Raw genomic sequence first — 144,179 nt, forward strand, 5'->3', positions numbered from 1 at the left:
AGAGGCAGCTCGGGCCCACAACACACCGCCACAATTAGTTCACACCTCAACCCTACCCCGCCGCGGCACTTCATACCTCTCATCTCCACCTTTTCACACAAAATAACCGGTCTCCACCATGCCATAAAGAACAGTTTCTCCAGTCTACAGTCCCAGCACCCGGCTTTCCACAACAATAAAATCATATCCGCTTACAGAAAAAACAAGAGCCTCCACAACATACTGGTCAAATCACAATTCTCCGATCACAGACCCACACCCCAATTACAATATGCACACCACTACAGAAACAGAAAATACATCCACAACCCACACACCAACACAGCTATGCCCACCTTGGGCTCATTCTCCGTCAACACCACAAACGTCGTTTACATCATCACATGCACCCTCTGCGACAAACACTACATTGGGGAAACCCGACACTCGATACATACACGACTCTCACAACACATACACAACATCATGGTAGGCAAACTTCGTACCCCCCTAATCACACACTTCCAAACGCACCCCTCCTCCCACCTCATCATCTCTGGCCTTGAAAACAACGATCACTGGACCGTGGGGCAGAGGAAGAGAGCGGAAAAACAGTGGATCCACAAGCTCCGGACGACCGCACCGGGAGGCCTCAATGATGACGTGTAATTACGCCGGCCCCTGTTTGCTCATGTCCATGCATCCGCCAACAACCATCTTTATCCATTGGGGGGACTAGTTCAGACACCGTAGGCCAGTGCAAATAAAGTCAATTACCGACACCCCAAACCCCAACCCTAACCCAACCCTAACCCTAACCCTAACCCTCGTCCGGCATTAGATCCCCACCTTTAGTTATTTTTATTTTTTTCTGTTTTTCTCTCTTTCGGTTTTTTCCACCCAAGAAACACACAGCGGTGTTACCCCCCCCCCTCCTCTCTCCTCCCTGTGGCGTCTCTCGCTGCTGCGATGGTATTAGCGAGGGACGCCACCATTTCCATAGGAAGCGCCCGCCGACCGGAAATGTCTATTTTAACAGCTTAAACCGGAGTGCCCGGAAGCTTGTGTTACCCGCGGTTCGGTGAGATGGACTTGGTGTGATCCATGCTCACCGTCCGACCTTAGATTTTCCTTTTTCCCCCCCCTTTGTTTGGTCTGTCTTTCGGTTTTTTCCAATTGAGGAGAGAAAAAGACACACACGTTTTTTTCCTCTCCGTATCCCCCCTCCTCCTTCCCATGGCGTCCCTCACTGATACGAAAAGTGCAGTGGGGGACGCCTACCATTTTCATGGGGCAGGGCCCGCCCACCGGAGATGGCATCCATTTTGTGGCTTGAACCGGCGCTCCGATCGCTCTTTCCGACGGAGTCCGGCAGAGAGCTGTTTCACCCGCTGGCCGTTGAGTTGGACTAATGGTGGCTACACAGTTTTTTTTGATGGACAATTATATGGTGGACAATTATATTATTTTTTGATTTTTAAGCGTAGCCCACGCCTGATGAAGGTAAGAAGTACCGAAACGTCGCGACAATGGGCTACATCATAGACCGCCCTCCCCGTCTTAAGGTCTAGCAGACCGATTTGCCCTGCTCCCCCATTACCCCCTCAGACCTTTAGGCCAGTGCACCTAAACATCAGCGATGGCCCTAAACACAAACGCTAACCCAAACCTATACCAGCCAGAGCCACTGGTCTGACCCCGGGGTCCCTTACCTTAACAAAGCCTAACCCAGGCTGACACCCTAAACCTAACCCTAATCATAACCCACACCGAAAGCCTAACCCAGGCTGACACCCTAAACGTGAACCCACGCCGAAAAGCCTAACCCAGGCTGACACCCTAAACCTAACCCTAAACATAACCCACACCGAAAGCCTAACCCAGGCCAGGACTAAACCGACCCGTTTTCCCTAACCCTAAAACCCCCCCCCCCCGTTTTTTAGCCCATGTTCACCGTCCAAGTGTGCACATTCGCCCTGCTCATCGTCCGGCATTAGATCCCCACCTTTAGTTATTTTTATTTTTTTCTGTTTTTCTCTCTTTCGGTTTTTCCACCTAAGAAACACACAGCGGTGTTAAACCCCCCCCCCCTCTCTCCTCCCTGTGGCGTCTCTCGCTGCTGCGATGGTATTAGCGAGGGACGCCACCATTTCCATAGGAAGCGCCCGCCGACCGGAAATGTCTATTTTAACAGCTTGAACCGGAGTGCCCGGAAGCTTGTGTTACCCGCGGTTCGGTGAGATGGACTTGGTGTGATCCATGCTCACCGTCCGACCTTAGATTTCCCTTTTTCCCCCCTTTGTTTGGTCTGTCTTTCGGTTTTTTCCAATTGAGGAGAGAAAAAGACACACACGTTTTTTTCCTCTCCGTATCCCCCCTCCTCCTTCCCATGGCGTCCCTCACTGATACGAAGAGTGCAGTGGGGGACGCCTACCATTTTCATGGGGCAGGGCCCGCCCACCGGAGATGGCATCCATTTTGTGGCTTGAACCGGCGCTCCGCTCGCTCTTTCCGACGGAGTCCGGCAGAGAGCTGTTTCACCCGCTGGCCGTTGAGTTGGACTAATGGTGGCTACACAGTTTTTTTTGATGGACAATTGTATGGTGGACAATTATATTATTTTTTGATTTTTAAGCGTAGCCCACGCCTGATGAAGGTAAGACATACCGAAACGTCGCGACAATGGGCTACATCATAGACCGCCCTCCCCGTCTTAAGGTCTAGCAGACCGATTTGCCCTGCTCCCCCATTACCCCCTCAGACCTTTAGGCCAGTGCACCTAAACATCAGCGATGGCCCCAAAACACAAACGCTAACCCTAAAACCTATACCAGCCAGAGCCACTGGTCTGACCCCGGGGGTCCCTTACCTTAACAAAGCCTAACCCAGGCTGACACCCTAAACGTGAACCCACGCCGAAAAGCCTAACCCAGGCTGACACCCTAAACCTAACCCCGGTCATAACTCACACCGAAAGCCTAACCCAGGCTGACACCCTAAACCTAACCCTAATCATAACCCACACCGAAAGCCTAACCCAGGCCAGGACTAAACCGACCCGTTTTCCCTAACCCTAACCCCCCCCCCCCCCCCCGTTTTTTAGCCCATGTTCACCGTCCAAGTGTGCACATTCGCCCTGCTCATCGTCCGGCATTAGATCCCCACCTTTAGTTATTTTTATTTTTTTCTGTTTTTCTCTCTTTCGGTTTTTTCCACCCAAGAAACACACAGCGGTGTTACCCCCCCCCTCCTCTCTCCTCCCTGTGGCGTCTCTCGCTGCTGCGATGGTATTAGCGAGGGACGCCACCATTTCCATAGGAAGCGCCCGCCGACCGGAAATGTCTATTTTAACAGCTTAAACCGGAGTGCCCGGAAGCTTGTGTTACCCGCGGTTCGGTGAGATGGACTTGGTGTGATCCATGCTCACCGTCCGACCTTAGATCCACCCTTTTCCCCCCTTTGTTTGGTCTGTCTTTCGGTTTTTTCCAATTGAGGAGAGGAGAAAACACACACTTTTTTCTCTCTCTCCTGGTCCCACCTCCTCTTTCCTATGGCGTCCCTCACTGATACGAAAAGTGCAGTGGGGGACGCCTACCATTTTCATGGGGCAGGGCCCGCCCACCGGAGATGGCATCCATTTTGTGGCTTGAACCGGCGCTCCGATCGCTCTTTCCGACGGAGTCCGGCAGAGAGCTGTTTCACCCGCTGGCCGTTGAGTTGGACTAATGGTGGCTACACACTTTTTTTTTATGGACAATTATATGGTGGACAATTATATTATTTTTTGATTTTTAAGCGTAGCCCATGCCTGATGAAGGTAAGAAGTACCGAAACGTCGCGACAATAGGCTACATCATAGACCGCCCTCCCCGTCTTAAGGTCTAGCAGACCGATTTGCCCTGCTCCCCCATTACCCCCTCAGACCTTTAGGCCAGTGCACCTAAGCATCAGCGATGGCCCTAAACACAAACGCTAACCCAAACCTAACCCTAACCCTAAACCCTAACCCAACCCTAACCCTAACTCTAACCCCAACCCCTAACCCTCCACTCAACAACTAATTGGGGTTGTGCTGCCTGGCCGGGTTGCCCCAGACACCTGCACACCAATAGCTCAGGCCCATTGCCACGCCACCCTTTCCATACCTCCCCTTTCCTCCCCTCCTCCCCCTTCCCCTCCCAAATCCATTCTACCTCTCTCCCCCCTCCCTCCTAAACCTAGTGCTTCCCCTTCCAAATCCATTCCACTTCCTTCCTCCCCCCCTCCCGAACCTAGTCCTTCCCCCTCCCACCCCAACTCCCCACTCTCTTCCAAACCTGTCTCTCTTTCGCCCTCTCCTATTCCCCTCTCCCCCTCCCTTAGCCTAGAGGCCCCATATACCCCTAATCTTTCTTCTGTTTCCCATCCCACCTCCCCTTGCACTACAGTTCAGATCCACTCACCCTTTCAATCACTCACCTACAAACCCACCTATCACATTGCACGCCCATACCGCAAAATCCAGGACTGGTCTTTCAGAGGCAGAAAACCAGTCCTGGTGCTGGGAGACTCAAACATCAATCGGATCCCAGCCCATAAATTTTCACAAATCCAGCTGGACAGCTACCCCGGGGCTAACGCATATAACTTTTTGAAGGTCTGCGAAAAGTCCCTCCCCAACCCCGACGTCAAGATTATCATCTTCTCCGTGGGGATCAACAACAGGGACCAGGACCCCAGACAGACCACAATCAAACAACTGAAAGCCCTATTTCGCACAGCAAAGTCGACCTTCCCCAACGCAGATATTTATTTTCCAATTCTTAACTATTCACCCCACCTCACACCCACACAACAGAGTAACCTGAAACTCATTAACAACACCATGGCCACACACTTCCCCATCCTCACTGAAATTCCCCACGACACCTTCACAACAGAGAAGGACCACATTCACTGGACACCCACCACAGCCAAACAGATTTTTTACAATTGGTGCACACAACTAAATTTACAATAACTCTCAAAACAAATCCAGTACCACACACACACACAACTCCCCTGCATACCAGCACCGGGACCTGGACTGGAACTCCCCCTCCAATATCCTCAACCTAGCAACCCTCTTCATACCCTCCCCAGCCCAACGCCGTCTTTTGGAGAAGGGGCTCTCCTTCATCCCACGACCCACCAAATTCGACCGGGAGGAACTTCAAAGGGACCTATACAACTTCCACAGACGCCTCAAACTAATAGATTATTTTCACCCCCACTCCGACTACCAACACATACCTTTCACTCATCCATCCAACTGGGAACCGGACTGGACTGGACTACATACTTCAACACAATCATTCATACACACAGACCGACGGGCCCTGAAACGCTACAGGCCCCCGGCAGACGTCTCTGACAACCTGTCGGGGGCCGAGCGCAGGGCCCTCACTGAACTTACCCACAACCCCAACATCATTATAAAACTGGCGGACAAAGGATCCAAAATAGTCATCATGGACCGTCATCAATATCTCATAGAAGCCAATAGACAACTCAACAACAACACATACTATAAACGACTAGACGACTCAATTCAAATATCCACCCAAAACAGACTGAGGACCATCATTCAAACACTCTACAATAAAAAATATATATCTGCCAAACAAAAAGATTACTTATTCAGACCGGACAACCCACGACCCCGCTACTTCTATTTATTACCCAAAATACATAAACAACCACACACCTGGACTATCCCTTTTGAAGTCCCTCTCGGAAGACCAATAGTCTCCGACTGCAACAGCGCCACCTACCACATCTCCCAGTACATCGACCACTTCTTGGGGCCCCTCTCCACCCAACATCCTAGTTACATCAAGGACACATACCATTTCATAGAAATCATCAGGCCCATGGCAGTCCCGAACCAATCATATCTCTTCACAATAGACATCGACAGCTTGTACACAAACATCAACACCCACCTAGGATTACAAACACTCACAAACATATTCAATAGAAACCCCGACCGGAATAGACCCAACCAAGAACTCCTTCAATTAATAGAACTCTGCCTCAATAACAATGATTTTCTTTTCAATAAACAATATTTTCTCCAGGTTGACGGGACAGCCATGGGCCAGAGATTTGCCCCCTCCTACGCCAACCTCGATATGAGCGAGTGGGAGCGAGAAGCCTTGGCCAAATGCCCCCTACAACCGTCCCTTTACCTTAGGTATTTACCCGAACCAGGGTCTGTATCCCCAGCCCAACCCCGACCCCCACCTCCTCCCCTACCTGAACCAAGGTTTGTATCCCCGACCCCTTGAGGATGGAGGCGACTCAGGCCCACCACAACACACATACACACACACACTCAGCACACATCAGAACCCACCACAACTCATACCCCTGGTTTCTACCTTTTCACATAAGATCACAACACTTCATAGCACTATCAAACACAACTTTTCCATATTACAGTCTCAACACCCGGCCTTTCACAATCATAAAATCATCTCCGCCTACAGAAAAAACAAGAGCCTCCAATCATTACTCACTCGATCCCAATTTACAGACCATAGCCCCACACCCCAATTACAATATGCCCACCACTACAAAAATAGAACATTTATCCATAATCCACACACCGGCACAGCTTTCCCCACCCTAGGCTCCCTTTCCATCACCACCACCAACGCAGTATACATCATTACGTGCACACTCTGCCACAAACACTACATCGGCGAAACAAAGCACTCCATCCACACCCGCCTATCACAACACCTTTATAATATCGGGCAAGGTCGACTCAACACCCCCCTGGTCAAACATTTTCAACTTCACCCCCCCACGCACCTTACAGTTTTCGGTCTAGAGAGCAATGACCGGTGGACCATTGGGCAGAGAAAGAGAGCGGAGAGAATTTGGATCCACAGGCTGGGGACCACAGTACCAGGAGGTCTTAATAAAGACTGAAAGATGGCCGATCTGGCCGACCCACTCTTGGTGGGGTTGTCCCTGGACCTACGATCCGGCTGTGCTGATCCCCCTTTCTTAGGATCTTAATCACGTCTGAATCTTGGTGCGAGATGACAACCCCATTATCTATTTATTTAATTATTATTATTAACTTATTGTATTTTTAATGAATCTTAGACAATCTTATTAGACTGTTTGGAGGGGACAATTTTTTAAATTTTGTTTGCTGTGATTTTATCTAGAGCACTTATGGCATGGCTTTTTGATTTTTTTACTCTGTATTTGTTTTACTATGGCACTTTGTTTTTAATAGCACTTTTTTCATCTTATTTTAGCACTTACAATTTTACAATTAGCACTTTCTCCTCCAGCTTTTAGATTTTACCTAGATTTAATTCTATTATCTATTTTTTTTAAATTTATTTATTTATTTATTATCTATTTTACTAATAATTTTATTCGGGTAGGCCGTCTCGCCCGGGGATCTGGGCAGCCTTCCTTGTTTAAACTAGCTCTATTGAGTCGCTCCTCCTCCTGCCCTTGTGCTCTGTCTGGGGATTGAACCCTCGTCCCTGGCGGGAGGGACCGCAGCCTTCTCCACCACACCACCCCTTAGATCAGTAGGCCAGCGCTAAATAAAAATAACTCATAAACCCACAACCCTAACCCAACCCCAAACCTAACCCTAACCCCCCCTAACCCTAACCCTAACCCCAACCGTAACCCCCTAACCCAAACTAACCCTAACCTGACACCTAAGCCCTAACCCAACCCTTAACCCTAGCCAAAACTCTAACCCAAAGCTAACCCAGACCCTAACCCTAGAATACACCACAACTCATACCTCGTTTCCTCTTTTTCACACAACATTACAGCACTTCATCGTACAATCAAACAACTTTGCCATATTACAGTCTCAACACCCAGCTTTTCACAATCACAAAATCATCTCAGCCAACAGAAAAAGCAAGAGCCTTCAACCATTACTCACTAGATCCCAATTCGCTGACCATAGACCCACACCCCAACTGCACTATGGCCACCACTACAAAAACAGAAAATTCATCCAGAATTCACATCTTTCCCCACGCTAGGCTTTTTTTCCATCACCACCACCAACTACGTGGTATACATCAATACATGCACACTCCGTCACAAACATGACATAGGAGAAACCAAGCACTCCATTCACACCAGCTTATCACAACACCTCTACAATATCAGGCAAGGTCGACTCAACACCACCCGGGTCAAACATTTCCAACTTCACCCCCCCACTCACCTCACAGTTTCCGGTCTAGAAAACAACGACCGCTGGACCGTTGAGCAGAGAAAGAGAGTAGAGAGAATTTGGATCCACAGGCTTGGGACCACCGTACCAGGGGGTCTTAATGATGATTGAAAGATGGCCGACCCACTCCTGGTGTGGTTGTCCCTGGATCTACAATCTGGCTGCACTGATCCCCCTTTCTTAAAGATCTCAATCTTGTCTAAATCTTGGCACGAGATGACAACCCCATATTTATTTATTCATCGATTTACCCTTTTAATTAATTGTTATTTATTGTGTTTTATTTATGAAATTTTAGGCAATTTTATTAGACTGGTTTGAGGGGATAACTTATTTTTCGGTTTTTTATTAGAGCACGTAATCGCATGGCTTATTGAGTTTTTCTTTATTATTATTCTTATTTATTATTGTTATTTTTTACTATGCTAGTGAGTCTTCTAATAGCACTATTTTTAGCACTTATAATTTAACACTTAGCACTTACTCCTCCTCCAGCTTCTAGATTTTACCTCAGTATTTAACTTACAAACTCATAACTTAACCCGGGGGACCTTCTTGTCCAGGGATCCGTGTAGCCTCCCCTTTTAACCTAACTATTAGACCACTCCTTCCTCTGCTCTTGTACTCTGTCTGGGAATTGAACCTTCGTCCCTGGCAGGAAGGACCGCAGCCTTCTCCATCACACCATCCCTCCGATCAGGAGGCCAGTGCTACATAAATACAATGTATAACCCATAACCCCAACCCTTACCCAAAATCTAACCCTGACCCTAACCCCAACCCCTAAACCTGCCCAACCCCTCACTTAGAAAATAAATGTCACCCTACCTTAGTGGGAGTGCTGGCAGTGGGAGGAGGCGGATAGTTTCTTATTCATGGGTTTCACATCATTTGAGTGGTGCATCACACCACCATCTTCAGGACCAATGGATACCAGGATGCCTTCGATCTGTGGTGCTGTGGGTTGTGACCACAAGAAGTTACAAACAAATGGATTACAATTTTACAGAATCCCTAAAAACCATGATTGTCTAAATAAACTGATCGCAGTAATGAAAAAGGACCACTGGATTCCCACAGAACACTCCAGGCTATGAACGTTAGCTAGCTGACTACCGCGTTAACTTCATAGCTTTGTAACAAAACAGTCTTGTGGACGAGGTACACGTAAACGTCGTGAAACGGAAAATTAGGAAGATCGATAGCAGACTGAAGGGGGGTTAACTGGTCTTTGGATAAAAGGATCCAATTCTCAAAATTCGATTTTTTGCAGATAACACTGCATCTCCTCCGTGGTTAAGTGAACGATTCTGGACAGTCTTTCTAAACTTCCCGGGGACCGCGGTCCTCAAGATGGCGGTCATAGCAACAAAAATCACGTGATTGAAACCCATGAATAGGGTTGTAGCAGCTGGTTGCAAGCCTTACACAGGCCACTAGGTTGACATCTGTCATTGTGGATCTGTACTATCAAGCTGTGCTGTGTCGTTGCCCTGACGTTTAAGTCCAGCATGTCAGCAAAGTGTCACAGGTCACTGCGTTACAGCCTACTTGACAGCAGTTGGAGCTTGCTATTAAACGCCTTCACTGAGCTGTCAGGTTTATCCTTTCCCTATTGTTCCAAATTCAGCTCATTTAGCGTGCTAGTGAGATCGATGAGGAATGCCAAATCCAAAAGCCACTTGTCCTCCAGTTGTGTATTATCGGCATGTTTAGCAAACCTGAGAAAATCTTTGATTTCAGGTAACAACTCATTGAATCTCTCCTAAAATTTGCCTCGGCTCAGCCACCTCACACCCGTGTGCAGTAACAGTCTGTGTTCTGCTACCATCTCCACCATGTGTGCACAAAATAGCCTCCTCGCCCTAACTGAGCACACAATCTTCATAGCTACATCTATTACTTCTTTCATATTTAAGATCTTCCCACACAGCGCTTGTTGGTGAATTATGCAATGATAAAGAAGTCCGGTAAAGAATCACTTTGCTTGCACAATTCCACGAACCCATTAGCACAGCCTACCATAGCAGGTGCGCCATCAGTTGCAAGGGAGAGGAGTTTAAAAAAGGGGAAGTATAGTCTGGTTAACGAATTCCATGAATGCTTGAAAAATATATTCGCCTCTAGTCTGCCCTTTAAGCGGCAAAATGGGGAGTAGATCTTTTGCGCTCATGTCTTCAAAGAACATTCTAGCGAAAATGCATAACTGTGCCACAACTACCATATCGGTTAACTCGTCAAACTAGAAGGAAAAACACTCGCATGCATCCATGTCATTCAGTTGCTCGTTAAGATTCTCGGCCATTTCCTCACAGCGCCGTGTAACAATATTCCGGGATAGTTGAAGGTCTTTAATGGCAGTCAGTGTCCGTTTTATTCTTGAAATCAACTTAGAGTGCATCCGCAGCCACAACAAACGTCTTTCAAAATTTCACCGTCTTGAACGATTGCGATACGATATCATCATTGCAGCCTTACCCTTGGAGTTGTCTCATAAAAATTACTTGCGCTAATTGAGACTTCAATTCCTGCTATTTTCTGGTTCTTAGAGCCGTTTTCACTGGGAAATCTGTATCATTACTTTTGTGCACCATTTTAAAATGCCGCTCCAAATTACTCTTCGTCGGCACTAGTATTGCAGATCAGACATATGGATTTTGCGTTGAAATAAAATGTAAAAATCTTCCTCCCATTCATTGTGAATGATGTTTTTGATCTTTTGGCTTCAGCCAGTTTTGTTGTCGGTCATCTCCCAAGACTCAGAAAATTAAAGACAAGCCAATCTTATTAACATTAGGCACAGCTCTCTTCTCTTCTCCACTTACTCACCGTCAGTGAATGTAAGGTTACGCCCTTCATTCGTCAGAGCTTGCGAGGGAGATAATTCACCAATAATATATTGACATTGAATCTGACTAATACAGGACTGATGCAGACCTTGCCACTTAATGGTTAGTCAGACTCATTCTTTCACAAATGTTTGTAAATGCAGGCTGCATGGCTAGCTGCTTAATTTTATACACCTATGGCAATGAATGTGAATGAAACACCTAAATTCAATGATTAGGAGGCGTGTCCCAATACTTTTGTACATAGCGTATATTCGTTCTGAGGAATCTTCACTGGGATCGAAAAGACAACACTAATTTATCCCAGGAAGAAATTGAAGCTCTTAAGCAACTTCAAAACAACAAACACATTGTTATTAAACCCGCAGATAAAGGTAGTGGGGAGGTTATTTTGGATAGGGAATAATATGTGTCGCAGACAGAATTCAGTAACACCAGACATTACACCAAACTTAGTAGCCCCATTTTCCCATCCACCATACCAGTAGTACACAAAATATTGGAGGTTTGATTAATACTAAAAAGAACATATATACACACACACACACACACATATTTGAAGGGTAGTGACAATCCCCGCCCTAAAAGATTTTATTTATTACCAAGATCCGAAATCCTGGAGTACACCCTATGAAATTCCTCCCGGTTACACAATTGTTTGACTGCAACAGTGATACTTAACAGCAGAATTTACTGAATGTTATCTTAACCACATTTCTAACAAACATCCTAGCTACATCCAAGATACATAAGATTTCTTGGACAAAATGAAAAATCTTTCAATCAACATGCCAACCTGCTTTTCAAAGCCCTGAGGGACTATAAAAATAGAGAAACAGAAGATAGGAGAGGAACGCTACCTCAATGACGGATTTTTTTCCACGTAGCTATTTCAATTTATTTATTTTTACCATAAAACGTCATATAGGCCGGCCTGAATGTCTCTTAAAAACCGAAACGTTGCAACATTCAACAGCCTGTCTAAGCAGAAACCAAGCGATAGACGGCGCTCTGGTTTCTGGGCAAAATACCCCCCCCCCCTCTCTCTTATTTAGAAAAGGTTTAAAAAAAAGTTTGTTTTTTTTGGTTTTTGGTTGTTTTTTTTGACAGAGCAACATCTCAATGGCCTGTCTAAACAGAAACCAAGCCAATTGACAACGCTTTGGTTTCTGGACAAAATACTTAAAAACCCCGAATTTTTTATTTATTTATGTTTTACCTTTTATCCGGACGAGTCAATCCACAGCATTATGGCGACCTAGGACAGAAGAAAAAAACACTAAGTGGATGAACATCAACTATCGACACGGGCGTCGACAGCAGCAACGACTACGGCTCGCCAGACCAAGACTTCGACGGCCGCGGTGGAAGGGAGTACCAACCACGCAACTACCAACACCGCCTTCACCAATTTAGCTACTTAAATCAGTGACGGAACACGTTTTCCTCAACGACAAACCAACACGGGACCCCCTTACAGACGAGACGCGACTAACCGAAATGAAGGAGCCACCTACACGGATGACAGACCACGTCTTTTCCACCACCGGCAAACCTACACGGAAGCCACCGAGTGGACGACAGTCAACTACCGGTACGGGCGCCCACACCAGCACAACGGCTATGGCTCACCAGACCGAGACTCCGACGGACTTGTGCTTCGGGGACCAGAGACGGACGCGTTGGAAAGCAAGACCAACCACAAAGCTACCGACACCGCTCCCGCCAACGGAGCCACTTACGCCAACGACGTAACACGTTTTCTTCGTCGACGGACCAACGCAGGACCCAGGAGCAGACGGGATAGAGCTAGCATAAAGAAGGTGTAGGTGAGAGTATGTGGTCCAGGTGCGACAGCCGTCACCAATGTGTGTTGATCAAACAGAGGAGACAGAACTTCCCTTTACCCGTTTATTGGCAGGTATCAGAGTGGGTGGTCTACAGGAAACAAACACATGCAAGCGCCATAGGGAATCAGGTTACATGTTGTATGTTAATAACACTATGTTGGAAGCACGAAATGTCACCCAAATAACAGTACTAACTTCACATTACCTGCATTCCATGACATACTCTTAACACCAAAGTATTCACTCATTTGATCCACGCAAACATGTAATCCAAGAGGAATTAACGGTCAATTTAACTAGTAAACTTAGCTTCACTTCCCGAGTTTTTCTTCACTTCCTGGTTTACTGTAGGACCGGTGCTAACCGCCTGTGGCCACTCAACACCCCCGGGGGGGGGGGTAAGCTCATGCAGATCACGTGGTCACAAGTCCGCTGTTACCTTAAGTGTCGCCAGGTAATTGGACGATTTTCGGTTGGATTGTGCGGGTTAAAATGGCCTTGGGCAGGTGGGTGTCGTTTCGGCTGGTTTTCCATGAGTTGGGCAGGTTTTTTGTATTACAAATTACAGTACATTAGAATATATATGGTTAACTAGGCTAAATAACATCTAAGCACAACATTATGGCGAGAGGAGAAATGAGTTATGGTACTACCTACGAGACAAAGGCACATTGCAAATTTTGCAAAAGCGGCATTAGGGCTCATTTAAAAGACTTAAGATCACGGTGCAAACCAGCAAACACAAGGTTCGTTGCCTGTCTAGTGTGAAACCCTTTACTGTGCCCATGACGAGCAACCAGAACATCAAAGACGACCAGAAACGCCACGAGCTCAGCATAGCAACGTCTATCGCTCGCCACACTTCTATTAACGCTGTGAACGACTTCTCAGATATACTGCAAGATGAGACCGGAGAATTTAAAACGCACAGAACCAAGTGTACGACTGTAATCAAATCAGTACTGGCACCGCATTTCAGACAAGAGCTTAGAGAGGACATCAGTGGGTCCCCTTACTCACTTGACCTGAATGAAACCGCCAACATTTCTGTAAACAAACTGCTTTGCATTTACGTGAAATGTCGCTCCAAGAAACAACAACTTTGTCAGCAATTACCTCGGCCTGGCTGAACTTTCACGTTCAGATGCCAAAGGGATTGTGGAAGCTATCATTAGGTTTTTGGAAGATAGTCTAAAAATTAACAACATGGTGGGAATTGCTCCTGACGGAGCCAGGGTCATAGTTGATAAACAACATTCAGTTTACACTACTCATAAAACAACCCGGTTTACAGCTAATTAGCTGTGTGTGCGCCATTCCCTTGACATCGTTGCTCACAAGGCGATGCAGCATCTCCCCAACAATCTGGATTACATACGAGTCCGACAACTGGTTAGCTCATTCAGCCAAGCGCCAATCGAGCTATCTACAAGACCATTAACAATGGGGAATGTCCGCTGAAAATGTTTTCACCAAGTGCTACCCGTTGGTTAGTGACAGCTGACTGCATCGATAGAATACTTGAGCAAGAAAATGAGCTCAAGTTACACTTCACTCAGGCAACAAATGATGAGCGCTGCTATGCTGTGCGACTCCTGAGTGGAGATGTATAATGACTCGACAAAGTCTTTTCATGCATTTTCTACATCCAATTCTTCAGGAGATCAAAGTTGTGATCAAGTACTTTCAGCTGGAAACAGGAGACAGCTTAGGCGTTTTCAGGGACCTTAACAGGCTGTTCATGTCAACACAGACGAATAATCAAGCAGATCATACGTCACATGAACACCGATCAACAGATCAGGTAACTGGACCTACAACACCCAAACATTCATTTCACCTCTTGAGGCAGCTCTGGTGACCTCTTTCAGTCAGAAATTAGAGACCAGTACTCCGCCCCTTGAGAAGACGCAGCTCATTACAACATGCTGCATGGAGTTTCTGAAAGAAGTCCTGGTGCAGCATCAGGTGTGCTTACCTGCCTCTTTGGAAATGCTGTGGAAACTGGAGCTACTGTGCCCGGCTTTTTTTCCATGCTCACTTGAGACCCAGTGGAGAAATATGGCATCAACAAATTTCTCCCATGATCAGCCCATCGATGCCTTTTGGCTGGAGGTGGAAGCCTTTACAGATGTCAGAGGAAACCAGTGCTTCCAGGATTTAGCACTAGGTGCAATAAGATTTCTGACCCTGCCCATCTCAACTGCGGATGTGGAAAGAACATTTCCCAAGTAACACAAGGACGATACCAGAAATTGCATGGAATTACTGCTCCTTTCTGCTCTGATGGATGTGCGCACAGGTCTAACACAGATGTACCTCAGCCATGTTCCAACCTCCCCCACAGCTGTTGGGGACGTTTGACTCATCCATGTACTACACAGCTGTGTCAAACTGTACATAGTTCTACAAAGTTCACATGTGTTTTTCCACCAGTGTGTTCAAGTTGCAACCGACAGCCTGTTCTGCATCTAAAGGCAAGATATCACACACACACACACACACACACACACACACACGTCTGGAGTAAAAGCTAATATTGATTACTGTGTATGTTCACAGATAAACTCTTTGTTTAAATCTACCCTGTAAAAGTGCAATGCCTGCATGCGCTTGAGCACACTGACCGCGCTCTGTGCCTCTTTGTGCTTTTGCAAAGAGGGACATAGATTTGATCGCAACATATTGTTGCTGCATTGACATGAAAACGATAATCGTTTGGTTCAGCTCTGTCTGACTTGCCGCTTCCCGAGGAGTAGAGAGATGCGCAGCACCATGGCGAACCCATTTGATGACTCTCATACAGTATTTATATGTTGTCCAGAGGGTGGCAGTAGCACCTAAGATCGATATGCTGTGGTTTGCGGTGCTGTAATTTCTCATTATAAGAGTTAGGCTATTTTGTGCGTGCTTCGGCTGTCAGTGTACATTGTTTTTATGCTGGATAGTATGGCAATTAAATAACATTACTGAACTATATATTGATTTTACATTTTGGGCAGTTTTATGTGCATCCTGGCGGTTTTTGGACAGCTTTTGGGCTGGAAACTATCAGCTGTATCTGGCAACCACGCATTCTCCACCGCCAAACCTAAGCAGAGCCCGGATACAAACGAGATAAGAATACGTGTGCTGAACAGAGAAATGTTAAAAGACAATACAAAACCAATTTTACCTTCAGTTGCCCTTTCCACTTTCAGCGTTGTGAAGATTTCTCCCGAGTGGCTGAATCAACTGGGTCGCAAAAAAACGTATCATCCAAAGCACTGTCTGGTTGTGTGTTCAGTTCGTTCTTGCTATCTGGCTGTCTTTTTTAGTAATGACTGGGGGGCTTTGGCGCCAACTATGGGCAATGCTGGTGTGGATCTGCAGCATTTAACAGAATGATTGAGTTTGCCACAATTATTGCATTGTTTATTGAATGCATAACATTTACTACGGTCAGGAGCGTGTGTTGTCCATTGCAGTTGCCACAGCGAGTTTTCTGAATAGCGTACATATCCGCTTCTTTCTTTAACTCCTTGGAGCTCTTTTCTGACTGTTCATGAAGCACACAGGTGCTTATCGCTAATTCCAGGGTGAGATTCTTTTCACGGAGTAGCTGCTTACAGACAAAGTCCCTTTCTATGCCACTGTGGTGATACACATTTGAGGGTAGATTCACCAGGGGCTGCTGCTCCTTTAAGGCCCTCTACAACAACAAAGAGCTAAATGAAATTAAAGACAACGGTCTGATGACAGACTTCGGCTTAAAGACGGCGAATTTTCATAAACTGCTCACAGCAAACCATCACTCGAAAACTGCATCGGCCTCACAGCACCCCCCAAACAACCAGTTAGTCTGGCCAACAATTTGACTACCACCATTAAACCAGCAGTCCTGAACGAAGACACGGAGAAAGATTGAGGACATTGCAAAAAAACTGGGCTGCCACAACCATGAGAATAGTACAGCAACACTACAAAAACTTGATAAAAGGAGAAATGGATAAATTCACCAACCTATCCACACGGGACTAGGATGGCCCGTTCCAGGTAGCCTCATCCTCGGCAAGGAAAGGCCTGGGCTGCCACTTGCAGGAGGAGACGATTGACGACAGACAATATTCATCTCCAAATTGACAGACTTCGAGGCGGAGGACAGCCAATCGAAGCCACCAAACGCCCAAGTCAATCACCAATGGCGGGGCCATCTGGTACAACTAAGCTTGTGGTCACCCAAGTCCATGTGCCACCGAATCGCATCACGGGGGCAGAAAACAGCAAACAACCTCCCCCACGCAAACAATGAGTGATTGCCCACAGCCGTCTACGGCCCCACAGCTGCAACTGAGGACCAGCAAGGCCGCGGAGATCAGGGGAGACTGGTCAGCTGAAAAACAGGACTATACTCCCCACACCACCACCGCAGGCACCATCCCCAAAAGAACAGAGGCAGGGAAGGAACCACACTGGAATACCCACCCAATAGACTGATCCATATGGGAATCCAGACCAAATAAACACTCCTACAGGACGAGGCGGGACCGTCCCAACAACAACTCACCAAGCCTGACTGGTCTGACCCTCACGCCAAATCACACAACAGCTAAACAGAGCTGTCTGGAAGTGGACGCCGGACGAAAAATAAACCTGACCACTATACCCCAGACTATCTGGCAAACAAACAAAACAAATGCCAAGACTAGAGGTTTAACATAAGCACAAGCAAAACTATACTGATAATGGGAGACTCAAATGCTGCCAAATTCCCACCTTTCGACTTGGCTAACCTACAAATTGACAGTTATCCGGGAGCCACATTCAGACATGCGCAGAGCACAACCAACAAAGCCACCCACTCCAACACAATGGAAGAGATGATTGTGTCCTTTAGGCGAAGTAATAGATCACAAAAACTGAAAAAGACCACCATCAAGCAGCTTCAGGGGGCATCAGAGCAGCAAAAAGCAAATTCCCACGGGCCAATGTGCAGATACCCATGATTAACTACTCCACAAGCCTCCTGCTGGGGAAACAAACAAACCTACAAAAACTGAATGAATACATCAAAGGCAACTCCAACCATGCCACCACTAAATAGGACTCTCTTCGAGACTTATAGAAGGACAAGGTGCACTGGACTCCACAGACGGCAATATAATTACTGACAAAACTGGTTGGAGTATTTAAATTAAAAGTCCCCACAAGCCTGCCGATACAGGATGGGAATGAAAATGTAGTACTAGCGAAAAACTTTCTCCTAACTTCCCCACAATTAACCCTACTGAACAGAGGAATAAAATTCCAACTAAGTAACAAAAAGCATAATGGAACAGATCAGAAGGGACATTCAACAATGCCACAGAACACTGAAACTAGCAGTGTATTACAAGGACAGCACAGATGCGGAGCCCCTGCCATTCACTCCCAAGTCGGAATAGACTCCTAACAGCACGCTGCTGGCGGAAATCGTGACCCTCATTGTGGCCAATTTGAATTATTTTGACAAATTCTTCCGCATACAGCATGTAGTAAAACCTAATAGTACAAAAGACAGAGCCTTATCAGAAGTCCTCGATAACAGACAGATCATTAAACCGGCCGACAAGGAGTGCAATTGTCATGGCCAGAGAACAGTATCTGTGGAAAGCATAAAGACGACAATTACTACATAAAACTGAGGAAACCCCATCTATCTGGACACAGTCCCATTAGTTTGAAGCAAGCAAAATTTTATTTACATCATTTTATTTATATCACTGTTAAACACCGTTACAAAGTGCTTTACATTACATATATAAAATGCGAACAAATACATAGTGCATGAAATCTTTTTTAATATATATATATATATATATATATATATATATATATATATATATATATATATAGAACCGGTAGTAACAGACCAAGCTAAAAAAAAACAAAACATAAGTCAAACGTGGGAATCCATTAAAAGATGGGTTTTTAGAAGCCGCTTAAAACAATCGAAGATTTAGCAAATTTAATAGATTGGGGGAGATTATTCCAGAGGCTTGGGGCTGAAACTGCAAAGGCAAAGTCATATTTTGTTTTGCAGTTGGAATAAGCAATAGATAAAAGACTGATGCCATCATGTTTACATAATTTGTAATATTCGTCTACCTTTTCCAAGACCAATGTTATGATTGAGAGTTGATTTTAACTGCATTTGTTATGTATACATCATTTCATTTATTACAAGTAATAGTACTGTAGTGGGAAATGCCTGGGGATGTACTTGGAATGTTGCACTGGGCTCGTGCAGCTAGAGGACCAATCACAGGTTAGCTCGCGCTGTCACAGACGCAACTATATTAGACACCGCGGGAGAGACAAAGCGCCAGAACTGTTTAGTAACCATATCGTAGACTGTCACCTTAGCGTGGGATAGAGCAGGGAAACCTAGCGTATCCTGGGCTAGACAGTAGATACGGTGGCTAGCAGTGGTAGTGTTAGCAGCAGACTGCCTCGGTACCTGTAGCTAGCTGACTACCCCCGAGAGCTTCCCCAGAGAGACTGAGAGAGACATTCACCCGGTCACACCGGAGCCAGAGTACAGAGAGAGAGAGAGACACGCAGCCCGGAGAGCAGCCATCCATCTCCCGCCCCGCCTAGAGCTCAGCCGCCCTGTTTCATCACCAGCCCTGGTCCCAAGGTGAGCTTGCTAACCCATTAGCACACGGCTAACTAGCTAACTAGCAGGCTAGCCCTAGCATTGGCGCAGCTATCTAGCTAACGGTGGTGAAGCCCGGTTTGTCGCACCTAAAAGTCCCCGCCTCCATCCATAGTTATCCGGGCTATAGAAAAACCGCGACAAGTGGTGTCAGAAGTGGGATAAAAGGTTGGGATTCGCCATAATCTCAACACCGGAGGATCCTGCCCCGGTCACATGGCGGCATAATTCAGCCTGCACACTGTGAGCTAACCCAGCTAGCAAGAAGCCATTTTGTGAAGCACTGTAATTTCTTCAGTAGTCACGTAAATCAGTGGAAAAATAAAAATGTCACAGGACAAAGAAAATGTAAAAGAACAGTCTGAGTTGAGTCTGGATGGTGCTGGTGTGGGGACAGAAGACCCCGGAGAGCACGCCTGGATGAAGCTCCCCCTGGCGCAGATGGAAACCATGAACCAGACCCAGGTTCAGATGCAACGCCAGATGGAAAACATGGAACGCCAGACCCAGGTTAAGATGCAACGCCAGATAGAGATGCAGATGGAGGCCCTCACAGCGCGTATCGATGGACTAGCGGAAGCGGTGGCTAAGTGATCTCGTCCCCCCACACCTCCCATTCAGCGCACCACTTGGGCCCGTCATCGTTCAGATATCCAAGGTGAGCCTCCCGGTTTGTCGCCCATCGCTCAAGTAGTGAAGCAAGGGGTTTCTCCTAGTAGCCCTCAAAGCGATAGTGGTGTAGGGTCGGCAGGGGCTGTGCTCAGAGAACGAACTAGCAGAACGGTGCAAGACATGAGCCTACTCTCGCAGTTCACCCCGGCCCGGGAGAACCCAGGGGCCAGACAGCGAGACGGCGCTGATCACCTGTTGCCAGCAGCTATGGCCGCAGTGGCTAACTTGAGCGACCGGCGCAACGAGGAGACGCCAGCCAGGCCGAGCAGCAAAGCGGCCCCAGCAGCCCTGCGCTATACAGGAAATGGACCCAGTGAGCCCGCACCACTTACCAGCACTCCGATCGGTCATGGTGGAAAAAATGGAGCGACTGCAGTACCACCCCCCGACGGGATGCAGGGTGGCCAAATGTCCCTGGACAGCAACGGCGGCCGAAACCTGCTGGATGACAGCGTTGGAGGGCAGGCAGGTTCCTCTAGAGGTCAACAGAGCCAGACAGGAGACCTTCAAAGTCGGAGCGGCAACCGAAGCTCACAAGGTCCCGACCGAGGACACGAAAATGACATCAAGCTCCTCGCCACTTTTGATGGTAAGGGCGACTGGGATAGTTTCGTTGGACCATTCGAACGGATGGCGAGAAAGAGGGGCTGGACCGACGAGACCTGTTTGGACGCCTTGTATCTCCGACTGAGGGACAACGCCATGTCTTTTGTCATCGCGCAGCCGGCTCCGATAAAAGATGACTACCACGCGCTCATCACCCAGTTACGCCGCCGCTACGGTAAAGAGCTGCCTGAGGGAACTGCGCGCCGTAAACTCAGCGAGGTTAAGCAGGCCAGAGAGATGACCCTCTATGAGTTTGGCGAGGAAGTGAGGAGACTTGTCACACTGGCATACCCGCAGGTTGGTGTTACACTGCAGGAGGCCTACGCTGCAGAAGCCTTTCTGCGCGGGCTGAAGAACCAAAACATCGCGTATGAAGTCCTGGGGGCAGAACCCAAAACACTAGCTGGAGCAATCAGGAAGGTTGAGGCACGCGAGTATGACTTTAAAGCGACGCTGAGGCGAGAGGTTGAAGGAAAAGGGAGAATCCGGCGAGTAGCATGGGAAGACGAGCGGCGTCGCGATAGCTCTCCAAGTCCTCCGCCGGTAGGAGACAGCATGAGCACCCCCGAGCTCAAGACCCTGGCCAGTGGCATCGACAACATTAACAAGGTGCTCTTAAACATCGAGCGGTACATGGCCAAAGAACAAGTAGGAGTGGAACGGGGAAGGACGCTTGAGCGGGCTACCTACGCGCACACGGGGCAACGCGCGCAGCGGTCCCCGAGCCCAAGTTCCCGCAGCAAAGGGACCTGTTACCAGTGTGGAGAGGAGGGCCATTTCAAGCGAGAGTGTAACTCACGGTCACCAAGCCCGAGGGCTCCGAGGAAGGTCAGCGAGCAGCCATCAGTCAATCTCGGCCGAGCCTCGGGGAATGGACCCAGTCTCGTCATTCCCATCACCGTGAACAGCCTGCAGCTGAAGTGCATCGTTGACACAGGGGCCGAAGCCACGGTGATGTCCCGAGACACATTCCAACAATTAAATCTGGCCGACCAGCCGAGCGTCGGAATCGCCATTCTGCGTAACGCTGAAGAGGGTAAAGACATGGCTGAAACCCCGAAGTATAGGGTGACCATCCGCTTGGGCCCCAAGACCATCGAATGGGATGTGTTCGTCGCGCCCATCCGCGACCCCTTCCTCCTGGGCCTAGATCTCATGTTGGCCGTTCATGTCACTGTATCCGGGGGAGGCCAGGTCTACGTCGAAGGGGAGCCAGTGGCCACAGTTATCGTGGGTACGTCCGTGGGGGAGTACGCCGTCTCTCGCGTACTGCTGCAGGACTCTTTGACACTATCAGCGGAGAGCGAGCAGGACGTCTGGGGTGTGGTGGAAAGCCCCAAGGCAGGTATCTCCGCCGTCCTGGAGCCTGCTGGCCTCACCGAGGGAGTTTCATCTGGCAGTGTGTTGGTCAACGTTGCCCCACACGTCCCTGTGCGACTGTGTAACCTGATGCCGAAAGAAGTTAGGCTGAAGAAAGGAGCCTGCCTCGGCGTGCTAGTGGAGGCGGAAGAGGAGCTTCAGGCCCCACAAGAGGACGACATGAGCCGAAAAAATGAACCAGCCACAGTCCGACGGATGGAGTCATCACCAACTATGGGTCTGCCCGACCATCTGTCGTCCCTGTATGAGTCCGCCAGTGAAGGGTTGGATGAGGATCAGCGGAGGGCCCTGCAACAACTCCTGATTGAACACCAGGGCGTGTTCGCGGCCAGTGACGCGGACCTGGGGCGCTTCGATGCGGTCCAGCACCGAATCAACACTAGCGAAGGCCAACCTGTCCGACAACCGGCTCGGCGCACGCCCCTGGGCTTTCAACAAGAAGAGGAGCGGCACCTGAAGAGCATGCTAGAGGCCGGAGTGATTACACCATCCACTTCGGAATGGGCCTCTCCAGTGGTGTTAGTTAGAAAGAAGGACGGAGGTGTGCGGTGGTGCATAGATTATAGAAGACTCAACGACCTGACTCTCAAAGATGCATATCCACTGCCGCGGATCGAAGAGTGTCTGGACACCCTCGAGGGGGCCACTGTATTCTCGACTTTAGATATGCAAAGTGGATATTGGCAGATTGGAGTGCACCCGGATGATCGTGGAAAGACAGCCTTTATAACACGCTATGGGCTGTTCGAGTACACCCGAATGCCCTTCGGGCTGTGCAATGCGCTCGGCACATTTCAACGTGCGATGGAGGTGGTGTTGAGAGGGTTACAGTGGAGACACCTGCTTGTATACCTCGACGACATCATTGTGCTGGGGCGTGGAGTCGAAGAGGGTCTGCAGAGCCTGGGGAAGGTCTTGGAGCGCATCCGGGCGTACGGTCTCAAACTCAAGCCATCTAAATGCCACCTGCTGCGGAGGGAGGTCCTGTTCTTGGGGCATGTCGTGAGCGGAGACGGAGTCAGCCCGAACCCGGAGCTTGTGAAGTCTGTGAACGACTGGAGGACCCCAAGAAACCTCACTGAGCTCCAGGCTTTTCTCGGCTTGTGTAACTACTACAGACGGTTTGTGCGAGGATTTGCCCATCTGTGCAGCCCCCTCTACGAACTTCAGAAAAAGGGGGAGGAGTTTAAGTGGGGCGACACACAACAAGTAGCCTTCGAGGAGTTAAAGGCAAGACTCACCACGGCAACTCTTCTGGCATACCCCTCTCGAGATGGACTGTTTCTGCTCGACACTGACGCGTCCAACACATGCGTCGGAGCTGTCCTGTCACAGATGCAAGCAGGAGAAGAAAAGGTCATAGCCTACGCCAGTGCACATCTGCAAAGCACACAGCAGCGATACTGCGTCACACGCCGAGACCTTCTGGCTGTAGTCCGCTTCACACGGCAGTTTCGCCACTACCTGTTGGGCCGGTCGTTCATCATCCGGACGGACCATAACAGTTTGATTTGGCTGTTTCGGTTCAAGAGCCCAGAAGGCCAGCTGGCGAGGTGGATCGAGGAGCTGAGCCAGTACGACTTCAAAATCGAACACCGGCCAGGGGTCAAGCACAGCAACGCGGACGCGCTGTCCAGGTCACCCAAACCCGCCTGTGACTGCTATCATGCTGGGGAGAGTCTGGACTCGCTGCCTTGTGGAGGTTGCTCCTACTGTCACCGTGAACACCACCATTGGGCAAGGTTCAGCGACGATGTGGATGATGTGGTCCCGCTAGCGATCCGTCGAACTGACTCGGAAGAGAACACCTCCGGAGCGGCAGAAGAGGGCGTTCCACCATCGGCTCCAGGAGGAGAGGCAGGAGGCCTAACGATGTCACAACCTGTCAATGAACATCAGAATGGTGCTGAAGAGAGTGAACCACCTGCTATCAACTGGTTAGCCCAGTATTCGACCAACGAGCTAGCGGAGCGCCAGAGGGGAGACGCCGTGCTAGCAAAGTTGCACCAGTGGAAGGATGAGGGGAAGCTACCGTCACAGGAGGAGATGGTGCTGGAAGGACCTGCTGCACGGAAGTACTGGTTGGTCTGGACGCAAGTAGAAAGGCGAAATGGAGTCCTGTACTACCGCTGGGATGAAGGAGCTGACACGCCATCCATCCTCCGTCTCATTGTTCCAACAGCGCTCCAAGAAGAGGTCCTACGTTTGTGTCCCTGCGCCCTGCTGTCCGGTCACTTGGGCCGTGAGAAGACCTACCATCGAGTTCGCAGAGAGTTCTACTGGGTTGGTCTGACTGACAGTGTGAACCAGTTCGTCCGACGCTGTCCTGAATGTCAGGCGTGTAAATCCTCTGGAAGAACAGGCAGAGCTGCCTTGCAGATGTACCAGGCCGGCGCTCCTATGGACAGGGTTCACATCGACGTGGTTGGACCACTCCCAGTATCCAAGATGGGGAACCGATACATCCTTGTGATGGTGGACCAGTTCACGCGCTGGGTGGAGGTGGCCCCGATCCCCGAGCAAACTGCAGAGATCACCGCTCAGAAGCTGCTACAGGAGTTCCTCTCCAGGTTTGGAGTACCCCTGGAGATCCACACAGACCAGGGACGCAACTTCGAGAGTGCCCTGTTTCGTGAGCTCTGTGAACTTCTCCAGGTGGCCAAGACCAGAACGACCCCCTACCATCCTGCGTCGAATGGTCAAGTCGAGAGGTTCAACCGAACTCTCCTGCAAATGATCCGCTGTTACGTGGGGAAACACCAGAGCGAGTGGGACCAACACCTCCACCTCCTCGCCGGGGCTTACCGCAGCTCACCCCATGCCTGTACGGGTTACACACCAAACCGGATGATGCTTGGGCGAGAAGTCAACCAGCCGCAAGGACTCACCCTGAGGGTGCAGGAAGCCAACGTTCATCGCACTTCCCCAGCCGAGTACGTTGCTGACCTGGAGGCGAACATGCGGGACACCCACGAAGTGGTGCGCCAGCATCTCCGTGCTGCCCAGCTCAGGAACAAGAAGGACCACGACCTACGTGCTCGACAACGCACATTTCACCCTGGAGATCTAGTGTATGTCCGGGACGACACCAGGAAGAAGGGTCAATCTCCAAAGTTGAAGCCACGGTGGAGAGGTCCCGGCCTCATCACAGAGAAGATGGGAGACGTCTTGTACAGAGTCCAGGAAGGTCGTAAGGAGAGATTCCTCCACCACGATCGACTGCTACCCTACCTCTCAGACGACGTGCCGGTCTGGATTCAGCGGAGGCGCCATGCTCTGTTGTCTGCTCCAGCACCAGCCATAGGGCCGCAGGAAACACCTGAAGGAGGTCCTCCCGCTGCTGACATGGAGGAGCCGGGGGCGCAGAGAACAGAGGAGTACGAAGGAGTGACAGAGCAGGAGGAGATCGATGAAGACCTTGATCTCCGGCTGGAGGACCTGTTCCATGCAAACGACGATGGAGGACCCAGCACACCAGGCTCCCCGGCTCGGTTCCAGCCGCTCCAACACACTGCTGCCAGCTACTCTTCAGGCGAGTCGACAATCACCCAACGTCGTGGGACAGCAGCCTGTGCTCCGGGCGGGCAGTCCAACGCCCCTGACCCAGAAGGAGACGAAGCCGACGCCGCTGAGTCCCATCTCCCGTACACCACCAGACGGGGCCGGCCAGTCCGGAGGCCCGGCTCCTAGACTAACTTTGACGGACGTGACTAGTTGACTTGGGGGTTACTAGGCTAGTCACAAGAGTCCAGTATGGATAGCGACCACCCACATTTGTTTGACGCCCTTTGTTCCGGGCCTAGTTCATTTCGCGGGTGTTCTGTCCCGTTTATCGTGTTAGATTAATCAGACTGATCTTTGTAGTCTGTTGTTCATTTATGTTGAAGGGACTCAACAGTGCTGGAGGGGGGCAGTGTAGTGGGAAATGCCTGGGGATGTACTTGGAATGTTGCACTGGGCTCGTGCAGCTAGAGGACCAATCACAGGTTAGCTCGCGCTGTCACAGACGCAACTATATTAGACACCGCGGGAGAGACAACGCGCCAGAACTGTTTAGTAACCATATCGTAGACTGTCACCTTAGCGTGGGATAGAGCAGGGAAACCTAGCGTATCCTGGGCTAGACAGTAGATACGGTGGCTAGCAGTGGTAGTGTTAGCAGCAGACTGCCTCGGTACCTGTAGCTAGCTGACTACCCCCGAGAGCTTCCCCAGAGAGACTGAGAGAGACATTCACCCGGTCACACCGGAGCCAGAGTACAGAGAGAGAGAGAGACACGCAGCCCGGAGAGCAGCCTTCCATCTCCCGCCCCGCCTAGAGCTCAGCCGCCCTGTTCCATCACCAGCCCTGGTCCCAAGGTGAGCTTGCTAACCCATTAGCACACGGCTAACTAGCTAACTAGCAGGCTAGCCCTAGCATTGGCGCAGCTATCTAGCTAACGGTGGTGAAGCCCGGTTTGTCGCACCTAAAAGTCCCCGCCTCCATCCATAGTTATCCGGGCTATAGAAAAACCGCGACAGTATTTTCACAGTGGAGGCACCGCGCTACTAAATTGATTATTATCTTGGTTTCTATTATCATGTATCACTAATATTGTCATTAGGGGCGTTGCCCGCCAGTGAAAAAGGGGTTACATATATAAGCCTCCTGTTGAGAAACGGATGGCTTATCTCCAGTGGAGGATTATACATGGAGCAATAACTATGAACAGACACAGGACTCACCTGGATCAAAGCACTGGGGGAGGAATGTCCTTTCTGCACACAGAGGGAAACGTTAGAGCTTTAAGTGGTCTCTTGTCCGAGATTAGTGGGCTTATTTAGGGTACTGCAGAAATGGATGGAAATGGGCCAACAGTGTGCTTCTTCTCGACTCCTCAGGCATCCTCTCACTTTCCAAGATTGAGTTAAACAATCTAGATAAAAACTCCGATGCCGTCTCTCCTAAACATCTCCATGCCTCCACAGGTATGTCATCAGGACCAACTGCCTTTCCACTCTTCATGTTGTGGTTACACCGCCCCGAGCTGCCTCCCCGGCACGTTCAAGCCACTCCCCCAGCTCGGACGTGCCGGAAACATCCGAGCGCTCGGCTCGCGCCCTGAGGAGACGAGCGCTGCACTGCACCAGGTGTTTGCCATCATCCATCAGGCACACCTGTGGCAATCAGGCAGCCTTCTACAAGAAGCCTCCCAGAACGTCTCTCTGTGCTTCGACGTACTGAATCCTGCGGTAAAGTTCTGACAAGCCCTCCAGCGTTCCTTGCATTCTGTTTATTCCCCAGTGTCTTATCTTCGTGTCTCTGTTTCCTCCCAAGACTCTCCCTCCGCGATTTCCACGGCTCCCCGCGTCTTCCCTCGTCCCCAGCGACCTTCACGTTTCTCCCCGGACCTCTCCTGCGATCCCCCCCCTTGTCCCTCTATCTGGACCCCTCCTTTCGGACTCGACTTCCCGGATCTCGGACCTGGACTTTCTCGGACAACCCCTCTTGGATCACGGACTGGACTTTATCGCCAGGTGCACGCACATTTTTTCAACACCTCCTGGTCATTTACATACCGCACCACACATAGGCTAAAAACACTCACACATAGTTATTCACGCAAACCACGGGACACCACACATAGTTTATTCACACATCACACTAACAGAACGCCTTTTTTCACCATACATTTCCCTCCCACAATAAAATCTCCCTTGGTAGCTTTTGAAGTCATCTCGTGTCTGTCTGTCTTGGGTTTCGCCACACGGGTCAGGTTCTGGTGCGCGAGCTTAACATTAACAAACTCTTCTTGTCTAACATAACTACACAACATATTAACAAACTCTTCTTCTCAAATATAACCACACAACATATTAACAAACTCTTCTTGTCTAATATAACCACAAAACATATTAACAAACTCTTCTTCTCTAATATAACCACACAACATATTAACAAACTCTTCCTGTCTAATATTACCACACAACATATTAACAAACTCTTCTTCTCTAACATAATCATACAACATATCAACCAACTCTTCTTCTCTAACATAATCACACAACATATTAAAAAACTCTTCTTGTCTAATATAACCACAAAACATATTAACAAACTCTTCTCTAATATAACCACACAACATATTAACAAACTCTTCTTGTCTAATATAACCACACAACATATCAACAAACTCTTGTCTAACATAACCACAAAACATATTAACAAACTCTTCTTGTCTAATATAACCACACAACATATTAACAAACTCTTCTTCTCTAATATAACCACACAACAAATCAACAAACACTTGTTCTCTAACATAATCACACAACATATCAACAAACTCGTCTTCTCTAATATAACCACACAACATATCAACAAACTCTTCTTCTCTAACATAATCACACAACATATTAACAAACTCTTCTTCTCTCATATAACTGTACAACATATTAACAAACTCTTCTTCTCTAATATAACCACACAACATATTAAACTCTTCTTCTCTAATATAACCACACAACATATCAACAAACTCTTCTTGTCTAATATAACCACACAACATATCAACAAACTCTTCTTCTCTAATATAACCACACAACATATTAACAAACTCTTCTTGTCTAATATAACCACACAACATATCAGCAAACTCTTCTTCTCTAATATAACCACAAAACATATTAACAAACTCTTCCTGTCTAATATAACCACACAACATATTAACAAACTCTTCTTCTCTAATATAACCACACAACATATTAACAAACTCTTCTTCTCTAACATAAACACACAACATATCAACAAACACTTCTTCTCTAATATAACCACACAACATATCAACAAACTCTTCCTGTCTAATATTACCACACAACATATTAACAAACTCTTCTTCTCTAACATAATCATACAACATATCAACCAACTCTTCTTCTCTAACATAATCACACAACATATTAAAAAACTCTTCTTGTCTAATATAACCACAAAACATATTAACAAACTCTTCTTCTCTAATATAACCACACAACATATTAACAAACTCTTCTTGTCTAATATAACTACACAACATATCAACAAACTCTTCTTGTCTAATATAACCACACAACATATCAACAAACTCTTGTCTAACATAACCACACAACATATTAACAAACTCGTCTTCTCTAATATAACCACACAACATATTAACAAACTCTTCTTGTCTAATATAACCACACAACATATTAACAAACTCTTCTTCTCTAATATAACCACACAACAAATCAACAAACACTTGTTCTCTAACATAATCACACAACATATCAACAAACTCGTCTTCTCTAATATAACCACACAACATATCAACAAACTCTTCTTCTCTAACATAATCACACAACATATTAACAAACTCTTCTTCTCTCATATAACTGTACAACATATTAACACTCTTCTTCTCTAATATAACCACACAACATATTAAACTCTTCTTCTCTAATATAACCACACAACATATCAACAAACTCTTCTTGTCTAATATAACCACACAACATATCAACAAACTCTTCTTCTCTAATATAACCACACAACATATTAACAAACTCTTCTTGTCTAATATAACCACACAACATATCAGCAAACTCTTCTTCTCTAATATAACCCAAAAACATATTAACAAACTCTTCCTGTCTAATATAACCACACAACATATTAACAAACTCTTCTTCTCTAATATAAGCACACAACATATTAACAAACTCTTCTTCTCTAACATAATCACACAACATATCAACAAACTCTTCTTCTCTAATATAACCACACAACATATCAACAAACTCTTCTTTTCTATAATAACCACACAACATATTAACAAACTCTTCTTCTCTAATATAACCACACAACATATTAACAAACTCTTCTTCTCTAATATAACCACACAAAATATTAACAAACACTTCTTCTCTAATGTAACCACCCAACATATTAACAACCTCTTCTTCTCTAATATAACCACACAACATATTAACAAACTCTTCTTGTCTAATATAACCACACAACATATTAACAAACTCTTCTTCTCTAATATAACCACACAACATATTAACAAACTCTTCTTCTCTAACATAAACACACAACATATCAACAAACACTTCTTCTCTAATATAACCACACAACATATCAACAAACTCTTCCTGTCTAATATTACCACACAACATATTAACAAACTCTTCTTCTCTAACATAATCATACAACATATCAACCAACTCTTCTTCTCTAACATAATCACACAACATATTAAAAAACTCTTCTTGTCTAATATAACCACAAAACATATTAACAAACTCTTCTTCTCTAATATAACCACACAACATATTAACAAACTCTTCTTGTCTAATATAACTACACAACATATCAACAAACTCTTCTTGTCTAATATAACCACACAACATATCAACAAACTCTTGTCTAACATAACCACACAACATATTAACAAACTCGTCTTCTCTAATATAACCACACAACATATTAACAAACTCTTCTTGTCTAATATAACCACACAACATATTAACAAACTCTTCTTCTCTAATATAACCACACAACAAATCAACAAACACTTGTTCTCTAACATAATCACACAACATATCAACAAACTCGTCTTCTCTAATATAACCACACAACATATCAACAAACTCTTCTTCTCTAACATAATCACACAACATATTAACAAACTCTTCTTCTCTCATATAACTGTACAACATATTAACACTCTTCTTCTCTAATATAACCACACAACATATTAAACTCTTCTTCTCTAATATAACCACACAACATATCAACAAACTCTTCTTGTCTAATATAACCACACAACATATCAACAAACTCTTCTTCTCTAATATAACCACACAACATATTAACAAACTCTTCTTGTCTAATATAACCACACAACATATCAGCAAACTCTTCTTCTCTAATATAACCCAAAAACATATTAACAAACTCTTCCTGTCTAATATAACCACACAACATATTAACAAACTCTTCTTCTCTAATATAACCACACAACATATTAACAAACTCTTCTTCTCTAACATAATCACACAACATATCAACAAACTCTTCTTCTCTAATATAACCACACAACATATCAACAAACTCTTCTTTTCTATAATAACCACACAACATATTAACAAACTCTTCTTCTCTAATATAACCACACAACATATTAACAAACTCTTCTTCTCTAATATAACCACACAAAATATTAACAAACACTTCTTCTCTAATGTAACCACCCAACATATTAACAACCTCTTCTTCTCTAATATAACCACACAACATATTAACAAACTCTTCTTGTCTAATTTAACCACACAACATATTATCAAACTCTTCTTGTCTAATATAACCACACAACATGTTAACAAACTCTTCTTCTCTAATGTAACCACCCAACATATCAACAAACTCTTCTTCTCTAATATAACCACACAACATATTAACAAACTCTTCTTCTCTAATATAACCACACAACATATTAACAAACTCTTCCTGTCTAATGTAACCACACAACATATTAACAAACTCTTCCTGTCTAATATAACTACACAACATATCAACAAACTCTTCTTCTCTAACATAATCACACAACATATCAACAAACTCTTCTTGTCTAATATAACCACACAACATATCAACAAACTCTTCTTGTCTAATATAACCACACAACATATTAACAAACTCTTCTTCTCTAATATAACCACACAACATATTAACAAACTCTTCTTGTCTAATATAACCACACAACATATTAACAAACTCTTCTTCTCTAATATAACCACACAACATATCAACAAACTCTTGTTCTCTAACATAATCACACAACATATCAACAAACTCGTCTTCTCTAATATAACCACACAACATATCAACAAACTCTTCTTCTCTAACATAATCACACAACATATTAACAAACTCTTCTTCTCTCATATAACTTTACAACAGATTAAAAAACTCTTCTTCTCTAATATAACCACACAACATATTAACAAACTCTTATTCTCTAATATAACCACACAACATATCAACAAACTCTTCTTCTCTAATATAACCACACAACATATTAACAAACTCTTCTTGTCTAATATAACCACACAACATATCAACAAACTCTTCTTCTCTAATATAACCACACAACATATTAACAAACTCTTCTTGTCTAATATAACCACAACATATCAGCAAACTCTTCTTCTCTAATATAACCACAAAACATATTAACAAACTCTTCCTGTCTAATATAACCACACAACATATTAACAAACTCTTCTTCTCTAATATAACCACACAACATATCAACAAACTCTTCTTCTCTAATATAACCACACAACATATTAACAAACTCTTCTTCTCTAATATAACCACACAAAATATTAACAAACACTTCTTCTCTAATGTAACCACCCAACATATTAACAACCTCTTCTTCTCTAAGATAACCACACAACATATTAACAAACTCTTCTGGTCTAATATAACCACACAACATATTAACAAACTCTTCTTCTCTAATATAACCACACAACATTATTAACAAACTCTTCTTCTCTAATATAACCACACAACATATTAACAAATTCTTCTTCTCTAACATAACCACACAACATATTAACAAACTCTTCTTGTCTAATTTAACCACACAACATATTATCAAACTCTTCTTGTCTAATATAACCACACAACATGTTAACAAACTCTTCTTCTCTAATGTAACCACCCAACATATCAACAAACTCTTCTTCTCTAATATAACCACACAACATATTAACAAACTCTTTTCTCTAATATAACCACACAACATATTAACAAACTCTTCCTGTCTAATGTAACCACACAACATATTAACAAACTCTTCCTGTCTAATATAACTACACAACATATCAACAAACTCTTCTTCTCTAACATAATCACACAACATATCAACAAACTCTTCTTCTCTAACATAATCACACAACATATTAACAAACTCTTCTTGTCTAATATAACCACACAACATATTAACAAACTCTTCTTCTCTAATATAACCACAAAACATATTAACAAACTCTTCTTGTCTAATATAACCACACAACATATTAACAAACTCTTCTTCTTTAATATAACCACACAACATATTAACAAACTCTTCTTCTCTAATATAACCACACAACATATCAAAAAACTCTTGTTCTCTAACATAATCACACAACATATCAACAAACACTTCTTCTCTAATATAACCACACAACATATTAACAAACTCTTCTTCTTTAATATAACCACACAACATATTAACAAACTCTTCTTCTCTAACATAATCACACAATATATTAACAAACTCTTCTTCTCTAATATAACCACACAACATATTAACAAACTCTTCCTGTCTAATATTACCACACAACATATTAACCAACTCTTCTTCTTTAATATAACCACACAACATATTAAGAAACTCTTCTTCTCAAATATAACCACACAACATATTAACAAACTCTTCTTCTCTAATATAACCACACAACATATTAACACACTCTTCTTGTCTAATATAACCACACAACATATCAACAAACTCTTCTTGTCTAATATAACCACACAACATATTAACAAACTCTTCTTCTCTAATATAACCACACAACATATTAACAAACTCTTCTTGTCTAATATAACCACACAACATATTAACAAACTCTTCTTCTTTAATATAACCACACAACATATTAACAAACTCTTCTTTTCTAACATAATCACACAATATATCAACAAACTCTTCTTCTCTAACATAATCACACAACATATTATCAAATTCTTCTTGTCTAATAAAACCACCCAACATATCAACAAACTCTTGTTCTCTAACATAATCACACAACATATCAACAAACTCTTGTTCTCTAATATAACCACACAACATATCAAAAAACTCTTGTTCTCTAACATAATCACACAACATATCAACAAACACTTCTTCTCTAATATAACCACACAACATATTAACAAACTCTTCTTCTCTAATATAACCACACAACATATTAACAAACTCTTCTTCTCAAATATAACCACACAACATATTAACAAACTCTTCTTCTTTAATATAACCACACAACATATTAACAAACTCTTCTTCTCTAACATAATCACACAATATATCAACAAACTCTTCTTCTTTAATATAACCACACAATTTATTAACAAACTCTTCTTCTCAACATAATCACACAACATATCAACAAACTCTTCTTCTCTAACATAATCACACAACATATTAAAAAACTCTTCTTGTCTAATATAACCACAAAACATATTAACAAACTCTTCTTCTCAAATATAACCACACAACATATTAACAAACTCTTCTTTTCTAACATAACCACACAACATATTAACAAACTCTTCTTGTCTAATATAACCACACAACATATCAACAAACTCTTCTTCTCTAACATAATCACACAACATATCAACAAACTCTTCTTGTCTAATATAACCACACAACATATTAACAAACTCTTCTTGTCTAATATAACCACACAACATATTAACAAACTCTTCTTCTCTAATATAACCACACAACATATTAACAAACTCTTCTTGTCTAATGTAACCACACAACATATTAACAAACTCTTCTTCTCAAATATAACCACACAACATATTAACAAACTCTTCTTCTTTAATATAACCACACAACATATTAACAAACTCTTCTTCTCTAACATAATCACACAACATATCAACAAACTCTTCTTCTCTAACATAATCACACAACATATTAAAAAACTCTTCTTCTCTAATATAACCACAAAACATATTAACAAACTCTTCTTCTCTAATATAACCACACAACATATTAACAAACTCTTCTTGTCTAATATAACCACACAACATATCAAAAAACTCTTGTTCTCTAACATAATCACACAACATATCAACAAACACTTCTTCTCTAATATAACCACACAACATATTAACAAACTCTTCTTCTCTAATATAACCACACAACATATTAACAAACTCTTCTTCTCAAATATAACCACACAACATATTAACAAACTCTTCTTCTTTAATATAACCACACAACATATTAACAAACTCTTCTTCTCTAACATAATCACACAATAAATCAACAAACTCTTCTTCTCTAATATAACCACACAACATATTAACAAACTCTTCTTCTCTAACATAATCACACAACATATCAACAAACTCTTCTTCTCTAACATAATCACACAACATATTAAAAAACTCTTCTTGTCTAATATAACCACACAACATATTAACAAACTCTTCTTCTCTAATATAACCACACAACATATTAACAAACTCTTCTTGTCTAATATAACCACACAACATATTAACAAACTCTTCTTCTCTAATAAAGCAACACAACATATCAACAAACTCTTCTTCTCTAACATAATCACACAACATATTAACAAACTCTTCTTGTCTAATATAACCACACAACATATTAACAAACTCTTCTTCTCTAATATAACCACACAACATATTAACAAACTCTTCTTCTCTAACATAATCACTCAACATATCAACAAACTCTTCTTCTCTAACATAATCACACAACATATTAAAAAAACTCTTCTTGTCTAATATAACCACACAACATATTAACAAACTCTTCTTCTCTAATATAACAACACAACATATCAACAAACTCTTCTTCTCTAACATAATCACACAACATATTAACAAACTCTTCTTGTCTAATATAACCACACAACATATTAACAAACTCTTCTTGTCTAATATAACCACACAACATATTAACAAACTCTTCTTCTCAAATATAACCACACAACATATTAACAAACTCTTCTTGTCTAATATAACCACACAACATATTAACAAACTCTTCTTCTCAAATATAACCACACAACATATTAACAAACTCTTCCTCTCTAATATAACCACACAACATATTAACAAACTCTTCTTCTCTAACATAACCACACAACATATCAACAAACTCTTCTTCTCTAACATAATCACACAACATATTAAAAAACTCTTCTTGTCTAATATAACAACAAAACATATTAACAAACTCTTCTTCTCTAATATAACCACACAACATATTAACAAACTCTTGTCTAATATAACCACACAACATATCAAAAAACTCTTGTTCTCTAACATAATCACACAACATATCAACAAACACTTCTTCTCTAATATAACCACACAACATATTAACAAACTCTTCTTCTCTAATATAACCACACAACATATTAACAAACTCTTCTTCTCAAATATAACCACACAACATATTAACAAACTCTTCTTCTTTAATATAACCACACAACATATTAACAAACTCTTCTTCTCTAACATAATCACACAATATATCAACAAACTCTTCTTCTCTAATATAACCACACAACATATTAACAAACTCTTCTTCTCTTACATAATCACACAATATATCAACAAACTCTTCTTCTCTAATATAACCACACAACATATTAACAAACTCTTCTTCTCTAATATAACCACACAACATATTAACAAACTCTTCTTCTCAAATATAACCACACAACATATTAACAAACTCTTCTTTTCTAACATAACCACACAACATATTAACAAACTCTTCTTGTCTAATATAACCACACAACATATCAACAAACTCTTCTTCTCTAACATAATCACACAACATATTAACAAACTCTTCTTGTCTAATGTAACCACACAACATATTAACAAACTCTTCTTGTCTAATATAACCACACAACATATTAACAAACTCTTCTTCTCAAATATAACCACACTACATATTAACAAAGTCTTCTTCTCAAATATAACCACACTACATATTATTAAACTCTTCTTGTCTAATATAACCACACAACATATTAACAAACTCTTCTTCTCAAATATAACCACACTACATATTAACAAACTCTTCTTCTTTAATATAACCACACAACATATTAACAAACTCTTCTTCTCTAACATAATCACACAATATATCAACAAACTCTTCTTCTCTAACATAATCACACAACATATTATCAAATTCTTCTTGTCTAATAAAACCACCCAACATATCAACAAACTCTTGTTCTCTAACATAATCACACAACATATCAACAAACTCTTGTTCTCTAATATAACCACACAACATATCAAAAAACTCTTGTTCTCTAATATAACCACACAACATATTAACAAACTCTTCTTCTCTAATATAACCACACAACATATTAACAAACTCTTCTTCTCAAATATAACCACACAACATATTAACAAACTCTTCTTCTTTAATATAACCACACAACATATTAACAAACTCTTCTTCTCTAACATAATCACACAATATATCAACAAACTCTTCTTCTCTAATATAACCACACAACATATTAACAAACTCTTCTTCTCTAACATAATCACACAACATATCAACAAACTCTTCTTCTCTAACATAATCACACAACATATTAAAAAAACTCTTCTTGTCTAATATAACCACACAACATATTAACAAACGCTTCTTCTCAAATATAACCACACAACATATTAACAAACTCTTCTTTTCTAATATAACCACACAACATATTAACAAACTCTTCTTGTCTAATATAACCACACAACATATCAACAAACTCTTCTTCTCTAACATAATCACACAACATATTAACAAACTCTTCTTGTCTAATATAACCACACAACATATTAACAAACTCTTCTTGTCTAATATAACCACACAACATATTAACAAACTCTTCTTCTCAAATATAACCACACTACATATTAACAAAGTCTTCTTCTCAAATATAACCACACAACATATTAACAAACTCTTCTTGTCTAATATAACCACACAACATATTAACAAACTCTTCTTCTCAAATATAACCACACAACATATTAACAAACTCTTCCTCTCTAATATAACCACACAACATATTAACAAACTCTTCTTCTCTAACATAACCACACAACATATCAACAAACTCTTCTTCTCTAACATAATCACACAACATATTAAAAAACTCTTCTTGTCTAATATAACAACAAAACATATTAACAAACTCTTCTTCTCTAATATAACCACACAACATATTAACAAACTCTTGTCTAATATAACCACACAACATATCAAAAAACTCTTGTTCTCTAACATAATCACACAACATATCAACAAACACTTCTTCTCTAATATAACCACACAACATATTAACAAACTCTTCTTCTCTAATATAACCACACAACATATTAACAAACTCTTCTTCTCAAATATAACCACACAACATATTAACAAACTCTTCTTCTTTAATATAACCACACAACATATTAACAAACTCTTCTTCTCTAACATAATCACACAATATATCAACAAACTCTTCTTCTCTAATATAACCACACAACATATTAACAAACTCTTCTTCTCTTACATAATCACACAATATATCAACAAACTCTTCTTCTCTAATATAACCACACAACATATTAACAAACTCTTCTTCTCTAATATAACCACACAACATATTAACAAACTCTTCTTCTCAAATATAACCACACAACATATTAACAAACTCTTCTTTTCTAACATAACCACACAACATATTAACAAACTCTTCTTGTCTAATATAACCACACAACATATCAACAAACTCTTCTTCTCTAACATAATCACACAACATATTAACAAACTCTTCTTGTCTAATGTAACCACACAACATATTAACAAACTCTTCTTGTCTAATATAACCACACAACATATTAACAAACTCTTCTTCTCAAATATAACCACACTACATATTAACAAAGTCTTCTTCTCAAATATAACCACACTACATATTATTAAACTCTTCTTGTCTAATATAACCACACAACATATTAACAAACTCTTCTTCTCAAATATAACCACACTACATATTAACAAACTCTTCTTCTTTAATATAACCACACAACATATTAACAAACTCTTCTTCTCTAACATAATCACACAATATATCAACAAACTCTTCTTCTCTAACATAATCACACAACATATTATCAAATTCTTCTTGTCTAATAAAACCACCCAACATATCAACAAACTCTTGTTCTCTAACATAATCACACAACATATCAACAAACTCTTGTTCTCTAATATAACCACACAACATATCAAAAAACTCTTGTTCTCTAATATAACCACACAACATATTAACAAACTCTTCTTCTCTAATATAACCACACAACATATTAACAAACTCTTCTTCTCAAATATAACCACACAACATATTAACAAACTCTTCTTCTTTAATATAACCACACAACATATTAACAAACTCTTCTTCTCTAACATAATCACACAATATATCAACAAACTCTTCTTCTCTAATATAACCACACAACATATTAACAAACTCTTCTTCTCTAACATAATCACACAACATATCAACAAACTCTTCTTCTCTAACATAATCACACAACATATTAAAAAAACTCTTCTTGTCTAATATAACCACACAACATATTAACAAACGCTTCTTCTCAAATATAACCACACAACATATTAACAAACTCTTCTTTTCTAATATAACCACACAACATATTAACAAACTCTTCTTGTCTAATATAACCACACAACATATCAACAAACTCTTCTTCTCTAACATAATCACACAACATATTAACAAACTCTTCTTGTCTAATATAACCACACAACATATTAACAAACTCTTCTTGTCTAATATAACCACACAACATATTAACAAACTCTTCTTCTCAAATATAATCACACTACATATTAACAAAGTCTTCTTCTCAAATATAACCACACTACATATTATTAAACTCTTCTTGTCTAATATAACCACACAACATATTAACAAACTCTTCTTCTCAAATATAACCACACAACATATTAACAAACTCTTCTTCTCTAATATAACCACACAACATATTAACAAACTCTTCTTTTCTAATATAACCACACAACATATCAACAAACTCTTCTTCTCTAACATAATCACACAACATATTAACAAACTCTTCTTGTCTAATATAACCACACAACATATTACCAAACTCTTCTTGTCTAATATAACCACACAACATATTAACAAACTCTTCTTCTCAAATATAACCACACAACATATTAACAAACTCTTCTTGTCTAATATAACCACACAACATATTAACAAACTCTTCTTCTCAAATATAACCACACAACATATTAACAAACTCTTCCTCTCTAATATAACCACACAACATATTAACAAACTCTTCTTCTCTAACATAATCACACAACATATCAACAAACTCTTCTTCTCTAACATAATCACACAACATATTAAAAAACTCTTCTTGTCTAATATAACCACAAAACATATTAACAAACTCTTCTTCTCTAATATAACCACACAACATATTAACAAACTCTTCTTGTCTAATATAACCACACAACATATCAAAAAACTCTTCTTCTCTAACATAATCACACAACATATTAAAAAACTCTTCTTGTCTAATATAACCACAAAACATATTAACAAACTCTTCTTCTCTAATATAACCACACAACATATTAACAAACTCTTCTTGTCTAATATAACCACACAACATATCAAAAAACTCTTGTTCTCTAACATAATCACACAACATATCAACAAACACTTCTTCTCTAATATAACCACACAACATATTAACAAACTCTTCTTCTCTAATATAACCACACAACATATTAACAAACTCTTCTTCTCAAATATAACCACACAACATATTAACAAACTCTTCTTCTTTAATATAACCACACAACATATTAACAAACTCTTCTTCTCTAACATAATCACACAATATATCAACAAACTCTTCTTCTCTAATATAACCACACAACATATTAACAAACTCTTCTTCTCTTACATAATCACACAATATATCAACAAACTCTTCTTCTCTAATATAACCACATAACATATTAACAAACTCTTCTTCTCTAATATAACCACACAACATATTAACAAACTCTTCTTCTCAAATATAACCACACAACATATTAACAAACTCTTCTTTTCTAATATAACCACACAACATATTAACAAACTCTTCTTGTCTAATATAACCACACAACATATCAACAAACTCTTCTTCTCTAATATAACCACACAACATATTAACAAACTCTTCTTGTCTAATATAACCACACAACATATCAACAAACTCTTCTTCTCTAACATAATCACACAACATATTAACAAACTCTTCTTGTCTAATATAACCACACAACATATTAACAAACTCTTCTTGTCTAATATAACCACACAACATATTAACAAACTCTTCTTCTCAAATATAACCACACTACATATTAACAAAGTCTTCTTCTCAAATATAACCACACTACATATTATTAAACTCTTCTTGTCTAATATAACCACACAACATATTAACAAACTATTCTTCTCAAATATAACCACACTACATATTAACAAACTCTTCTTCTTTAATATAACCACACAACATATTAACAAACTCTTCTTCTCTAACATAATCACACAATATATCAACAAACTCTTCTTCTCTAACATAATCACACAACATATTATCAAATTCTTCTTGTCTAATAAAACCACCCAACATATCAACAAACTCTTGTTCTCTAACATAATCACACAACATATCAACAAACTCTTGTTCTCTAATATAACCACACAACATATCAAAAAACTCTTGTTCTCTAACATAATCACACAACATATCAACAAACACTTCTTCTCTAATATAACCACACAACATATTATCAAACTCTTCTTCTCTAATATAACCACACAACATATTAACAAATTCTTTTTCTCAAATATAACCACACAACATATTAACAAACTCTTCTTCTCTAATATAACAACACAACATATCAACAAAATCTTCCTCTCTAATATAACCACACAACATATTAACAAACTCTTCTTCTCTAACATAATCACACAACATATCAACAAACTCTTCTTCTCTAACATAATCACACAACATATTAACAAACTCTTCTTCTCTCATATAACTGTACAACATATTAACAAACTCTTCTTCTCTATTATAACCACACAACATATTAACAAACTCTTCTTCTCTAATATAACCACACAACATATCAACAAACTCTTCTTCTCTAATATAACCACACAACATATTAACAAACTCTTCTTGTCTAATATAACCACACAACATATTACAAACTCTTCTTCTCAAATATAACCACACAACATATTAACAAACACTTCTTCTTTAATATAACCACACAACATATGAACAAACTCTTCTTCTCTAACATAATCACACAATATATCAACAAACTCTTCTTCTCTAATATAACCACACAACATATTAACAAACTCTTCTTCTCTAACATAATCACACAACATATCAACCAACTCTTCTTCTCTAACATAATCACACAACATATTAAAAAACTCTTCTTGTCTAATATAACCACAAAACATATTAACAAACTCTTCTTCTCTAATATAACCACACAACATATTAACAAACTCCTCTTGTCTAATATAACCACACAACATATCAACAAACTCTTCTTCTCTAACATAATCACACAACATATTAACAAACTCTGCTCATCTAATATAACCACACAACATATTAACAAACTCTTCTTCTCTAATATAACCACACAACATATTAACAAACTCTTCTTCTCTAATATAACCGCACAACATATCAACAAACACTTCTTCTCTAATATAACCACACAACATATTAACAAACTCTTCTTCTCTAATATAATCACACAACATATTAACAAACTCTTTTTCTCAAATATAACCACACAACATATTAACAAACTCTTCTTCTCTAATATAACAACACAACATATCAACAAAATCTTCCTCTCTAATATAACCACACAACATATTAACAAACTCTTCTTCTCTAACATAATCACACAACATGTCAACAAACTCTTCTTCTCTAACATAATCACACAACATATTAACAAACTCTTCTTCTCTCATATAACTGTACAACATATTAACAAACTCTTCTTCTCTAATATAACCACACAACATATTAACAAACTCTTCTTTTCTAATATAACCACACAACATATCAACAAAATCTTCTTCTCTAATATAACCACACAACATATTAACAAGCTCTTGTTCTCTAATATAACCACACAACAAATTAACAAACTCTTCTTCTCAAATATAACCACACAACATATTAACAAACTCTTCTTCTCTAATATAACCACACAACATATTAACAAACTCTTCTTCTCTAATATAACCACACAACATATCAACAAACTCTTCTTCTCTAATATAACCACACAACATATTAACAAACTCTTGTTCTCTAATATAACCACACAACATATTAACAAACTCTTCTTCTCAAATATAACCACACAACATATTAACAAACTCTTCTTCTGTAATATAACCACACAACATATTAACAAACTCTTCCTGTCTAATATAACCACACAACATATCAACAAACTCTTCTTCTCTAATATAACCACACAACATATTAACAAACTCTTCTTGTCTAATATAACCACACAACATATCAGCAAACTCTTCTTCTCTAACGTAATCACACAACATATCAACAAACTCTTGTTCTCTAATATAGCCACACAACATATCAAAAAACTCATGTTCTCTAACATAATCACACAACATATCAACAAACACTTCTTCTCTAATATAACCACACAACATATTAACAAACTCTTCTTCTCTAATATAACCACACAACATATTAACAAACTCTTTTTCTCAAATATAACCACACAACATATTAACAAACTCTTCTTCTCTAATATAACAACACAACATATCAACAAAATCTTCCTCTCAAATATAACCACACAACATATTAACAAACTCTTCTTCTCTAACATAATCACACAACATATCAACAAACTCTTCTTCTCTAACATAATCACACAACATATTAACAAACTCTTCTTCTCTCATATAACTGTACAACATATTAACAAACTCTTCTTCTCTAATATAACCACACAACATATTAACAAACTCTTCTTCTCTAATATAACCACACAACATATCAACAAACTCTTCTTCTCTAATATAACCACACAACATATTAACAAACTCTTCTTGTCTAATATAACCACACAACATATTAACAAACTCTTCTTCTCAAATATAACCACACAACATATTAACAAACTCTTCTTGTCTAATATAACCACACAACATATCAACAAACTCTTCTTCTCTAATATAACCACATAACATATTAACAAACTCTTCTTGTCTAATATAACCACACAACATATCAACAAACTCTTCTTCTCTAACATAATCACACAACATATTAACAAACTCTTCTTGTCTAATATAACCACACAACATATTAACAAACTCTTCTTATCTAATATAACCACACAACATATTAACAAACTCTTCTTGTCTAATATAACCACACAACATATTAACAAACTCTTCTTGTCTAATATAACCACACAACATATTAACAAACTCTTCTTCTCAAATATAACCACACTACATATTAACAAACTCTTCTTCTTTAATATAACCACACAACATATTAACAAACTCTTCTTTTCTAACATAATCACACAATATATCAACAAACTCTTCTTCTCTAACATAATCACACAACATATTATCAAATTCTTCTTGTCTAATAAAACCACCCAACATATCAACAAACTCTTCTTCTCTAACATAATCACACAACATATCAACAAACTCTTGTTCTCTAATATAACCACACAACATATCAAAAAACTCTTGCTCTCTAACATAATCACACAACATATCAACAAACACTTCTTCTCTAATATAACCACACAACATATTAACAAACTCTTCTTCTCTAATATAACCACACAACATATTAACAAACTCTTCTTCTCAAATATAACCACACAACATATTAACAAACTCTTCTTCTTTAATATAACCACACAGCATATTAACAAACTCTTCTTCTCAAATATAACCACACAACATATTAACAAACTCTTCTTCTCTAATATAACCACACAACATATTAACAAACTCTTCTTGTCTAATATAACCACACAACATATCAACAAACTCTTCTTCTCTAATATAACCACACAACATATTAACAAACTCTTCTTGTCTAATATAACCACACAACATATTAACAAACTCTTCTTCTTTAATATAACCACACAACATATTAACAAACTCTTCTTTTCTAACATAATCACACAATATATCAACAAACTCTTCTTCTCTAACATAATCACACAACATATTATCAAATTCTTCTTGTCTAATAAAACCACCCAACATATCAACAAACTCTTGTTCTCTAACATAATCACACAACATATCAACAAACCCTTGTTCTCTAATATAACCACACAACATATCAAAAAACTCTTGTTCTCTAACATAATCACACAACATATCAACAAACACTTCTTCTCTAATATAACCACACAACATATTAACAAACTCTTCTTCTCTAATATAACCACACAACATATCAACAAACTCTTCCTGTCTAATATTACCACACAACATATTAACAAACTCTTGTTCTCTAATATAACCACACAACATATTAACAAACTCTTCTTCTCAAATATAACCACACAACATATTAACAAACTCCTCTTCTGTAATATAACCACACAACATATTAACAAACTTTTCTTGTCTAATATAACCACACAACATATCAACAAACTCTTCTTCTCTAATGTAACCACACAACATATTAACAAACTCTTCTTGTCTAATATAACCACACAACATATCAGCAAACTCTTCTTCTCTAACATAATCACACAACATATCAACAAACTCTTGTTCTCTAATATAACCACACAACATATCAAAAAACTCTTGTTCTCTAACATAATCACACAACATATCAACAAACACTTCTTCTCTAATATAACCACACAACATATTAACAAACTCTTCTTCTCTAATATAACCACACAACATATTAACAAACTCTTTTTCTCAAATATAACCACACAACATATTAACAAACTCTTCTTCTCTAATATAACAACACAACATATCAACAAAATCTTCCTCTCTAATATAACAACACAACATATTAACAAACTCTTCTTCTCTAACATAATCACACAACATATCAACAAACTCTTCCTCTCTAACATAATCACACAACATATTAACAAACTCTTCTTCTCTCATATAACTGTACAACATATTAACAAACTCTTCTTCTCTAATATAACCACACAACATATTAACAAACTCTTCTTCTCTAACATAATCACACAACATATTAACAAACTCTTCTTCTCTAACATAATCACACAATATATCAACAAACTCTTCTTCTCTAATATAACCACACAACATATTAACAAACTCTTCTTCTCTAACATAATCACACAACATATCAACAAACTCTTCTTCTCTAACATAATCACACAACATATTAAAAAACTCTTCTTGTCTAATATAACCACAAAACATATTAACAAACTCTTCTTCTCTAATATAACCACACAACATATTAACAAACTCTTCTTGTCTAATATAACCAGACAACATATTAACAAACTCTTCTTGTCTAATATAACCACACAACATATCAACAAACTCTTCTTCTCTAACATAATCACACAACATATTAACAAACTCTTCTTGTCTAATATAACCACACAACATATTAACAAACTCTTCTTCTCTAATATAACCACACAACATATTATAGCGAATTTCGGGGGACAACGCAACCACAGGAACTGCCACGGCCGGGAAGCGAACCCGTATCGCCCGCACCGCAGCAGACATCGCTAACCGCTCAACTAAAGGGTCAGACCCACCAGCCTGCAGCCAGCAACCAGCGGCCAGCGTGTCTGCTTATCCATGCACGTTCTTTTTCTAACTTCGTTCGGTGTTTCACTATGGGAAACGCTCTCCGCGTGACCATACGGAAGCGCCAATGACACAACGTCTGTCTCTGACAGACAGGTCGACTTTAGGGGAGGGCCCCGCCCCGCCCCGCCCCGCCCCGCCCCCTCTTATATATCCCCCGGTCGACTGCGCTGCCAAGTCATTCTCGCTTACTTCCCTTGCGGAAACGAGCTCCCTCAGCGCATCCAAGCTAGTCGGACATTGCTAAACAGCTAACAGACGTCCCGCCAAGGAGTCACGTCGCCTAGCGCGGTATCGGCGATTATTTGGATCGCGCTGGTAAGCATCGTTAAGAAATTCACTTAGCTGGATAAAGCCGCGTTGTGACGAGCTATTCATTCAGGCTATATATATATATATATATATATATATATATATATATATATATATATATATATATATATATATGTATATAGTCGGATCGCGGCGGGCTGTTCTCCGTTTGACTCGGTCCTAGCGAGGCTTACACCAGCTAGCCGGTGTCATTAGCAAGGCTAACGCGTAGCGGCGAGCCGATTATTTTACTCTTGCCTAGGCTAACACCTAGCTCTTCGTATCCTCCCCTCCAGCGGACATGTCTTCTCCCTCGGCCCCCACCAAAGGGCCCAAGCCGAAGAAGGAGGTAGCGGGTGTCCCCCGCCCGTGCCCCGCGTCATGCGGAGCACCCGTCTCGGGCAGGGATCCGCATCCACTGTGCATCACGTGCATGGGTGCTAAACACGCGCAGGTGTCCCTGGTGTAATATTTGCTAGTAATATTTGATTTGCTAATGTCCCTTACGGCTTTCTGTAGCGCCACAACAAAGTCACGTGATGTACGTAACAACGTCAGTCGGAATCCGGTCGGTGAATAAACACCCAGCACGAGAGAAGTCGTCCTTGCTTTATTAATGTTATAAGTTAACATAGCCAGAGGGCACAGATCATTACATGGTGTCAGAGTAGCGGAGTTTAAATACCCAATATGGATTCGTACGGCGTTCCAGCTCCACGGATGGACTGGGAATCGGCGAACTTACCTGAAGCATGGAAACGATTTCGACAAACAACGGAGCTAATGTTCACGGGCCCCCTGCACGGGAAGAATGAAGAGGAGAAATGCAGCTACCTCCTGCTCTAGATAGGGGAAAAAGGGCGCGATGTGCACAACACTTGGACACTCAGCGGAGAACAAGCCAAGAAGCTAGATACGTACTACGATAAGTACACTGAGTACATCACCCCCAAAGCAAACCCGATTTATGCCAGATATAAATTTCATGAAAAGATGCAGGGAGAGAGTGAATCCTTCGAACGATTTGTAACTGAACTAAAGCTCCTAGTCAAAGACTTTGGCTACCCAAATGCCGACCAGATGGTCAGGGACCGCATCGTGTTTGCCACCAACTCACCCAGAGTGAGAGAAAAGCTACTTAGCCAGGGAGCTGAGCTAACGCTAGAAAAAGCCATAGATGTAGCCCGCTCACACGAGCTAGCAAAGCAACAGCTAAAGTTTATGGGCCAGGGCAGCACACATGAAACGGTGCACGCAATAGGCAGAAAGACTTACAAACCGAACGCACCCAAAGCAGCTAACGCTAACTGCAGACAAAGGCAGGGTAACGTTAGCACCGCCGCCAGGGCGTGTAGCTATTGTGGAGGGCTACACGGCGCTAAAGCCACTTGCCCAGCTAAGGGTAAACAATGCATTAAATGCAAGAAGCTCAATCATTTTGCTAAAGTATGCAAGTCTAGCTCCCAGGGACAGACAAAGTACTACCGTGGCACAGTACATGCCGTCGGAGAGAACCCAGAAGAGTACACCACTGACAGAGAGCAGGAAGAACTGTACTTCGACAACATTACAGTGGAGAGCACCGCTGTGGGAGAACAGACAGAGATGTATATAGACTGCATCTCAATAGAGACCAACGGAAAAAGCAACGAGCAGGCTTACGTAGAGGTTGGAATTGGCACACCTCCACAGAAGGTAAAGTTTAAACTAGACACTGGGGCACAGGCCAATACTATTCCCACCAACCTGTTCCAGGCGCTGTTCAAAAATGTGACACTGAAACCAGCAATACACAGACTCACTGAATATGGAGGAGGCGCGCTGAGCGTGAAAGGCACATGCAAACTCAAATGTAAGTACAGAGACAATGCAATGATGCTGGACTTTTACGTCATTGACACAAACGCCCCACCAGTCATGGCAATGAAAACATGCCGTGACCTAAACTTGGTAAAAATAGTGATGGCTGTGAGCGAGGAAAACAATGTCACATCACAGAGCATAATGGATGAGTATGCAGATGTTTTCCAGGGAATAGGAGAGTTCCCAGGCGAGTGCACCTTCCGCGTCACACCAGATGCAACGCCGGTCGTCTGCCCGCCACGCAGAATCCCCATCGCCCTACGCAGCAAACTGAGGGACGAGCTTGACAGCATGGAGAAAGGCGGCATAATCTGTCAGGTAACAGAACCCACAGAATGGGTGAACGCACTCGTTATTGTTGAGAAGCCAAAGACAGGCAAACTTAGAGTGTGTTTAGACCCCAGAGCTCTTAACAAAGTGATACAACGACCTCACTACCCCCTCCCCACGCTGGAGGACGCCACCACAAAGCTCGCTGGAGCTGAGTACTTTAGCGTGTTAGACGCGCGGTCAGGCTATTGGGCCATCAAACTGAGCACTGAATCCTCAATGTTGACGACATTTAACACAGTGTTTGGCAGGTATCGTTTCCTCAGACTGCCATTCGGAATCGTGTCCGCTCAAGACGAGTTCCAGAGACGCGTGGATGAAACATATGAAGGATTGGATGGTGTGACGGCCATAGTGGACGACATACTAGTGTTCGGCAAGACTAAAGAGGAACATGACCAGAGTCTCAGAGCGATGCTGAAGCGCACAAGGGAGCGAGGGGTGAGGCTCAACCCCGACAAGTGTCACATATGCGTGTCCAAGGTAAGCTACTTCGGCCACACGCTCTCACACGAAGGCATCAAACCAGACCCACACAAGGTGAAGGTGGTCAAGGACATGCAACCCCCACAGAACAAAGCAGAGCTGGAGACAGTCCTCGGCATGATCAACTACCTCGCCAGATTCGCTCCACACCTCTCACAGATAAACTCACCCCTCAGACAGCTTCTGAAACAGGACAGTGAGTTTGTGTGGGATGCAGTCCACGACAAGGCGTTCCAAGAGATGAAGAATCTCATTACACAGCACCCAGGTCCAGTACTGTCATATTTCGACCCGCAGAAAGAGCTGCGACTCCAAGTGGATGCATCCAAAAGTGGCCTTGGGGCTGTCATGCTCCAAGATGGCAAACCAATTGCCTATGCGTTCAAGTCAATCAACAGCACTGAAGAAAACTACGCACAGATAGAGAAGGAGCTCTACGCTGTGGTCTTCGGCTGCAAGAGGTTCCACGAGTACATGTACGGACGAAAAGTGATTGTGGAGTCAGACCACAAGCCTCTGGAGGCAATACTAAAAAAGCCACTGGCAGCAGCACCACCCCGGCTGCAACGGATGATCCTGGCGCTCCAAAAATACGACATCCAAATCATCCACCGCCCCGGTAAGGACATACCGGTGGCCGACACACTGTCACGCAAGTCAATAGAACACCACGACAGTGACCTACAGGAAGGGATGGAGGCCCAAGTGCACACAGTCCTCAGCAACATCCCTGTGAGCGACACAAGACTCACAGAAATCAAGCAGGAAACAGCACAAGATCCACAGCTCACCGCACTCAGACGAGCCACACTCACTGGCTGGCCAGACACAAAGAAAAAGTGCCCGCCCAGCATCCAGGAATACTGGAACCACAGAGCAGAAATCTCAGAAATGGACGGTATCCTGTTCAAAGGTGAGAGAATCATTGTCCCCCAAAAGCTTCGCAAGGACATGATACAGCGCATCCATGCCAGCCACCTTGGCGTGGAAAAAAGCAAATGCCGAGCAAGAGACTTACTGTTCTGGCCTGGCATGGGGAAACAGATCAAGGATGCGGTAGCAGACTGCAGCATATGCCAAGAACGGCGCAGCGCAAATGCAAAGGAACCAATGATGTCACACGCCATACCCGAGCGGCCGTGGCAAGTGATAGGCACAGACCTATTCACATGGAACTCACAGGACTTCATAGTCACTGTGGACTACTACTCCAGATTCTTCGAGCTAGAGAGACTTTACAGCTGCACCTCATCTGCCGTCATCATGAAGCTGAAAGCAGCAATGGCTCGACACGGAATCCCCGAGACTATCATCAGCGACAACGGTCCGTGCTACAACTCTGGTGAGTTCCGCAACTTCTCACAGACATGGGGTTTCTCACACACCACCACAAGCCCCCACTACCCACAGAGCAACGGCCTCTCCGAGAAGACTGTCCAGACGGCCAAACGCATCCTGGACAAAGCCAAAGCTGAGAACAAAGACCCCTACATGAGCTTACTGGAGTATCGCAACACACCGGTGGACAACCTGAAATCACCGGCACAGCTACTGATGAGTCGGAGGCTGCGGTCCATTCTCCCATCAACAGCAAAACACCTGCAGCCACAGATCGCCAGTCAGGAGGATGTTCACAAAAGGAGAGAGGTATGTCAACAGCGCCAGCAGGCATACTACAACCGAACAGCCAAACCTCTGCCCCACCTGCCCGCAGGCACACCAATCCGCTTCCGGCAGGAGGATGGATCCTGGAGACCTGCAACTGTGGAAAGACCAGCGAACACAGACAGGAGCTACCACATCCAAACCAAAGAAGGTCAGATCTACCGACGCAACCATCAACACCTGCGACAAAGCAGAGTGAACACTCACACTACACACACACACACTTCACAGCAGACTGTTACCAGCGCTAACAACAACACACAAGCCCATCAGCAAGAGCATGCTGAACCTCCAGACACGAACAATCAGCGACAACCAGACACACAGCCTGGTTACACCACGAGGTCAGGTCGCACGATCAAACCAAGACAAATCCTTGACTTATGAATGTTAAAAAAAAGAGAGAATTTTACACCAACCTGTACTATACCTGCTATGTTTTGAAAAGAAATGTTTACAGCGTTCACTTACCTTGTGTACCTACCTGCTGTTTGCAGTTACCAGTAATGAAATGAAGAAAAAAAAAAGAAATGTTATTACGGTGTCACATTTAGACAGTGAAGGAAATGTTTTACACTACTTTGTTGCAGTCCAGTTATATGAGTTCCACTTTCATATTCTTTCTTATTAAGATTGTATTCGCTTATAAACGTGCTCAACGTGGTCTGTATCTCTGCAGAGAAAGCAGCACTTTTCAGAAAAAGGGAGATGTAATATTTGCTAGTAATATTTGATTTGCTAATGTCCCTTACGGCTTTCCGTAGCGCCACAACAAAGTCACGTGATGTACGTAACAACGTCAGTCGGAATCCGGTCGGTGAATAAACACCCAGCACGAGAGAAGTCGTCCTTGCTTTATTAATGTTATAAGTTAACATAGCCAGAGGGCACAGATCATTACACCTGGCTGATCCCCAGGTTTGTCCACACTGCGCCATGATGCCCGAGAAAATACTGGAGAGGAGACTGAGGGTAGCGGTAGCTAACGCTGCTAGCCAGGACCCAAACCTGGAACTACGGCTGACCATCACCCGCCAGCGCCAGCGGCCTGGGCGGACTTGATGGAAGAGGCTGAGGTGCGGGACATGCCCCCACTGTTCGAGGGCCTCTTCGACAAGGGGAATGTGAGTGATGATGCGGACGGCGACGCCGGCTCCGACATCCTCGAACTGGATGAGATGGAGGAAGGGGACGGCGAATCCACCTTCCCCACTCAGGACTCCAGACCCGCCAGCTCCTCCGGAGCACCTCCCCGGTTGATAGTAACCTGTACGAGGTTTGCAAACGGGCCGCGGCTAAATTAAACATCCCATGGCCAGCGGCCCTGGACACGGAGGGGAAAGCCAGGGACCTCTACGACGGTAAACGGCTCCCCCCGTCTCAGCCTCCAGCCAAACAGCTGCTCCCAGCAGTCCCGGCCTGCATGCAAGAAATGAGCCGGTTCTGGACGAGCCCGTACAAGAGCAAGCTCACCGCGCAGGGCTACTCAAAGCTGGAGGTGTACGGCATGAGTGACCTGGGGCTGGCCGAACCCCCAGCGGTGGAGCCTTCAGTGGCATACCACCTTCACCCGAACCATCCCAGCGTCCTCCCACATTTCTCTGCCCGGGAAAACGGAGCGCACAGCCGCAGGTATTTATCAGAGAATGTATAAATACGCTGCTCAGTCAGTCTGCTCCCTAAACGCTGTTACACTGCTGGCAGCTTATCAGGCAGAGATTTTGGAGGAAATGGGCCAGCAGCTGGACTCGGGGGCCCCGAACCCGATTCTCTGGGACGAAATCTGCATTGTAAATGACCTCCTCCTGCGCTCCTCACGCGGAGCTGTGCAGGGAAGCGGCCGCGTAATGGGCTTGGCGGTCGCGGGGGAGAGAGCCCTGTGGCTGAACCTGTCTGGGCTGGGAGACACCCAGAAAGCAGAGGTGATGGACGCCCCCTACGACCCCACCAAAGTTCTGTTCGGTCCAGCTTTGCAGAAAATGAGGGAGACGAGCACCCTCAGAAAACAGGACGGGGAGGCTTTCGAATTGTGCCTGCCTCGCAAACAGGCTCCACGACCCGCGGCCCGCACTGGCTTTGCTGCAGCGGCTGCTACAGCGAGAGGGAGGCGGCCAGATGAGAAACCTGCGCGCAAGCCCGGGGCCAGCCAGCAGCAGCCGGGAGCGGGGAATAACAAACCGTGGGGAAAACAGAAATAAAGTCAGCAACTCTGCATCCAGGCTCAGAGCCGAGGGCAAGTTACAACCAAAAAGAAATAATAAGCAGGGAGAGGGGTCACACCTCTCCCCTCCCTCAAGAGGGCGCCATCGCCCCTCTAGAGGGAAGCCTCTCCACTCACTGTGGAAGAGGGAGCAGAGACTCGCTGCGCTGAGGGAGAGCTGGCGCGCATGCGCAGTTCCCCCGTGGGTTCTGTCAACTACCTCCCGGGGATACAGGCTACAGTTTGCTATGAAACCACCGAGGTTCAACGGTGTTTTAGATTGTGTAGCGAGAGGGGAAGCAGCACAGGTGCTGCAGAAAGAGATTGCTTCTCTGTTGATAAAGAAAGCGATCAGATTGGTGCCAAACGAGTCCCGGCAGGGTTTTTACAGCCGTTACTTCCTCATTCCAAAAAAAGGGGGGGCCTCACTCTGCCCTATTTTGGACCTGCGTGTATTAAACAATCATTTGAGAAAATACATGTTCAAGATGTTGACACACAAAGTGCTTTGTCAGTCTATCCGTCCGGGCGACTGGTTTCTGACGATAGATCTGGCAGATGCTTATTTTCACATCGATATTCTCCCTGCACACAGAAAATATCTCAGGTTTGCACACCAGGGCAAATCCTACGAGTATTTAGGTCTCCCGTTTGGTCTTTCACTAGCCCCGCGGGTGTTCAGCAAGTGTGTAGAGGCAGCGCTGTCTCCGTTACGGGACAGAGGCATCAGAATATTTTCATACATAGACGATTATCTGGTCTGTTCTCATTCACAAGAACAGGCGACCGGAGATGCGACAGTGGTGACGTCACATCTGGCGAGCTTGGGTTTCAGAATAAACTGGTCCAAGAGCCGATTATGGCCCGCACAATGCACAGTATATTTGGGCCTCAGCATAAACTCTCTCTCGTATCGTGTCACTCTGTCAGAGGAGAGGATAAGATCATTCAGACGGTGTTTGGCCCGCTTCCAGCTGGGCGCCAGGGTGCCGTTCAGGATCTGTCTGCGGCTCCTCGGTTTGATGGCGTCGGTCATATCTGTAATAAGAATGGGCCTCCTTATGATGAGAGATGTACAGAGATGGGTGGCATCACTGAAATTATGCCCCCGTCGTCACCTCCTCCGTTTAGTGACAGTCTCGTTAACGGGCATGGAGGCTCTGCATCGCGACCCGGCGATCTTCTCTCAGGGGATGCGCTTGGGGACCGCGGCGTGCAGGGTTGCCATGACAACGGACGCGTCCCTCACAGGATGGGGAGCGACCTTCCAGGGCAGAGCGGTGAACGGCATCTGGCCCATGGAGTTATCCTGCGCTCACATAAACTTCTTGGAATTGATGGCAGTGTTTCTGGCACTCAAATACTTCTCCCCTCTCCTCAGGGACAAAAATGTCCTGTTGAAGTCCGACAACTCCACAGTGGTGGCGTATATAAACCGGCAGGGAGGCACACGCTCCCTACAGCTGCACAGACTGGCTCGGAAAATCATTCTGTGGAGCAGCTCGCGGCTACGTAGCAGGAGTACTGAACAGAGGAGCAGATCTTCTGTCGAGAGGGAATCCGCTGTTCGGGGAATGGAAACTCCATCCCCAAGTAGTAGCACAGGTGTGGCAGAGATACGGCCAGGCTGTCGTAGATCTCTTCGCATCGCGAGAAAACGCACAGTGTCCTCTGTTCTTCTCCTTGGCAGACGCGGATGCAGCGCTGGGTGTGGATGCGTTAGCGCACCCGTGGCCAGATGTTCTGCTTTACGCGTTCCCTCCCCTCGGCCTGATCTCCCCCACTCTAGCCAGAGTGCGGGAACGGGGCCTGTCACTGATCCTAATAGCTCCTCGGTGGCCATCCAGACACTGGGTGGCGGAGATAGTTCAGTTACTGTCTGTCGGGCCGGCCATGGCCGCTCCCGCTGCGCAGGGACCTCCTGTCTCAGGCGCGGGGAGAAATTTACCACCCCCACCCGGAGCTGGTGGCGCTCTGGGTCTGGCCCGTGAAAGGCTAAATCTGGATGCAGTAGGTCTGCCCTCCAGCGTGATCGACACCATTCAGTGTGCGAGGGCTCCCTCCACCCGCTCGCTTTACAGTGGTAAATGGCGAGTATTTGAGAAGTGGTGTGAGGAGAGGCGCATTGTATCTTTTCAATGCTCGGTGAGGGATGTCCTCTGTTTCCTACAGGACCTGTTGGACAGAGGAAAGTCGTATTCCACCATTAAAGTTTATCTGGCGGCTATTTCAGCATGCCATATAGGCCTCGGTGATAAAACACCTGGCCAGCACCCACTGGTACGCAGCTTTATGAGGGGGGCGCGCCGCAAGCGCCCCGTTTCAAGACCCCTGGTACCAGTATGGGATTTGTCTCTGGTGTTAGACGCCCTGTCTCAACACCCGTTCGAACCACGGAGGGAGTGGGGTTAAAGTTCCTCTCCCTTGAATCTGCCTTACTTTTAGCTTTGACTACGGCAAAGCGAGTGAGTGATTTACGTGCTCTGTCAACGCGCCCAACCTGCATGCAGTTTGCTCCGGGGTGCTCTAAAGTATGTTTGCGACCCAACCCGGCCTTTGTACCTAAGGTGTTGGAGTCTGCATACAGATGCCCCACAGTAGTATTGGGGCTTTTCATCCTCCGCCGTTTGCAACAGCGGAGGAGCGCAGGCTGAATACTCTATGCCCGGTCAGGGCATTACGGACGTACGTGGGCAGGACAGCAGAGCTCCGCAGGAGTGATCAGCTGTTTGTCTCCTGGGCCATGCCCCACAAGGGAAAGCCACTGTCCCGCCAGAGGCTGTCCCACTGGATTGTGGAAGCTATCGAGCTGGCTTACAGACGCAGGGGCTTGCAGCCTCCTGCTGGGTTAAGAGCTCACTCCACCAGAGGCATGGCTACGTCATGGGCTCTGTTCAGGGGAGTTTGTGTTGAGGACATCTGTGCGGCAGCGAGTTGGGCTACTCCGCACACTTTTGTCAGATTTTACAGGCTGGATGTTTCAGACCCGTCCTTAGCTCATGCGGTGCTAGGGACTGGGGGGGCTTTAGCGCCTGTGAATAATGTGTCAGTCTGAGTCTGAATGCCGGATGGCTTCAGGAGAGTATGCAAGCCGGGAGTGGGCTATATCTCCCATAGTGAAACACCGAACGAAGTTAGAAAAAGAACGTCGGGTTACTTGACGTATACCCTGGTTCTCTGATAACAGAGTGAGGTGTTTCACCTGCATTTCCCTTCTCGCATGGCAGAGGGAAGAAACCGGTATAGAATGACTTGGCAGGGCAATCGACCGGGGGATATAAGAGGGGGCGGGGCCCGGGCGGGGGCCTCCCCCCCTCCCCGAAGGTCGACCTGTCTGTCAGAGACAGACGTTGTGTCATTGGAGCTTCCGTATGGTCACGCGGAGGGCGTTTCCCATAGTGAAACACCGAACGAAGTTAGAAAAACAACCAGGGTATACGTTAAGTAACCCGACGTTACACTACCCCCTCCTTTGGGAAGCGCGTCCCCGATCTGAAGCATATCAGCTCCTTCACGCCTCAGGGCGCATACGCTTTCGATGGTCTTACGGTCGCCCCATCCCACTTCTGACACCAATGTAGCGAATTTCGGGCGACAACACAACCACAGGAACTGCCGCGGCCGGGAAGCGAACCCGTATCGCCCGCACCGCAGGGGACATCGCTAACCGCTCGACTAAAGGATCAGACCCGCCAGCCAGCAGCCAGCGTGTCTCCTTATCCATGCACGTTACAATATCAACAAACTCTTCTTCTCTAACATAACCACACAACATATCAACAAACTCTTCTTCTCTAACATAACCGCACAACATATCAACAAACTCTTCTTCTCTAACATAACCACACAACATATCAACAAACTCTTCTTCTCTAATATAACCACACAACATATTCCTCCTTAGCTTGACAGCAAACCTTGCATGGCTTAAAACTTCATTTAATAAATTCACATTACGTCCATTCACTTTGCCAGCCACCCAAAACAACCCCAGTTCTCTCCATCCCATTCTGTCAACAAACCACCTCTCCACCATCTACTTATTATTTTTTTATTTTCAAAATGTATCCCTTCAGTTCACAACATTCGACAAACTCATGCATAGATGTTTCCGCTCCCACACCACACACATCACATCCTTTCTTCACATCCACCTTTCCACTCCCACACCAAACACATCACATCCTTTCTTCATGTCTACCTTTCCACTCCCACACCACACATCACATCCTTTCTTCACGTCCACCTTTCCACTCCCACACCACACACATCACATCCTTTCTTCACATCCACCTTTCCACTCCCACACCCATCACATTCTTTCTTCACATCCACCTTTCCACTCCCACACCACACACATCACATCCTTTCTTCACATCCACCTTTCCACTCCCACACCACACACATCACATCCTTTCTTCACATCCACCTTTCCACTCCCACACCACACATCACATCCTTTCTTCACATCCACCTTTCCACTCCCACACCACACACATCACATCCTTTCTTCACAACCACTTTTCCACTCCCCCACCACACACATCACATCCTTTCTTCACATCCACCTTTCCACTCCCACACCACACACATCACATCCTTTCTTCACATCCACCTTTCCACTCTCACACCACACATCACATCCTTTCTTCACATCCACCTTTCCACTCCCACACCACACACATCACATCCTTTCTTCACAACCACTTTTCCACTCCCCCACCACACACATCACATCCTTTCTTCACATCCACCTTTCCACTCCCACACCACACACACATCACATCCTTTCTTCACATCCACCTTTCCACTCCCACACCACACATCACATCCTTTCTTCACATTCACCTCAAACTTACTAATTATTACATTAGAGAACACCTTATTGTGCCTTAATGAAAGAAAGAAAAAAAAATCAAGATCCTCACAACCAACACTCTTCCACTTCACTATGGCCTTCCACTCACTTGGCATCCTGCGCATCCTATTCTTCATACATTTTATAAGTGCGTTATATTTCTGTTTATCGTCTTTCAGTGTTGTGTTGTGTAAATTGTGTAAACTCAACATCCATTGCATGTTGCCCGTCTTGGGAGAGAGATCCTCCTCTGTTGCTCTCCCTGAGGTTTCTTCCTAGTTTTCTCCCTGTTAAAGGTTTTTAGGGAGTTGTACCTTATCCGATGAGCGGGTCTAAGGACAGGATGTCGTGTTGCTGTTAAGCCCACTGAGGCACATTTGTAATTTGTGATATTGGGCAATACAAATAAAACTGACTTAACTCTCAGATTTCTCCATATCCCCCCCATTCTCATTCATGAGGTCCACCTCATTCATAACCCTCTCCCACACTTTCCCCACACACAGCCGGTCTTCTCACTTCTTCCCCTGTTAAAGCATCTATACATCACTCTGGTTTCCACACTCATCGCACCCGCTCTCCTCTCTCCTCCTCCCACATACATTTCTCTCTCTCCTTCCTCGTCCAACACAGCCTCTCTCCCTATCATACCGACCCATTCTCTCAGCATCCCCCCTTGATCTTTCCAAGCTTTATTTCCAAATGGATAATTCATTTGATTTGGTCGACAACCAGATTGTAATTACGTATTTTCCCACTTCACGTTATCTCCATTTACATCGGACTGGTTAATGAGCACGAGACGTTCTAATTTAATTTAACGAACCTTAGCGGGGACCGGTCTGGCCGGTCTCACTTCACGGGAAATTTCGCGGCCAACCCGGAAGTTAATAACAAAATATGTAAATATAGGGTTGTTGTTTTTTTAAGCATGCGCGTCGGAGTGCGAGGATTGTGAGAACATGCGCGTGTCTTCTGGGGACCGCCGCAGAGCACACACCGAGCTCTTGGACCCACCATGACGACTGGGGGCGGCAAACCTCGCGGCGGCAGCCGTGGAAGGACAACTGGGCCAGACGGTCCGGCTGAGTCCTGCGTAAGGGCTGAGGAGCAAAGGAACGCAGAGGAAGGGGCCGCGAAAGCCCCTCCCCCCGGCGCGTGCCCTCTGCTCGCTGGGGGGGAAAAAAACAAAACTGACCGACAAGACCGGAGGAACCGACCACAGAACTAACGCAAACAGCACACAAGTGTACATGAGGAGAACTGCCAGCGGGCATGGATTGGAGCTATTTACAATGGAGCTGAGAGTTGATTGGAAAAGGTGTACCTGCAGGAGGAAGCTGATTGGCTGATGAGCAGATGGAATAATGATGATTGACAGCAGGGAGGACGAATGGGGATGACAATGGTTGCACATGGACTCTTGCAGGAGATAGTGTAACATAATAGTGTAACATACTTGTTATCCATATACCACTATCGGGGTTGTTTTCACTGGTGGAACCTAATCAGACTGAGACAGGGAAACCTGATCATATTTGGATTGAGACAAGGAAACCTGATCAGATTTGGATTGAGACAGGGAAACTTGCTCAGATTTGGATTGAGACAAGGAAACCTGCTCAGATTTGGATTGAGACAAGGAAACCTGATCAGATTTGGATTAAGACAGGGAAACTTGCTCAGATTTGGATTAAGACAGGGAAACTTGCTCAGATATGGATTAAGACAGGGAAACTTGCTCAGATTTGGATTGAGACAGGGAAACCTACTCAGATTTGGATTGAGACAAGGAAACTTCTTCAGATTTGGATTGAGACAAGGAAACCTGCTCAGATTTGGATTGAGAGAGGGAAACCTGATCAGATTTGGATTGAGACAGGGAAACCTCATCAGATTTGGATTAAGACAGGGAAATTTGCTCAGATTTGGATCGAGACAGGGAAACCTCATCAGATTTGGATTGAGACAGGGAAACCTCATCAGATTTGGATTAAGACAGGGAAATTTGCTCAGATTTGGATTAAGACAGGGAACCTGATCATATTTGGATTGAGGCAAGGAAACCTGCTCAGATTTGGATTGAGACAGGGAAACCTGCTCAGATTTGGATTGAGACAGGGAAACCTGCTTAGATTTGGATTGAGACAGGGAAACCTCATCAGATTTGGATTAAGACAGGGAAACCTGATCATATTTGGATTGAGACAAGGAAACCTGCTCAGATTTGGATTGAGACAGGGAAACCTGATCAGATTTGGATTGAGACAGGGAAACATCATCAGATTTGGATTAAGACAGGGAAATTTGCTCAGATTTGGATCGAGACAGGGAAACCTCATCAGATTTGGATTGAGACAGGGAAACCTCATCAGATTTGGATTAAGACAGGGAAATTTGCTCAGATTTGGATTGAGACAGGGAAACCTGATCAGATTTGGATTAAGACAGGGAACCTGATCATATTTGGATTGAGGCAAGGAAACCTGCTCAGATTTGGATTGAGAGAGGGAAACCTGATCAGATTTGGATTGAGACAGGGAAACCTCATCAGATTTGGATTAAGACAGGGAAATTTGCTCAGATTTGGATCGAGACAGGGAAACCTCATCAGATTTGGATTGAGACAGGGAAACCTCATCAGATTTGGATTAAGACAGGGAAATTTGCTCAGATTTGGATTGAGAGAGGGAAACCTGATCAGATTTGGATTGAGACAGGGAAACCTCATCAGATTTGGATTAAGACAGGGAAATTTGCTCAGATTTGGATCGAGACAGGGAAACCTCATCAGATTTGGATTGAGACAGGGAAACCTCATCAGATTTGGATTAAGACAGGGAAATTTGCTCAGATTTGGATTGAGACAGGGAAACCTGATCAGATTTGGATTAAGACAGGGAACCTGATCATATTTGGATTGAGGCAAGGAAACCTGCTCAGATTTGGATTGAGACAGGGAAACCTGCTCAGATTTGGATTGAGACAGGGAAACCTGCTTAGATTTGGATTGAGACAGGGAAACCTCATCAGATTTGGATTAAGACAGGGAAACCTGATCATATTTGGATTGAGACAAGGAAACCTGCTCAGATTTGGATTGAGACAGGGAAACCTGATCAGATTTGGATTGAGACAGGGAAACATCATCAGATTTGGATTAAGACAGGGAAATTTGCTCAGATTTGGATTGAGACAGGGAAACCTCATCAGATTTGGATTGAGACAGGGAAACCTCATCAGATTTGGATTAAGACAGGGAAATTTGCTCAGATTTGGATTGAGACAGGGAAACCTGATCAGATTTGGATCGAGACAGGGAACCTGATCATATTTGGATTGAGGCAAGGAAACCTGCTCAGATTTGGATTGAGACAGGGAAACCTGCTCAGATTTGGATTGAGACAGGGAAACCTGCTTAGATTTGGATTGAGACAGGGAAACCTGATCATATTTGGATTAAGACAGGGAAACCTGATCATATTTGGATTGAGACAAGGAAACCTGCTCAGATTTGGATTGAGACAGGGAAACCTGATCAGATTTGGATTAAGACAGGGAACCTGATCATATTTGGATTGAGGCAAGGAAACCTGCTCAGATTTGGATTGAGACGGGGAAACCTGCTCAGATTTGGATTGAGACAGAGAAACCTGCTTAGATTTGGATTGAGACAGGGAAACCTGATCATATTTGGATTAAGACAGGGAAACCTGATCAGATTTGGATTGAGACAAGGAAACCTGCTCAGATTTGGATTGAGACAGGGAAACCTGTTCAGATTTGGATTGAGACAGGGAAACCTGATCAGATTTGGATTGAGATAAGGAAACCTGCTCAGATTTGGATTGAGACAGGGAAACCTGATCAGATTTGGATTGAGACAGGGAAACCAACAGACCTTTTGTGCAGTCAACAGTATCCCTTTGTAATCTTTGTTGGAAATTTCTCCAGGCCCACTTGGCAGTAATCTCAAAGGCTGTCCTCCTGTAACATATTTTCTAGATCCTGCAGGGTATCCTCTATACTGATTATAGTGATCAGTCAGAATAATTTTGTGTTGTGAAGGCCCAATTCTTTGTATTTCCTTCTAGCAACAATTGTGTGGTTGGAACTACTGAAGCTGCTCTGATTACCGTGCTGAGATAATCAGTCAATTTTCAGCTACCAAGAGGGTACAGAGCCAGTTTTTGTGTGTGTGTGTGTGTGTGTGTGTGTGTGTGTGTGTGTGTGTGTGTGTGTGGAAGAAATCTTACCAAGATGATGCACCATAGGGCTAAGATTAGAGATTTTTCTGATCAGTCATTCAAATGTTTTTGGGACACAAGATCCTGATTAGATTGTGGCTTGGGTTGAATTTGGATCTGATAGTTATTATTTCTGTATCTGTTTTGTCCACATGGTTGCCTACTGACCCATTGATGTTGTTGTCTCATCCAGGGTTGGGTACTGGAAGAAGTGTAGTAGGAGAAAGGCTTGTTGTAATTGGGCTGGAAGGTCCTCCTATGGGGGGAAATGTTGAAGGGAAGGTTCAATGGATGGGGTGTACTGAGACATCTCCCACGCCACACTACCGTCCAGTCATCCATCATACTTGGTACACTACTATCTTGGTGGACCAACAGACGTTGGCCAAGAGGATAGCACAATACAGAGGGGCTAACGTGTCAGGCTAGGACTCCACAATCGACACCCACCTACAGGCAAGTGGCCCCTCTTTTTTCTCTCTTTTATTTTATAGAAAAAAACATTCAAAATACAACATATATATATTAAACCAATAGGGAATTAAAATATTTCACAAACCCATCGAACTCTACAGAATCTAAGAGAATAAGAATGAAAAAATAAAACACAGATATACAAGACAGAAAACAATGAGGTAACCTATAGGCTTTGGCATGGCTTCCAGCCTACAGACCCGCCACCAGATCAAAGAACCCCCCCCCAAAAAAAATACACATATACCATACACACCACATGATTTTACCAAAATCCAACATCGCTCTCCCTCCTTCCCCAATCACGATAAAAGTGCTCCCCTCCACAAATCCACTAATAAACTCTTCTTCTCTAACATAACTATAACTATACAACATATTTACATCTCTCTCCATTATTATCTCATCTCATCTTCAGCCGCTTCTCCGAGGTTGGGTTGCGGTGGCAGCAAGCTAAGTAAAGCACTGCAGATGTCCCCCTCCCCAGCAACACCCTCTACCTCCTCCTGGGGGATCCCAAGGTGTTCCCAGGCCAGACTGGACATGTAGTCCCTCTAGTCAGTTCTAGGTCTACTGCGGGGTCTCCCCTCAGTTGGACATTCCCAGAAAACCTCCAAAGGAAGGCGCCCAGGAGGCATCCTAATCAGATGCCTGAACCACCTCAACTGGCTCCCTTCGATGTGAAGGAGCAGCGGCTCTACTCTGAGCTCCCTCCGGATGTCCGAGCTCCTCACCCTATCTCTAAGGCTGAGCCCAGACACCCTACAGAGGAAACTCATCTCAGCCGCTTGTATCCGCAATCTCACCTTTTTGGTCACTACCCAAAGCTCATGACCATAGGTGAAGGTTGGAACGAAGACTGACTGGTAAATTGAGAGCTTTGCCTTCCAGCTCAGCTCCCTCTTCACCACAATGGTCCGGTACAATGTCCGCATTACTGCTGATGCTGCACCAAGCCGCCTGTCACTCTCCCACTCCATCCTACCCTTATTCACGAACAAGACCCCAAGATAGTTGAACTCTTTGGCGAGTCAATTTCAATTCAACATCAATTTCAAGAACTGACTGTTCACTTGCTGCCAATACCCCACCCCTTGACAGGCATCACTGTAATGACAAAAATCAATGTTACTCACTTTAACCCTAACCCTAAAAAGGCCACTGATAGACCCGAATACTGCAATTCAGTGTTACAGATGTGTAAATTAGCCCCTGGATTGTCTATCACTACGCCATCTGGTGGTGACGGTGAATATTACGTATGCGCACATAGAGATTACTGTCAGTGTAAGGGCTGTATCAGTGGTTCTCAATCAAGTCCTCAGGTACCAACATTACTACTGGTTTTACATTCTTCCAGAAAGTTGATTATATTCACCTTTTTCTCCAGTTTAAGAACGTCCCTAATCGAAGCGTGAATAACTGGGACAACGGGAGAACATTAACTGCCTGGCATAATAGAAAATCAGCAGTACTGAGGGTTCCTGCATTACAACCACAGCCCTGTTAGTTCTCTGAATGTCTTCATCTCTTTCCATATCTTGTATGTATGCACAGTGAACAGCGGTGCTGATAAGTTGAGCTCAGACTACACTGTTCATCATACCAGGTAAGTCATCTTAATTCTTGGCCTAATCAACCATGTTTGTCAGATGTTTAAGGGGGGATCTTTCTTTTGCTGATTAACAATATCAATATGCAATCAATGAGGTGAAGCTGTCACAGTGGAAGGCAAGAGGCAAACACTTCTGACATGGTACCAGATGCCTCATCTATCGTCTTTGACCATGTTACACTACAACACCAGTTGTTTCTGATATTAATAATTTGCCCAATGCTCCATATTAGTCTGCACAGCATAATCCTATCAGAATATGGCTGGTTATGTAGCCTGAGCTTGGCATTAGCAGCCCTGGTTTGTATGACTGCTCCCTATGAGAGCTGTTAAATATTTTTTCACTTTTCTCCAAGAAGTCCAGTGCCATTAAAAAAAAATACTGCACATAAAATGCTAGGCTATCATAAAATTCACCTTTACAAAGAAGAGCAATCCTATTGACAAGAAATCCCTTTTGTTAAAGCTTAATGGTCTATGGAACACATTTAAAAACACAGTTTATAACAGTAGCAAAACCACTTTGTAAAAGAAAATTCACCTTTACTTTTCAAATGTCAGGTTGGGCCAAAAACACACTACAGAAGATGTTCCTCAGGAGACAGCGGTGATGGGTTTGCCGTGTTCCTCAGGACTAAAGAGTACGAGTTGGATTTTAGAAGCCATTATCTACCAAACAGTCTTGTCAACTTTGGTGCATATTCCTGGACATATTTCAGAGCACCTGTGGATTTTTAAAATATTTCATATTATCAGTGGCAGGGAAACTGGTAAAGAGAGATCTTGAAACTGGGCCAATGTATGACTTTTTTTTAATTCAAGTACTATTTCCATATTTCTTTGGAAGTATGGAGAAATAGCTACAAATACATCAAATGGGCTTAACTGGCTCCAAAAGAAAGGACGATCCGGAGTCTAGGAGTAAAACATGTCACATCCTCTTCCAAGAGTAGAGAGGGTGAAGTGGCTTGAAGCACAACAACCACATCCCGTGATTCCCCTGTGTGGATCCAATGAGGACTGCCTCCAGTTCACTCTGGAGGCAGTCATTTAGTCTACCAAAGCTTGTCACACGGTCTGGAAGTCAGCTCTCTATGACACAAGTTATAGAAGTTTAAAGGAAATAAAAGCTGGAATGATGGAGGCACTAAATAGTGGCAGGAACTGAGGTTTCAGTCGCCTTATGCCCAGATAGTCAAAATAAGCACACTTGATGACACAGGCCACAGTCAAATAGCATCAAAACCTTTTACATTTACAGGCATTTCGGGATTTTTGGGAGTTTATATGAGAACATCACTAACTAAGTTTAATCTCCTGTATCTTGACATGGCTTCTGTTCCTGACAACCAGGAACAGAAGATAGTAGAGCAGAACAGTGGCCTGACAACCAGGACACATTGTTGTTGTTGTTTCTTCCTGTGGTTTTAACATGACAATATGTTGAGATGTGTGCTGGGCTACCTCTTTGAGCTGACAATATGCCTGAAAAGGGGACCACTTCGGTCTTTCTGCTTCCCATGTTCTTTGTTCCTCTCAAAGGAAATAAGTTTAAGATTATTTTGAGGCACCGTACTTAACAAAACCAAAGATATTTATGCAGAGGCAAACTATAACAATGAAAATGTTGTCATTTCCACTCATGCTTAGCAGACATCCGAGACAATATAGTGGGAGGGAGAAAGGCACATTTGGTTGGTGGTGAAGGAAGTACCGCGACACAGTTGTCCCAGAGGAGAAGAGAAGGATGTGTATTTGTCCGAGTGGTTAGAGGTGGAGGAGTAGAAAAACGGCAGGATGATCAGCAACAGATGAATGAAGCAACTTCCGCTGGTGGAAAACTATATGTTTTAGTAATAGCTGAATTTGACCTTCTCAATGTCTCCAATTAATGTCCTGGCCAGGTAGATTCCCACCATCTACAGAGAGAAGGAAGAAGAGGGAAGGTTAGGAACGGAAGGCAAACAGCGCTGTTCATTGTCCTGATTTGAACTCTCTGCTAGCCAGGACCACAAAGGATCAGACATTTAGGATATTGTCTCTTTTCAATGTAAATTTGTTCCAACATTATGGTTCTACATTGTACACAAAGGATGTATGTATCAGAGTTGATGACTTTACCGTGTAACTGCCAACATATTATCTGCATTACAGTAGAATGAAATGTAGTCAGGTGTGATAGAAATTATACCATGAATTCCTGTATGTTGCCCATGAAGACAACATACAATTCTGATATAATTATCATGCCAAAAACAAAAATGAAAATTCCCCTACTCTACCCATTAGTCTCAGGTGAATCAGATTTGACAGGGTTAATGTTGAGTGTAAATAGCTACATCCTTACCTCTGATATCATCCATTTTTATCTTGTTCTCACCAAATGCCTGGAATATTAAAAATAAAAATATCCCAATTCTCCTAAAACCTACATTGTCTTTACTTTGAAGATAATTCATGACAGTAGAAAAACCTTTCCTTTTGATAGATAATCTACCAACACTGCATTTCTTTTTGCCCATTTGAATGTCCATAATGGGCAGAAATAAAGCATTTCAATGGCTGTTTGGCTTCATCTCATGACTTGTACAGGCTTACAGATTTTAGCTAGTGGGTTTATAATTTGATCATTATTCTCTGTACAGCAGTGCAAAGGTTGAGAATGACTATGTGGACCAGATGCAAGTCTTCTCCTGCCATACACTTATTAATGCTTTGGTAGACAACAGTTAATAGTGCAGTCCACATCCAGGGTCTCACACACTGGACTGTTGTTTTGTTTTAAATCATTACTTCTAACAGGGACATAACCCACTGCCCCTGCCTGATGAAGGGAAATGACTGGTATGATATTCTTTTTTATACAGCAATAGGTATGAAAATTTGTTACATCAAACTTGGATGTCTTCTCTTGGATGGTAAAAACAAACCACATCCTCCACATGTATGCAGGTATTCCCATGCATGTCGTTTGACTGTCCAGAAAGTGAGCATGTGTTTTTACCTGTAGTAGAGAGATGACTATGAAGACGATCGCCACTGTGTATATGTTACCAGGCAGCCAGTCCTCCAAGGCAGGGATACAGCCTTTGGTATAAATATCCTGCTCCCATTTACTCTGAAATATACATCCAAACATGTTTGTGAAATATGTTATAAAGATAGATGTAGGAAAAAAAGCTTTAATGCATTCCAGTAAAAGCCTGTTGCTTGCGTCACACTCTCATCAGCTGCCAATGTGGTTAAACAACAAAGAAAAATCACACAGCCAATAAATACTGCATTGCCCCGTGCCATGCCCGTAGTTTACGGTGCACAGCAACCAATGGGAGGGCAGAAATTGTTAGTGAGTGTAGATGCTAAGCAAAATTACAATTTTATCCATTAAATATACAACACAAAGCGTGAAAAAAATGAAGAGGTCTGAATACTTTCTGAAGCCACTGTACAAAGTGTGGGGGACGGAAACGTGGAAAATTGACCATCTTGGCTGCCTATGCATCATGAAGCTTATTTCAACACTGCTTCTGTGCCTTGTTCGTATGAGCAGTTTTTGAGTTTATCCCACCCAGGAGAAATACACTGAGAGTAACCCATAACAGAGATGGACTGATATCTCTGGCTTTGTTGGTCTCCAGCAAAGCAATGACCCTACAACATTTAGCATCAGAAAAGAATGTGGGGTTCAGCCTCCAGGAAGACTGACTGTGGGCTGGGCCTTAAAATTGATGTAAAGTATTACAGGGCAGTGATCAGAGATAACTATAAAAGAATAGACAACTGAGGTAATAGCAGAATATTCTTGTCTATAAAAAGTAATTAAGTGTGAAAATTATGTGTTAACATAAGGCGAAAATACTCAGCTAATCTACTGTTGTCGTACAGTGTTTTGACCACTTTTTAATTCAACACAGTAGAGCACTTTGGTCATCAGTGGTAGTTTTAAATGTGCTCTATAAATGAACTTGACTAAATCCTGAAACTTGTCCTCTCAACACTCTGGTGTGCAGATACATCCCATTTAAACCTGTACAACACTCCACTAAGCCCATAGAGATCCCCACCTTGAAGCATTTTGGTTAGACTTCTCCACCCCTAGCCACGTTGCCCTTATGACAGGTGCCTGAAAACACCTTCCATTATGAAAAGACAGTCTCAGTACAGTCAGTCAGTCAATTATAGACCTTTTTTTTTGCATTTTCTGTTTTGTACTTTTCTCCAACTCATTCATGCTTCACTCTCTCATGCCGTCTAACTGCAATAAGGTTCGAAATGGATCGATAGCTATATGACTCAATGATTGACATCATGGCTAAGGCTATTTGGACTCCTCTAACAAACTAGAGTCTGTTAGTGACAAAAGAGCTCTTTTAGTGACTTTATTTGTTTAAGAATTACACTGCAAACTAACCTCCATCAGCGCTATTCAGTGGCCAAAGGTAAGAGTTGTTGGTTGTACTGGGCAGCTCCCAGTGCCCAACAGCAGAAGGCTGTTGCTATTGCTGCGGTTGGCTTGTGCCAGCTTGATAAACACTGGATCAATTTAAAAGATTCTGTAAGCCATCACTCTTTTAACCTCAAGCCACCTCTTTTTCCATTGCAGTTCTTCTATGCTGTCAACAGTGGAAACATCATTTCTTCTTTTTCTAGGTACAACAGAAGTCAGGGGAAATTAGAGAGCAGAGACTCACCTTCGTTTTGTTTCTGACGTCATAACCACACTGGGTGTTCACCACAGTATCCTGAGGAAGAGGATAAAAAAAAAAGAAGATGTTTTCTTTCATTATTATTTCAGAGGACAACACTGCCTTAAAAGGAAAATTGTGAAGACATTTTTAAAATTAGATTGTAGGCAGATATATCAAGAACTTCATTCACAGGCTTGTGTAGCTCTGCTAATGAACCCTCTTCAGATAACTATGGGAAAATGTGAAATGAAAGAAAGTTCAGCCAATAAAACACAAATCAGCATCATAGCCACTCATAGCAGCCTAGCATTATAAAGGACAAATAACCCAAAATATCACTTATAGAGACTGACCAGTAAGAGGAGCTATTCAAAGAACTGCAAAGTGCCAGTTAAATAAATCTTACACATCCTTCCCAATCTAGGAAGGTGTGGGTTCCCCTCTGTCCATGTAAAACAGTCATCTATTGCAGTGGTCTTCGAACTGGTCTTAGGGGATCCATAGTCCTGTGGATTTCTGATTCTGCCAGACAATTAGTTTGTCTGTTGTGCCAGCTATTCTAGTCATCCGAGTAAGAAGCTGTGTTAAGAATCATTCTCTTTAGGGGTCCAGTACAGGCTTTTTCCAGGTCTGTAGGAATCAGGGAGACTGATATGTGATATTTGGAACTGATGTACATTTGCAGTTAAAATGAAAGTCTTGGTGTAAAATTTAGAATAACACAAACTCCAAAAAAAAAAAAAAAAAAAAAACACGCTGAAATTGCTTTAAGCATATGTTTAATTAAAGGAGAACTTTTGAACATAACAGTTCCTTGCAAAAGTATTCAACCCCCTTGACAGTCAAGTCAATTTTATTAGTATAGCCCAATACCACAAATTACAAATATGCCTTAAGGGGCTTTACAGCAATACAACATCCTGTCCTTAGACCCTCACATTGGATAAGGAACAACTCCCTTAAAAAAAAAAAAACCTTTAACAGGGAGAAAAAAATAGGAAGAAACCTCAGGGACAGCACCAGATATAACTAATTTCTGGATTACAAAAGGTACTCACACATCTGTTCCTGAACAATACTATTGTTATGAACCCATAAGCTCTAACAGCATGTTACCAAAGCCAAAATAAGTTATGTTTCACTGACTTTTTATTAATAAAGACTAAAATATAGTGCTTGCATAAGTATTCAACCCCTTGTGCTCTGAAAGCTCCAAGTTTACATTAATGATAAATTATTCCTAAAACATACTCAGGTAAACACAATTGGACATAATTAGTGTGCACCTGTAAGATATTAATAAATCAATCAAGTTGTATTTTTTATGGCGCTTTTCTAGCTGCAACAGCCACCCAAAGCGCTCTCTCCCAAGACAGACAATGTGCAATGGATGTTGTGGTTACACAATTTACAGAATAAAACATTGAAAGAAGATAAACAGAATTATAACGGACTTATAAAGTGTACAAAGAATATGATGCGCAGGATGCCAAGCATTGTCCAGATGCCACCAGAACAGTCCAGGACTCAAGCCACATGACCAGCATCGTCATGTAAAAAAAAAGTTATATGGATTTATAAGCTATATAAAAAGAAAACGTTATGCGGGGAATGCCAGGCAGCGTCCAAGTGGTGACCACCATCACCATGGACACCTGGGAGGAGGTTAAAGTAACAGTCTCATTTATAGGTATACAAAACACTGTGTAAAGTTCATTAGCCGGGCGTGAACTCAGAATCAAAATCAGAAACACTTTATTTGTAATTTCATATCCAAAAACGACAAGAAAACATAAATCTAAACTAACACATATATCTAAACCGAAAAAACAAACAAAAACCGACTGTCCAGGAGACTGAACACCAGCCAGGATGACTGTCGGAACTGCCGGTCAGCATGGGCTAGCAGTTAGCTTAGCCTGCCCTGCTTCTGCGTCCTGTCAGACTGCCCTCGGTGTTTCCTCTTCAGGCACAGCTCCAGTCAGGGCCATGGTCCTTGGGCCCACAGGACGCAGCAGAACAAGCTCCCTCAGCTGACTCAATGCTAGCTCTCCCAGTCAGACACCTTCGACACACCTCCCTGCACGCCACACGACGACACTAAAAACACAGCCAAGGCTAGGTGAGGTCGCTGCCAGACCAACTTCGGGGTTAACGTAACTGCCGGTCTGCATGGGCTAGCAGTTAGCTTAGCCTGCCTCGCTTCTGCGTCCTGTCAGACTGTCCTCGATTTTACATCAAAAATGAAGACAAAGGAACATAATACTGAAGTAAGAGACAAAGTGATTAAACTGCAGAAGGTGCAAAAGGTATACAAAACAATATCCAAGTTTTTGGATGTCCCACGGAACACTGTTGGATACACTGTCAGAAAGTGGAAGCTCTATCACACCACCAGACGCTTTGTAAGACAGGCCGTCCCTCAAAGCTAAGTGTCCGAGCAAGACATGGGCTGGTGAGGAAAGCCACAGATGATCCTACAGTCACTCTGAAGGAGCTCCAGAGGTCAGTGGCTGAAACTCCAGTAAATGTGCATGAGTAAACCATATCACAGGCTCTCTATAAATCTGGCCTGTATGGGAGGGTGGCATGAACGAAGCCGTTGCATGAAAGAATCTTTGCTCCCATTACTTAAAACCTGTTTCAATCACATCATGACAGGAGGGACCCTCCTCCCTTCCTGGAGGGAGTCTTTCATTTCTGTAATATCAAAAGAGGGCAAAGATAGGCTGGACTGTAAATCATTTAGGCCAATAAGTGTCTTGAATATAGATTATAAATTGTATGCACCAATTCTGACTAAGAGGTTAGAAAAGGTGATGCCACTCTTGATAGACGAGGATCAAACTGGGTTTATAGGAAACAGGCAAACCCACGATAATATAGGGTGAGCCCTCCATATCATTGATTATATTAATAAAAGAAATAAGTGCAATCCTTCTCAGCTTAGATGCTGAGAAGGCTTTTGACTCTGTCGGCTGGGAATTCCTTTACCAAGTAATGGACCGATTTGGGTTCAGTAAAGGATTCATACAATGCATTAAGACATTATATTCATCCCCAACTGCTAGGATAAAAAACAATGGTAGTCTAATTCTATAGTTCTACATCGCGGTTGCAGACAGGGTTGCCCCATTAGCCCAATTCTCTTTAATCTTTTCATTGAACCTCTGGCCCAAACAATTAGACAGGAAAGAGGTCTGCAGGGTAAACAATAGGGGAAATAGAGCACAAAGTCTGCCTTTATGCTGATGATGTATTGGTTACTTTACAAAATCCAGGTTCAGTGGTTCCTTTGCTCATGAATAGCCTAAAGGTGTATGGGGATTATTCTGGATATACACTTAATATTCATAAAACACAGGCATTGACGTTCAATTTCACCCCCACCCAAGAACTGGCAAATAAGTATAATTTTAACTGGTATTCACCACATATTCAGTACTACTACTACTACTACTACTACTACTTTCGGCTGCTCCCGTTAGGGGTCGCCACAGCGGATCATCCGTTTCCATTTATTCCTGTCTTCTGCGTCTTCCTCTGTCACACCAGCCACCTGCATGTCTTCCCTCACCACATCCATAAACCTCCTCTTTGGCCTTCCTCTTCTCCTCTTCCCTGGCAGCTCCATATTCAGCATCCTTCTCCCAATATACTCAGCATCTCTCCTCCACACATGTCCAAGCCATCTCAATCTTGCCTCTCTTGCTTTGTCTCCAAACCGTCCAACCTGAGCTGTCCCTCTAATATAATCGTTCCTAATCCTGTCCTTCTTCGTTACTCCCAGTGAAAAGCTTAGCATCTTCAACTCTGCCACCTCCAGCTCCGCCTCATGTCTTTTCGTCAGTGTCACTGTCTCCAAACCATATAACATAGCTGGTCTCACAACAGTCTTGTAAACTTTCCCTTTAACTCTTGCTGGTACCCGTCTGTCGCAAATCACTCCTGACACTCTTCTCCACCCACTCCACCCTGCCTGCACTCTCTTTTTCACCTCTCTACTGCACTCCCCGTTACTTTGGACAGTTGACCCCAAGTATTTAAACTCAAATGCCTTTGTCACCTCCACTCCTTGCATCCTGACCATTCCACTGTCCTCTCTCTCATTCACGCATAGGTATTCCGTCTTGCTCCTACTGACTTTCATTCCTCTTCTCTCCAGTGCATACCTCCACCTCTCCAGGCTCTCCTCAACCTGCACCCTACTCTAGCTACAGATCACAATGTCATCCGCGAACATCATCGTCCATGGAGACTCCTGCCTGATCTTGTCCGTCAACCTGTCCATCACCATTGCAAACAAGAAAGGGCTAAGAGCTGATCCTTGATGTAATCCCACCTCCACCTTGAACCCATCTGTCATTCCAACCGCACACCTCACCATTGTCACACTTCCCTCATACGTATCCTGCACCACTCCTACATACTTCTCTGCAACTCCTGACTTCCTCATACAATACCACACCTCCTCTCTCGGCACTCTGTCATAATCTTTCTCTAAATCTACAAAGACACAATGCAACTCTTTCTGGCCTTCTCTATACTTCTTAATCAACATTCTCAAAGCAACAAATTCAGTACCTTGGGGTTTATTTACCAAAAGATATGTCCTCCCTGTATGCCATAAACTATAATCAAATCAGTAATAAAATATACAAGGACATAGATAGGTGGGCTCTGATTCCCCTTGATATAGGCAGTAGAATAAGATCAATCAAGATGAATATCCTCCCCAAACTACTATCTATTCACAGCTCTGCCAGTAGAGATCCGTGTTAAACAGTTTAGAGATTGGGACAAACACATTTCTAGGTTCATATGGAACTAAAAAAGACCAAATAAAATACTCAACCCTGCAGCTGCCTAGGGAGAGGGGAGGCATGGCACTACCAAACTTATCTGCTCAGTTAAGATCACTAGTGCTTCGGTGTAAGTCAACATATGAAGTTAAATGGAAAGACATAGAATTTTCTTTGGTGGATACACCAATACATTCAGTTCAGGGTTGTCTCAATAGGGTGAAAGAAATATTTCAGTTACAAAATCAAGGTGTCGGTCTTTCCATTAAGATGTGGTTAGAGGTGGTTAAATGATTCCAGCTTCATAGAGAAACAAAAGTACTATGTTGGCCAGTCTACAACCCAAACTTTACACCCACAGTACATGACCACGGATACAGGCAATGGACCCACCATGGCATAACCGCACTCTGTAGAATCATATCAAACAGGGAGCCCAACAGCTTTCAGAACTTGTGCCAATTATTTGAATTCAATAATAGACACGATTTTTATTGGTACTTACAGGTCTGCCACTTTTTTCTGAAGGAGATCAAAGGCCATCAACCTAAAATATTTTCAAAACTTAACCAGATTTTTATAGATGCTTATAAGGGTGAAAGCAACGAATGGGTCATTGGAAAATTATACAATGCTATCACCTCAATGAACAAAAATTCAACTGACTATGTAAGACAGCGTTGGGAAAAAGATATGAGGGTGGAAATACCTGAGGATGTGTGGTTACATGCCTGGGAAACTCACTGCACCACCACTAACTAATTCACTGATCTGGAGGGGCATCTGCCGGAAGGCCTTGATTCGGTTTTTTTCTTCTTTTTTTTTTGTAACACCAAAGCAGAAATCCAAGTTTTCTGGGACCCAGCACCAGTGGTGGATCTAGAGATTTTTTCCTGGGGTGGCAAAGGGGTGGCAAGACTGTTTGCAAGAGGTGGCAGCTGCCATCCCTTGCCACCCCGTAGATCCGCGCCTGTGAGGGGGAAGGGGATTCTAAATCGGCGACTTCTGTTTGAGATGAGTTTAGTGCGGGTCTCATTGACCTTCACCATGCATGTACATAAAATATACTTTAAAAACATATTATCTGATTTATAATTGGGGTGGCTACAGGGGTGGCAAGACTGTGTCGAGAGTGTGGATCAATGCAAGTGGACCATACCCACATATTTTGGTTGTGTCCACATATTCACCCTATTTGGGAAAAAGTGGGACGTTTGATATCTAGGAAACTGGACTTTAATATTGATGTGTCCTTTCCCTCTCTGTATCTTATGTAAAGGTGATACATATGTCCTGGAAAATGTCCTAGTAGCATCTAAAAAAGCTGTCACGACTTCCGGTTTTGGCACAACCGAGTGAGGACGTGTTTGGAATTCTTTCCACTGAACTTTCATATTTTTCCTATAAATACAATGATTGACTTCTCGAAACAGTGCACACTGCTGTTGTAATTTGCTACTAATTAATTCTTAATGTCCGGAAGAAATAAGAACCGCGTGGGAAACAGCAAGTCAACAAACCAGACCGACAGCTCTCTGCTAGCTGGCCAAATAACAGGTAAACTGGCGGAGATGAACACTCGCCACGAAATGATCACCGCCATCCGCACAGAGGTGGAAGTGCTACAGGCAGAGATTATGGCTGAATTTCGTACAACAACTCTAACGATGCCCGAAGAAATAGTTAAAGAACTTCGTTCTACAATAGCTTCACTACAAACATCAATGACTGACCACACAAATAAAATCGCTGCCCTGGAAACCTTCCAAAATGACGTTATGGACAGGCTGTCGGAGCTGCAGACGCGTGGCGCCGCCCTGGCAGCAGAAAATGTCAAGTTTCAAACTGCAGCAGATTACCAAGAAAATGGCGTGTGGTTGGTTTACCTGAGGGCGAAGAGGGCACCAACCCGACTGCCTTCATGGGCCCCTTCCTGAAGCAAATCCTGGACGAGGAAACTTTCGCCAACACACCGGTTACAGACAGAGCACATCACACCGCCGCAGCCCCGCCGCGGCCACGCCGCAGCCAAGCCACAGCCCCGCCGGCCCCAGGCAAACCTCCGAGGGCCATGCTGGTGTGGCTGCACTATTTTCCACTCCTTTACTTCAGACGAAGTAAAGGAGCTGGGCCTGAGAGTAGGAACATTGTACGCCGGCCTGATCGAGACGGCCTTGGAGTAGAAGCACTATGTGCACCAACCTCATTAGGACGGCCTTGAAGCAGGAACACTATGCACATAAATCTGATTAAGACATGTGCTACACCTGCAAGACAGCATGAGGGAAATGGGACCGACAGTGACGAAAGGAAACCAAGAAGAAGAAGATCACGCCTGTCTCCAAAAAGCACCACGCCTTGTTGTTTTAGTGTTTAAGATTATGTTCTTCCACTATTTGGCAGACGACTCCCGGTTGCACCGAGGGTACGTCTCCAGCGCTGCAGCATTACCTGTGAACTATCTGTTGTGTGCCAAATAAAACATCACGAAACCAGCAAGAAGTCGTCTGACTTCGTATTTGCCTATGTCGACCTGAATCAAAGAATGGGGCGAGCCTTTTGCAAAAGATAAGACTCAACAATTGGTGCCATGACCCGGATTCTGGCTCGACGGACAATTCGACACACTCCGGGACTACAGCCAACCGTCGCAAACTCTCCATCCAGGCTGCAGGAGCTCCGTAACTAAGGTAAGCAGAATACCTTTTCTATCATACTTCTGCCGGACCCCGGTCCGTTTGCAAATTGGATGGAGAGGGGGAGATGGAGGGGAAAAGTCCCTACTAAAAAGTATGAGAAAATATAATTGTATTGTGGCATACCATGCATAGAGAAACACCAGGAGGGAAAGAAAATAACTGTCCTAGTTTAATGCAACAAAACCATTTGGACAAAATAATACGTTGTAGAGCCGAAGGAACGGAGAAGACCATAGGTTCACACTTTAGCCGTGGAGGCAACTTTCTTTAATCCACGGTAAATCAGAGAGACAACCGAACCCAGCTCGACTGAGCGGAGGCGGCAAGAATAACCAGAAAACTGGCTGGACAACCATAACTTAACCCTGCGTTAACCTGCCAGGGCAACCATGACTTAACCCTTAGTTCCTGGGTTGAATTCTGTCCCCAATACGTGTCCACCACATGAGCCCCCCCAGAATTCGCCCTAGTAATCGAAGTCAGGCAGGCGCGGGGGGACGACAGGCCGTCCGCGGCGGCTCCGGATAACAGGGGCCGGAGTGTCTCTGGGAGGCATTGACTCGGGCCTGTGGAGGTCGGCCTGAGGAGCAGAAGAGGCAGCTCGGGCCTCCACGGGGGGAGGAGGCGGAGCCGGGGGACGACCGCGACGAGGAGGTTGGGCTAACTCCAACGGCTGCGTCAAGTCCAGGTGTGCGGGTTTAACTCGGTCCACTGAAACATGCTCGGCCGTGCCCCCAAAATCCACCACCAGGTGCTTAGTTCCCCGTTCCAGGACGCGGAAGGGGCCGTCATAAGGGGGTTGCAGAGGGGGGCGGTGTGCGTCGTGACGGATGAACACGTAGTCCGCTGACTGCAGACCTGGGGGCACCTGGGACACCGGAGCGCCGTGTTGGGCGGTAGGGACGGGTGTGAAAGCTCTGACCCCGTCCAGCAAGGAGGCTCGTTGGTCCACAGCTGACCAGGGACGCGTTGCATTGGGCATGAAATCGCCTGGGACTCGCAACGGCGTGCCGTACACCAGCTCCGCAGAGGAGGCTTGTAGGTCTTCCTTCGGGGCGGTCCGCAGGCCCAGCATGACCCATGGGAGCTTGTCGACCCAGTTGCAGTCCTTGAGAGTGGCCCGAAGCGCAGCCTTCATGGACTGGTGGAAGCGCTCACATAGGCCATTCGCCTGAGGGTGGTAGGCGGTAGTGCGATGAAGCTTGACGCCCAGAGCCTCACCCACAGCATTCCATAGCTCTGAGGTAAACTGTGGCCCGCGGTCAGATGAAAGGTCGGAAGGCGTACCGAAACGTGAGACCCACGACCCAATAAAAGCCCGGGCCACATCAGCAGACGTCGTGGATGCCAGGGGAACAGCTTCAGGCCAGCGCGTAGTCCTGTCCACCACAGTGAAGAGGTAGGTGAACCCATGGGAGGGGGGTAGGGGACCAACCAGGTCGACGTGGACATGGTCAAATCGTCTCTCCGGCACTGCGAAGCGTTCCAGGGGCGCCTTAATGTGGCGGTGTATCTTAGCCCGCTGACAGGCAACACACGAGTCGGCCCACGCTTTCACGTCTCTCTTAAGTCCCTCCCACACAAACTTAGCAGAGGTCAGGCGCACGGATGGCTTACCGCCTGGATGAGAGAGGCCGTGCACAGCTTCAAATACAGGGCGTCTCCAGCTGTGCGGGACGATGGGCCTGGGCTGTCCTGTGGAGACGTCACACAGGAGGGTGACACCTGTGTCGCTGAAAGGAACGTCCTGCAGGCGGAGCCCCGTGTCGGAGGCCCGGAGACGGAGGATGCTCGGGTCCGTGGCCTGGTCAGCAGCCATCTGTGCATAGTCAAGGCCTAGGTGGACCGCTCCAATCACTGCCCTAGAGAGGCAGTCAGCTACCTGGTTAGACTTACCAGCGACGTGCTGGATGTCGGTAGTGAATTCCGAAATGTAGGAGAGTTGTCGCTGCTGGCGAGCGGACCATGGCTCGGCCGTCTTGGACATGGCAAACGTGAGGGGCTTGTGGTCCACGTACGCAGTAAACTCGCGGCCCTCTAGCAGGAAACGGAAATGCCGGACGGCAAGCCAGAGACCGAGGAGTTCCCTGTCAAAAGTACTATACTTGCGCTCTCGGGGTGTAAGCTGGCGACTGAAAAAGGCCAAAGGCTGCCAAGCCCCCCCCACCCACTGTTCGTGAACCGCACCAACAGCATAGTCGGATGCATCCGTGGTTATGGAAATAGGCGCTGTAGGTGAAGGATGCGCTAGCAGGGTAGCCTGGGAGAGAGCAGCTTTAGTCTCGGTGAACGCACGGTCCCGCTCTGCTGTCCAGTCGACCGCCTGGTTGGGGGACATGCCTTTCAGCGCCTCGTACAGTGGCCGGATGATAAAGGCGGCTCGGGGAATGAAGCGGTGGTAGAATGTCACCATCCCGATGAACTCCCTGAGCGCACGAGCTGTTTGGGGGCGCGGAAAGGCCGCCACCGCTTCCACCTTTGAGGGCAGGGGGACTGCCCCGTCCCCAGTGATGCGGTGCCCGAGGAAATCAATGGCTGTCAGCCCGAACCGGCACTTCGCCGGGTTGACGATCAGCCCATGCTGGCTGAGGCGTGTGAAGAGGGCATGAAGATGGGACAGGTGTTCTTCCTCGGAGGCGCTGGCGATGAGTATGTCGTCCAAATAGACGAAGATGAAAGGAAGGCCACGGAGCACTGAATCCATCAGCCGCTGAAAGGACTGGGCCGCGTTTTTGAGTCCAAATGGCATTCGTAGGAATTCAAATAGGCCGAATGGGGTAGTCACCGCTGTCTTGGGGATGTCTGAGGGGTGCACGGGAACTTGATGATAACCACGGACCAGGTCGACTTTTGAGAAGACGCATTTGCCAGACAGGTTTGCAGAAAAGTCCTGGATATGCGGGACAGGATAGCGGTCGGGCGTGGTGGCGTCATTTAGTCAGCGGTAGTCCCCGCATGGGCGCCAACCTCCATCAGGCTTAGCGACGATGTGGAGTGGGGACGCCCACGGGCTGTCAGAGCGGCGGATGATCCCCATGCGTTCCAGGTGCTCGAACTCAGACTTGGCAATGGAGAGTTTGGCGGGGTCGAGACGCCTGGCTCTGGCGTAGACCGGGGGCCCCTTCGTAGCAATGTGATGCTCCACCCCATGCTTAGCGGTGGGTGCAGAGAAGGTAGGCTGGGTGAGGTCAGGGAACTCAGCGAGGAGGCGGTTGAACTTGTCTGCCTCTGAGAGAGAGTTGGCTAGACCTGCATAGGCCGCTTCCCTCCGCGTACATGCGAAGGAGGAGAAGGTTAAGGCATCGACCAGACGGCTGTTCTGAATGTCCACTAGCAAACCGTAAGCGCACAAAAAATCAGCTCCGAGGAGGGGAAGCGTTACATTGGCCATGACGAACTCCCACGTGAAACGTTGTCCACCAAAACACAGTTCTACAGACCGCACGCCGTAGGTGTGGATAGGGCTGCCGTCAGCCGTCGCCAACTGGGGGCCCCGCTCCCCGCCCATGATGTCGACGTCAGTAGCAGGGAGCACGCTTCTCTGTGCGCCCGTGTCACAAAGAAATCGCTGACCGGAGATGGTGTCGAGGCTGAAGAGTAGCCTGCTCGTATCGCCAACACTCATGGCCACTACTGAGTGTTGGCCCTCTCGTTTCCCGTCGGCCTGTAGTTGCAGGGGGAACGGCACCGTTTAGCTTTCGCACCAAATCGAGCGTGGTACATACAGAGTCCAGAGGGCTTGTAGCGGTCTGATGCTGTGGCGCCACCGTCGGGCCACGCCCGCGATGTCGGCGGGGGGCCAGTGAAGGTAGGAGCCAGCACCCCGGCATGGGAGGAACGTTGTGTAGCGACGAAGAATCGGTCAGCCTCCTTTGCCAGCTCACGGGGATCAGTGATGGTGGAGTTAGCGAGCGCAGTCTGGACGTGGGGCGGCATGTTGCGCAGAAACAGCTCCATAAACAGGAAACATGGCTTTTCTTGACCCAGTAGGTTTAACATCCTGCTCATTAGCTCCGATGGTTTGCCATCTCCCAAGCCCTGAATTGCGAAGAGGCGACGTGCTCTCTCCGTTGTTGACAGTTCAAAAGTTTCAAGGAGGAGATGTTTAAGTGCGGCGTATTTACCATCGGCCGGTGGGTTGGTTATGAAACCGCTTATCCTGGAAGCCGTAGCGCCCCCCAGCGCTGCCACTACGTAGTAGTACCTGGTCTCGTCTGCTGTTATGTCTCTGAGCGCGAACTGTGTCTCAGCCTGTGCGAACCATGTAGCCGTGGAAGACTCCCAAAACTCCGGCAGTTTAATTGCAACGGCGTTCGTAGCCATAATGTGTGTGGTTTCAGAAAACTTATCCGAAAACCGACGTCGGGGTCACCAGTGTAGAGCCGAAGGAACGGAGAAGACCGTAGGTTCACACTTTAGCCGTGTAGGCAACTTTCTTTAATCCACGGTAAATCAGAGAGACAACCGAACCCAGCTCGACTGAGCAGAGGCGGCAAGAATAACCAGAAAACTGGCTGGACAACCATAACTTAACCCTGAGTTAACCTGCCAGGGCAACCATGACTTAACCCTTAGTTCCTGGGTTGAATTCTGTCCCCAATACGTGTCCACCACAACGTAATTAAAAGTATGAGTCTGGGACCATCTTTTTCTCTCCTGCAAAAACGGAGAGTTGTCGCAAATTTAGGAAAAACTTAATTGTACAGCAAAACCATTTGGACAAAATAAGACGTAATCAAAAGAACGAGTCTGGGACCGTCTTTTTCTTTCCTGTAAAAACGGAGAGTTGTCGCAAATTTAGGAAGGATTAAATAAGAGAAAGAATAAGGACACAGGGAAAGATTTGTTGTTTTTCACAAACTGTGGGGTGGTTTCCTGGTTTACAAGACTTTTTGCCTGTGTGCAAGTTTAAAAAAAACCACACACACCAGGCTCAGGACCGGTGTGTTTGCTTGTCAAATGGGGAAGGCCTAGCAGAATATAAGGGACAGGAGATAAGGTCAGGGACCTATATAAGGGACAAGAGATAAGGTCAGGGACCTATATAAGGGACAAGAGATAAGGTCAGGGACCTAGAAAACTGTATAGCGCCTCCAGAGTAAAAGGGGACACTCGGGGAGTGATACCTGAGCGAGATTTGAAGTGAAGGTACAGCCACCCCGTGTGGGTAGAAGCCTGCTGTATCGTTCTCGCTCGAGGTGATCAAAGAACCGGCAGTTGACATTGGGTGACCCGACGGGGCCCCAACCTCTCCCGTGGCTGAGTTCCCCGCCCTCCCCCGGACCTCGAGTCCACCTGGTCGGCGCATCAGTGTATATGAAAGAGTGTGTTTTAAAAATGTCTGATAAAATTAAAGCAGTGATGGATGACTGGCAAAAACTACCTCAAGAAACATTAGGCAGGGTCCTGCACAAAGCCCTAATGTTAAGAGCATACAGGACTCTGCCCGGAGAAAGAAATTGGCAAAAAAAAAAAGACAAGCCTCAACAGAAGGAGCTGATTATTCGCGCATCCCGTGAACGGTTTATAGCTGACATACAAAGGGAAAAGGATCTATATACTCCCAGACTATTCTGCAGCGCTGGCCTGATGCAGAGCGGAGTCTACGGACGTGAAGGCACTACTCCACCAAGCCGGTGCCAAGTTTGGTCTGGTCCATCCTGCCAAACTACTGTTTACTTGGCAGGGAACTGTCCACTCTTTCGATAATCCCGATGCGGCGCTTCTCCTCTTCCAGACCACAATTCAACCTACGACCGAGCGACCGGACAAGAGATCAATCAATCAATCGATCAAATTTTATTTGTATAGCACTTTTCATACAAACAAATGTAACACAAAACGCTTCACACAATAAAACAAAGAAATCAATAAAACCAATCGAAAAATAGATAATGTAGCCTACCTAAGGAGAGAGGTATATCTTGGCTTTGGCTGTGTGTACTGCGTAGGGATTTTTTTTCATATATCTGTTATATAATTTTGGGACGCTCATGTTAATCTGTAGCAGCATTTTTTGGTTTAATCTTCTTTTTTTATCCTATTCAGTCAGTGGCTGCCTTTATTTAGCTTGTGGGCCACATAGGACATATTTTAATTATTCTTCTTTTCATTGGCGAACACAACTTACTATGTGATTTGCTTTGTGTCTTGCCATTTTAGAAATGGTGGGCCTCGACGTGGCCCACGCCATATTTTGTAGCAGCTTGTAAAATGTTTTTGGTTTTCATTTACTTTATGTTTAATTTTCAATACTTGCTGCTTATGTAACCCACATGATTACATGTACCCTGTGACATATGTAAGTTCCACTAGTAGCCTCTAGGAGGCACACGAGCTACAGAGCTTAAACCATAACAAACAACCGTCAACAATAGAGAAGAGAGAATGAATCTGACGAGAGAAAGACTGGAAGAGAAGAGAAATACGGATATTTTGAAATACGGACAACTTTGACTATGGACACTTGAATTATTGATATTCGAACTACAGGACATTTGAACTACGACATGAAGATCCCTCCCACGAAGCTTCCTTGACAGATGATCTCCTGTTGAAGGAAGAAGGAAGACTCTTGTCTCTTGTGTTTTGTACGCTGCTGGAATCCTGACTGGTTTTTTTAGTACCCCGAACAAGCCCCCCTTGCTACACCTTTTGGAACCCTTGGATACCCCCTTTGGATTGCCCCCATCATCACCCTGGATTTGGATTCATCATCACCGCCCTCTACATTAACTTGCCCCTGTGATTGTGGTAGGATCTGGATATTGCACCTTGCACAAATTGGAAGACTGAATCATTCCCCCTTTTCTTTTCTTTATTATTTTCTTCGAGTGCACTCATACTTTATTTTGGATTATTTTGTTTAATTTGCTAATGTAGAATATGGCTGCATAAGTAATATATTAGAAGGGTATAAAATAGAATATAGATAGATATAGACAATAAATAGAATATTAGGAAGAACTTTTAAAAAGTATAATAGAGTAAAAAAAAAAATATATATATATATATAACACATCTCATTTAGTATTGATATTGAAATAACTTGACTTTGAACTGTTGAAATAAATTGTTTTTTTTATTGTAAACTATACCCACAAGTGTGTGTGTTGTCTTTGGGGTGAGTACTAGAATCTGGTCTAGAAAAAAAACCTACACCAATCTCCACTGAACTTAGACATTAGACTGTAAACTGTCCCTGCGCAAGCATAGGCCCATTCCCGTCGTGCAGGTTACAGAAAGTTGGCGAGCCAGCCAGGAGATTGGTTAATTAGCGTTTCAGGCCATATACTACCCCACTGACCACACCTCTCTATAAAATACTTGATTATATATTTTTTTTATTTTGAAAATAGCACAGTCAATATGGATCTTTGCAATCAGTATAAAATCCATGGACAAAACTGCTTATTAGTTGAAGGTGTCAATGAAATGAGCTCTGCCGAAACAATAATAAGCTTCTTCGAACAACATGGGAAGATCTCATCCTGCACCAGAGTTGCGGATGAGCCCAACCAACCTAATGGTAGGGTATTAATAGAATTTGAGTGTGAAAAGTCAATCACCAGGATAACCCCAGATACCCTTGGCCTCATACCTAGCCCTGTTGATCCAACTACTCTATGGAATTTCAGAACAATTAGATAAATATGTCAAGAGGAAATAGGCAAAGACTTAGCCCAGCAATATCTCGAAGAACTCAGCGCTATTGGTGGTAGTGCCATGTCAGGCTATGCCTCCATCTTAGAAAATGAACTGAGACGCATTCGGTCTACAGCATCACAGAAAACTGACAACACGTCTTTACCGGAACACAGCCCTATGCAGGACACTCAGCCTAGCATTGATGTTGAGCACACACCTAGCATGACCCAAGAATGTAACAGACGGCCATCTATATCTGACATTCACTGTGCTCCAACCACACACTCATCCGTGCGTAATTCAATGAGCCTTGAAGAAGACATCATTAAACCCCCGAGCATCCAGAGCGTAGTAGTAGAACATGTTATTAAGAATGAGTCAGCACAACCATACAGTAGCCCAAGTGAAATTCGAACCTTCTCAGGTAGGCTTCCAAAGCCAAATGGGGAAGTAGATTATGAAGCTTGGAGAACTCAAGTTGAGCTGCTTCTAAGTGACACCTATGTCACCGATTCACAAAAAATCAGAAAGGTTCTAGAGAGTTTGGTTGGTCCAGCTTCTGACATGGTGAAACCACTTGGTGTCAATGCAAACCCTGTTGCGAATGTAAACCACATCGAATCAGCCTTTGGAGTCGTAGAAGATGGAGAAGAGCTTTTTGCTGCACTCTTGAGTGCAAACCAGAATTCTGGAGAGAAGCCATCTGATTATTTGTTCAGACTTCATACCCTCCTCACTAAAGTCATCTCTAGAGGGGGAGCTTCACTTGTAGATTCAGAAAAACACTTAATAAGACAGTTCTGCAGAGGATGCTGGGATCACTCGTTGATTTTAGATCTTCAGCTTGAACAGAAAAAAAATAGCCCACCCTCATTTCCTGAATTGCTTCATCAGCTTAAGACAGAAGAAGGCTGTCGTTCAGCTAAACTAGATAGGATGAAGAAACATCTAGGGAGCTCAAAAGCTTCAGTGCATGCCCACACTGTTTATGGAATCGAAGCCCCAGCCAAAAACAAAAATGAAGACACACAGAAACTCCGTGATGAGGTAGCTGAGTTAAAGAAACAAATTGCAACCCTGTCCATCAAGGAAGAACCACAGCCAAACAGAACTCAGATTGAAATCAGCTGCATGGTCATGAATGCCTCCACACCTCGAATTTACACGCCTCGTTTTCCCAAGCCATGGTTCTGCTTTAAATGTGGTGGAGAAGGTCACATTGCTGCCCACTGTGTGAGGGCCCCCAACCCCGTTCTTGTCCATCAAAAGAACACCGAGCTGAGACAAAAACGTGAAGCTCACAGGAATACGCATACCGTCACCTCCATGCCTTTAAACTAGTAGCAGCTCCTGTTTTGGGACGTTCAGGAGCTAAGTACCAGCATAAGAGTCCCAAACCCATTAATGATATTATGAATAGAACCGAGACAAGAAAAAATAGATACAGACAAAGATACCAAAATAGCCAATCCCTTCCCTGTGAACTTGTAGGGCCACACTGCACTGCATCTGTCTCCATTGAAGGAATAGAGTGTGAATCAATCCTTGACACCGGTTCCCAAGTAACAACCATTTCAGAGACATTCTACTTGAACCACGTATCGTTGCTCCCCATCCAGCCCATTCAGACTCTTTTCCAGATAGAAGGTGCAGGTGGCCAACATGTTCCTTACCAGGGTTATATCCAAGCCCTCATCTCCTTCCCCAGCAGCATCACTGGCGTAGCTGAACAGGTCTCTTCATTAGTTCTCATCGTGCCAAATTGCCATTTTAACACTCAGATTCCCCTATTGATTGGAACCAATGTCCTTGACAGATTATATGAAGGTGGCATAGAAAAGCATGGAAGAGAATTCTTACAAAGGCTCAATATCAACAGTGACTGTATCTGGCTGTTCCAGCATGTTGCCCTAAGTCATCAATTCAATTTTATGTCTTTTGGTCTTATTTTTTTTAATTTGTACTGTGGTTTTATTTCTTGCCTTGTTTTATGTTTTGCCTAGGTCTGTGTTTTATTACTTTTAACTTATTTTATCTGTATTGTTGTTGAATTTTATTGTTTCCCTTGTTTTTAATGTAAAGCACTTTGAGCTGCATTTTATGTATGAAAGGTGCTATACAAATAAAGTTTATTATTATTATTATTATTATTATTAAACTCAAGCTAGTCTGTGAATGTTCTCATTCATCCAGGTCATAGTTATCCAAAGGAATTGAATCGAGTGCAACTGGACTTGGTATACAGTGCATCCAGAAAGTATTCACACCCCTTCACTTTCCCCACATTTTGTTATGTTACAGCCTTATTCCAAAATGGATTAGATTCCTTTTTTTTCTCATCAATCTACATACAATACCCCATAATGACAAAGTGAAAAAGGTTTTGCGGAAATTTTTGCAAATTTATTAAAAATAAAAAACTGAAATATTGCATGTACATAAGTATTCACACCCTTTACTCAGTACTTGGTTGAGGCACCCTTGGCAGCGATTACAGCCTCAAGTCTTCTTGGGTATGAAGCTACAAGCTTGGCACACCTATATGTGGGGTATTTCTCCCATTCTTCTCTGCAGATCCTCTCAAGCTCTGTAAGGTTAGATTGGGAGCGTCGCTGCACAGCTATTTTCAGGTCTTTCCAGAGATGTTCAATGGGGTTCAAGTCTGGGCTCTGGCTGGTCCACTCAAGGACATTCACAGACTTGTGCCGAAGCCACTCCTTTGTTGTCTTGGCTGTGTGCTTAGGGTCATTGTTGTGTTGAAAGGTAAACCTTTGCCCCAGTCTGAGGTCCTGAGTGCTCTGGAGCAGGTTTTCATCAAGGATCTCTCTGTACTTTTCTCCCTTCATCTTTCCCTCGATCCTGACTAGTCTCCCAGTTCCTGCCGCTGAAAAACATCCCCACATCAGGATGCTGCCACCACCATGCTTCACTGTAGGGATGGTATTAGCAAGGTGATGAGAGGTGACTGGTTTCCTCCAGATGTGACGTTTGGCATTCAGGCCAGAGAGTTCAATCTTGGTTTCATCAGACCAGAGAATCTTGTTTCTCATGGTCTGAGAGTCCTTTAGCTGCTTTCTGGCAAACTCCGAGCGGGCTGTCATGTGCCTTTTACTGAGCAGAGGCTTCCGTCTGGCCACTCTACCATAAAGGCCTGATTGGTGGAGTGCTGCAGAGATGGTTGTCCTTCTGGAAGGTTCTCCCATCTCCACAGAGGAACACTGGAGCTCTGTAAGTGTGACCATCGGGTTCTTGGTCACCTCCCTGACCAAGGCCCTTCTCCCCCGATTGCTCAGTTTGGCTGGGCGGCCAGCTCTAGGAAGAGTCCTGGTGGATCCAAACTTCTCCCATTTACGAATGATGGAGACCACTGTGCTCTTCGGGACCTTCAAAGCTGTAGAGATTTTTTTGTACCCTTCCCCAGATCTGTGCCTCGATACAATCCTGTCTCGGAGGTCCACAGACAATTCCTTTGACTTCATGGCTTGGTTTCTGCTCTGACATGTACTGTCAACAGTGGGACCTTATATAGACAGGTGTGTGCCTTTCCAAATCATGTCCAATCAATTGAATTTACTACGGGTGGACTCCAATCAAGATGTAGAAACATCTCAAGGATGATCAGTGGAAAAAGGATGAACCTGAGCTCAATTTTGAGTGTCATAGCAAAGGGTGTGAATACTTACGTACATTCAATATTTCAGTTTTTTATTTTTAATAAATTTGCAAACATTTCTACAAAACCTTTTTCACTTTGTCATTATGGGGTATTGTGTGTAGACAGATGAGAAAAAAAGGAATTTAATCCATTTTTGAATAAGGCTGTAACATAACAAAATGTGGGGAAAGTGAAGGGGTGTGAATACTTTCCGGATGCACTGTATATCCGTGAAGACGTTTCGCCTCTCATCCAAAAGGCTTCCTCAGTTCGTGCCTTTCTGACTAGACCAAGCTAGTCAGACTGGCTGGTGATGAGACTCAGAATTTATCCTCTAGGAGTCGTTGTCAGAGCTATTGATATGCGTGGCTCTTTGTGATCCGATGTTTACCAACGCCCGTCGCCATCGGAGCTATTGATTTGCATTTGTTCAGCAGTGATGGTCGTTGGGGGTGTTACTTTCGACTTCATTGTTCAGTGGTCATTAGAGCCGTTGGAGCCATTAGTGACCAACTGATGTTCTTGGAGGCTAGGCTTCTTGAGTCTCCTGGGTAGAGATGAAAGGACGGCATTGTAAGTGGGAGATAGGTGGTATTGCAGACCTCCTCCTCTGTTGAGGGATGGTTTTTCCAGTTTTGCATAGATGGCTTCCTTCACCCCTCTTTCAAACCATCTATCTTCTCTGTCCAAAATGTGTACGTTGCTGTCCTCGAAGGAGTGTGTCTTCTCCTTTAGGTGTAGATAGACTGCTGAGTCTTGTCCTGAGGAGTTTGGCCTTCTGTGTTGGGCCATCCGTTTGTGTAGTGGTTGTTTGGTTTCTCCTATGTATAGGTCAGTGCAATCCTCATTGCATTGTACAGCATACACCAGACTGCTTTTCCGGGTGTGTGGTACACGGTCTTTGGGATGAACCAGTCTTTGTCGGAGTGTGGTGCTGGGTTTGAAGTATACCGGGATGCGGTGTTTGTTGAAAATTCTCCTGAGTTTCTCGGAGACCCCAGAAACATATGGGATGACTGTGCTATTCCTTCTGTTCCTTTTCTCCTCGTCGCTCACCCGGTTGGTCTTTTTGGAACGTGTTACAGTTTTCACAAAGGTCCAACTGGGGTAGCCGCAGGTTTTTAAAGCTCCCCTCAGGTGTTTGTGCTCTTCTCGTTGGGCCTGAGTGCTGCTGGGCACATTGTCAGCTCTGTGTTGCAAAGTTCTGATGACGCTCAGTTTGTGTTCCAGAGGGTGGTGTGAGTCGAAAAGTAGATATTGGTCTGTGTGTGTAGGTTTCCTGTAAACCCCAATGTGGAGGCTCCTGTCTTCCCCAATGTGGACGTCACAGTCCAAGAAGGGCAAACTGTTGTTCTTTACATCTTCCCTTGTGAACTTAATGTTCTTGTCCACTGAGTTGATGCGTTTGGTAAACGCTTGCACCTCTTGTGTTTGGATTTTGACCCATGTGTCGTCCACATATCAAGTCCAGTTACACTTGATTCAACTCCTTTGGATAACCATGACCTGGATGAATGAGAACATTCACAGACAAGTCGAAACTAACACCCCCAACAACCGTCGCTGCTTAACATCCGATCACAAAGAGCCATGGACATCAATAGCTCTGATAACGACTCCAAAGAGGATAAATATCTGAGTTTCATCACCAGCCAGTCAGATTAGCTTGGTCTAGTCAGAAAGGCACGAACTGATGAAGCCTCTTGGATGAGAGGCAAAACGTCTTCATGGATATATACCAAGTCCAGTTGCACTCGATTCAATTCCTTTGGATAAACTCAAGCTACTTTTGTCAATTGTTCAGTGGAGTTACTATGTTAGTTTCATGACAGAGAACAATTGTGTTACCTGCACAAGCATTTGTGGTAATGGGGTTTTGGGTTCAAGATGCCTTAATTGGGAAGGCACTTAGGGTGGGTGGGTGAGACTGGGGGCAGAATAGTTTTTTTTTTATTGTTATGTACTCTTTTTTCACTTCTCCCTCACATGTGTGTAGCTACTCTATGGCTTTGGTTGCAATGACAATATACTGAACATTACTTCCTCTACATCCAAAATGGCTAATTTAAACTTTACTCAGGGTAATATCCGCTTTGTCTCCTGGAATTTCAAGGGTTTAAACAAGGTCACTAAATTAAACAGAATAATGTCCCACTTACATTTGAAGGCTGACATAGCTTTACTTCAAGAGACACACCTGTGCACCGCTGAGATTCCAAGGCTCAAAAGGTGATGGGTTGAGCATTTATTCCACTCCAAGTTTAATGGTAGAGCCAGGAGTGCTGCAATTTTAATCCGGAAAAACACTGCTTTTGAACTACTCAGCTCCACTGCTGACCCCAATGGCCGCTATGTTATTGTATCAGGTCTCATCCAAAACACTCCTGTAGTCCTTGCCTGAGTATATGCACCTAATTGGGACAACAGTCAATTTATTTCCAAATTCTTTTCTACATTACCAGGTCCTGACAAGTTTTTTTAATTATGGGGGGGGGATTTTTAACATGGTCCAAGACACTACTCTTGATAGTTCATCTACTAAACACGCAGTCCTTTTTGGCTCGGCTAAGGTTATGGCCTCCCATGCTGAGCAGCTGGGCTTATCTGACTCCTGGAGGTCCACCTTCCCATCAACCAAAGCATACTCGTTCTTTTCTGACCCACACCAGACATACTCGCGGATAGATTTTTTTTCTTGTAGATGATAGACCTTTATCAAACGTTAAGTCATGCGAGTACCACAGTATTATTATATCGGACCACACCCCTACCTCTGTGGAGATCAACTTTTCCAGAAGCTATGCTCCCTCAAGGCAGTGGCGCTTTTAATTCCCCAATGCTGTCTGATAATACTTTTAAGGAGTTTCTTACCTCTCAAATTGGATTCTTTTTTGAAATTAATAAAACCTGCCTCTCAGTCCACTGTCTCTCAGTCCACTGTGTAGGAACCATTTAAAGCCTGCCTGCGGGGTCAGATAATCTCTTATATTTCACATGCCAAAAAGTCAGAAGCAGTCAAACTGTCTGAGATCTCTGATGAAATTTTACAATTAGACAATCAGTATGCAACAGCTCCAACCTCTGCTCTGCATAATAGACGCCTTAACCTCCAGGCTGAGTTTGACATGTTATCAACCAGTAAAGTTGAATTACGTCTGCTCAAATCTAGAAACCTTATTCTTGAGTCAGGGGACAAAGCGAGTAAATTTCTTGCATACCAAGCTCGTTCAGCTATAGCTTCTAGGCAAATCACTAAAATAAAATCCTCCACTGGTGTGGTTCTTTCAGAGACAAGAGACATCAACAATATTTTTCTAAACTTCTATTCTTATCTTTACTCTTCTCAATGTCCCCCAGATATTTGGGACCACAACAATCCTCTTGACAATATATGTTACCCTGTACTAGATAAAATGCTTTCCGGCAGCTTTGGCGGACCAATTTCACTTCTTCAGACCCAAGAAGCCACAAAATCCATGCAAAATGGCAAGTCCCCTGGGCCTGATGGACATACAGTGGAATTTTATAAAGCATTTTTCCACCTTATCTACCCTGAATTACAAAGCATGTATAACGAATAATTTTTGAATGGTAGGCTGCCAGAAACACTATACCAAACTTCTATTTCCTTGTTGCTTAAGAAGGATAAGGACCCACTTCTTTGTAGCAGCAGGACACCAATCTCACTTCTGAATGTGGACCAAAAGATTTTAGCCAAAGTCCTTTCTAACCGTCTCCGAAAAGTGGTCCCAGGCCTGATATCAACTGACCAAACAGGCTTTATCCAAGGAAGGCAATCTTTCTTTAACACAAGGTAACTGCTTGACATAATTCATACACCAAGCTCTGAATCCCCCAAATTCGTCCTTTCGTTGGATGCAGAAAAGGCCTTTGATGGGGTAGAGTGGACTTACCTTTTCTTTGTTCTGGGAAAAATGGGGTTTAATAAAGATTTTATTTTGTGGATTAAACTTTTATATTTAGCCCCTGTAGCTTCAGTCATCACCAATGACTTACACTCACCTTTCTTTCCTCTCAAACATGGCACGAAACAAGGCTGCCCTCTATCCCCACTGCTATTTGAAATTGCCATTGAACCCTTAGCTATTTGGCTTCGTAGTGAAGCAGGGTTTGAGGGTATTGGGAGAGGTGGGATCACCCACAAAGTGTCCTTGTACGTGGATCACTTACTCTTGTATATATCTAATCCAACCTCTTCCATTCCTAGTATTATGTCTATACTGGAACAGTTTGGCAGATTTTCAGGGTATACAATGAATTTTCAGAAAAGCCAACCTTTTCCTATAAATCCAATTGCCACATGAATGCCTCATTCACTCTTTCCTTTTAAATGGAGGGATAGCGGGTTTAAATACTTGGGCATTTTCATCACTAAATCATTCCCTCATATTTTCAAGGAAAACGTCCTACCTTTATTAGAATGCTGTAGAGAAGATTTTAGCCATTGGTCCACTCTGCCCCTATCGTTGGCTGGCCATATTAACATTATCAAAATGGTTGCCCTACCCCAAATTATTATACCTCCGCCAACATATCCCAGTATTTATTAGGAAAAGCTTCTTCACAAAATTAGACCAGACTATATCCTCCTTTCTATGGGGAAACCACAGCGCATTAAGAAAGCCTAAGTCGAAAGGTGGGATTTTCTTGATTACTATTGGGCATGTAATATTCAGAAACCTCTACTGGCCCAACCTAGAGAACACTCCTCTTTGGGCACAAATGGAGATGTCCTCTTCACAGCAGCCTCTTTATTCTTTAATATGTTCAGGCTTACCGCCTGTCTCTGTCGTCAGCTCTACGCCCACTGTTACATACACTATCAACATTTGGACACAATTCAGGAGGCACTTCGATCTTAACAGACCATCCTCTCATTCCCCAATATGTCATAACCACCTGTTTAAACCATCGTGTATTGATCTCACCTTCCAAACCTGGTTTGACAAGGGAATCAAAACTGTCGAAGATCTGTACAGCAAAGGGACTTTCTCATAATTTTCAGACCTGTATGAAAGACTGGCCGAAGATTCAACTTGCCTAGATCTCATCTATTTCGCTATTTCCAGGTTAGACATGTCTTACAAAAGCAATTTCCAGAATTTCCAAATCATCCTACTCATTCGGAAATTGATTCCATTCTCTCTTTGAACCCCAATGTAAAGAGCGTAATTTAAATTATATATACCAAAATAGATTCCATTAAGTCCGAGACTCTTAACCATGTTAAAGTTGTCTGGGAGCAGGATTTGGGTGTGGAGCTGACGGATGGGACGTAGGACACTGTGCTGGGGCTAAATCACACCGCCTCAATTTGTGCTAGACATAGCCTTATACAATGTAAGATCTTGCATCGCATTCATTATACTAATGCTAGACTAGCAAGGATATTTCCTGGTATAAGTGATGCATGTAACCATTGTGGACAATCACTTGCAGACCTGCTTCACGTTTCGGACCTGCCCTCGCTTATTTAAATTCTGGACAGACATTTTTAAATCCTTTGGGTATATATCTGGTGTGGACGTTCCACCTGATCCTCTTACGGCCCTGTTTGGTATTCCCCCTTGGACTAACACTCCCCTGTATCTAAATAGAATTATGTCTTTCACCTCTCTTTTAGCTAGACGTCTAATACTGTTGAAACGGAAACATGTATTACCACCTACCCACAGTAGATGGATCAAAGATGTCTTATACTGCATCAAATTAGAGAAGATTAGTTTTTCCCTGAAAGGTTCAATGAGAAACTTTGAAAAAACATGGTCACCTTTTCTGGACTATATAAAGACCTTAACAATTGCTCCAGAGGATGGTGATGGCTAAAGCCACAGAAGGTTAGATAAGAGTATTCTGCATACATACACACGCATGCAAACACAGTGTTGATGTTGTCCTTCTGCCCCCGCCCCCCTTTTTTCTTTAGGGGTCCATGCATGTACTGCAGTAACCCTATTGTTACTGTAATGGCATGACTTTGTATGAAATTCTGTCTTCCTTACGATTGTCCCCAGTAATACAAATTTTTTTCCCTGTTTCTCTGCTCTGGGGATGGAAGGTTGGGAGGGAGGTAAATAGGGAGGGGATGCATATATTTGATTGTTTGTTTGAAAAAAATCGCAAAACCCAATAAACAGATTTTTAAAAAAAAAGCTGTCACCAAATGTTGACTGCAGAGAAATCCTCCAAAAACTGACTTTTTTTTTTACTGAAATTGTCAGTTATGCTCCATGGAAAATATGAATTTCGCCCTTCGTATACATAAAGACCAAGGGGGAAAATACCAATAACAATGGGATTGCTACTAAAAGGAAACTGTTGTTGATTAGGGTTTTTTTCTCTCTTCTTTCTCATTAGGCAACATTGCTGAAATCCCTGTGTGACTACCTGTACCTGTGTACCTGGTTTTGGATGATAACAAGCAAGACCTCTTGTTCTGTACTTTCTTTGTTTGTATTTTAAATGTTGTAAAAAAAGCCCCAAAAAAACAAAAACAAACAAACTCAGGTAAACACAATTGGACATAATTAGTGTGCACCTGTAAGATATTGAAGTAACGGTCTCCTATGTAGGTACTCAGAATCAGAAACACATTATTTGTAATTTCATTATTTCCCCCAGCCCACAGCAGTGCAACACAAAGACAAAACATATCCAAAAACTACAAGAACTACAAAAACACATAAATCCAAACTAACAAATATATCTAAACTAAACAACAACAAAAAATCAACTGTCCAGGAGAACAAACGCTAGCCAGGATGACAGTTGGAACTGCCGGCCTGCGTGAGCTAGCAGTTAGCATAGCCTGCCCCGCTTCCGAGTCCTGTCAGACCGCCCTCAGTGTTTCCTCTTCGGGCGCAGCTCTGGTAAGCAGACCAAGCTCCCCCAGCTGATCCAACGCTAGTTCTCCCAGTCAGACACCTTCGACACACCTCCCTGCACTCCACACGACGACACTAAAAACACAGCCAAGGCTAGGTGAAGCCGCCACCAGACCACCTTAGGTGTTATCGGAACTGTCGGTCAGCATGGGCAAACAGTTCACTTAGCTTGCCTTGCTTCTGCATCCTGTTAGACCGTCCTTGGCATTACATCAGAAAATGAAGACAAAAGAGCATAATACTGAAGTAAGAGAAAAAGTGATTCAAATGCAGAAGGCAGGAAAGGGATACAAAACAATATCCAAGTGTTTGGATGTCCCACGGAACACTGTTGGATACACTGTCAGAAAGGGGAAGCTCTATCACACCACCAGATGCTTTGTACGACAGGCCGTCCCTCAAAGCTAAGTGTCCAAGCAAGACATGGGCTGGTGAGGAAAGCCACAGATGATCCTGCAATCACTCTGAAGGAGCTCCAGAGGTCAGTGGCTGAAACTGGAGTAAATGTGCATGAGTCAACCATATCATGGGCTCTCCATAAATCTGGCCTGTATGGGAGGGTGGCAAGAATGAAGCTGTTGCTCAAAATTATGCATATAAAAGCATGCTTAGAGTTTTGTACTGCTGCACCCAATGTGGCTCTTGTCCTATATTAGGTTTTTACAGCCAGCTAAACTCTCTCTTGCATCACATCCTCCAAGGAACAGACCATTGTTGTATATGGACGGGATTTAATAACAAGGAAGTGTGAAACTGAAAATAAACATACAGAAAAGCATACATCAGTATACAATACAAAATAGCGTACTCAATCTAGAGTAGAATAACGAATCCTCTATTTTTTAGGAAACAAAGGTAAGTATAAAACTAACATTTTTCTTTGCAGGAATAACATGTAAGTTGTAATTAATCAGGTATTGCATTGAACACTGTATTTACACTAGCATCAAAAGTATAGCCTGAATGCCATCATTAAAATGTGCTGTCATACATGTTACCAAAAGTATACAAACTCTAGCAGATATGTAAAAAATACTTCAAAATAAAGATTCTAGCAATGATGGATAATAGCTTTACTTACAGATAATACCACTCAAAGGGGTAGAAACTAGGTGATGGCTAATGATGGAGCATGAATATTGCCGCACTGAAGACACACCATTTTCTTTGTCGTCACAGGAAAAGAAGTAGCTGAAACTGCAGTACTTAACTATGCCACTAAAAGGCAAAAGACTCAAGGTAATGGAACTATGCCCCTAGTGGCAGGGAGGCTCTAAAAATAAAGGAAACCGTTCCATTACAAGTTTGCTACCAAGCATGAGAGAGACCCAGTTAAGATAGTTAAAGTTTAAAGTTAAAGGTTAAAGTTAAAGGTTAGTTAAAGGTTTTGTGGTCAGATGAGACGAAAGTTGAGCTTTTTGGCCAAAACTCAATGTATTATGTGAGGCAAAAACCTAACTGATACACACGGTACAGAGACAACAGGACCGCTAACAGGCGAACATAGTACCACAGTACATACATACTGATACACATTCTCCTGGATCGCCACCTTGCCATGGTGGAGAAGTCTGCATGTACCAATGATCCCAAGAGCTATACTGTCTGCAGCCTGGCGCCTGGTAGGGTCACCCAAGGCAGATAAGTCAAGGGGAAGGTTCCAGATGAAGCATGATCCAACAAAGACCTCAACGGTGGAACTGGTGGAAGATGTCTCCAGGTCACAAATGGCAGTGAAGGCAGATGGGGGCTGCAACAGTGGTTGGTCCCCAATTACCTTTCTTTCTCCATGCCATTGGACGCTGGTCACCCCTGCCAAGGACCGTGTGGTGGCTGCAGGTGCATCAGCCACTCCACATAGAAATCTGTCACACGAAAGCGTCCTCCCATTATGTGGCTCCAGGACTGGTCTCTACACCCACCTGAGGACCCAGAGAGAGGAAGATCATACTCAATCCCAAGTGACTGCCGATGATGAGCAGCACAGGGGAGACCAACTCCATATGAATGCCCATGGTTTTGGAATGATGTTCAACAAGCTCATATGGGTGTGAAGTTTGGGTGTCCGCATACTTTTGGCCATGTGCCGTGTCTCCATTCAAACCAAGTTCGAAAATAAGAAAGGTCTCATGGGCTGCAGTTGTGAACCTGGTGTTGTTCAATGTACCCGCTTATCCGCAACTGTGGGCATAAACATTTTGCCCACCAGACGAATACCATCCCAAAAGTTTTGCTATTTTGTCATCAATTAGGGTGGAATCATCGTGGGCTCAGCAGTGCAGCAGAGGAGAATTTTCAAATGAGAGGGTGATATAACATCTTTTTTTTGGATTTATTCCCCCTATTTCTCCTCAATTTACTTTGGCCAACTACCCCACTCTTCCAAGACGTCCCGGTCACTGCTCCACCCTCTCTGCCAAGCCAGGGAGGGCTGCAGACTACCAGATACTTCCTCTGATACATGTGGAGTCGCCAACTGCTTCTTTTCACCTGACAGTGAGGAGTCTCGCCAGGGGGATGTAGCATGTAACATTTTTTTTTTTACTATGGTTAACAGCATTTAGAGTTTTATCAGCAAAGTTGATCAATAATATACTCAGCAGCCCATGCAACATGTACCCTGTGTAGCACCCAAGTGGATGCTACACATTGGTGGTGGTTGTTGTGAGCTTCCCCCCTTCACTGTGAAGCGCTTTGGGTATCAAGATAAAACACTATATAAGTGTAGTCCATTATTCACGGAAAACTGAATCAGTTCATCTGGACACAAACGTTTCATCACTCAACAAAGTGACCTCTTCAGTTTCAACTGACTTCAGGTATCCCCAGTAAACAGCACAGTTGCATAATGACCGAAAACCAACGTTTGGTTTCATATGCCAATTGGTGAGATCATTAACTAGAGTTACGATGGCCATGTGTACTATTCACATAGGATTGGTGAATAGCTGCAATCACAGCATTGTTAAGATGGTGACAGTGAAGAGGGAACAACTGCTAACATGTATTTCCCCTCTACTCTGTTCATTATGGTAAAATTGGGTCCCCTTTCACCCTGGGGACACAGGCGGGATGTTTAGTTGATAAAACAGCAGTCACGGTGTTGTTGCGGTGAGCTAAATAAAAGCGTGAAATAAAAAAGTCATGTTTATTAGTAATAATATTGGTAGCTGAGGATGGCTGCTAATTGTAAAGTTATGCTGAAGTTTCATGATGCCAGGCCATACGAATGCTGGAAAAACAACGTCAATATCTGGAAGCGGGTTACTGAACTCGACAAAAAGAAACAAGCCCTTGCTGTTGCTTTGGGGCTTGAAGGAAGAGCCAGGGAAACAGCCATGGAAATATCAGCAGAAGATTTGGAGAATGATAACTATATGGCAACATTGTTAGCAAAATCGGATGACATGTTCCTGAAGGAGGAAAAAGATCACGCATATGAGGCATCATCTCATTTTGATGGCATCACATAAGACAGCTCTGTTTCCATGGCGGACTATATTATCGACTTTGAACAGCAATACTACTACTACTACTTTCGGCTGCTCCCGTTCGGGGGCGCCATAGCGGATCATCCGTTTCCATTTCTTCCTGTCCTCTGCATCTTCTTCTGTCACATCAGCCACCTGCATGTCCTCCCTCACTACATCCATAAACCTCCTCCTTTGGCCTTCCTCTTTTCTCTTCCCTGGCAGCTCCATATTCAGCATCCCTCTTCTAATATACCCAGCATCTCTCCTCCACACGTCCAAACCATTTCCATCTTGCCTTCTTGCTTTGCCTCCAAACTGCCCAACCTGAGCTGTCCCTCTAATATACTCGTTCCTCATCCTGTCCTTCTTTGTCACCCCCAATAAAAATCTTAGCATCTTCAACTCTGCCACCTCCAGCTCCACCTCTTGTCTTGTCGTCAGTGTCACTGGGGGGATGACTTGGGGTAATAGTGTGATCCTTCCATGTACTACGTCCCCCTGGCGAAACTCCTCACTGTCAGGTGAAAAGAAGCAGCTGGTGACTCCACATGTATCAGAGGAGGCATGCGTATCAGAGGAGGTATGTGGTAGTCTGAATTCCTCCCTTGATCAGCAGTAATCGGCCAGATACAATTTGAGGGGAAAAAAGGGAGACCCCCCCCCCCCAAAAAAAGATCATGAACATTCCTTTCACTTTTCTTTCAGTAATTCTGTTATGCAAATAACAAACGCAAGTTCCACTTCAATCTTATCGAACCTCTTTTTGTGACATTTGTCACTAGATTGCTCCATCAGTCTGTGTGCTTTTTCAAAAATAGAGAAAAACGAAATAAAATTTAAAAATCACTTTGCTTGAACAATAAAAAACTTCAATCTGCAAAAAAAGAAGAAATGCAGATATTTGGGAAAAACGATGAGCAAGTCCATTGTGAGAGCTCAAGTCTTATCACTGCATTAGTGGCTGCAATGAGCTTGTTTTGCACTACACATCTTTTCAGAACGGGTTTGCAGGCTTGATACTGCCACTCTCAAGTCATGCTCCATGTTGAGCTTAGATCTGTACTTTGTTTTAAGTGAGGCAACAGCAGAAAAGCCCATCTCACAGAGACAGGATGTGGCGAAGGGAAACAGAATGCCAACAGCCCTCCAGCCTGTGAGTGGATACTGCCCCACCACACCAAGCCAGAATTCATTCAGTGTCTGAGCTGTAAAGCTCAGCCTCAGGGTGGAGTCAGATGTCATCTCCATGAACTGGTCCTCTTCAGCAGAGCTGAAATCAGTAGGTGCTGCTGCATTGAATGGATCTGTCACCCAGTCATACTGACCACTGTTGTTTGGGAAGTATTTTTGAAAGAATCCTCTCAGGGAAGAGATGTGCTCCTTAAGATATGAAATCACTGTGGTGGCTCCAGAATCACTGGTTTCAACAAATTCACTCAGATTCTCAAAGAAATCAGTATTTCCTTGATCAAGTCACCTGCCACACATCTCAAGCTTTCGAGTGAATGCACTGATCTCGTCTGCCAGGTGAGGAAGGTGCTGGTCTCTGCCTTGAAGCTGAAGACTTAATTAATTCAGCTTTCCAAATATATCACTGAGATAGGCCAGTTTCATCAGAAATTGTCCATCACTAAACTTGCTTGCAACTTCATGCATATGCTCCAATCCCAAAACACCCGAATTTCCTCTCTGAGCTCAAAGACTCGTGACAACACTTTACCTCACAAGAGCCACCTAGCCTCACTGTGAAACAACACAGCTGAATGTTCAGCTCCCATCTCCTAACAAAGTGCAGAGAACAGCTGCGCTCTCAGTGGCATTGTTCTGATGAAATTGACCACGCTAACAACATCGGTCAAAACCTGGTTTAGGTCAGGGCTAATCTGTCTTGATGCTAGCATTCCTCTGTGTATGACAGTGCGTCCATTGCACATTTGGCGAGACCCTCCTGATTCGTGCCTGCAATCCCTTCGTTTTCTCTGCCATGGTCTGTGCACCATCCGTGCAAACGCCCACCCACACAGTTCTCCCATTTTCGCCCATGTTGTGTCAGGTAACAGTCAAGAAGCCTAAAAGCTCATAAGCTGTCGCTCTACTTGGTACGTACTTGCACAACAGCAAATCCTCACACAGTGACTGACGTGCAAAGTGAACATAAGCAATAAACAAGCAGTCTTTATTGCTATCAGTAGCCTCGTCCACTTGTAAGGCCAAACGTTTATCTTTCAGTTTTTCAGTGAGTTGTACTTCAAGGTCATTTGAAATGTCGCATAATCGTCTTGCAGCTAGGTGACACCATATCTAAAGCCGTGGGAAGTATGAGCTCCTCTGCTGTTGTGTGTGGTTTCTTGCACTGGGCAGTTGTGTGTGTGACTTTGTGTGATGCCATCAGTGCTTTGTTGTTCACTGATGCAGCTTTTACAAAGCAATGTTCCTGCTGACAGTATGCACCAAGTCTTCTCTGAAAGAACTTGAGTGGTTTATTGACGTGACTGGGGTGTAATGTCTCCAAGTGTCTTCTTCATGTGTTTGGTCTCATACTACCAGCTGCCAGTTTTCACACATAAACTACACATTGGTCTCTCCTCATCTCCCACCACATTCACTGTGAACCCAAGAGCAAGACAGGCTTCGTCATATTTTCTTAACTTGTTTTTTGGTCGATTACCATCAACTAAGCACATTATCTTGTTTGTCTCGGAAGCATCGCCTGTCTTTCTTTTCGTCCCTGTCAAATATCTCTCCATTCTGTGAACCTACACTCTCTGTCTCATGAAAGCACCTTTTGTTGATTGTTCTGCTGTGAAAAACATTCCGACATCAAAACAGTACTTCTGCACTATGTCCCCCCTCGTCACGTGCGACACCCCCACCCCCCGTCATGCCTCTGTGCCCCCCGGGGGGGTCACCAAACACTTCAGAAATGCTGGACTAGAGTATGGTTGTACTTACAGCTGGATCTCCGATGCAACAGGAAAAAGGGACTCCACACTTCTCTCTGCTCTGGTGGGTTCCATTACAGCTGAAATAGACATTTAGGTCCCAGTCTTCAGGCTCCTGGACACCACAGCAATGGTTCTTCAGAGAGACAAAACTTCAGGTTAGTGTTTAACTAATCCCATCAGTGGACTTCAGATAGACAAGGTACTAAAAACTAAGGTTTAATTAGCAAAGTTCTATGAGAAAGGAAAGGGCTTTAGGTTAGGGTTACATTCATTGTTTATGTGCTCAAATTGTCACGTGATTCAGTTATCTTTCTCTTTGAATAAAACAAATAACGCTAACCCTAAATAAGCTTTAGGGGCTTTCAACGTGAACGCAAAAACTCCACCCCTTTACTCTATAAGCCCACCACCCATCAGAGAGAACAGTTCGACTGCTTTTCATTCACCTCAGCTCTTTTGAAAAGTGGAACTAAAATGGTTAAAATTTACGGCTAGAAAAGTGTGTGTGTGTGTGTGTGTGTGTGTGTGTGTGTGTGTGTGTGTGTGTGTGTGGTGGGAGAGGGCAAAAAAACATCAAACTATGACTCCAATATCACAAAGTGAAACGCTGGTTCACATCCACACACAGCTCCTACCAGCTTCTGCAGGGAGTCAATGAGGTTCTGCAGGTCGATGTCATCTCTGTAGGCTTTGATGTTGGCCAGAAAGAACTCGTTGATCCATCCTCGGACTTGGCCCTGGAAGGTCACAGCCAGGATGGCTGCTGTCAGCTCCAGGAAGAAGATAAAACCTATGACCCCAGAAAACTACACAGAAAAGAACAGAAAAGACTCTGTACCAATGATGTGGTCTTTTTAATCCTGTGAATTTGCAAAATAAGTACATTGGCCAAGTACAATTGGAAGAAAAAGGGGGGAAAACATATTTTAAAAAATACTGTTTGATTACAGAAAAAGCATTTTAGGAATACTATTGAAGTCTAAAGGCCCCACACACTAGCACCGACTGACAGGCATAAAAAAAAAAATACTAATTTCAATTTAAAACCCCCAAACCACTGGTGTCTAGCCTCGAGTCGACACACATCTACTTGACAAGCCGCCTAATCTCAGAACACAGGCATCATCTCTCTGAGGAAAGAAAAAAACGTATTTTACAAATATACAAGTTTATTAGGGGGGGCATGTGTAGAATATAGCCCCTGTTTCACGCTTATATTTTTTCCAGTTTCTGTGTGTGCTGTGTAGACAGCGCTACTATCATCATAATGGACAATATTTAATCATCACTTACATCATTTCCTTTCACAGCTTCACCTGTCTCATTACTGCTCTTTCTTCTTATTTCCAATATCATGTAGAATTTAAGCATCGCGCACCATAAACATCTGTCCAGCAACCTGACTGTACCTACTGTCCAGCAACCTGACTGTACCTACTGTCCAGCAACTTGACTGTACCTACTGTCCAGCAACCTGACTGTATCTACTGTCCAGCAACCGGACTGTACCTACTGTCCAGCAAGTTGACTGTACCTACTGTCCCGCAACCTGACTGTATCTACTGTCCAGCAACCGGACTGTACCTACTGTCCAGCAACCGGACTATACCTAATATCCAGCAACCTGACTGTACCTACTGTCCAGCAACCGGACTGTACCTACTGTCCAGCAACCGGAATGTACCTACTGTCCAGCAACTTGACTGTACCTACTGCCCAGCAACTGGACTGTACCTCCTGTCCAGCAACTTGACTGTACCTACTGTCCAGCAACCTGACTGTACCTGCTGTCCAGCAACCTGACTGTACCTACTGTCCAGCAACTGGACTGTATCTACAGTCCAGCAACCTGACTGTACCTACTGTCCAGGAACCTGACTGTACCTACTGTCCAGCAACCGGACTGTACCTACTGTCCAGCAACTTGACTGTACCTACTGTCCAGCAACCTGACTGTATCTACTGTCCAGCAACCGGACTGTACCTACTGTCCAGATACTTGACTATACCTAATATCCAGCAACCTGACTGTACCTACTGTCCAGCAACTTGACTGTACCTACTGCCCAGCAACTGGACTGTACCTCCTGTCCAGCAACTTGACTGTACCTACTGTCCAGCAACTGGACTGTATCTACAGTCCAGCAACCTGACTGTACCTACTGTCCAGCAACTGGACTGTATCTACAGTCCAGCAACCTGACTGTACCAACTGTCCAGCAACCTGACTGTACCTACTGTCTAGCAACTGGACTGTATCTACAGTCCAGCAACCTGACTGTACCTACTGTCCAGCAACCTGACTGTACCTACTGTCCAGCAACTGGACTGTATCTACAGTCCAGCAACCTGACTGTACCTACTGTCCAGCAACCTGACTGTACCTACTGTCCAGCAACCGGACTGTATCTACTGTCCAGCAAACGGACTGTACCTACTGTCCAGCAACTTGACTGTACCTACTGTCCAGCAACCTGACTGTATCTACTGTCCAGCAACCGGACTGTACCTACTGTCCAGATACTTGACTATACCTAATATCCAGCAACCTGACTGTACCTACTGTCCAGCAACTTGACTGTACCTACTGCCCAGCAACTGGACTGTACCTCCTGTCCAGCAACTGGACTGTACCTACTGTCCAGCAACTGGACTGTATCTACAGTCCAGCAACCGGACTGTACCTACTGTCCAGCAACTGGACTGTATCTACAGTCCAGCAACCTGACTGTACCTACTGTCCAGCAACCTGACTGTACCTACTGTCTAGCAACTGGACTGTACCTACTGTCCAGATACTTGACTATACCTAATATCCAGCAACCTGACTGTACCTACTGTCCAGCAACTTGACTGTACCTACTGCCCAGCAACTGGACTGTACCTCCTGTCCAGCAACTTGACTGTACCTACTGTCCAGCAACTGGACTGTATCTACAGTCCAGCAACCTGACTGTACCTACTGTCCAGCAACTGGACTGTATCTACAGTCCAGCAACCTGACTGTACCTACCAAAGCACTGTTCAACATTTCTGCCAGCCGCAAAATGGATGCGGAGCAACTGATGGTAGAAGCCAGAAAATAACCAACAACCAACCTCCCATCTACATATATGCAGACTCGTCACCACCCCGGATAAGGCCACTGATGGTTGTGTCGTCCACAAACTTCAGAAGTTGAACTGACGGGTCTCCTGAGGTACAGTGATTTGTGTAAAGGGAAAAGAGTAGAGGGGAGTGCACACATCCCTGGGGGGCACCTCGGTGCTGGATGTGATTTTTACCCATTTGCTTTATACTTTAATGATAATTATATTTTATGGCTTGGATTTTATCCATTTATTTATCTTGGATTAATGTATGGTGTGCTTTATAAGTGATTGGTTCTATGTGTTTGTCTGTGTTTAAGTGAGCTCACTCAGATAAATTCCAGTCACTTCTCAGAAAGCTAAATCAGCTCATCTGGACAAGTTTATTGAGAGAGAAATATTTCATCATTTATCTAAGTGACCTCAGAGGTTCCTTTCCTGGATTATTGAGCATGCATAAAGTCCAGTACATTCTGTTGGTATTGAACTTGAATCGTGAATCTTGTCTTTTCCTGGTTTAAAAGGCTGCATTACAGTAAAGGGATGACATGTTCTGAACTTGTTAGATTATTATAACTGTTCTACTATTTGCTTCTACCTGCTTGGTCATCATATCCACATTAGTAATGACTTCATCAAAAATCTCTTATGTGTTAATATCTCATGAAAGCACCAATAGTCATCCCTACTATATCGTCATAATATGGATATTGAGGTATTGGATCAAAGATATGTGATATCTGATTTTGTCCATATTGCCCAGCCCTACCACCACCCAAGTTATCAATAAATAAATTAATAATGATTATGATAATAACAATAATAATACAACAACAACAATAATTATATTAATAATAACAACAACAACAAATAAAAAAAAATATCAATTGGGCCAGGCCACTACGGCTGATGCCCTCAGGGAAAACCCCGGGTGCAACAGATGGCAAGACTGTGGCTGATCATGTATATTATATCCTCTCCCTATAGCACACTCGTTCCACTGCTTGCTAAAAACAGTTGTTATATTTGACAGCGTTGGTTGCCGCTGTGTGCTACAGACATGTGCTACAGACATGTGCTACGTCAGGTATGTAGCACTGTGTGCTACAGACATATGCTACAAACGTGTGCTATGTCAGGTATGTTGCACTGTGTGCTACAGACATGTGCTACAGACATGTGCTACGTCAGGTATGTAGCACTGTGTGCTACAGACGTGTGCTACATCAAGTATGTAGCACTGTGTGCAACAGACGGACCTGAGCTGAGTCATTCGATTGCCGCTCTGTTTCTGCTGCAGTGTGTGGGGACCTTAAAGAGAGAATACTTAACACTATGTTTGAATAAAACAGCTGTTATAGCAGTGATAAAACGTATTGATACCCAAACCTATTCTTCAAGTAAAAATCTCAGAGATTCTCACTCAAATAAATGTCCATGGAGTTACGTCTGATTGAACGAGGTGACACGCAGATTCAGCCCTTGCATGTGGAGTAATGTGGCGAAATACAAATGTGTGTCTGTGACAACATTCACATGGAACATCCCAAGCATCACAAAGGTAGTCACATGTGTTCCATCACCCAGCAGTGGCTGGTCCACAAGACAGGATAGAGCAACCTACACTTTGTGTTGTGGTGCTATAGTGACAAACCAGTTAGCGGTTTCCAAATAACTCTTGGGACGTGTATGCCAAAAAAGAATGCCACTTTAACTGATCACACAAGTAGAGAGTGAGAAGTCACCACATCCCTGCTCTCATTTTGTTATCATGGGTGTCAAAGTTGAAAAAAGTGCTTTAAATCACACAATCGCTCCCGGACCTGGATGCTGTGTATGCTGGCCTCCTACAGAGGAGAACCAGCAACATCAGCAAAGACACAACTCATCCAGGTCACTGTCTGTTTGTTCCTTTGGTATCGGAGAAAAGATACCACACCATCAAAACCCAGACAAACAGGCTGAGGAACAGCGTCTTCCCCAGAGCTGTAGCCTCCATCACCCCCCCCGACACACACACACACACACACACACACACACACACACACACAGACCTGCCTATAGCTGCTGAGGACTAACTGCTACTAAAGCCGCTGCAATATGGACAACTATGTGCAATAATCCCATGCACTATTTTGAACTTTAAAAGCCGCTGCTGTCTTTTATTGTCTCATTCTCATTTTTACTACCTCGCTTTTTATATTAAATGTTATTTGTCCTGTTTTTTTAAATCTTTTTTTAATCGTTTACCTTGTCTAGTGCTGCAGGTCTGAGAGTCACCAAATGTAATTTCGTTGTGTGCGTACAATGACAATAAAGCATCTTATCTATGGTAAGATTAAATCCATTTGGTTTTCCAACCTTATCAAATTGGTAAAAAAAAAAACAACAATTTTAACCCCACTTACAAACTTTAGTAGACAGATGTTCTCTCTCAGGGCTCCTACACAGCCGGCAAAGCCCAGGATAAAGGTAATGGCTCCAACTGCCACAACCAACCACACCGGGTCAAAATGACGCAGCATAGTCACCTGAGTCAAGTCCAGCAGCATTCCCTTCAACAAAGATGGAGAAACCTCAGTGACTATCTGTGCTCACCAACAGCTACGAGTCAATAATAGTAACAATAGTTTTTTGCCTTCTTTTATTTTTCTCCCTTTTTCTCCCCGGTTGTACTTGGCCAATTACCCCACTCTTCTGAGCTGTCCTGGTCTCTGCTCCACCCCCTCTGCTGATCCGGGGAGGGCTGCAGACTATCACATGTCTCCTTCTGGAGTCACCCCAGCCGCTTCTTTTCACCTGTCAGTGAGGAGTTTCACCAGGGGGACATAGTGCATGGGAGGATCACATTATTCCCCCCAGTTCCCCCTCCCCCCCGAACAGGCACCCTGACCGACCAGAGGAGGCGGTAGTGCGGAGCGACCAGGACACATACCCACATCCGGCTTCCCACCCGCAGACACAGCCAATTGTGTCTGTAGGGATGCCCGACCAAGCTGGAGGTAACACGGGGATTCGAACCGAAGATCCCCGTGTTGGTGAGGAACGGAATAGACCGCTGCACTACCCAGATGCCCAGTAGTAACAGCAGTTAACCTTTGATCATAATTCTCTAGCTGAAAAAAGATGTGGGCATGACCCTTGGGTTATAGAACTTATTGCCTGCGTAATAAATTCAATGAAAACCAGACTGCATCATATGGCTGCCTTGAGGGAGAAGACATGCTGTATGTCTTCCGGGGTGAAACGCATATTATGATCAAATCCCCAATTTGTCTCGGTCATACGGCTAGATCTGCAAACACATGAGGGATGAAAACAGTGGCAAGTTACAAACCAAACCCCTGCACGGGGGTCTGCGGGCATCTTCCCCCTGAGGAAAGTTTTATTGATTTTAACATGTAAGTGAAGCAGCTTGGTGCACTCTGACATGAACACACAGAGAGAAGAGACATCATGCAGATCAGGGAAAACAAAAAAACTTCATGAAGTAAAAAAAAAAAGTTAAAAAAATGACAGTGGCACAACTCCTGCCAAGCATCCAAGCTGCTGAGCAGACTTAAGTGCAAATGAGCATGATGCAAGATTGTGTTAAACATGGTGTGAGTGCACGTTGACCTGTTTCTTCTGCCCTATCCTTAACGATAATTACACTAACTGACACGACAAAACTTAATGGCAACTAAATGTTCACTACACCCCGATCAGGCCTGTCAGGTCATCAGGCAGAGGTTTTCTAGCTGTACCCAGAATTACATCCACGTCTGGTGAGGGTGCCTTGAGTTACTGTGGTCCTGCTCTATGGAAAAAATCCACCACAACGGTGTCCACATTCACCAGCAAACTCACAACTTACCTGTTCTCTCCGGCTGATGGTTCATTACTGTGTGTGTGTGTGTGTACCTGCACAGTATCACCTGTGGTTACATATATGTACCTAGCAAATAAATAAATCAAGTGGAAACCCTGTTTTTGATTGTGTCGATGTATTTTGGGTTTTTAATTGTTGTATGGTGTGTTTAATGTATGTTGGGTGTATGCTTCATGGATTCAGTTTCTGCATTTTAATTATGCTTATATTTGTATATTTACATAGTTTATGTTACCTGTGTTTATGTGATGTTTATGCCTGTATTTTATATTTCGTCTTGTAATGTAAAGCACATTGAGCTGACTTGTAATGAAATGTGATTATATATTTAAATATATATATATAATTTATTCATTTTTATTTACATAGAAATAAAACTGGCATGGTGATGGATGAAGCAAGTTTCAAGTCTCTGCAAGCTCATTTTCATACCATGTTGCAATGATAGATGATATATAAAAAAATGCTATTAAATTCATGACTGCAATCAAGAATTTCTAAGGTATTAAAGATTTTGGGATTGTAGCATTAGATTTTTAAATGAATGCCCCACCCCCCAGTTATCCCTTCATTTATCAATATATTCTATGTAAAAATAGAGAATGTGTACAAATACAAACAGAATGTATATCAAGACAAATCCTTTTTTCCATTTAAACAGTTTGGTGTCATAATATTAAGTTCAAATACATCTACTTTTTGGTTAAAATGAGGGTGTCCCTCATCTCCTCTTCTAGGTGGAACGTTAACCAAGTCTAGACCCATAAATCTTAAGGCAGTGACATCATGTTTACATGCAGTCACATGTCTTGCTACTGAGGAGCTGGCAGTATTTCCAATAGCACTTTTCTGTTTACCTACACTCATCTTCCCTTCTATTAGTTTTACTCTCCAAACAAGGACCATAAGGACATGTCAGCACATAAATCACATGTTATGCTGCCTCTTACTCCAAACTTTTTCCCTCTGTGAGGATGGTAAAGAGAAGATGAGTTCATCATTGAACTGCAGTGTACACAATCGTTACATTTGGACTTGAGGGTAAGAATTGATTGGGGGAGTCTGTATTCACAGCAGTCTTCTACAAATAATCCCTTATATTTTTACAGACAAACCTTGGTTGCAATTTAAATGAATTACCTACCCTCGGGTCTGAACAGAATATGCCAGTGAGGTGTTTTCTATGGATAATGAACAAAATGTTGATAGGTGAGGAGTTTCCGTTTGGATGGGAAGTAGGGTTGGGTGATATAACGGTACATACCATGCGAAAGTAGACATTTGTCCACCGGTAGAGATTTGGCAATACCGTTTCAACCGTGGGAGCTGGTTCATGTGATTTGGGCAGCAGTGCACACTTCATACCAGTTGGTGGCAGTATTACACCATAATGTTGTTTGCCAACTACCGTACAACTCAGGAAGAAGAACATAACGCGTAGTGATAAGGGAACATGGAGGAGGAGCGTGAACTTGTAAAGAGGCATCCCAACCAACCCAAGATGAGGGAGAAGAACTTGTTATTATAGAGAGGCATCCCGACCAACCAAAGATGAGGGAGAAGAACTTGTTACTATAAAGAGGCAAGATGAGGGAAAAGAACTTGTAACTATAAAGAGACATCCCAACCAACTCAAGATGAGGGAAAAGAACTTGTAACTATAAAGAGACATCCCAACCAACTCAAGAAGAGGGAAAAGAACTTGTAACTATAAAGAAGCATCCCAACCAACCCATGATGAGGGAGAAGAACTTGTAACTATAAAGAGGCATCCCAACCAACCCAAGATAAGGGAGAAGAACTTGTAACTATAAAGAGGCATCCCAACCAACCCAAGATGAGGGAGAAGAACTTGTTACTATAAAGAGGCATCCCAACCAACCCAAGATGAGGGAGAAGAACTTGTAACTATAAAGAGGCATCCCAGCCAACCCAAGATAAGGGAGAAGAACTTGTAACTATAAAGAGGCATCCCAACCAACCCAAGATGAGTGAAAAGAACTTGTTACTATAAAGAGGCATCTCAACCAACCCAAGATAAGGGAGAAGCACTTGTAACTATAAAGAGGCATCTCAACCAACCCAAGATGAGGGAGAAGAACTTGTTACTATAAAGAGGCATCTCGACCAACCCAAGATGAGGGAGAAGAACTTGTTACTATAAAGAGGCATCTCAACCAACCCAAGATGAGGGAGAAGAACTTGTTACTATAAAGAGGCATCTCAACCAACCTAAGATGAGGGAGAAGAACTTGTTACTATAAAGAGGCATCCCAACCAACCCAAGATGAGGGAGAAGAACTTGTTACTATAAAGAGGCATCCCAACCAACCCAAGATGAAGGAGACGAACTTGTAACTAGAAAGAGGCATCCCAACCAACCCAAGATGAGGGAGAAGAACTTGTTGCTATAAATAGGCATCTCAACCAACCGAAGATGAGGGAGAAGAACTTGTAACTATAAAGAGGCATCCCAACCAACCCAAAATGAGGGAGAAGAACTTGTAACTATAAAGAGGCATTCCAACCAACGCAAGATGAGGGAGAAGAACTTGTAACTATAAAGAGGCATCTCAACCAACCGAAGATGAGGAAGAAGAACTTGCTACTATAAAGAGGCATCCCAACCAACCCAAGATGAGGAAGAAGAACTTGTAACTATAAAGAGGCATCTCAATCAACCCAAGATGAGGGAGAAGAACTTGGTACCAAAAGAGGCATCCCAACCAACCCAAGATGAGGGAGAAGAACTTGTTACTAAAAGAGGCATGACTTTTATCATGTGAACATGGTTTGGATTGAGAAAATCCGACACCGAACAGAAAACTATACTCTACAAACTTTGTTGCATGACAGTCATTGCAGGAGGTGGAAATAGTAGTAACCTCTCCTACGAGGTATTCTACGCAACGCAGTATTATGAAAGCCAAACAATGTGTGGGGCATCCATCAGTCCAAAAATGAAAATAAAAGAAGCATCTCAGATTTAGAGGAGTTTGGAAGAGTCTTTTGCCAGAGTCAATCTGTATGACCAAAAAAAAAAAAAAAAATCAAGAAGATGGAAGGAAATAACGCATGCCATCACGACACATATAGTATGTAAAGACAAGGTTCCAAATAAAAGAAATTAATCAAAATGTAATTAATTACAGTATGGCTATCTTAAACAATTTCTTAATACAATTTACAGAACAATTACTGTATCGTTATGTATAATGTTACCGTGGTATAAAATTACATATACCATGATAGAAGACTTTGGCCATATCACCCACCCCTAATGGTAAGTTAAAAACAGCTTATACCGATAACTCCTAATTATCAGAGCTCTCATTTGCATGTAAATGTAGATTTAAAAATATATGTAATAATTTGAAAATCTGCTCCGACTCTTTCGAAGCTGGGAAGCACAGCTAGCGCATGGTGTTGTGCAATACCAGTAAATCTCAAACTACATTTAATTTTCTGTCAATTTGTACTCCAACAGGGCATCCGGGTGGCGTGGCGGTCTATTCCATTGCCTACCAACACGGAGATTGCCAGTTCGAATCCCCATGTTACCTCCGGCTTGGTCGGGCATCCCTACAGACACAATTGGCTGTGCCTGAGGGTGGGAAGCTGGATGTGGTTATTTATGTGCCTTGGTCACTGCAGTAGGGCCTCCTCTGGTTGGTCGGGGCACCTGTTCCGGGGAGAGGGGGAACTGGGGGGAATAGGGTGATCCTCCCATGCGCGATGTCCCCTTGATGAAACTCCTCACTGTCAGGTGAAAAGTAGCGGCTGGTGACTCCACATGTATTGGAGGAGGCATGTGGTAGTCTGCAGTCCCCCCCCCGGATCAGCAGAGGGGGTGGAGCAGCGACCGGGACGGCTCGGAAGAGTGCGGTGATTGGCCGGATATAATTGGAGAGAAAAAAAAGGGGGGGGGGGAGTTTGTACTCCCACGTTCAACTTGTCAAGCACGTACTCAAGTTCGTACCTTGAATACTCGAGAAACACCCAGTTTCTGGCAGGCCGGAGACCCACCGCTCAAATTAAAAACTCTACCGCTCTACACGATTCACATGGATGGCACATTGTTTATTCGAAGTGCTAAATTTAGGATTAGGGTTCGTTTGCAGGTCTGTATGGTGGTATCAAATACACTGAAAGCCTATATTGTGTAGCCAATCCAAGTGGCATCCATAATGTTAGGCCAATAAAATAGGGGAGTAGAAAGACGACATGCCGGCGTTAGCCAACTAAAACGAGAACTAAAGAATGAATGTTAACACAATCTTTAAACTAATCCATAATAGTGGAGCTCATCTTGAAGGTTGAGAACATAGTAATGGTAACTAAGGGTGGTGGACTTGGGGAAATTTTGAAAACAGTCCATTTTAATAGTTATGAGAAATGTCCATAAACGTCAATATTAGGCAAGTGTTCATCTTTCCTGTCGTATAGAATGTAGTCTGTAAGGAGCTTTGTGTGTGTGTGTGTGTGTGGGGGGGGGGTTTACCTTCTCACTCCACGCCCAGATTCCAACTGCAATAGAGGCTGCACCGGCCAGCTGGAACCAAAAAAAAAGTGTTTGGTCAGTACCATTATCAATATTTAGTTATTTCAGGGGATATGAACATCCCAGTATTTATTCAACTTGTAGAAAAAAGACCCACTGAAGTCACATCCAATTACAGCGCCATCCTAAGGTTTCCTAAGAAACAGCAGACTGAAGCAGATTCAGGACGAGGCAATTTAGGTTAAAGGTAGAACAAGTAGGATTTGTCAGTTGCAGTTTATAAACACAACATTCCAAGTTAGCCCCTCCCCTCGTCTCAAGAACACCAGAAGGACACACCCCCTGACCGCAGTTGCCATAACACATCCCAATGTATAGGCCAACTACGGGTCGCTCTTCGTTCCCATCCTCTCCTTCAGTACTCACCAGCGGGTGAAAGCCAACCCCAGATTCACTCCTGCTTTTTTTTTTTAAGAAGAAGATATACTTTATTAATCCCCATGGTGAACCTCATCCTCTGCATTTAACCCATCGCTGCCGTGCAGTTAGGAGCAGTGGGCAGCCACCGTGCAGCACCCGGGGACCAACTTCAGCTCTTTTTGCCATGCCTTGGTCAGGGCATAGACAGGAGTATTAACCTATGAATGTCTTTTGGAATGAGCTTTGTCCACTTGGCGTTTCGCCTTGCTATATTTGCATCTTTTTGGCACTGTTTCCGCCGTTGTCGCAGCTTCCTCTTGGATGCATACTTATGATCTCAGTCTGGCACCTGGTTGCTACATTTTTATAGAGTCCCACTGCCCAGAGGTTCATGCCCAGAAACTTCCTGTACACAGCAAAATACGAAAACACAGGCAGAGGACAGGGTCTCTGCAGATACACACACCGCCACACACATCTAGTGGGTCATAAGTGATGATTAAGAGGGACTACTTTGTATCAGTCTGTACATTGATTTTCAGGAAAATCCTACTCGTTCTACCTTTAAGTAATCTACTGTATCTGAGTCATAGAAACAAGAGTAAAAAGAACAAACCAAAATACTTTGGATGTGACTGATCAAAGCTATTTCAATTGAAATTAAAAAAGGGTGCAACAGAGAACAGTCACTTTTCTGAAGTTTATCAAAAACAGCAATAATGTACACTGTACCCTCACACCAAATGGCTCTCATAAGGGCAAGGTGATGGTGTCATAAAACATTTAGAATATTGGTGAGCTAATAGGCAACGTAACTGCTTATACCGAAACGAAAGTAAACTGGAAGACTGTTCACATTGTTCCTAATAACAGCTGAAAAGTTCCAATTTAATCCTAAAGAAAGATGTGAACATAAGACAATGGACATCTGTCCCTGTACAATGTGTATCAGTATGTACTGTGGTACTATGGTAGTACTGTCAGAGGTACTGTTGTCTGTGTACCATGTGTATCAGTATGTACTGTGGTACTATGGTAGTACTGTTAGAGGTACTGTTGTCTGTGTACCATGCATATCAGTATACTGTGGTACTATGTTAGTACTGTTAGAGGTACTGTTGTCTGTGTACCATGTGTATCAGTATGTACTGTGGTACTATGGTAGTACCGTCAGAGGTACTGTTGTCTGTGTACCATGTGTATCAGTATGTACTGTGGTACTATGGTAGTACTGTCAGAGGTACTGTTGTCTGTGTACCATGTGTATCAGTATGTACTGTGGTGCTATGTTAGTACTGTTAGAGGTACTGTTGTCTGTGTACCATGTGTATCAGTATGTATTGTGGTACTATGTTAGTACTGTTAGAGGTACTGTTGTCTGTGTACCATGTGTATCAGTATGTACTGTGGTACTACATTAGTACTGTTAAGAGGTTCTGTTGTCTGTGTATCATGTGTATCAGTATGTACTGTGGTACTATATTAGTCTGTATGTACTATGGTACTGTTTTAGTCGTCAATATTCCTCTACAACAAAGTAACCAAGACTATTTCCAGGATCTCGCTGGACTAGGCGTGTTAAGTTTTTTATATTGTTAGATATCCTGTTATCATGGCCGCAAAGGAAGCCAAAGACAAAGTTTTCATATCCTGTTTGCCAACCAACCAACTGTTAAAGGAAACAATGTACTACATGGTCTGCCTGCTGGTTACAAGTTGTAGAGGATTTCAGATGGAAGGAAATTTGTCATGTATATAAGCCGTAGCATGTAGAAGTTAACAATAGGGAGGTTTTCCAGCTGAAACAGTACTGGCGGCACGAGAGAACCAGAATGACATCGTTAGCTTGGCTGCTGAGATTTGACTGGTTGGTCAAGCAATACCAGCATCACTATTCTGCAGTTTGCATGCAAGTGAACCAAAGTTAGTTTGTACAAATGGCTTGGAAAGAGAAATCCCAAACAGCACTCAGACACACACAGGGAGACAGGGAGAGAAAGTGACACAGACCTTTGTCCCAAATACACTGTGCTATACTTTTTTTTGTCCAGGTAATAACCATTTGTTTCCCCGTGTCATTTTCAGTTTGATAGAAAGATTGTTTTGTTATATCATAAGAAAATAATTTTATAGTCCAATAAAAATACTTTTCTGTTTTGGTCAATAGAAATTGTTCAGCAAAATTGTTTTTATATCTTGTGGATTTGTTTTTCTGTTTTGCCTTGGTACTGAAATGGTAATAGTAAATAATAATAATGATAATAATCATTACATTTATATAGCACTTTTCTAGACACCCAAAGTGCTTCACATTGAAGGGGGTAACTCACTTCAACCACCAACGTGTAGCACCACCTAGGTGATGCACGGCAGCCATTTTACACCAAAATGCTCACCTGCCACACATCAGCTTGAAGTGGAGAGGAAGGAATCATTGAGCCAATTACATGGGGGGATGATTAGGCGCCAATTCTATTTTTTTTCTCATATTAAACCACTTTATTTGACATTGTATTCTTACAATGATTGTGTTCTCTGCATGTAACCCATCCTATTGTATAGGAGCGGTGGGCAGCTGCAGCACGCAGGGACCAACACCAGTTCTTCTTTCCATTGCCTTGCTCAGGGGCACACGCAAGAGAATCAACCCTAACATGCATGTCTTTTTGATGGTGGGAGGAAACCGGAGCACCCGCAGGAAACCCACGCAGACACGGGGAGAACATAAAACTCTACACAGAAAGGACCTGGGACGGCCTGGGGTTCGAACCCAGAACCTGCTTGCTGTGAGGCAACAGTGCTAGCCACTGGGCCACATATTGTACTAAAGTTAAAAAGAATTGGCATCACGGCAATTCTACTGGCTAAAACAGCTCATTCAAATGAAGTTCACAGCTGGTTAGCTGTCTTAAACAACTCACCCAGAAGATGACATTGTAGCTGAACATCAGGTACTTGTAGCAGCAGCTGACTTCAGCGCTCTCATAGCGATAGTAGTGCATATTTTCCCAAATGGCAGTCTGAAAATGTTATGGTAAGTAAATTTAAATGACGTGTCAAATAAATAAATTATATATATATATATATATATATATATATATATATATGAAGGCCACAGGGGAAAAACGATCAGTTGCTGCCCTTAACCTACTCCCCAAGCGCTGTAGTTTCTTCCCACAAATTATTAACACCTAAAACGACCAAAGTCCTGAGTTAGACACACTTTTAAAAAATAAACATGTATAACCAACAAACGATCAGTGTCCAATGTGTACAAATGTGTACAAAGGAAAAACGATCACAGTGTCGTTGGCGAGGTCCTGGTCAGATCACATGACCAGATAAAAAAAAAGATATGAAATCAAACCACAATTTTTATGTGAAGTCTGTGAGAGCGTTTTGAATATCGTTAAAATTGATTTTCTAAAAAAAAAAAAAAAACGGTGACTGATCGCCCCCCCCCCCCCCCCCCCCGTGGCCTTCAGAAGTGGGAAGCTGAGACCAACATAAACTTGTGTCTGTTATCACTGGCTTGTCTTACGGTCATTAAAAGCTTGCTGATTAACTCTGAAAGGTTGGCTGAGGAGTCCATTATTTGACCACGTCACTGTATATATATATATATATATATATATATATATATATATATATATATTACACATAAAATGTACACACACACACAATCTGAGCACAATGATTGTTGTGTTATTGCTGTATTGCTGTATTTTGTGTATAGATGGAATGAATGCTCTCGTTGAAATGTGATAGCTCGCTTCACGCAGCACTACATCTAACTTTTACTTAGGGGTGTGTTGCCCTTTGGCAGTTTCACCGTATCATTTTTCTTAGTTAATAAATTGACCATAATACAATCACACTGCATGGCAGCACCAGGTTGTAGCGGTGCCGGTCTAAAAGCGCAGATGCTGAACCCAGAAACAGTTTCTTTTGTGAAACGGTTTTAGCACAGCAGCTGATATACTATAATGACTGCAGCTAATGCTAATGTTCGCTCGCAATGCAGCTTCACAGTTAACTTAGCAGTCGTGTTTCCGCAGAAGAAACATTATCGTCAAATTTTAAAAAAAACCAACAACCTTATCAATGTGTTTTAAATACCTTAGCTTTGAATTTAAACGCCTTGTTAATGTGATTTAAATACCCTACTAAAGGCAACTTTTAACACAAACGACAAACTCCTTCTTCCTCTTTCTTTTGCTTCTGCTGCCGCTGTCGCTGCTTCTTTCTCTTCTTCTCTCGGTTTACTGGCGGACCGTAAACTACTTTAAGGTGCATACCGCCACCTACTGTATAAGAGTATATAACATCATGTCATTTTACCCTATTAAATGCTACCCATCAACCTTGTGTCACTTAAAAAAGTAGAGTGCCTTCCTGGTGATTTTAATTGCCTCCCCCTCTTAGGCTGGGAGCCAGGACCAGCCCTCAGGATGTTTTCTGCTACCTTTTTTTCACTATTATTTCTTGTTAGCCTATACCTTGGGCCATCAGAAGTTGATAACGAGCACCCCCAATTCGGCCCCGTTTGGCCACAGGGGGCCAAAAACCCAGTTTTTGGGCCATGTTCCTGGCGAAATTATGTACATGCAAATATTAAGGTACTACAATGGTATAAATAGTCATGCAAGAATGAAATTTGGCAGAGAGTATCCTGATACATAGGGGGAAGCAGGAAAATATGATTCTGGGGCTTGTTGCAACTCAATTTTAAGATCACCCACACCATCCCCAAAAAGACAAAAAAAAAAAGTACTGTCCGCCTGACAAATTATCATCAAAATGATTATTCTTCATGTAACGGGGGCAGTCCTATGCTGTTCTTTGCTGGTCAGCCTGCTGCACGCCCGTCACTTCCATCATCAGCTCTGCGTTGTGTTCTATTTTCGGTGGGGTCCCATATGTTGTGGGGGGCCCTCAGTCTCTCATCATCATCATCATCATCATCATGATCAAGGAAGGAGCGGGGACACACAGGACTCTATTTGGCTCACCTTGCCATTTATTTTGGTTTCAAACCCTTCGACAAACGTCCAGTCCTCCAGCGGGAGCGGTGTTTCTTACGGACGTGGGGGTCGAAGTTCAACCACTGCCCGGACTTCACTCGTGTGCGTTAGGAGAAACCGTCCACGGGACTCGGATGTAAGAAAGGATAAACAAGTATTTTATCCCACAGCTTGCAGTATCTTCCTACAGGGATACTCAAGGTTACGTTCTCCTCAACCAGCAAAACTGTCCTACGGTAAGAAACACGCGTCGCTCGGCTCGATCGCTGCTTGAGACTCCTCCCACAAAACAAAAATGGCCTCTCCCGCGTTCCGTCTTCCGTGTACCCATAAGACCTCTCTCTTAAAGCGACAGTACACGTATATGACGGTCGTTGTAAAACACATAAAAGTAAATAATGACATAAAATAAAATTTAGTAAACACAAATAACAGCACACAGACAGGATTTGGTGATATTTCATACTCAAACAAAATAAAATAAAAACATTAATTTTAACCTGGTTACATTCAGCACTTCATGGTGAATATGTATGCCTCACTTGTGTATAGACAACTTCCCTAGTTATTAAGCTTCAATTTGAGCCCAAGATGACCTTTCTATTTCAAAAATTACTCTTGCTGTGGCCGAAAGTCTTCTCTATACCTCAAATCAGAGAACATTTAATTTTTAGTCACTAGCATTCCAAATGGGGGTAAGGGCAACTTATTGCATTTAACAATATGTTCATATGTACTGCTTACTACTGCTATCTGAAGTGAACATGAAAAGTGAATACTAAAGAACCTGTAGGAAAACAAATGCTTTTAAATGGTGTCTCATAGGCCTATAGCAATGGGCCTGTAGGTCCAAAGCAATGCACTCAAGTAGAAGCCAACCACCAATAGAGTACAGTAAACATTTTTTATTATAATATTTTTTTTAGAAAACAGATGGCTTTCATTTTATTAACAACAATGAAACATTAATCCCTACCCTCTTACCCCATCCCATCCCACTGTCCCCAAAAAAACTACACAAAATATAGGCAAAGGGAGAAACAACAACAGGAGAAGCCAAAAATTCACCTTAAAAATAAAAATAATATAAAATAAATAATAATTGGTGGTTCACTGGGATAGTGCGCGTACCACAACACTAGTCCCTAACGCATCAGCATGGGTTTGAATCCGGCCCACTTCCATATGCTGCACGTCCTCCCTTCTCTCTTTCCCCACTCATGTCTCTTTCAACTGTACTATCTAATAAAGCTGAAATCCGAAAAAAAATCTAAAAAAATAAAATAAAATCTAAATTGCATTTGATATCTTAATCATCCCCATATTCCTCCTCTTCTTCATCATCATCCATGTTAGTGTGTATTTCCTCAAGGTCATCCTCATCTGTCCCCTCTTCTTCCAAGACATCAACAAGGGCCTGGGGGATGACGTCACCCTCAAAACACAGAGGTTCTAGCTTGCCATCATCATTTACATGAAACCCATGGTCCAAAGGGGATGGGACTTCTGGATGGTTTTCATGAGCCCTTTTCCAGATTCCTACTTGGTAGTTCACTCTCTTTATGTGCTGCAAAAGGACTCGCTTGCACGGTGGAAAGGTGGAAAGGTCAATAGAGAGACCTTGTCGCAGCTCGAGGCTTGAGCCACATATTTTCTTGACCTTGACCTCTCTTGCCTCATCAACCTGCTTAACTCGAGGACCAAAGCCATAGAGGCGACAGGTGAACTCTTTGGCACCACTGAGGACAAGCTCATCAAGCTCCCAAGAGTTCCCCACTGCAGCAAAGATCTGAATGAACTTTGAATTCTGATTCAGAATCTTGATCGGTCACACCTTTCCTTTGCCTTTGAATGCTGAAGTGCAGTCGGCACCAGTGAAGGCATGCAAGGCCAGCAGAGCTGAAACATGTTCTTGTGAATAATTGTCAGCCAGTTGGTTGATATTGATCAGCTTATTTCCCATGTCAAAGATGATGTCAGCTGTGAATGATTTGGCGTAGTAGAGGAGAATGAAGAAAATGTCAGAGTCTTTTGCTCTGACTCTGACTGTTTTGATGTGAGGCATTTTGGTTTGGAAATAATTTATGTAGAGGATCACCCTCACATCAGTTTCCTCATGGTTTGAACAGATCTCAGGTAGAAGTTCTTTTGATATTACTCTAGCATGACATTCTATTTTGAAAGCTTGACCAGCCTCTATGAAGATGACAGGCCTTTTGAGGATCTCTTCCATCATATCTGCAGAGCTCCAGTGCCCGAGAAGTAAATGAATGAATGATTTCTTGTTTTCATCATTTGTGAGGAAAACTTTCCAATCTGCAGGTCGATGAACATTCAGACCACTAACTATGAACTGTTCCCCACAACCTCTATGATCCCTCTCAGCTGATTTTGGTGAATGAAGACAGTCTGCATAAGTGTCTGCGCTGAATACTGTTTCAGCTGCAGCAGGTGGACATTTGAAGGTGCGCTCTGATATAGTCTTCATTGTCCAGGGCACATCGTTCATGTAGCATGAGGAGTTTCCATCTTGAATGAGAGCACATTGGCTAGGAGAGGGGAGCTGTGCATTCTCAGCATCTTTGATCATGTAGTTCATCCCTTGTGCCTTGTTGGTTTTTGCAAAGAAGCCATCGATTGTTGAGATGGAATATGGTGTCAGAGTCAGGGGATAGCACATCAGGTCAGAGATGCTGATTTGTGACCTTAGTAGCTGTGATTTGATGAAAATCTGAAAGATAAATCCACTTGTAGCCGTATACTGGATTACTCTCTGGTTTGATGCCATAAGCTTCCTTTCAGGTGTTGTGGAAGACATTGTCTTGAATTTGTTTCTCTTGATAGGATTAAAAAAAAGGACTTTCTTTGTAAGAAGACGATCACGGATGAACTCTTCTTTTTGAGTTTGGCCATTTTTCAGAGCATTCAGCACATCAGAGCGCACCTCTTCTGGCATAGCAGCGCCTGAAGTCAAACTTGTCAAGGGTTGAGAAGTCTCAAGCTGAAATGGGTTGATGAAACTCTGAAATGCTTCTATTGTTTGCTGCACTTGCTCCTCAGACCGATTGATTTCACGTGGTCTTAGATTTCTTTGCTGCTTCTCTGAATGCTCACCTCGGCTGCTAATCATATTCCACATGGCCTCTACAAACTCTCCTTTAGCATGGGCAGTCAGGATGTGACGTTGGCTGGCTTCATAATTGCTGGTGATCCCACAGATTCCTGCTGAGTATGTTCCAGAACCCGAGTTTGACTTTAGCCATTTCATAGCTGTCTCCTCTATTGTTTTGTCAATGTGGCAGCGGTTACCTGGGATATGTGATCTGGCTACACTGATTGCTCCAGCGCGCAAAAGTTTCTCTGAACCAGGATGTGTTTCCTCAATGTGTTCAAGAAAGCATCCAACGTATGTGAGGAATCTAGCATAATTCTGCTGATCTGAGCAGAAAAAGAGGTCTGGCATGATGTTTATGGCAGCTTTGTACCCATCATAGTCATTCATTTTGATTGCACTGTTCATTGACAGGACAAGCCAGATGCAGTCCATGTATTCCATCCAAAACCGGCCAGTTTCTCCCAGCTCCCCCTTTCTCACTCTTTCTCTAAATGAATTGTATTCTGTTATGTGGTGAGATATATCAGCCGATGATAGAACTTCAGTTAGAGTAGATTTATTCGGGGTATGTTTTTCCAGAAAAAATTTACCTTCAGCTGAGAGTGCTCCATGAGTTTCCAGATACTTGTCATAGAGGAGTCTTTCAAGACCTTCTAGCATCGACTTGTGTGTTCATAGCTCTGTCCCAATTCTTTCCATCAGTGACCCCAGCCACAGAGCCTGTGGTGATCAGTTTTGCTTCCAAAGCCACTTTGACCCATCCACTCCCTTGACAGTATCTCCGGCCTATACCTTTCAAGTAAGCTCCACAGCAATGGAATGCACCAATGAGGATGATGTGCTTTTTATATTTTTCAGGTTCATTCCATATTAGAGGGTAGGCTTTCATGCAAACACCTAGGTCAAATGTACTGATGGTGTACTCTTGTCCAGCTTCAGAGGATGCAACTTGGCTGCATCTAAGGCATTCTTGAATGGTTGTCAAGTCGGTTATGGGAGCATTGATCATGGGATAATACCCAATTGTGGTGAGGCATTTTGGAGAATGGCCAGTAACAGACACCCAACCTGACAGACCAGGGATGTGCTGATCGCCGGAGTTGATTTTACGAGCAATGACCCAAATTATATCACTATCTGATGATTTTGAGTGGTATGTGGATGTGTTATTTGAATTGGATGACTCCAAGTTAGCTGGTTCAGATCGTTTCCGCTTGTAGTAAGTTGGCAACTCCTGAGCAGGACTTTTAAATGATCGTTGTTTTTTTGGAGGTTGAGTGTTCGGATTAGTGTAGGCTGACTCTTGTGTAGGCTGTGTTGTGGTCAGGGCTGCTGCATCTGCACAGGACCCTTGATCTTGCAGGTAGATGCCTACAGCGGTATGAATGGACCCTGCCCCATATACATCTGATACTAGCTGATCAAAATTGTCCCAGTCATAATGGAAGACTGCTCCATCAGGTTGTCTCTTGATAACATCTGAGTTGCTGATTAATGAAGCACTTTCCACAATTGAATTTGCCAGAGCCATTTCAAGTTCTATTGAGTATGTGTAGGACTCACAGTGGCCAAGTCTATTTATCAGAGTGGTTATGCTCTTGGATCGGAAGAGATGGCGTAGTGTCAAACATAGTAAGATGTGTTTCTTCATCTTCCATTGACCTGCTGTAACTGCTCTGCAGATGTCTTGAGAAACTGATGATGCCAGATTGTCCTCCCGATATTGTAGGAATTATATTCCCTTCTCGAACAGCAAAGACCACAAAAACCGGATTATAAAACGAAGCTTCTTTTTATGAAAATGGTTGCAGACATACATTCGACAAAGCTAATGGTAACGTTTTTCTTGCTAATCTCTGAGCGCACTGCTCTCGCACGAGTCTCGACCGTCAACTAAATCAACTTCCTGTTTCCTTGTCGCTAAGCCTGCTGGGAGTTTGAGTTTTACATTACGAAATACAGTAGGCTTTTATAATATGAACTGTGCGATCTGAACATTCGATCTATTCTTTTTAACATCACAAATAATATTTCTGTAATCATGTATCACATATAGTAATCAATCATATCTCTAATCATGTATTCAATAGAATAATCAATCAAATAAACAATACAATTCACTTGTTTTCATGAACTAATTATTGAACTACTATTCAACTCAATCATGTGACCAAATAAGTCACAACATTCTCCCCCCCGATGAACTACTAAATTCATCTAAATCTCCAGACTATACAGTAACTGGATAGGTCTCCTCAACAAAGTCCCTGAAGTAGTGCGCACCATGCACGACCTGACCAGACCATCACGGCCTGGAAACAGTTCCTCGATTCTCCCCAGTTTCCAGGTTTGTCTGGGGGTGTTGTCTTCTCCAATCAGTACAACGTCACCCACTGTCAGAGGGGTGGGCGGCGGTGTGTCACAGCGGTGTGCGGACTTCAGATCTAGTAGGTAGTCCCTTCGCCAGCTGTTCCAGAAGCTGGTAGTGAGTCTTTGTCGGTACTTCCATCTTCGAGTGATCTCCTCATTGAAGCTCTGTAGTTGTGTTACTTTAATCCAGTATTTTTCTGCCTCAAAGAGCTCATCAGCAGTCAGTCCTCCTTGTGTCTTTGTTCTTGTACGAGCATTGGCTATAAACCTCTTCATCCAGGCGGTCACTCTGAATACTCTTCTCAGGTTGCTGTATTTTTCCAGCTCCAGCACGGGTTCAGTGAGCGCTGTGTCATTTGCTGTGAGCTGTACGGTGACCTGCTGACTGGACTTGAGTTCTGTGTTCACCTCTTCTGGAACCTGGCCCTCGTCAGTCTCCTGTGGCTGACCAGGTGACATCAGAAAACCAGGCCCGCTCCACCATAGCTGGCTCTGTGTCAGGTTTCGAACAGTCTGCCCGCGGGTCGGGAGGTCGGCTGGATTCATCTTCCCTGCGACGTGTGACCATGACTCTGGGTTGGTCAAGAACTGGATCTCGGTCACTCTGTTTGCGACAAACTGTTTCCACTTCTGAGCTGAGCAGCAGATCCAGTGCAGAGTTATCATGGAATCTGTCCACATTCTGACCTGTTTCTGTTCCATGTTCAGTGTGGTCATCAGGTGGCAGGCTAGTCTCGCTCCAATCACAGCTCCCATGAGCTCCAGGCATGGCAGCGTCATCTTCTTGAGAGGGGCTACCCTGGATTTGGATGCGACCAAGCTCGAGGTAAGTTCTCCGTCTTGTGTTGTACCTTGTTGGTAAGCTAAAGCGCTGTAAGCCTTTTCACTGACGTCACAGAACACATGTAGTTTCACGATCTCGCTGTTCTGCGGCTGCATGTCTATTCTGTACCACCGTAGAATGGTGAGCAGATGAAGCTGAGGTAGCTCTGAACACCACTGCTGCCATTCTCGAGTCAGGTCCGGCGGTAGCTCCTCGTCCCAGGAGAGTCCTCTTTCCCACATTTCTTGAAAGATGCACTTGACTCTGACTGTGAAGGGAGTCAGGAACCCTAGCGGGTCATAGATGCGAGCAAACGACTGCAGAACACTTCTCTTCGTATTCTCTTTTCGTTTCAGAATGTCCACCAGAGGCTGTGGGTCGAACGTGAAGTCATCAGTCTCTGGTCTCCATACCAAGCCCAAAACCTTCAGCACGGCTGCGTGCTCATCTGGCGCCATCGTGTGGCCGGTTTCGTTTTCCTCCCATTTCCTTTTCAGCTCAGGAGAATTGGTCATCCACTTGCAGAGTTCCAGGCCTGCTGTGGACAGCATTTGCTTGGCGGTTGTTGTCACAGAGTAGGCCTCACCAACATTGTGTGAACTTACAATAAAATCGTCTACATAAAGTGACTCACTCAATGTCTCTGCAACTTGGGGATGTTCCGTTTCATATTGTTTCAGGTGCTTCCTGATTGTGGCGGCGAGTAAGAATGGGCTCGGGGAAGCTCCGAACACCACTCGGGTCATCCTCAGCACTCGCGGCTCCGCATCCTCTTCTCCTTTTGATGGCCCGGTGAGCCACAGGAATCTCACAGCGTCTCTGTCCTTCTCTGCTATGGAGATCTGTAGGAAAGCCTTCTTTATGTCAGCCATGTAGGCAATCCCATGTTGTCTGAACTTAATCAGGACGTCGAGGATGTCTGGGTTCAGATTGGTTCCAGTTATTAGACAGTTGTTTAGAGACGGACTGCCATCTTCATGGGAGGAAGCGTCAAACACTACTCGCAGTTTCGTCGTCGCCTTGTCCTCTCGGAGTACTGCATGGTAAGTAGTATTTCACATTGTGTGTTGTGTCGTCCTTTGGCACGTCCTCCGCCATGTCCTGTTGTAAGTAGTCCTCCACTACTTCGTTGTACCTGCTGTACAATGTCACGTCCTTCTTTAGTCTTTTCTTCAGGCCTTCAAATCTTTTCTTGGTGATTCTGTAGTTGTCCTGGAGTTCTGTGCTTTCTTGTTTCCATGGCAACTCCACCTGGTATCGCCCCTGTTTGAAGGTTGTTGTTCTCTCGAACATCTGTAGAGCCTCTTCTTCTTCTGGGTTCTGTTGTTTCTCGCTTGTGATACCCAGAGACTCAATTTCCCAGAATGCCTTCAGCTGCGTGGAGACAAGTGTGTCTTCATCTGTGTGGATGAACATGGATGTTGCCTCGGAGATGCTCGACATCGACACTGGTCCCTGGACAGACCATCCAAAGGTGCTCTCCAGAGCAACCAAAGTCTCCGTCAGTCTCTCCACTCGTCCCGATACTATTTGCCAGTAGTAATCTGCTCCTATGAGGATGGAGAGCTCAGGACCATCTTCATTTTCTGGGAAATCTGCTAGTTTCAGTCCCTTTCTCTCCAGTTCCTGTTGAATATGATCTCCCGGAACCTTCATCACTGCTGAGCACACCTGGGGTGTTTCGATGGCCTCAATTTAAATTTTCTGCTGGCTGTCCCAGACGTTCCTCAAGATGACTTTCACCGTGTTGCGTTGTGACACGGTTGGGGCAGAGGAGCCAAATGTGTGAAGGGTTAGTGTCTCTTGTCTGATTACTGGTAACTTCAGGCTCTTCACCAGTGTCTCATGTATGAAGCTTCTCTGACTGCCCCCGTCTAGTAAGCAACAAGCTATCTTCTTGCCCCCTGGGCCTTCCACCCATGCTTTAGCTGTTTGCAGAAGCACAGTGTTCTGTCCATCTGGTTTCATCTTCACTGACTGAGGAATGACTGAGCAGGCAGAGGCTAGAGTGCCTCCAGAGGTAGCGGTGGGCTGCACCACTGCCCCCACATCTTCTTTCTTGCCCAGGCATACAGCAATGTGATGTCTTCTCCCACACGTTGCACATGACACAGCCTTCTCCTTACAGTTCTTAGTGATGTGTTTCTGTCCCAAGCATACAAAGCATCTTCCCATTTTCTTGATCTTTTCTTTTCTTTCCGCAACGTTGTGGTCTGGGCACTGTTCTGATCTATGTTCTGCACTGTCACAGAATATACAGTTGTGTGTCTTCTGACTGGCTGTGTGCAGAGCAGCGGCGGACTGCATGCTGGGTCTCTTCACATTGGCCTCGCTGGATGAGCATGCTTGCTTCCATGGCTTGCTCTCTGATTTCTGTGGGCTGGGCGTCGCTGACTTTGTCATCTGTAGTGCTCGTTCTCTGCTCTGAACCTCCTTCTGTAGGAATGTCACTATTTCAGAGACCTTCCATTCATCATCCACTCCCCTCTGACGACTATATTCAAGAGCTACGTCATCTGGAATCATCTGTAGCAGGATTGGGCATAGCAGGCTTCCGTAGGTTTCTGACACTACACCCAGTGACTCCAAGCTCCTTATTTGAATATTACATTCATCATATAGCTGCCTCAGTGCATTCCCGTCGGAGGATTTCTTCACAGGAGTTAGATTCAGGAGCTTTAACATGTGAGCACTGATCACTAGATCTCTTCTTCCAAATCTGCTTTGTAGCAAGGTGACTGCGGCATCATAATTGTCATTTGTTAAAGTCAGTCCTGCTATTGCCTTTGCAGCCGGTCCTGTGAGGTAAGTTTTCAGGTAGCTAAACTTCTCTTGTTTGCAAAGTGCATCATTGTTGTGAATAGCAGTCTCATACTGGCTCCAGAACTCTTGCCACATGCTAACATCTCAATTGTATCTTTCAATGACCAGCCTCGGTAGTTTTACTGATTGTCTCTGTGAGGATCTGACTGAGTCATTTGAGTTAGCATCACTCACCCGCTGTGGTCTTGCTGCTTGGTTCTGTTCTTCATGTTTTCTTATCATCCGTTGCGCGCGGCTTCTTGTCATGACCACGCGCTCCCTGTACTGCTCCGCAGTTTCAATCTCAGCCTCCAAGTCGTCCATCTCTGTTAGCTGTTCTATTCCTCTGTCCAGTTCGAACAAACTGTCTTCTTTAACGCCCATAACATCAAATAAAGTTGTCAAGTGATCAATGCCTGGGTCTTCTTTTACCGTTTCCATGTCAATCTGGTTCAGAATTCTTGTAGCACCACCTCGTATGGTACCGCGCTTTCGTTTCATTCTTTCCATATCGCTCCGGAGTTCTTGGTCCACCATTTCAGCAGCCTGAGCTGCGTTCTCGTCGGGGTTCTCAATGTCCATATCTCCCGGGTTTCGGCACCAAAAAATGTAGGAATTATATTCCCTTCTCGAACAGCAAAGACCACAAAAACCGGATTATAAAACGAAGCTTCTTTATATGAAAATGGTTGCAGACATACATTCGACAAAGCTAATGGTAACGTTTTTCTTGCTAATCTCTGAGCGCACTGCTCTCGCACGAGTCTTGACCGTCAACTAAATCAACTTCCTGTTTCCTTGTCGCTAAGCCTGCTGGGAGTTTGAGTTTTACATTACGAAATACAGTAGGCTTTTCTAATATGAACTGTGCGATCTGAACATTCGATCTATTCTTTTTAACATCACAAATAATATTTCTGTAATCATGTATCACATATAGTAATCAATCATATCTCTAATCATGTATTCAATAGAATAATCAATCAAATAAACAATACAATTCACTTGTTTTCATGAACTAATTATTGAACTACTATTCAACTCAATCATGTGACCAAATAAATCACAACAGATATGATGGCTTCCTCTCACCGCAGATTAGGTTTAAAACAAATTGGAAAACCTCAGAAGGAATCTCCTCTTTTGGGTCAGGGAGATCCTGAGCTCTAGGAGGCCAAGGGAGTGGTTCAGAATTTTTGAAGGCTTTTAGGATTTTCTTGTGAAGATCATGGCTGATCTCTTTACTTCAATCAGTAATTCCCATCTCATAAACTGAACGCACTGTCGTCTTCATAGATTCTTGGGATGTACAAAACACTAATGTGTCTTTGTATGGGCAAGATGAGAAGTCGATACTATCTTTGAGATCAGGGCAGAATTCGATTTTTAGTCTCAGGTTATGGCTTGTTATCTGAGCAGGAGCTTCTTCTCCAAATTGTCTCAAGGTTTCATTATACAAAACAGTAAGATGAGCAAGTTTCACAACCTGACCCTTTTGAATAACTTCTGTTTGTATATGAACATACACCCCATTGAAAGCTTTACCGATCATTCCCTTCTTTGTAGTTATTTCATCCGCTGCAGCTGTAGTGTCAGGCTGAGGTGCCTGCTTTACTAAGTACTGCTTGCGACAGCAGTCATGAAATTGAGCCTACTTAGCAAATAAATCAACTCCCTGGATTTTGCACGACAAATCTTCATCACCTAGTTCCATAGCTTTTTCCTCAATATTTTTGTATGCATTTAATTGGAATTTCTGCAAGCTATATCTATTGCCAGAAGCTTGCTTCACTGTGCCACTTTTGCAGAATATGCAATAATTTCCAAACAAAACGGAAGAATCCACATGCTCACGTGTTGGTCTAGTAGCATATTTTTCTGCTTGACAATTTCTTGCTAAAGCATGGTTAGCATTACAGAAAAAAATGCGTCAACAGTTTTCATGATACCCACAATCAGCAGATAATTTACCAGGAATTGAGTCACAAACATCTGGCATGCCAGCACAGTCAGACGTTTGTGTCAAAAGTTTGTTTTTCATGTCGTGGATTTCAGTAAATGCATTAAGTGGATCAGCCTTAGAAGAAAAGGCTATAAACCTAACATTTACTGTCCCCTTACAACCATGCAGACATGCAATTTCCCAGAGGTGACTGGGGCGGTGGCTGTTTCTTCTGCTTTGAAGAACTCTGGCAAGGTGTCCAGTCTTCATCATCTTGTCGTCTCTTTGGCATCTTGACTGATTCATATACTGTAACAATGCAACCATCTTAAAATCAGTATTGCAATAATGAAATAGGGAGTACTATTCAGTGTGCCAATTCACATTGATTCAAATATAATACTTTGCATTACAATTATTTCTCTTATCACCTCAAATGTGCAGACTGATAGTATTCCATCTGTAGCTACAACACACCTCATGAATATTGCAACCTTGCTAGCTTGATTGCAAAATTGTGCTTGCTAGCTAGCTAAAACTAAAGAGACTAGCTTAAATCATGTTAAGGTTGTTAAATATCAGTTTAATAAATATTTTAATCATTGTTACAATGCTTATTCACTGGTCTAGAACCTAATACATACCTTCAATCTGTGGTGGCCTTGTGGTATTCAGGCTGCTTCTGATACAGCCCACAGTTACCATGGCAATGGAAATTATACATATCTGATTTTTTTCATAATTGAGGTACTGTAGGCCTATAGTGAAGACTTTCGGCCACAGCAAGAGTAATATTTGAGATAGAAAGATCATCTTGGGCTCAAATTGAAGCTTAAGAACTAGGGAAGTTGTCTATACACAAGTGAGGCATACATATTCACCATGAAGTGCTGAAGAATAATCATTTTGATGATAATTTGTCAGGCGGACAGTACTTTTTTTGTCTTTTTGGGGATGGTGATATCTTAAAATTGAGTTGCAGCAAGCCCCAGAATCATATTTTCCTGCTTCCCCCTATGTATCAGGATACTCTCTGCCAGATTTCATTCTTGTATGACTATTTATGCCATTGTAGTACCTTAATATTTGCGTGTACATAATTTCGCCAGGAACATGGCCCAAAAATTGGGTTTTTGGCCCCCTGTGGCCAAACGGGGCCGAATTGGGGGTGCTCATTATCAACTTCTGATGGCCCAAGGTATAGGCTAACAAGAAATAATGGTGAAAAAAAGGTAGCAGAAAACATCCTGAGGGCTGGTCCTGGCTCCCGGCCTATCTCCCTCTGTTCCCAGTATCCCCATCAGATTCCACTCCCGCCCCGCCTCTCGGACTTTATCCTGTAACCTTTCTCTTTCCACTTCATATATGTTACAATGTATTGTAAACTACTAATAAGACACGTTAGTCCCTAGCTGACGGGTCTAACCCTTTAGCCGAGCGGTTAGTGACGTCGCCTTGTGGTGCTGTACACCCCGTATCGAATCCCGCACCGGGCAAGAAAATAACCGGTTACAGTAATATTACATGTTCAGTGTTTTCTTTAACTCCACACTTCCCACACTTATCAGTGTCCCTTTTCCCCATTATAGATAATGTGCCATTTAATCCTGTGTGAGCCAATCTTAGTCTTGTTACAATGATCTCCTCCCTTCTGTTCCTTTCTTTATAATTCTTTGTTATGACAGATTTTTATATTGTAACGTGCATGGATAAAGTAGACACGTTAGCCCTTGGCTAACGGGTCGGGCCCTTTAATTGAGCGGTTAGTGTTGTCGCCTGTGGTGCGGGAGCCCCAGGTTCGCGGGGATCCCGAAGGAAGGGGGCAATGTAACGATCAGGGATGAATAGGCTCGGTAGCCCGTAGCTAATGGGTCGGACTCTTTAGTCGACTGACTGGTTAACGTAGTCGCCCGTGGTGCAGGAGACACAGGTTCGCGGCCCGGCTGTGACGGTCCGGCCGAGTTGCCCCCCGAATTCGCTACAGTATTTTGAAATACCCCCTTGCTTTCTGGTCTTCCTCCCACCTTTTCTGCTATGTCTCCATTCCTTTCCTCCTAATTACTGCTTTTCCTTCTCCTTTTCAAAGTGGAACTGAGATTGTTATTTCTTTTTGCAATGCCGTTTTAGCTAGTTTATCTGCACACTCATCCCCTTTCAGTTCCTCATGTGCTGGTACCCAACAGAACTGTACGTCTATACCACCTCTGTGTAGTCTTAGCAGATTATGGTAAATTTTAATGATTAAGTCTTCTCTGACAGTTTTTGTTGACTGTATGTTTTCCAAGACTGCTACTGAGTCTGTACATACCACCACCCTATCAGGTCTGACCTCTTCAACCCACTGTAACCCAATAATGACTGCCACTATTTCTGCTGTATATACTGATAACTGGTCAGATACTCTTTTGGAAATAGATATTTTAGGTAGGTATACACTTGCTTTAACTCCCACTTCATTCATTCACCGTTCTCTTTTCTTTTCCAGAATACTCATGTCTATCTTTACTTCTGGGAACAACCAAGGGGGTACGCTGCTAAATGGGGTGGACCTGGTGAACTCTAAGGCCTCCATTCCATATGTCTTCACTCTTTCATCTCTTGCCCACCCCAAACCCATACCTCTGGAACTTGGAATATTCCCAACAATCCTGTAATGTCTTCTTTGTAAGGTTTACTTCACCACTTCCTTTTAATCTAACCCGATATGCAAGTACGAGTTTCTCTCTTCTTAACTCCAGTGGTGTCTCTCCTGCTTCTATGAGTACTGCATTACTCGGAGTTGACTTAATAGCTCCGATACACATTCATAGTGCTCTATACTGTAGTCTATCCACTTTTTGCAATGATATCTTTGCTGCTGCTCCATATACTATACATCCATAATCTATAGCTGACCTCATAACAGCCCTATAAATGTCAAGTAATGACTGTTTATCCGCCCCCAAGTTGCAGCCAGCCACAGCTCGTAATAAATTTATGACTTTTTTGCATTTTGTTTCCAGGTATTTAACATGTACTCTCCATGTATATTTGCTATCTAGCCATAGGCCCAAGTACTTAAATTCAGCCATCCTCTCTAATGGCTGATCATATAATGTTAACTTCTCAGCATCAATCTTGCACTTATTTGTAAACATCATGTAACAAGACTTGCTTGTTGACAATTTGAATCCTCACTCATATGACCACTTCTCAAATTTCTCTATTGCTTTCCCTATATTCTTTAACACATATGGTACATTCCTTCCCCTCATCCATATGGCCCCATCGTCTGCATATAGCGCTCATTTGATGCATCCATCTAGATTTGTAAATATATCATTAATCATTAAGTTGAACAACAGAGGGTTGAGTGCACTCCCCTGGGGAATACCATTTTCTATTTCATAATCCTTAGATACATCTGCTCCAACCTTGACTTTAAGTTTCCTGCCTGTTAAAAAGTCCATAATCTGGTTATACATCCTCCCTCCAATACCCATTTACTTAATTTGATAAACAACCCTTCCTTCCACTTATAATCATATGCCTTTTCAATGTCAAAATATATTATTGTCATCAACTCTTTCATTTTCAGTGTCTTTTCCACCTCATTACTTACTCTAACTAGAGCATCTATTGTGGATCGTCCTTTTCAAAATCCACTCTGAAAGTTACTCAGTAACCCTCTTTGTTCCAGAACATGTGATAGCCACGAACTATTATCTTCTCCATCCATTTACACAAGTGACACGTCAATGCTATGGGCCTGTAATTACCAGGATTAGCAGGCTCCTTCCCTGGCTTGATGAATGGTAATATGACTGCCCTTTTCCAACAACTCGGCAGCATTCCCTCCCTCCAGATTTTATTAAAAGTTCTCAGCACTAACTTCAGTGTTTCCACTGGCAGCTGCTGGAACACGGCATAGCATAACTAGTCTTTTCCTGAGGCTGTAAGGCTATCTTAAGTTTTGACATTGTAAAGTCTACACCCAGAGTTGACATCTCATCCTCTCTCTTCTCCCTCACGTTCTCAAAATCTCTGAGTACACGTTCTTTCTGCTGCCTATGAAAATCACCAAGGTGCTCACCACTATCTACTGCAGCAAATGCCCTATCTAACACAACCGCCTTCTCTTTCTCAGACACTACCAGCCTCTCCCCATCAACAAATGCTCGGATTTTAACTGACTTCCTTTTCCCACTCATTTGCTTGAACATGGACCAGACATCCACTAACTTTACTCCTCTGCCGATGGTGGAGCAAAATTATCTCCATGTCCTCTTTTTTGTGTGTTTAATTATCATACGACACACTGCTCTTTTCCTTTGGGACTCTATAACATTCTGCTGCATCCCTCGTTCCACCAAGGCACCACTTTCTTCTTACCCTGTGTTGTTCTCTTTGGTATGCACAAATTTGCAGCATTTAGACTATGCTCTGTAAGTATATTGAGTATATTGGGAGAAGGATGCTGAATATGGAGCTGCCAGGGAAGAGGAGAAGAGGAAGGCCAAAGAGGAGGTTTATGGATGTGGTGAGGGAAGACATGCAGGTGGCTGGTGTGACAGAGGAAGACGCAGAAGACAGGAAGAAATGGAAACGGATGATCCGCTGTGGCGACCCCTAACGGGAGCAGCCGAAAGTAGTAGTAGTAGACTATGCTCTGTAACCTGAGTTGAGCATTCCTCTATGCTTCCTTCTAGCGTTACCAAGCGTGCTGACTCCCTGCAACATATCCTAAATGTCTCCCAGTCAGCTTTACCAAAGCACCACCTGGTAAAAGTACCTCCTCCTTCTTGTATACACACATTTGTGTTTACTATAGTGAGAAGTGGGAAATGGGTCTGTTATGTCTGCACACTGGATCACCAGTGCTGCAATTAGTTAATGATAGCGTCGTTCTATTGCACCTTGATTGATGTGTGATGCCCAGTAGTTCTGTTATTATTAAATCCTGCCGGGGGGGGGGGTGTTATATCTGCACACATCGACAGTGCTGCATTTGATTTGGCGCTGTTCTATTGTGCTGGGATCGATTGGTGATGCCTGCGGGCTCTGGGTTGTTTGATCGGGTCTGCCCGTGACGCTGTGTGAGTCTAAACAAACAATGCAACGGAGAGGTTGTGTGGAGCGACAGCGCTGTGTCCTGACGTGATTTCTAAACACAATAGGATCACCTCCTATAGTTGAATCATTATTTACATACCATTCGCAGGCATTCACCAAACTATCTGATACCATTGTGAGATCGAATCATGATACCAAGCCCCTGTTCACATCTACTCTCAAACCTTGTCCATCATTAAGGCAGACCAGTGATCTTTCATCCAACACTTCTTCCACTATATTTCCATTACTGTCTGTTTGATTGCTACTCCATAAGCTACTGTGTGCATTAAAATCTCCACACCATATTTCCTTTCTATATACAGTCCCTGCTATTATACAAATCTTACTTTGTTCAGACACAAAGGTAGGTCCATGTTAAAGACAAGAACACAAGACAAGAACACAAAAATATAGCTAAAAACAGCAGCTCACAAGTTCACAACGATTAAAAGCTATACAGACATTTGTTCCAATGTTTCCAGAAACAAGAGGAGTACCTGGTGTCACTTTGTGTAGGCTCCATTAACAGAATTATAATTAAATTCTTAGAATCCATTAATCGACACATAAATTTGTACATAAAATTCCTCAACACAGCATGAAAAGTGGGACCATTACTAGTCACAAACATGTGACTTGCACTTATCCATCTTGGAAGCTTGAACAAGATTCTAAATGCATCATTATATACTACCTGCAGCTTTTTCATTTTTGCTTGGCTATAATTGCGCCACAAGTGGGAGGTATAGAGTGGAGTACAGTAGGCCCTAAAAAGAGCAGTTTTAACCTCATCTGTACACATATGAAATTTGCGTGCCAGCATATTGGCTTGTGCATACAGTTTGCAACACTGGCGCTGCACCTCATCGTCATCACATAGATCATTCCTGATGACGTGACCCAGATATCTCATTTTGTTCACCACATTTAGTGCTGGGTCTGCCAAGAAGAATGAGGGAAAATTTTGCTTCTTGTCCTCCTTGGTTTTAGCAATCATGACAACACTCTTTTTAGAGTTAAATTTAATGTCATGCTGCACTGTTAAGGTTTGTAGAACGAACCCAATAGCGACAACACAAGACAAAGTAAAGCACCAACCTGGCAGGACTCGTAGAGGAGAGCCGGCCGGGCCTGGACAGAAGGGGGAGGCGCTTCAGGCGGAACTTGAGAATAGCTTCTTAAAAATGGGAAAACGTAAACTGCCCCCTTAATCCGAAAAGGAAAAAAAAGTAAACTGCTCCTTTAAAGTCCGAAAGGGAAAAAACGTAAACTGCTCCTTTAAAGTCCGAAAGGGAAAAAACACAAACTGCTCCTTTTGAGTCCGAAAGGGGAAAAAACACAAACTGCTCCTTTAATGGTAGAAGTCCAACCGAGTAATAAGATCCACAGTGAGAGAGGAGAAATTAGAATATCAAAAACTTGATCTCAACTAGAAAATCACGATGGGAAAATCCAATGGGGAAAACACAAGGAGAGTTCTTATCCGAACAAGCTCTCAAGGAGAACTGACACAAGGGAATAATCAAACAAGCAAAAACACGGAGAATACTACAATCTGTACTCCACCGGGAGACACAGAAATGTCACAAAACTCGAGACGAAGAATTTACTCACGGGACTGTTCAGGACGAACTCGCGACGAGTTCTGGAAAGCAAACAAACTTATACTAGAGTGGTTAACGAGTAGATAGGCTGCAGGTGTTTCAGACGCGCCCTTCCCCCGCTCTCATTGCTGGTTGCCAGGTTGGTCAACAGACCGAGCCCTAACAGTACCCCCCCCCCTCTACGGGAGCCACCAGGCGACCTGCCAGGCTTGTCAGGGTGACGGCGATAGAACTCAGCGAGCAGACCAGGGTCCATGATGAGCTGGCGGGATACCCAGCTTCGTTCCTCCACCCCATAGCCCTCCCAGTCAACCAAATACTGGAACCCCCGTCCCCTGCGTCGGACGTCCATCAGCCGACGGACCTTCCACTGTGGATGCCCATCCACAATCTCAGGGGGAGGCGGAGCTGGGGCCGGAGGCATAAGGGGGCTCTCGGAGACAGGCTTTACTCGGGACACATGAAAAACCGGATGGATCTTCATGGAGGCCGGGAGCTTAAGACGCACAACTGCAGGACTGGGTACTTCCTGGATCTCGAAGGGTCCAACGAACCGGGGATTCAGCTTCTTGGCAGAGGACTGAAGGGGGAGATCCTTGGTGGACAGCCAGACTCTCTGTCCGGGTTGGTAAGCTGGTGCTGTGGATCGGCGACGGTTAGCTCCTCGTCTGGCACGTTCCGTAGCACGGAGCAGCGCAGCCCTGGTGATCTCCCAGACACGACGACAGCGGTCCAGATGAGTCTGCACGGAGGGAACCTCCACTTCGGACTCCTGTGCAGAGAAGACGGGCGGCTGGTAACCCAGGGATGCCTCAAAGGGCGAGAGGCCGGTGGCGGAGCTGACCAGGGAGTTGACCGCATACTCGACCCAGGGGAGAAACTGACTCCAGGAGGTTGGCTTCTTGGCAGCGACGCAACGGAGAGCAGATTCCACACTCTGGTTCATCCTCTCAGTCTGTCCGTTAGTCTGCGGATGATATCCCGACGAAAGGCTGACCGAGGCGCCCAACCCCTTGCAGAAAGCACGCCACACACGGGAAACAAACTGGGGCCCTCTGTCTGACACAATGTCCTTGGGAAGTCCATGCAAACGGAAGACGTGGCTCATCAGGAGGTCAGCGGTTTCTGAAGCAGAAGGAAGCTTAGGCAAAGCCACCAGGTGAACACCCTTGCTGAAGCGATCCACCACCGTCAGGATCACTGTGTTGCCCTGAGACGGAGGAAGTCCAGAGACAAAATCCAACGCCACATGGGACCAGGGCCGACTGGGAATAGGAAGGGGCTGCAGCAGACCAGCCGGTGCCTGGTGAGAGGCCTTGCTGCGGGCACAGATGGTGCAGGCCATGACGAACTCCTTGACGTCCCTCCTCATAGTGGGCCACCAGAACCGTCGAGCTATGAAAGTGAAAGTGCGGTGGACTCCAGGGTGGCAAGCGAGCTGACTGGTGTGGCCCCATTTGAGGACCCGAGACCTCACTGAGTCCGGAACAAACAGTCGGCGAGGCGGCACGTTGCTCGGGGCTGGACTGGAGCGCAAGGCGCGCTTGACCACCGTTTCAAGGCCCCAGGTCACCACGCCAACGACCTTGGTCTCAGGGAGGACGGGACTTGGTTCCACCGTTACAGGTTCCTTAAGGTGTTGACGAGACAGAGCATCTGCCTTGGTGTTGCGGGAGCCAGGACGATAAGTCAGTGTGAAGTCGAACCGACTGAGGAAGCTGGCCCACTGTGCCTGCCGACCATTGAGACGTTTGGTTGCCCGGATGAACGTCAGGTTCTTATGATCAGTCCAGATGGTAAATGGATGCTCTGCCCCCTCCAGCCAATGGCGCCATTCCTCAAGTGCAGCCACTACAGCGAGAAGCTCCCGATTACCAACATCGTAGTTCTCCTCGGCGGGAAGGAACCGGCGGGAGAAGAACGCGCAAGGATGAACCTTCTGGTCGGCCTCTGATCGTTGGGAGAGCACAGCCCCCAATCCGGTGTCCGAAGCGTCCACCTCAACTATGAACTGCCTCTTGGGATCGGGATGGAGTAGGACGGGGGCACTGGTGAACCTCTCCTTGAGCGACAGAAATGCAGAGCGAGCAGCTGGGGACCAGACGAACGGCTGAGAGGGGGAGGTTAGACGGGTGAGGGGTTCTGCTACAGAGCTGTAGTTTCGGACGAACCTCCTGTAAAAGTTCGCGAACCCGAGGAAGCTCTGCAGTTCCTTACGTGACTTAGGATCCGGCCATTCCACCACCGCTTTGATCTTGCCAGGATCAGCTCGAGTCTTGCCTCCCTCCACGATAAAACCTAAGTAGTCCACTGACTCAGAATGGAACAGGCATTTCTCAGCCTTGACGAACAGCCGGTTACGAAGGAGGCGTTCGAGAACCTGCCGCACGTGCTGGACATGCTCCTCGAGGGACCTGGAGAAGATGAGGATGTCATCAAGGTAGACGACAACGAATTGGTCGAGCATGTCGCGAAGGATGTCATTCATGAGTGCCTGGAACACCGCCGGGGCGTTGGTGAGGCCGAACGGCATTACCAGGTACTCATAATGACCACGGGGAGTCTTAAAGGCTGTCTTCCACTCGTCCCCTTTCCGGATCCGAACGAGATGGTAGGCGTTCCGGAGATCCAGCTTAGTGAAGACAGTCGCCTGGGTCAGGGGTTCGAGGGTGGAGCTCATCAGAGGCAGGGGGTATTTATTCTTGATGGTGATGTCGTTGAGTTGGCGATAATCAATGCAGGGTCGGAGACCACCATCCTTCTTCTTAACGAAAAAGAAACCAGCTGCCACCTGGGAGGATGAGGGTCGGATGAGCCCTGCCGCCAACGATTCTGAAATGTAATCGTCCATAGCAGCCTTCTCGGGGATGGAAAGGCTGTAAAGACGACTGCTAGGGAGAGAGGCCCCAGGACGGAGGTTGATAGCACAATCATATGGCCGATGCGGAGGGAGAGACTGAGCCCGCGTCTTGCTGAAGACCTCCCCGAGATCATGATACTCGGGAGGAACGGGAGGAGGGGCAATCGGAACAGTCTGGACTGCTGGACCAGGTGCGGCCTGAAGACACCGGGCGTGACAGGAGGAGCTCCACTCCAAAATGTTACCAGACGACCAAGCAATGTGTGGCTCATGCTGAGCCAACCAGGGACGCCCCAAGATCACAGGAACTAAGGGAGACTGGATGACGAAGAACTGAAGGCTCTCCACATGGTTTCCAGCAATAGTGAGAGACACGGGACAGGACTGTCGGGTAACACTGGCCAGGCGGCGCTCATCCAGAGCAAAGGCCTCTATTGGCCTCTCCAATTCCTCACATGGAATGTTAGCTTGAGCAGCAAACGTAGAGTCCAAGAAACACCCATCAGCTCCCGAATCGATGAGTGCGCCTACAGTGAGCCGCTGGTCTGCCCAAGCCAGGGTAACGCTCACAAGATGGTTAGCCGGAGCAGGATGGCGGGAACAGGAAAGACGGCTCACTAGGATCTCCCGGGGTCCCAGTGAGCCTAATCTTATGGCCGCGTAGGACACTCGCTGATCCGGTGTCCCTTAAGACCGCAGTAAAGACAGAGACCTGCCTTGAACCGGGCCTCACGTTCAGCGGGAGTCAGTCGTGTACGCCCAAGCTGCATAGGTTCCTCCTCTGTCACTGTCTGGGAGGAGGAGAGGCTTGCCACAGGGGAAGTGGAGTGCGACGAAGAAGAGCCCCCTTCGGAAGCTCTGGATGGCTGAGAGGTAGAAACGGTTCCCCGTAGACCTCGCTCGCGCCTTCTCTCGCGGAGACGTCCATCGATGCGGATGGCAAGGCTGATAAGGTCGTCGAGAGAGGTAGGATCCTCCCGGGTGGCTAGCTGATCCTTGACGGCATCGCTGAGGCCCCTACGGAAGGTTACCCGAAGTGACTGGTCGTTCCAGCCACTCTCAGCCGCAGCCAGCCTGAACTCGACTGAGTAGTCAGTGACACTGCCACTGCCCTGCTGGATCCTGCTCAATCGGACACCCGGATCCTGACCGTACACTGGATGATGGAATACCTTCCGAAGCTCAGCCACAAAGTCATCGTAGGAAGAGCAGAAACTGGCCCCCATGGACCAGGAAGCAGTGGCCCACTGAGCAGCGCGGCCAGTCAGCAGGTTAGTCACGTAAGCAACTTTTGCAGCATCTGTGGTGAACCCCCTGGAATGGTGGGCGAAGACAAGCTCACACTGCATGATGAACGTGGCACAGGTCTCAAAGTTGCCATCAAAAGGCCTGGGATTGGAGATACTGGGCTCCCGGAAATCCGAAACATAAACGGTAGGATTGTCTAAGGCAACGGCTGCGGGCACTGCTGGAGGAGGAGCGGCCGGAACTGGTGGGACAGCTGGCTGGATGGTGATAGCCGCTGTGAGAGTCTGCAACTGCTTAAGAACCTCCTCTTGTTGGCTCGCGAGCGCCGCTTGCTGGGCCGAAAGAGAATCCACCGAAGCCTGGAGGGGTTGCACCTGAGCCCGGAGGCCCTGCATGGCAACAGCGGCCTCTTGTAGTTGCTGGCCGTGGGAGGCTGTAAGCTGAATCTGCTTATAGAGAGCAGCCTGGACAGGATTGGCGTCTGGGTTGTCTGGGTTCATAGTGAAGGCGAGTTCGTACTGTTAAGGTTTGTAGAACGAACCCAATAGCGACAACACAAGACAAAGTAAAGCACCAACCTGGCAGGACTCGTAGAGGAGAGCCGGCCGGGCCTGGACAGAAGGGGGAGGCGCTTCAGGCGGAACTTGAGAATAGCTTCTTAAAAATGGGAAAACGTAAACTGCCCCCTTAATCCGAAAAGGAAAAAAAAGTAAACTGCTCCTTTAAAGTCCGAAAGGGAAAAAACGTAAACTGCTCCTTTAAAGTCCGAAAGGGAAAAAACACAAACTGCTCCTTTTGAGTCCGAAAGGGGAAAAAACACAAACTGCTCCTTTAATGGTAGAAGTCCAACCGAGTAATAAGATCCACAGTGAGAGAGGAGAAATTAGAATATCAAAAACTTGATCTCAACTAGAAAATCACGATGGGAAAATCCAATGGGGAAAACACAAAGAGAGTTCTTATCCGAACAAGCTCTCAAGGAGAACTGACACAAGGGAATAATCAAACAAGCAAAAACACGGAGAATACTACAATCTGTACTCCACCGGGAGACACAGAAATGTCACAAAACTCGAGACGAAGAATTTACTCACGGGACTGTTCAGGACGAACTCGCGACGAGTTCTGGAAAGCAAACAAACTTATACTAGAGTGGTTAACGAGTAGATAGGCTGCAGGTGTTTCAGACGCGCCCTTCCCCCGCTCTCATTGCTGGTTGCCAGGTTGGTCAACAGACCGAGCCCTAACATGCACACCATAACTTGAGCAGACTCTGAGCAGTTGCTGTAAGCCAGCACTCTAAGGGGACAGTATGACTAAGTCATCAGCGTACATCAGATGGTTAACAAGACTATCCCCCACCATACAGCCAGTCTTACACTTTTAACTTTTTGGAGAGATCATCCATATACACATTGGAGAGAACAGGCGACAGTATTCCACCTTGTCGGACCCCATTGGTCACTGGGAAGGGTGCAGATATACTCTTACCCCATCTGACTTGCATGGTTTTATATGAATACCAAAAATGCAAGATCCTTATCAAATAAGAGGGGACCCCTCGCTCTTGTAGTTTAACAAAAAATTTACCATGATTAACTCGGTCAAAAGCTTTTGATGCATCCAGAAAACACATAAATACTGTAGTGTTACGTCTTCTATATTTACTAACAACTTCCTTCAGTGCATATATGCACAAATCTGTGCTGTGTTTATTTTTAAGATTGATTGTCAGTAGTTGATATATATTCTTGAAGCCTGTCCAAGAGAATTCGTTCAAATACTTTGGAAAGTATGCTAGCCAGAGCAATTGGCCTATAATTTACTATGCTGGATATTTTACCAGTTTTGTCTTTGATTACTGGCACTAGTAAGACAGACAACATAGAGTCAGGAAGGATGCCATGCATTAAAAATCCAGAAAAACACATAGACAGTAACACCGAGATTCTGTGGCTAGCATACTTCAGATGTTCCACTGTTATTTGGTCAAGGCCACATGCTTTGTTCACTGACAATTTCTCAATAGCATAGCACACTTCATCGGGTCTAATAACCACATCATCATTGTTAGAGACGTAACCAACATTAAATCCATCACTCTTTACGCAATTAAAAATGTCTCTATAGTGTTTTCTCCACAGTTCAGCAATATCTTCAGGCCCAGTAATCCCACCAATGCTGGATGGCAAGGGCATCTTACTATTATTAATAACCTTAACTTGCTTCCAGAAGTCATAGACATTATTCTGCTGAAGCTTTTTGGCTATGGAGTTTGCCCTCATTGCCTGCTCATGTCTTTTAATAAAACGTACAGCATATGTAGGTCTAGTGTTAGCCTGTTTCTTGTGTTCACACTCTCGGCCATGCCTAGCTTTTCCTGATAAGACCCAGTGTCTAAAAGCTTCTTTGGTTTCTACATGCAGTTCAGCTACATATTCATTCCATCCTGGCCTGACGTTACGTTGTTTAGCCCTTTTTTGGTGAAATGATTTACTGCCATTATTTAGACATTTCACAATTATGTCATACATTATACGTACATAGATCATGCTTGTGGTTTTGGTTATTACAGTTAATGCTGCCACACAGAATAGCATCAGATGGTATATGCATATTACTTAGGCTCTTATCAGTCAGTGAATTATAATGTTTTAAGTCATCTTCTGTAAGCCTAGACCAATCTAGGTACTTTCCCACTTTGTTTGTGGTTATCATAACTGGTCAACTCAGGTAGACTCTCCACATTTAGCATCACAGACACAGGACTGTGATCTGTTGTGGCCAGACCATACAAGATCTCCACTTTCTCCAAACATTCATGAGCATCAGCTGTACATATACAGTGATCCAGCCAGGATGTTGTATGCCATGCTTCACTGGTACTATATGTGTAGCTATCTACTGGCAGCAGCACTTTACTAGAAAGAACCAACTTGTAATCTTGACAAAATTGGATTAGGTGTTGACCAAATAAGGAATTATTATCCGTGATATCAGCATTCATGTCTCCCACAACAAATATACATGTATATGCACTTTCTTTAATAAATGCACTAATAAAGGCGAGCCTATTAAGGTATTCACCTTCATTTTGGTAACATTCATAGGGAGTATAAACATTTAGAATTATAAAGACATTCTTATTATGTACAACTTTGACTGCTATGCACCAGTCCACCTCTAATCTAATCACACTGATCAGTGGATCATACTTCTTGTGCCAGAGAATGACCACTACCCCAGGTATTCTGCCATGCACTATCCTCATGCTTAGGTCTGTTGTGGACTCCCCTGCACCATGGAAATCATTACTAACAGAATTAAGTTTGTCTTAATCTTGTTTAGCTAATAAAGTCTCTTGTATACACAAGATATCTGCGTTCTCCAGGATCTTGTCTATAACAATACGTTGCGCTT

At 43.9% G+C, this 144,179-nt stretch overlaps 1 protein-coding gene, 1 long non-coding RNA gene and 1 pseudogene across 3 annotated transcripts; 2 read left to right on the forward strand and 1 right to left on the reverse strand.

Annotated features, from left to right (window-relative positions):
- Positions 1-26,367: 26,367 nt before the first annotated feature.
- On the forward strand, positions 26,368-27,907 carry LOC130123257 (uncharacterized). Its single transcript, XR_008811292.1, has 3 exons — positions 26,368-26,621; positions 27,231-27,494; positions 27,580-27,907. It is a non-coding gene; the product is annotated as an uncharacterized LOC130123257 (long non-coding RNA).
- A 25,611-nt stretch (positions 27,908-53,518) lies between these two features.
- On the forward strand, positions 53,519-57,043 carry LOC130123108 (uncharacterized; annotated as a pseudogene).
- Positions 57,044-63,318: 6,275 nt separating this feature from the next.
- Positions 63,319-118,114, reverse strand: tspan14 (tetraspanin 14). 2 transcript variants are annotated; one of them, XM_056291599.1, is made up of 9 exons: positions 117,997-118,114; positions 116,799-116,897; positions 113,458-113,508; positions 107,494-107,640; positions 102,632-102,802; positions 102,004-102,129; positions 69,874-69,924; positions 68,187-68,300; positions 63,319-67,101 (listed from the first exon to the last, which is right to left on the reverse strand). In XM_056291599.1, exons 2-9 carry the CDS (start codon positions 116,877-116,879, stop codon positions 67,033-67,035), a joined length of 810 nt encoding a protein of 269 aa, XP_056147574.1. In that variant the 5' UTR covers positions 116,880-116,897; positions 117,997-118,114; the 3' UTR covers positions 63,319-67,032. The 2 variants fall into 2 exon arrangements, with proteins under 2 accessions (XP_056147574.1, XP_056147576.1); XM_056291601.1 differs by lacking the exons at positions 116,799-116,897; positions 117,997-118,114 and adding an exon at positions 113,884-113,983.
- Between the last annotated feature and the right edge of the window lie 26,065 nt (positions 118,115-144,179).

The sequence above is a fragment of the Lampris incognitus genome, chromosome 13 (genome assembly GCF_029633865.1).
Source record: "Lampris incognitus isolate fLamInc1 chromosome 13, fLamInc1.hap2, whole genome shotgun sequence".
Classification (NCBI taxonomy): domain Eukaryota; kingdom Metazoa; phylum Chordata; class Actinopteri; order Lampriformes; family Lampridae; genus Lampris; species Lampris incognitus.

Coding starts and splice junctions, on each gene's coding strand:
- tspan14 (XM_056291599.1), bottom strand. CDS start 116,879: ATGCACTACTATCGCTATGAGAGCGCTGAAGTCAGCTGCTGCTACAAG. Junction 113,509..116,798: donor GCTACAATGTCATCTTCTGG/GTGAGTTGTTTA, acceptor TTTTGGTTCCAG/CTGGCCGGTGCAGCCTCTAT. Junction 107,641..113,457: donor TCTGGGCGTGGAGTGAGAAG/GTAAACCCCCCC, acceptor TCTTTGTTGAAG/GGAATGCTGCTGGACTTGAC.